We start from the raw sequence: 114362 nt of genomic DNA, 5'->3' as shown, positions 1-114362 counted from the left end.
ATGGCAGCAGGTGGCAAAGTGACATTCCTTAACTCAAATTAGAAGCATTAGAGAAATATGCAGACATCGAAGATGAGCAGGGTGTGTACTAAAAACACTGGCAGCAGGCTAGAAGCAAAATAAGGGGGGGAAAAGGTGTGTCAGAGGTAAAGTAAACAGGGTCCCACTTGCTTTACTCATCATTAGACATTTCTCAGTAAAATAAAAAGCAAACATTACATAGTCAATAACATGAGGATTAAGTTGCTTCGGGCTGTGTGTTTTGCAAGAGCCACAATTAACATAGCAGGTAAGATCAGATATGACACTGAAATAAATAATAGGCAAGATCTAATAACCTTATTTTAACCTTGTAATAAAATACAGTACAGTTGTATTTAGTTTAGATTATGTAGGCCTATTCGGCACACAATGATGGAACACCTTTTGATTAACTAACTTTTATTAATTTCTTTGTAATACCTTAAAATCATTTTTTTTTATTAATCTTACTTCTTCGTTAAAAACTCTGAATAGTAAAGAGCAATATCATTATTAAGGATTAGTTAGGATTATTTTTCTTAGCTTGACTGATGAATGGCTTTCTGTCTATTCAGTCTATATTAAATTATTAAACAAGTATAATTATTTTTTTATGAGAAACCTATTGAAAACAAATATGCCACAGTGAAACTGGCTGTTGGCTTTATAATTATTATTATTTAAAATAAGGCATTTACCAGGTGTTAATATGTTTTATTCATGTACAGATAATCTTTCTCAGGTGAGCTTAGTGGCGTCACTGGTATAGTCCTATGTTGTTAGAGGAAGATAGATGATGTTAAAAACTGAACAAATAAATATATAATTAGTTTTTCTGACAGTGTACTCACCCTCATGTCACTGCAAACTCATATTTCTTTTCAGGTGGAAAACAAAAAAGGTGGATTTGTGAAGAATATTTTGGCCACTCTCTTAATATAGCGCAAGTGGAAGAGGACAGGATCCAACAAGTTGCAAAACATGCACCATAAAGGATTTTACATATCAGAATGCATTTGGTTATGTTTACCAAAACAATGACATAGCACTGCTCGAGCTCTCCTCCTCTGTGACATTCACTGATTAAGCCAATTTGTCTGGCAGCTGCTGGTAGTGTATTTGGTGGAGGTACTAAGAGTTGGATCACTGGATCAGGCAAACAAACACATTTTAGTTAAATCGAACATGTCTCTGATTTAAAACTTGGTTTAGTGTTGCCAGATAATAATGTTACTTTTTTTCCACCATGCCATTTATGTTAAAGACACCCAGATTCCAAACATTCTGCAGGAAGTGCATATACCAATTGTTAACAACAGTGTTTGTAATAAGGCCTATGGAACAATTATAATAAGCAACATGCTGTGTGCTGGACTAAATGAGGGTGGAAAAGATTTTTGTCAGGGTATGATATCACTTACTAGAATGTTTAACACCGGCTTATCCATAGGTTAACGTCTTTTTTACAACTCGATTTTATCCCTGGGTAAAGTAGTTCACACTCAAAATTTAGAAGATGGGTTAGCACTGATTTTGACCCAGGGGATGGTTGGCTCAGTCCTCCTCTATGGTACTGGCTCGTTGGTGCGGACTTAAACTTCCTGTCTGTGGTGGGCTTTGGCTTAATACCTCTTCATGGGGGTGATAGCTGGACTCTGAAGAGTGAACAGAGGATGATGTAGGTGCTGTGGGGTTGAGATCCTCCCATCTTTCTCTTCCATCTTCAATAATATGGGGGGGGGGTACCCACAATGAAGAAGCCTCTAGACCAAAAACATGATAAATATCTCTCTAAGACCATCTGAGTGCTGAGTCCTGCCCGGAAGAACATAGAGAGGCTGTTGTCAGGGTAGTGCACCAAATAGACAAGATCTATTTGTGACAGTGATGGCCATGATGATGAATTCAGAAAATGTTAAATCCTCACCCTTGCAGGCTAACTCAGCCTGAAGCTCCAAATTCAAACTCTGTTTGAACACAGCCTTCGATGACACATCATTTCATTCACTTTGAGCAGCAAGAGTTTTAAATTCAATGGCGAAAACTGCAGCGGTGTGGTTCCCTTGTGACATGTGAAGCAATTGCGTAGAAATGTTCTTGCCCCCCTCAGTATATTCAAATACTTCACTAATTTGTTGTAACAGATACTCAAAAGTTTGCGGAATGCAGTTTGTTGATTTGTTCCTGGTCATTTTTCAACAACTCGCTCTGACAAGCGAAAGCTGCTTGGAGCTGAGAAACCTTCTAGAGTATGTTCGTAGTTAACACACAAGACAGTTTCAATAGAGAAATTAATTGACGAGTCACTAAGGAAACTAAGAAAAAGAGCACCATACTGTTTCTTTCTTCTTCTTTTCTTCAACGGTCATTTACATACTTAGTGCATATCACCACCAATTTTTTTTTATCTTTAATTTTTCATTACTGACAATAAGGATTATATTGTATGTTTGATTTTAGTTTTAAGACACATCACATATGTATTTTTATTATAGAAATACATTATAAAAAGATCCATGAATGTTTAACACCGTCTTATCCATAGGTTAACGTCTTTTTTACAACTCGGTTTTATCCCTGGGTAAAGTAGTTCACACTCAAAATTTAGAAGATGGGTTAGCACTGATTTTGACCCAGGGGATGGTTGGCTCAGTCCTCCTCTATGGTACTGGCTCGTTGGTGCAGACTTAAAACTTCCTGTCTGTGGTGGGCTTTGGCTTAATACCTCTGCATGGGGGTGATAGCTGGACTCTGAAGAGTGAACAGAGGATGATGTAGGTGCTGTGGGGTTGAGATCCTCCCATCTTTCTCTTCCATCTTCAATAATATGGGGGGGGGGTACCCACAATGAAGAAGCCTCTAGACCAAAAACACAATAAATATCTCTCTAAGACCATCTGAGTGCTGAGTCCTGCCCGGAAGAACGGCTGTTGTCAGGGTAGTGCACCAAATGGACAAGATCTAGAAACCTTTCTGTGTGCTCCTTGAGGGAAAGATTCCCCTGGGAGAGGAAGAGGATCTGCTGCTAGATCCATTTAAGTGGTCAGCCATTCTGTCACGTTTGGTTGTAGGGAGGAAGATTCTAGGCAAGTCTATTTGCAAGTGTAATGGAGTTGAGGCAGAAGCTGAAGTAGAATCCATATGCAGGGTTTATTAAACAGTTCCACAAATTCAAACTCAGTGTCAGCAAAGGCAAGCGGGGAAGTCATACACAAGGAGGCAGTCCGAACAGGCAAACAGGCAAAAATGCAATCCAAAAGAGTAGTCAAGAGAAAACCGGTAATACACGATATGATCATGAACATGATATTGTGTAAGTTGACAGTGATCTACAGCCTAGTATTCTTGCTTCCTGGATGATATGTGACAGTAAACTGGAATCTTGAGAAGAATAATGACCAACTGGCCTGACGTGGATTTAGTCTTTAGGCACTTTTTACATATTCAAGGTTTTTGTGATCTGTGATAACCTGAAGCAGAAGAATGGCTCCCTCCAGCCAATGTCTCCACTCCTCTATTGCAGCTTTCATGGACAGTAACTCCTTGTTATCAACATCATAGTTCCTCTCAGCAGAAGTAAGTTTCCTTGAAAAGAAAGCACATGGATACAACTTATCTGGTCGGCCATGACGTTGTGATAGTACTCCCCCAATTCCACAGTCTGAAGCATCCACCTCCAGTACAAATGGAAGGTTAGGGTCAGGGCGTTTCAAGATAGGGGCCGCAGTGAAGCTTGTTTTGAGTTTTGTGAAAGCAGCGGTAGCTTCGTTTGACCATTTCAACTTGGATGGTTTCCCCTTCAGAAGAGATGTCAACAGTTATGCAATCATGCTGTAGTTTCTGATGAAACTGTGATATAAGTTAGCAAAACCTAGAAATCTATGAAGTTCCTTAATTGGTGATGGCTGAGTCCACACTGTAATTGCTTGAATCTTGGAATTATCCATCTCGACTCCATGATGACTTATGTGATATCCTAAGAAATTGGTGTGCTGTACATAGAAATCACATTTTTCTGCTTTAACAAAGAGCTGGTGTTCTTGAAGACGAGAGAGAATGGTTCGAACATGTTCAATGTGTTCATCTTTAGACTTGGAATATATAAGGATGTTGTCTATGTAGGCAATCACATATTGGTTCAACATGTCCCTAAAGATTTCATTTATAAATGACTGGAACACAGCTGGGGTGTTGGCTAGCCCAAACAGCATCACCAAGTACTCATAGTGACCTCCTGTGGTGAGAAAAGCTGTCTTCCATTTATCGCCTTCTTTGACGCGAATGGGATTATAAGCACTCCTCAAGTCTAGCTTGGTGTAGATCTTAGCCTCTCGAAGCTGGAGAGGTAGAGGGCCTAATAAAATCATGGTTCAAAGCCTCTTCAGTGTAATCTTCCATAGCCTTGGATTCATGGTGTGATAGTGGGTAGACCTTACTCTTGGGTGGTAGACCTTACTCTTGGGTGGCATGGCATTGGGCAGAAGATCAATGGTGCAATCCCATGGAAGGTGAGGTGGTAGTTGTGGAGCTTTGCTCTTGCTGAGCACATATGAAAAGTCCTGATAGTAGGCAGGGATTTTAAAACCGAAGGCAGAAGCTGGAACTTCAGCAGATGTTGCGAGACAGGGTTGAGGCATATTGATGGGCGTGCAATGGTTTCAGAAAAGTTAGTCACTTCTCCATGATTCCAGGATAATACAGGATTGTGAGAGGATAGCCAGGGGTATCCTAGAATGATTTCATATCGGGATGAATCAATGATATCGAAAGAGATGCTTTCTCTGTGGAACAATCCAATCTGTAACTGAGCTGGTGCAGTTTGCCTGGTGACACCTTCCTCATTGTTTTTTTTTTGGTTAACATTGGTGATGCGAATAGTGAGCACACAAGGTAGTGTGGTTAAACTGTACTTCTTGATGATATTCTTGTTGACCAGATTCAAGGCAGCGCCAGAGTCAATCAACACTGTCAAAGTAATGGGACCATCATTAGTAGTTAGCTGAACAGGAATGAGAAGTTACTCTGAGAAGGGTAGAGAGAACTGATCAAAACACTCCCGGCTGTTAGCAGAGATGGACCTATGGGCTTTGTGTGGACATTTAGCATTACGATGGCCTGTTTCACCTCAGTAGTAGCACAGATTCTGTTGATGGTGAAATGTCCCTTGTGACATGTGAAGCAATTGCGTAGAAATGTTCTTGCCCCCCTCAGTATATTCAAATACTTCACTAATTTGTTGTAACAGATACTCAAAAGTTTGCGGAATGCAGTTTGTTGAGTTGTTCCTGGTAATTTTTCAACAACTCGCTCTGACAAGCGAAAGCTGCTTGGAGCTGAGAAACCTTCTAGAGTATGTTCGTAGTTAACACACAAGACAGTTTCAATAGAGAAATTAATTGACGAGTCACTAAGGAAACTAAGAAAAAGATCACCATACTGTTTCTTTCTTCTTCTTTTCTTCAACGGCCATTTACATACTTAGTGCATATCACCACCAATTTTTTTTATCTTTAATTTTTAATTACTGAGAATAAGGATTATATTGTATGTTTGATGTTAGTTTTAAGACACATCACATATGTATTTTTATTATAGAAATACATTATAAAAAGATCCATGATGTGAAATGTATACATATATATTACAGTATATAATATATAATTTAGATCCATGATGTGATATGTATACATATATATTACAGTATATAATATATAACTATATTGCAATAATAATAATGTGCCCAATCTGCCACACCCACTGGAGTATCGTCAATAGGTTGGGCATGCGCTGATAGCTCTGAAGTAATCCAACCTTGAAACAGAACCTGCTCCAGAGCAGGTTATGTTCAAAGAATGATTTGCTACTTACACTTAAGTTAGCTGACTAAAAACTCAGTTTATCTGCTTACTCAGGCTTCAATATACCCGAGTATGTCACATAACCTGCTTTTTTGAATGCCCCCCAGATATTGTGACACCCTTACCTGACCTAACTGGTTTTGTGACCACCTGATTACCCCAACCAAAATGATCTGTGTTCAAAACGCACATTTTTGGCTAAATGAACTCAGACCATCTTCCAAGATGGTATCGGTTCAGTTTACTTTAAAAGTAACACATTACTTTCTTGGACTGTGCCTCCAAAGCACTGACCACCTGGCAATTTCAGTTGACTAAAACTTTGGGGAACACGTTTTAGTAGTCTATTTGCCAGTGCATGTCTTTTTATGTTATTTATTCATTTTTCTGGTGTGTCTTTTACACAACATGCATGACTACTTTGATGTAGATTTCTTTATTAGCATAGTATGCATGGATTATTAGCGAATTTCAATAGGAAATGAGCATCTTTATGGACTTGAATTCCACAGCTACCATCACTTTGAAATTCAAAAAAGTATATACAGCACAAAATTAATACCTGTGGCTCCTGATAATATATTGAGGTCTTTTGAAGTGAAGCAATTGGTCTGTGAATTAAAAAACATTATTTACAACATTATTAGAACAGACCAATCATCATAAGACCTCAATATATCGTCATGAGCCAAAGGTAATAATTTGGTCATGCCTGTATGTGCTCTTTGACACTCAAATTGATGATAGCCTTGAACTTGCACCTAAAAATCTTCTTTATCTTTCTACTTAAGAAATAAAATCACCCACATCTTGGATTAATGGCTAATTTTAATTTCTTTATCCTTATCCTGATATAAGTAGTCTGCATCGCAACTCCACGGTTTCCTCTGCAGATCAGGTGTAGTAAAAACAGTCATACTGCATAAGTTTATGATCAGTGGAGTAAATAACTTAATTGAGCAACTAGGTTGGCAATGTAAAGTGTGCAGTTGACACAAATCTGGTGAGTAGTGTCTTGTAAATTTGGATGAAAACAAGGGTTAAAATAAATGACCAATTTTCATACCTGACATAAACTTTTCCCTCCCACATTTATCAATGTAGACAAAGTAAGCAGACCGACCATCATTGGACAGAGCTTATGAACTGATGTATGAAAACATATTTACCGGTCTTTCTTTGACAGATATGAAGTTTCTATGTATAAATGACTAAATTAAAATATTAAATCTTTTTGTGAATCATGCCACTGCTTTAGAACCATGAACTCAATTTTATTTTAAACTTAAAATAATTATTAATCCTATCATGTTTCACAGATTTTAGCATTTAATGAATGCAATATTGTTTAGAGCTATGTTACTGTAACGCCACGCCAGCAGAGGGAGCCCTCTCCCGAGTACTGACTGTGTTGCGCTCCCTCTGCTTCACCTGTACTTCCTGTTTGTTAGACATTTAAGCATGGCCGTCACCACAATCACGTTGCAAAGTATTGCCAGCCTGTCTGCATTACCAAGCGTTTTTCCCATTGCCATAGTTTGCCTTATTGTGTATGATCTTTGCCTTGTTCCCTCGTCTCTGCCTTTGGATTTGCCCACTGTCTTGTTGTTTGGATTGGACTGCCTATTTGTGTATGATTCTCTGCCTTCTACGATTACGATTCTCTGCCTACTGTTTGGATTTGTCTGCTGTGGATGTTATTAAACTGCACATGGATTCTAACGCCGCCTCCACGTCATTACAGTTACAGCAGAATCTGTACTTTCTCCACATTTTCCATAAATTTCCATAATTGATTAAGCTATACATATATAATATAAATATGCCATCATAATTACTTGACTTATTTTTAGACATACAACAATTTAGCAATCAACATATGAAAAAAATTGTTTGTTGCTAGTTTATTTTATTTTAAATATATTTATTATTTAAAGAGCCACACAGATGGGAAATCAAAAATTACCTGTATTACAGTGTATGATGTAGCTGTCCATCAGTGTAAACAATGTGCAAAGTAATTAAACCAAAAAGAACCGATTTATAAAGTTATTAGCTTCTAAAGTAAGGAGTCGACTCTGAATCGCTGAAACGAGTCGTTATAGATTTCAAATCTTTTGCCCATCTCTTTGTACGTCACTAGGAGCACTTTGCATAATAATCTCCACCTACCATCTTGGGAGAAACGGAACTCTGACCTGCCCCACCCCCCCACACACACAGACGCTCTGGTTGGTGTGAGAGCATCATGTCGAGGAGACAGTGTGTTATGTATCATTTTCCCCTGATAACCCCGAAAAGAACTAACATTACACTTTCAGTTTTAATCGTACAGATAAGAAAGAGCAATACATCAATCGAATCTGTAAAGGGTCTACTTTTTTTTGGATACAGACATAACTTTGTGCACTTATAAAATAAAAATAAGATACAAGGTGTGCTGTCTGCAGCCTTTGTCTGCGCTGATCTTCATTTACAAACACGTCATTAAAATGAAGTGTAACTCCGTGAATACTCAACGAATAGACATGAGAGAGATATATAGAAAGCTTGACATGTCTACTTTAAAACTAAACACATGCCGAAAACAGATATTCTGTTATAAAGTAATCCATATGAAAACAACGTGATGTCCGTTTTTCATGTCTCCCTTTATTATATCTAATGTGACCACGCCCCCCGCGCTGAATGCTCTATTCAGATTCAAACTGAAGCGCGCGGCTTGAATACACCCACACAGAAGAAAAAGCAGGGGGACTGTTAAAGTTTTTTTACTGTTTACTTCGCGGTGAGAGGAATAAGACATAATTCACCCCAAACAGATGCTAACGCATAGTTTACCATGGAGGTGTGTGCGGAACAACTAATCCAAACTGGTTATGTTAGTTGACTAATCAGAACACAGTATGCTACCGAAAGGTGGGGTTTAAGGAAACTGAATCTTTTGAACAGCTTCGCGCAAACCGTTTGGGGATCTCTGAGAATTGAGGTAATTTTCAACCCATTCTCACTCCAAAGGCGTCAAAAACCGAAGCATGGTCAAGTGCCCCTAGCGTCACTTTTATGACGCCAAATGTGCCTCTCGGCGTCGAATATCGAAGCACTACGACCTTCATTGCTTTCAATGGGAAACTTTTGGCGTCAGAATTCGACACGAGGACATGAGATGTTTATCGCTATGAAATCACGTTCAAGAAGTCTCATTCAGCCCACATCGCGATACTTGCTATCAGTTCCACAGTTTGGGTGAGTAGTCGTATATACGCTCTTTTAATGCCTTTTATAAAATGTATTCTGTCTTATTTATTAATCAAATTAGTGCCATATGTTTAATCGCTGTATTATATCGGTCATCCGCGGCTGTCTTTGAGTTTCATTGCGTTTAAATAAATGAACACAGCTGCTAATTAGTCTGATTAAACTCTATCTGTCACCTGACGTGCCATAGACCTTCGAACAGTTTTATATTATTATTAATTTCAGGATTAATGATGTAAGTTGTGTTTGTAGTAAAATCATGGTAATCACGGCACTTACAATAGTAATAAATGAAATGTGAAGTTAAAACACAGTAAACAGGACATTAGTAACTGTAACTGTAGTTTTACTATGGTATATTAATAATCAATACAATAATCACCAAACCAGCTATGTTTGTATCACTGTAATGTTAGTGTTTTTATGTGCTTTTATATGACAGATATCACAGTAATCATATGTTCTGTAGCATGCTTTTAATACCTTTTAATGTAAATCCCCCCCCCCCAAAAAAAATCTAATTAAAAATAAATAATAAAACGTATTTTTCCATTTTGCAGTTCATTCATATCAGTTTATATTTATATATATATTTATATATATTTATTATATCTAAATATTTTGCTCACAGATCATTATTAACATTCTTTATATAATTCAATTTTATTTACTCTCCCCATTTTATTTTTTTTATTTTTATTTTTAGCTGAAAAGACGTAAAGGCAGTCAGCCCAGTGGTGTTTCTGGAGAGGGATTCCTTCAGAAATGGAGAAGACAGAAAGGTGCGGAGGCAGATATATGCAGCAGTAAGTCTGTGATAGTTTGTCCCTTTTATCAAACATTCCTGCTGTTATAATTTGTACAGCATTTGTTGTTTCTTAAACTGTTGCACTGTCCAAATACCCATACTTGCCATCTTTGCACTTGACCACTTGATTACTTATTTGACGTCTTTCCTGTATTTTGCCTAGTGTTCGAGTGAGCATGATGACCACAAGTGTGTGTCGAACTTTTCATGACCTGATGACTGTGTTTCCCAATCCTGATCCTGGAGAACCCCAGCACTGCACGGTTTTGGTGTCTCTCTTATCTGCCTTGGAGTCTTCACTGATGAGCTGATGAGTTGAATCAGGTGTGTTTGATCAGGGAGACATCTCAAATGTGCAGTGTTGGGCTTCTCCAGGACCAGGATTGGGAGCCACTGCCTTATGGGACACTTATGTGTTTACAGAGATTTTTAATATCTAATTATCAATATTTCACATACTGTACATTGGACAGCTTCCCATGACCTCTTGTGAGATCTCAGCAAAAAGTCTGACGATTTATTCCAAAACATGATGCATGATGGGATACACTAAGCTTTGTATAGTGCTCCGGAGCAGTATTGGAGAGGTTTAGTGTGTGTTAAGGACGCTGTGCTTTGGCATTATTAAGACCGGGGACAGTCTTGTTCACACACTGTCATGTACACACACTCTCAAGTGGCCAAGACTGCAAGTGTGGGTATCTGGACAGGGTCAAAGTCTTAAAAATGATCCCTAAACACATCACAGTCTTAATAATCCAGTTTAACACTTGTATGATATTGTACAAGCCCCAGGACGGTCTCATCTGACACTATCATAGAATTCATATGACTATAGCTTGCTATTAATTACTTGCTTTCAATAATGGATGCATTTAACATTTAATTATACAGCATCTTTACAGAGGCTGCTTTTATGGTCTAAACAAAACACAGTGTAATGTATAAGTTCAATGTAATTTAATATTTCCTTCCTTTCTGTCTTACAGGATTGTTTGAGGATAACGCTGTAGCTCCATCATGCACAAGGACTCACCTCGTTAACTCTTTATCCCCCGCACACACAGAAATGGTCCCTGGATCAGTGATTAGACTTTGCAGTGGTTTGATTTTTGCAGAAGATGTAACTTTGTTTTAATTATAAGCTCATAATGAATACATTACAGAACCAGTGATGAAAACAATAGTTAAAAATAGCGCTCCATATTAAAAATATATTGCACACTTGACATGCATGTCTTCATGGTGTTTTTTTGTGAGTTTACATTGTATTGTATAACATTTTGGTCACAACACTTTTTCCAGTGTTCTCTGAAAGACATACTTTATTTACTGTTTTGTTTTTTAATAAAAGCATTTTCATTTGCATACTGAAAATAGTTAATGTTTACAACATAACTGCCTTTTAATTCTTTATGGTGGCAAAAACGAGCTTGGTGACAGAGGATGCAGTGTAGTAATTTGGGCATGTTATCTTTAAATGAGTTTGACACCTCTATTGGACTGCAGCCTCAACCCCAGATGGCAACCCAGCGGTCATGGAGGCCAAATGGAGAAGTTTAGTCAACCACATCCAGGACATTCATGACCATGACACCTCTGCCTTCTCCAGTTGTGCCCATGGCCCTCTAGACGGGGATCAGCGCAACAAAGAGTGGTTGGACCCAGGTACAGTACACACAGTATGTGGTATTATGCACGCTCTACAGTTTTGTTGTATTTGCTGTCTGAGTGATTGTTTGGATGCTTTGACATGTGTCCTTTGTGATGAAATGTTTTCATTCACTGGCAATCTCATAACATTTTGTTTACTGTTTATGTTTGCTATAATTCATATGTGTATCTGTCTGCCTCCCTGTCTTGGTCTTTGCAGGCTCATTGGCAGCAGTAAAGTTGGAGAACATAATCATGAGGACTGCCTTACTGAAGGATGTTCGACAGCTGTCTCCACAGCACCAGACCTTCTCCCTTGAGGCTTACCACTCCCTCATCTTGCACTTCGCGCCCAAGCACACAGGGTTTTCATACCTTGGGATGTATAGCAGGTCAGTGCTATCCAATGGAATAATACTGCCAATTATTATGCCGTTTATAGTAATAATAGTACCTATTATCATGCCTATTGTAGTATTTTGTCATGCATACACCAAGTTAAAAAAATTCTCAAATGTGTTATTTTGTAGGCTTCTCTTAGCGGCGCTGCATTATAATCACAATGCCAACCGCGAGACAGCACGGAGAAGTGATGGGACGGAGAAGTACTGCGTGCGGTATCCGCGCTTCAGAAAAGGTGCCCATGTGGTGCTTCCCATCAAAGAGGCAGCCTCATACGGTAAGCAGTGTCATGCAGTTCTATCATATTTTGAGATGGTGCAAGAGACATCTGTGATCAGTGGCAATGATCTTTATACAGTATTATTATTATTATGTCTGCAGGTTATGCAACATCATTAATGAAGGCCCTTCGGGAAAGCTACACTAATTCACCTGCAAGCTCTTCGAGAGGTTAGCGACAATTTATCCTCCGATGCACCTGCCCCCATCGCCAAATCCTTCGAACAGGTTCCGAAGGAGGAGGCCGTCAGCCTCTACCTAGCCCGGCAGTCACGTTACAAAAAAACCTAATTTCACATTATTATTTTTTTTCCACAGACAAGTCCAATGATTTAGTTGTAAGTATTTATTTTAGTTAGTTATCTTCTTTCCCTCTGTCCATGTCATCTAATTTGGTGGTGGTTTCCTGCATGCTGCATGGTTTGTTTTTTCTTTGTGTGCTGTTGCTTTGGTTTTACTTTGCACAAAATTATTACTTTTTTCCATCTTTGTAAGTGGCAATAATTGTCGCTGTACCCCATTCAAGGGGTCCTGCATGCCGCATGTCTGCTCCTCTGCCTGTTATTTGCATGAAATTTGTTGTATGTAATTCAAAATAATTTACCAATCATTTTACCTGTGCCTTGTCAACCTTTGTGTGCGGTGTTGTCTGGGCTCACTGTGTGTCTGCTTGATGTGCTTTTGCGTGTGTGTGTGAGAGAGAGAAACAAAAGAAACTGTGCAAACGTTTCAGGTCAGTAATCTTCGTCCTTGTTCAGTAAATGTTCAGTAACCGTTAAAAGCAATGCCAATAAACTGTGTTTTCTTATCAAAATTCATGTGTTCTGTGTGCTTTATAACATTTTAAGGGCAATTGGGGGATCACAACAGAATAAGCAATTATTTTTATTAATTTTCATCCAAACGAGGCCATTGAAAGCCCTGATAGGTCTGGTCACCACTTTGAAATTTTTGTCTGATGGTTGAAACAACACAAGAGGGTAGAGGCTTCCTTATACTCCTGCCTAAAACTCCATAAGCCCAGCGTATAGCCTGCCTGTACGCAGTGTACCGGTATTGCCTAGGGATAAGTAGGAAAGATTCTTAAGTTTAAAACTGTAAGTAGGTTGGAAACGTCATTTTAAGCCTGTCTCTTATGCATGTTTATTGTGTATGCAACACATATTCTGTCACCTATAGCTGTTGTTCAAAAGACTCAGTGTAAAAAGATTGGTAAAGTAAACAAACCATGAACATACTCGTGCGTGCTGGTTTGAAGGGGACCATGATCCTGCCTGAAGTGTGAGTATGCTATGTGTAGCACAAACGGATTCAGGCAGCATGCCTCAAATCCAGGATGCTGCGTTAGGCACGTTACATCTGCTGGCCGCGGGGTGAGGTCCTCGACCAGCGACCAAAACGCTCTCACCTCCCTACAACACAAGCTCTCCACCACAGTTTCCATGGGACGACACCGCCCACACAGACACCTGCCAAACACAGCGACACAGACGCATACTACCCACTCCCTCTACCGGTAAGCCTGACGGTGTCAATGACAATTAATCACGAGGAAAACTAGTTGGCACTATCAACAATAATCACACTGAAGACATGACCAGCCGTCGGCGTCGGCTACGTTTGCAAACAACATTTTCACCGGAGGAGGTGGTAAAAGCTTAGAAATTAACAGTAGGGGTTCACAGGTGGGACTGTCAAGCTAGCCCATAGCTAATCACTGTCACTAGATATAAAGAAAACGTTGACTTTTATTCGGTGCTATTCACTGACAGTAAAAAAAAAGTTGTTATTGTATGCACTGCTGTTCACAGACTACTAGCTCCAGCGGTCATGCGTTTCTAAATGGTAGCAACTCACCAGGACACTTCACCAACTCTCCAGTCATTCTCCTCTGACCATGCATTTATTTGTCTTTGATTGCCATCGGCTCTCGGTATTTCCTCATTCGCCCTGTCACGTCTAAACGGTTCGAAATTATATGGCTGTGGGCCATCATAAATGTTAACTGTGGGTCTTTCCACCTCTTCCTCATCCCAGTTAGACGCCATAATCACTGAGTGCTAGAACTAGTTCTAGTAGCTGCTGAGCTGCAAGGCTGGGGCTACCTTCCAGCACGTCTACCTCATGTGACGTCATCGCCGAATTGCGTAAAAAATAACCGTTACTAACCAAAAACTACAAAAACTGGACTTTAACACCATTTTGGAGACATTTCTAACTTTATATACATATCTTGACTGCTTTACGTACCCATTAATCGAAAGTAGTGTTTAACCTGCACCATAGCCTTTAACCGAATCTATCCCTTCAGCCGAAAAACGAAAGACGTCGGTCACACATGGATAAGGAAGTGTGACGCTGCTGCTCAGCTTTGATGTCATTGGCTATGAATTTTCAGGACAGTCTGTGGTTGGACTATCTTTTAACCCATATTAAACAGCGCATCATGTTAAAAAGTATGTTTTGCTGCTATCATCACATTAGTAATATATTAAGTCAACAATGAAGTGTTGCTATCTTGACAAAAATGACATCTTTAGCGAGATCCTAATCCTAACCCTAAGCATAACTTCAATGAACTACAAAAAACAGCCCCCTAGTGTTGCCTTTGCATAGATAGAACGACGGAGGCTTGTGGGTAATGTAGTTTAAAACTTTTTATTAACGAAACGAAATAAATTATTTATTTTAAGGAAAACTGGATATCTAAATATGTTTATTGTGCAAACCTCTATGATATATTTGAGAGGCAGGCTGAAATGTGGTATTTTACAGTGAGCAATATTTAAAATGCCTTTATGTCAGCTTTCTATTTATTTCTGAAAACTGAGCTCAACATTATTTTATCAGCATAGCATAAGTAATAATCCTGCCCATTTTCTCTTTGATATGTTAATTGGACTCTGATTTACAGCCATTTGAAAAGTACAGTTTTGGGCTCTTCCGGGGGGTGCTACTGGGCCCCTGGGGGTAGAAGGGCAGTAAAACCTACATATATGTATTCTCCTCATCATGGACAACAAACTGAGCTGAGTCACATTTATATCTGACAGTTTTCACAGTCCTCTGTTTTCTATTCTATTCATCATGGTTATTATACCTTTTGACAGGACATTGTGAGGCCATCTGATGAAACATTGAAAAATTAGAAAGAAATGATTTAATAATGAAAATAATAGATTATTTATTTGATTTTTGAAGTAAATGGCAAGAAATATAATGGATGAACCTGCAACAACTTGCCTTTATCTATTCCCCACCTGTAAAGCAATAATCAAGGACAATGTATACACATTGTGATACTTCACTATTACACAAGGACAAATTCATGCAGTGCTAAGAATATTAATATATATATATATATATATATATATATATATATACATATATATATATATATATATATATATATGTATATATATATATATATATATATATATATATGTATATATATATATAACTATTTAGCAAAAATCAGTGTAAAAATGTCCTCTCACCCCTGTATCTTGCTGCTCAGGTACTGGACATCAGTAATGTGTGTGCTCTTGGTTTTAATGCAGTACAAGATCCCATTGATCATTCCTGCTACATTCTCAGTTATCCCTCAAGTGTTTGTAACAATAAAGCCCATGGTACCATCTTGTAATGCAGAATAATTAATCTCGTAACTCCCTTTATTTCACTAAAAAATGTGCATATTTGTTACTAAAATATAAAAAAATTACTTTCTGGTGTACTGATGTCCCAGATGTTATTAATCCGATCAAAAATGTTTATGTCTTAAATAAAAAAATAATACCAATAATTAATATGTTGTTTTTCCAAGTCTAAAATAAACACATATGAGCCTACCTAGTAAAATTATGTATTTACCAAGAATCTTCAGAACACAATATTCACCATTTTCATTTTATTGAAGCATAGACTATAAAGTTGATAAAGTAGCATCAAGACAAATAAGATTCAATGAAAATAATTATCATCAAAAATACATTAACCTCATATATAAATCAGTTCACACAGATGAGTGATGAAATGTCCTTAAAAGTCACACAGTCCCATCTAGTCAACTGTGATACAGATCATGTGATACATATAAGACATGAGATACTGTTCCAGAAAATAATGATTCCCATCATCACATCTAAACTGGTTTCATCTCCCCATCGTGTTCTTCTTCTCTCGTGTCTGGAAACAGTTTGTGGTTGATATCCAGCACTGATGTGGTGTAGCTTGTTCTCAGCCAGAGGATCTCTCAGTCCTAAGATCCCAGACCTGGTCAAAGTGAAACAAGCAATCCAAATGAAGTTGTTTAATGGACAGAGAGCTCATCTTATGTTCTGTGTGATTTTAGCAGTGTGAGCAACTATGACCCTTGTAGTACTGTACACTTACCATTCTTCAAGCTGCTTTAAGACCTTTTGAGAAGCTTTTTCTCTGAAGACAATTTACCACATCCTCTTCTTTCACTCCTTTCAAGAGCATCACTTGGTCAAAACCCCTCATTTGGCTGATGAGATCATCTGTACAAATTAAAATACTGCAATAAAAATTAAAGAATTAAGAAAAAGTTACAGAGGCAAAGGTCTTGCTCATGAGACTGCATTAGCATGTGTAGTTCTCAGAGACTCTAGAATTCATCTATTGTTGCAGTAAATGTGTTTTTTCCCTCTAGAATCTTTCTCCAAAGTTCCTGACTTCTCTCACAAATGTGTTTTAGTCTGTGCAGTGTAAGGCCTGGCTTCAAACCAATCAACTATCAATTCACAATTTATAACATAACATTTAGAAAACAATGAAATAATGTACATTGGTGTTTATATCAACTAAACCAATTTCATGATACTTGTCTACTCTTAAAACAGGTGGTGTGTTTTTAAAAACATAATATTAAAAATGTCCAGTCACACTTTGCTAACATGCTGTAATTGTAATAGTAAAAAAAGAAATCAAGGCTGACATGACCAGTTCTGTGAGAGATCATCATAAAATGTTGTATAACACAGCATTGCTTCAACACACACATACCAGAGGACTTCTGTTTGTTTGAGCACAAGATGGCCATCTTCATTCCTCATCCTGAGCAAATCATTTCCTTGGTCTTCCTTCTCTTCTGTGAAACAAGATAATCTCTACTTACTCTGTGTGCAATTAATATTGCTCATTAAACATAATTAAGTTAATTTAAAGTAAGATTCAGACCAGAGCATTTGAGGAGTAAATGTTGATTAAAAAAAAATATTCTAAACAAATGTACCTGGGAAGAGCTGATCATGGCAAGATTCGCTGAGACTCAGTAATAGCTCTTTTAGTTTTTAGGAAGGTTTGTGAGGGTTGGCTCTTGAGTGAGCTGTTGAGCTTGATATTTTAGACCTGAAAAAGAAGAACAGCATTAGGATTATCTGCAAAAAATCCTGTAAGACAGAAAGAAGGAAATATTATTAATTACGTGCAACTTGTACATTACACCTCTGTAAAGATGCTGTATAATTAAATGTTAAATGCATCCATTATTGAAAGCAAGTAATTAATAGCAAGCTATAGTCATATGAATTCTATGATAGTGTCAGATGAGACCGTCCTGGGGCTTGTACAATATCATACAAGTGTTAAACTGGATTATTAAGACTGTGATGTGTTTAGGGATCATTTTTAAGACTTTGACCCTGTCCAGATACCCACACTTGCAGTCTTGGCCACTTGAGAGTGTGTGTACATGACAGTGTGTGAACAAGACTGTCCCCGGTCTTAATAATGCCAAAGCACAGCGTCCTTAACACACACTAAACCTCTCCAATACTGCTCCGGAGCACTATACAAAGCTTAGTGTATCCCATCATGCATCATGTTTTGGAATAAATCGTCAGACTTTTTGCTGAGATCTCACAAGAGGTCATGGGAAGCTGTCCAATGTACAGTATGTGAAATATTGATAATTAGATATTAAAAATCTCTGTAAACACATAAGTGTCCCATAAGGCAGTGGCTCCCAATCCTGGTCCTGGAGAAGCCCAACACTGCACATTTGAGATGTCTCCCTGATCAAACACACCTGATTCAACTCATCAGCTCATCAGTGAAGACTCCAAGGCAGATAAGAGAGACACCAAAACCGTGCAGTGCTGGGGTTCTCCAGGATCAGGATTGGGAAACACAGTCATCAGGTCATGAAAAGTTCGACACACACTTGTGGTCATCATGCTCACTCGAACACTAGGCAAAATACAGGAAAGACGTCAAATAAGTAATCAAGTGGTCAAGTGCAAAGATGGCAAGTATGGGTATTTGGACAGTGCAACAGTTTAAGAAACAACAAATGCTGTACAAATTATAACAGCAGGAATGTTTGATAAAAGGGACAAACTATCACAGACTTACTGCTGCATATATCTGCCTCCGCAGCTTTCTGTCTTCTCCATTTCTGAAGGAATCCCTCTCCAGAAACACCACTGGGCTGACTGCCTTTACGTCTTTTCAGCTAAAAATAAAAATAAAAAAAATAAAATGGGGAGAGTAAATAAAATTGAATTATATAAAGAATGTTAATAATGATCTGTGAGCAAAATATTTAGATATAATATTTAGATATAATATATATATATATATATATATAAACTGATATGAAAGAACTGCAAGATGGAAAAATGCATGTTTTATTATTTATTTTTAATTAGATTTTTTTTTTTTTTTTGGATTTACATTAAAAGGTATTAAAAGCATGCTACAGAACATATGATTACTGTGATATCTGTCATATAAAAGCACATACAAACACTAACATTACAGTGATACAAACATAGCTGGTTTGGTGATTATTGTATTGTTGTATTGATTATTAATATACCATAGTAAAACTACAGTTACAGTTACTAATGTCCAGTTTACTGTTTTAACTTCACATTTCATTTATTACTATTGTAAGTGTCGTGATTACCATGATTTTACTACAAATACAACTTACATCATTAATCCTGAAATTAATAATAATATAAAACTGTTCGAAGGTCTATGGCACGTCACGTGGCAGATAGAGTTTAATCAGACTAATTAGCAGCTGTGTTCATTTATTTAAACGCAATGAAACTCAAAGACAGCCGCGGATGACCGATATAATACAGCGATTAAACATATGGCACTAATTTGATTAATAAATAAGACAGAATACATTTTATAAAAGGCATTAAAAGAGCGTATATACGACTACTCACCCAAACTGTGGAACTGATAGCAAGTATCGCGATGTGGGCTGAATGAGACTTCTTGAACGTGATTTCATAGCGATAAACATCTCATGTCCTCGTGTCGAATAGGCTATATGCACACGGAGGTGATGACGTACTTCCGCTAAAATCTCAGCCTGCTAAGCCATTTCCGCTCGCGCTGAGGCGATTGTTTACAAAGCGATATAACAGCAACTACAATATGACTAGTAAGAAAACGTTCAAATTTCAGCGAACCATCTATAGTACAGCCGAGCATTGTTGTGTGCCTCTGTGTCAAGCTTCGAGCAAGTACAACAGTTTACTTAGTTTTCATACATTTCCATCTGACGCGGAAATCAGGCGAAAATGGCTTGTAGCTATCCGGAGGGACAAATTCACAGTTACTCCCCATACCCGAGTATGTAGCCGACATTTTAACAAGGATGATGTTCGTGAGCCCTTATCAGAGACGGGGAGGCGGCTATTAAACAAGGGAGCTGTCCCAGCACTGTTTGAGTGGAACAATTTCACCCTTCCCACTTCACGACCGGGGGTGTGGGAGAGGAGAGAGCGTCCGCCTCCGATGACGGAGGATGACGGCGACGCAGGCGAGAAAGCTGATATCCCTATGGACCACGACTACGCTTCGGCTTCAGATCCTGCAGTTGTTGATTTAGCCCTTGATGACAACATGTCTCTCAGAGATGAGATTCTCAAGCTGAGGGAACACGTCGAGAAGCTGACAATGAATCAGCGCTTTGGAATTCATCGTTTTGCTGCCTCAGACAAGGACATACGTTTTTTCACAAGGTAAGATATCAGATTGTTCTGTAGTAACGTTACTTTTGCAACAACAGATATAGTTGTGTGTGTGTGTGTGTGTGTGTGTGTGTGTGTGAGAGAGAGAGGGAGAGAGGAAGGCTAACAGAGTTGTATATTTGAAATGCTTCCAAGTAATATCATAGTATACACTGATATAATATTTAAATGATTATATCTGAATTGTATTTATTTAGATTTGCATCCTATGACCTGCTGATGAGATTCTGGGCCTTAATAGAGCCATCACTGCCAAATATGGTCAGTGTGACACAAGCACAGAGAGGCACCTTTACAGAGCCAAGTTCCACTGTAGTAAGTAGTTATTTACATGGCCCATACAATAAAACTTAAAGGGATAGTTCACTTCAAAATTAAAATTCTGTCATCATATACTCACCCTCAAGTTGTTTCAAACCTGTATGAATTTCTTTCTTCTGCTGAACACAAAGGAAGATATTTTGAAGAAAGAAAGAAATTCACTGAGTATATGATTTTCATTTTGAAGTGAACTATCCCTTTAACAAAGATCAGGGCTAATAGAGGTTGAGAGAAACATAACGCAAATTGTTTTTCTTTTGAACAGACTCGTTTCCTGCAGCCCATTGATGAGATGTTCATGTTTCTCAATTACCTGGCACTGGGTTCAAAACAGCGTGATCTTGCTGACCGGTATGGAGTCCACCAGTCCACAGTCAGTCGGATCATTACAACATGGAGCAACTTTCTGTACACTGTGCTAGGGTCTGTGAGGATCTGGATACCAGAGGAGAAAATAAGGGCACATCTGCCAGCTGAGTTTAAGGACTATGCAGACACTACAGTCATCCTGGACTGCACAGAGCTAAGGTGCCAGTGCCCTTCATCACCTCTTCTCCAAAGTGAAATGTTCTCAGCATACAAGTCCCACTGTACTCTCAAAGGGCTGCTTGGAGTGGCTCCTCATGGGGCGGTCACATTTATTTCTCAACTGTACGCTGGTTCCATCAGTGACAAACAGATCACGCGTGAGTCTGGAATTCTCTCCCTTTTGAGACCTGGAATGGCCATCATGGTCGACCGAGGTTTTCTGGTTGATGACCTTGTACCTTGCAAGATTTATAGGCCAGCATTTCTCTCTGGAAGATCCCAGATGTCTGCCTGTGAGGTCAGGGAGACCCAAGCAATTGCACGCCTCAGGGTGCATGTTGAGCGCCTCATACGGCGTGTTAAGGAACACAAGTTCTTTGACACAGAGATTCCACTTCGGCTTTTTGGCAACATTAATCAGCTGTATACTGTTGCATGTCTTCTGACGAACTATGAAAACGGGCCTCTTGTAAAGGCTTGGGCAAAGAAGCCAGAGTAGCAGCAGTAGAAAAAAATAAAAATTAATAACCTATGACCATTTGTATAACTACTTTCTTTAAATGTACCTTTGTAAATTACTTTGTATAAATTGAATTTTATAATTAATGTTATGTATGCACTGCTGTACATTGCACATACTCTTTGAATAAAGAACTACTGAATTATTTGCATGTTATATGTACTTTACCTCACCAATGCTTTTAAGCCATCTGTAATATAAGAATAATACTTTCATGCACAGTGAATTATTTACTGAATAACATTTATTTAGGGCTCCCAATTTACAAACAACAGTTATAAAATACTATTTTTAGGTAACCAATTATCAAAAAAATTAATCGGAAGAACATGTAACATGTAATTTAATAATAGATTAGTATTAATACAACAAGAAACATAGTAATACAATTAAGAAAAAATATAAAAACTTGAATCAATATATATGTACAAATATTTTGAAATGGATTGAACTAATAAGAGTTACTGCCAGTAAGAGAAATGGAGAAAAGAGAAATTAACAGCACTCTATAAAGAAGTGTGACAGGCAATCAGAATCTAATTATTTAGGGAAGCAAAGAGGTAACAATAAAAATAAAAAAAATCAATTTTTACTTTCATTGTTTTTGTGATTTCATTGTCTCTGGGAATCCTCTGAATAAACATGTCCTCCTGTGTGTAGACAACAAAGTCACACCAGTCTAAACCAGAAATCAACATCTGGCCCTGGATTTGCCAAAAGTAGGAATGAGATTTCCTTAATGTGTGTGTGCCCTCACTGATCTTAATATATGGGCAGTCAACATAGCTTGCAACATTGGGGCATTTAATTTCAACAAGGCCAAACACTGTCTGCCCCTTTGGATCGTACACAATGCCATCAGGTGATGACCCCATCCAGGGTGCATCAGGGTGGATAAGAAAGCCGCAGGGATAGTGGTTAACCTCCCTTACTCTGCAGTACTCCTCTACTGCTGCAGGTTCCATGTCAAGCCCCCTCCTCATGTCGGCAGTCTGATGGCTAGGTCTCAGAAGTCTTTTGGCAAGATTTTCAGCAGAGCTCTGTGCCCTGGTGTGACATACCTCTCTGAACTTGGAGGAGGTGATGCGGGGCCGCCTCAGTTGGTGCCACTCGATGCAGGAACTCTGCTCTTTTGTGCTGTTGGCAATTTTGTGTGCGTTCTCTAATGTTGTTTCCAGGGACATCATGTGGTGCTGCTGATGTTCAGTGCAGACAAAAGAGCAGGTAGCGGGTCCCAGCCTGTAACCCTGAAGTGGCAGCTGTGGGGGAGAAGGAGCATCTGTGTGGGGACAGGTTTTTGGAACTCTTTTTGCTGGCATATGATAGGATAACACACTTCCTTCTTGCACTTTTCCAAATGCAGAGTCAACCAGAGGAACATTAATGTCCATAGCCATAGTTGTTATCAGTGGAGCCACATCACTTGGAACATCATGGTAGACTTCATCCACCCTGAGTGTGGAAAGTTCAGGCAGAGCTGAACTGACACCCTTATACAAGTTGCTCCTATGGAAAAAACAAAATAATGTTTTTTTTTTATTTAATTTTTTAAAATGAGCCATAAAGTAAGTTACATATAAGTTGAATGAACAAAATAACAAAAAAAAAAAGCTTTATTTATTTAAACATACAATGTATCATATGATGAGATTATTACTTTATCTGAGGTCTCACTGATTACTACAGAAAATGCATTACTACTATATCTGCACTTGAGAGCACTTTGACTCGGCGCAGTAATATCCACAGAAATATCCTTTTAGGAGTGATGATATTACTGCGCCGAGTCAAAGTGCTCCCAAGTGCAAATATAGTAGTGTTCCCAAGTGCTATTCTGCCATACATTATAGTTATCCATTATAGTTATCCAGAGCAATTAAGTGCACGCACTGAGACGAGAGAGGTATGCATCAACTCATCTTAGTTAAGGGAATAACATAGTTTAATATGAAAAAACAGTGGAGTGTTCCTTTAATGATAATAAAAATAATACTAACCTAATGCCTTCCATCAGTTTTCGTTCCTTGGGTCTGGCTGAAAGAATCACCATGTCATTTACAAGACCAGGTTTAACACCCTGCATTTGAACAAAAAAGGTTTTCAATAAACACAAACATCCATAAATAGAAAATTAAGTAGAAAAGTACCCTGTTAAAAACATTAGTTACCATGGATCTTGGCTTATGCCACTTCTGTTCAGTCTCTGTGCAGCTGTGTGTTGGGGGAACAGAGGTGATGCTAAGCTGGCAATAATGTGCAGTCTGGTACAACAGTGCTGCCACATGATTACACACAGCTGTACCTGCCACACAGGTACACTGGCAGCTTTGTAGCTGCACAGGACGGGCATCCCCAAGCACAATCTGAAAATACACAAATCTGTTATAATAGAATAAAAGTGCAGTTTTTTAAAAAGAGAATACATGAGTACAGTGAGAATGTTTAACAAAACAAACAAATTTGAACCATCGACATATAATTATTAACTACTAAAACAATTAATAACTACTAAACAATTTGTATGAGCTAAAATTGTAGCCACAATATTATTTATATTATTATTTATCTCACTTTACTCATCATCCCCAACAGTGGACACAGAACGTGTGTCAATGCAGTGACAAAACGGAACTCAGTTTCTGTGAATCCCAGTGATTAGCGTACATATTTAAATATCGATAAATATTCCAACACACCAGTGTTATTTATGGTATGGTAAATGAAATTTGTCTTTAAAATAACCTTTAGCATTATTAGATGCAATGATTCACAGAAACTTTGATCTGCCAAACGTAACCTGTCTCATGAACCATGAACCATGAACCAATCTGCGCTGAACCTGCAGTATAACTTTCTCTTACGCTTAAGCTGTGAGGCTTTTGGCTTTTCCTCATAGATCTGTAGCACTCAGCCCTAATCGTTACCTCTCCTGTGCTTGAATCCTTGTTTGAAACTGACATTGACAAAGGCGTTAGGAAAATTGGCTGTGATTGACACATAATAGTAAACATAGCCTACGCTGCACCTGCTGCGCTAGCACTAGATAGCATGCATGCTATGGGCATGTAAACACAGAACACGTCCAGATCTTACCTTCAAAATTGTGGATGTAGCTTGACACATACAATTTGAAGCCCTTCTCTTTCTTGGTTGTCGAAGTGTGACATAACTTTTGTATGATTCGACTCACGTCGTTGACCGTTACCTTTGGGACATCTTGAAGGGACCGAGTGAAAAATGCCATAGTTGTTATTGACGCTATGTGCGCCGTCGACGCCGGATGTAACCTGGCTGGCCGACTTGGAATGCGGAAGTGAGTGTGCATATAGCCTATTCTGACGCCAAAAGTTTCCCATTGAAAGCAATGAAGGTCGTAGTGCTTCGATATTCGACGCCGAGAGGCACATTTGGCGTCATAAAAGTGACGCTAGGGGCGCTTGACCATGCTTCGGTTTTTGACGCCTTTGGAGTGAGAATGGGTTGTAATTTTAAAATGATATTTTGACAAACTGACAATGTTTTTTAACCTTGGATGGATTTAAACCTGTTGTACAGGATTTATAAACAGTTAAGCTTAGAATTTTTATCTTACTGGTTCTTTAAATATAAAAATTCAGTCGATTAAGACTCTTAGGAATTCAAGTGCTTGTCAGTTATTAAACAATGAAAATAAATAATTTTAAACATACATCTAATTTTGTAATGTTACAGACTTTATGCAAATATTTTACCTGCTATATTGAGAATTATGGTTGCTCCACATTTATCAAAAGTTCTCTGGCCCCATCCTCCATTAAATTTATCTCTGTTTTTACCTTTTTGTCTTTTTTCCTCAAGAAAAAAGTATTTTTCAAAACACCAATCCTGATTTTTTTTTATTCTTTAAAATTTTTCATAGATGTCTGTTGCAAATGTGGGTATGTTTTTGATAACATTTGAAACAATAGCTTGCAGAAATCTTGTATACAAAAAAACCCCTTAAAAAATATTTATTTACATGCACAAATATATATACTTATTTACTGGTGTGATTGAAGTGATGAAGTATTAAATGTCTGTGAATAAGATTTTTTTTTAGCCTTTATTATTATTATTACCATGAATGATACCCTATAGGATGTATGTTTATAATCAGTTCACATAAAAAAATAATAATAATTAAAAAAAAAAAAACTTTTACTAATTTTCCTTTTCTTACCATTTTCTTGTATTTTTTTCTTCTATTAATAAATTTTTTTTTTATTTATTTGATCTGGTTATAATATGTTGAGCCTTGTTGAAAATGGACTTTGTGCAGTGTTATTGTAGTAATAATAATAATAATAATAATAATAATAATAATACAATTAAAATAAAAATAATAAAAAAGTGAGTAATGCATTTGTATGTAAGTTATATTCTGCACTGAAGCAAGTTTGCCTTGACAGATAACGGAATTGCCAGCACCTATACTGTATATGGCCAAAATGTGAGGATGTACAATGAACACTATTCAATCGTTTTTAAAGATTCTTGTGTAAACAGATTTCACAACAGGTAAAACCAGACGACTTTCTACAAAAACAGCAGTTTCCAGTAAGTCAGATTTTATCAAGAACTATATGCATATATGTGTATAATCAGCTCACACTTAAGGAAGACAAAAATGAGCAAAAAGATTTTTTCAGTTTACTTATATTATTTGTGATATACAACAAAAATCTCTTCTAAACTTGATTTCTTTGCTCTTAAATTAAGATAAACATGTACCAGCACGTTTAACAACACTTGAAAATAATTTTTGCTGTTGACATTGCTGAAACTGTATTGTTGTGTTAGAAATGCTAAAAAAAGGCTAACTTGACTAACTTTTCAGAAGCACTCATAAAAACTAATAGTATCTCCTTGTAATTGTCTTTTTTCTCACTCTTTTTTCATGACAAATGTATTTATTTATCTTTATCTGTCTTGGACTTTACCTGGTTCTGATTTTCCTGTGTTTTTTTTAATTCTTTCATTTGCAGCGCATTGAGGACTCTCGGCCAACATAGTTGAGCCTTCCATGTCGGTTTTGTCATGAGTCCGGACCCGGTGTTCCTCACTCAAACCACCAGAGGGCGCCACTTCCCCATCTCCCGGACTCATTCGCATAGACAGTAAAAGTAATGGACACAGCGACCCCATTGGATTCAACGGAGAAAAATTAAATCAATTAGAAGCATGCACTTCCTGAGGGTCGGACATACTTTTTTCTTTCTTTCTTCTTTTTTTTTTTAATCTTTATTAAATCTTTACGATACAAACAATAAAGAACACACAAATAGAGTCATTAATACAGAAACAAAAAAATATATAAAAGAACAGAGCCAGGGGGAATTTCAAATAAATACATTAAAGATAGAGCATAACTGAATGGTTTTAGCAGCCTTCTTATTTTTTGAATCATGGATGGAATTGATGTACTGTTCCGTCTCCTTACCAAAAGCAATAAAAGAAGGTTTAGAATTACTAAATTTTGCTTTGTGAACATGATATTTCCCTAAAATGATCAATAGATTAACCAGGTATATTTCTTTCTGTTTTTTACTCTTGTTATCATGGAAGCCAAACAGTACATTTTTCCAAAACAAAGAAAAATCAGCAATGCCAAACACTGCCAAAAGTGTTAAGGAATTCAGAATAATTCATCAATGATCCACTATCATTTATTAGTTGGGAAATTAGAATTATGTTATTATTGAACCAAGTCTTAAAAAAATAAGGATTTATTCTTGAATTTAATAAGCTGATTATTCCAGATGAAACACCTATGTGGGGAGAAATTATGTTTGTAAAGTAATGACCATGCTAAGAGCACTTGTTTATGGAATTTCGATAAAATTAAGGGAATTTTTTCTATTTTATAATCACATAAAAGTAAGAATTCTAGACCACCAACCTTAGAGAAGATATACTTAGGTATAAAATTCCATGTAGATGTGGGATTTTTTAGAAAATGCTTTATCCAATTAATTTTAAAAGTATTATTAAGGGTTGTAAAATCAAAAAAAGTTAAGACCACCACGTTCAAAGGTGTTCATGATAACAGATTTTTTCACATAATGAGTCTTGTTTTTCCAAATAAAATTGAAACGTGACTTGTCAATAGAATTAGAGAGATTTTTGTTGACAAACAAGGGGAGAGCTGCATATGTAAGACAGGATAAACCTTCTGCTTTTGTCAACAATACTCGTCTTTTCAAGGATAAATCCCTCTGCAGCCACTAATTTAGCTTCTTCTTTGTCTGATCACTAATCAAATTAAAATTTACAGAGCATCTCTCCTCCTCGTTTTTCATTATAGTAATCCCCTAGATAAGTAATCTTATCTTTGATTGGGATGCCATAGATCTGGGAGGTGTAGCTTTCTTTGAGGGAAAGAAGTTCACACTTCTTCAGATTTAAGCAGAGTCCAGAAGCTGCTGAAAATAATTCTATTGTTTTGATAGCGATTGCCACTTGGCTGGCATCTTTTAAAAATAGTGTAGTATCATCTGCTAGTTGGGTGAGGATAACTTCTCTTTCTGCAATTGAAATTCCTTTTAAAGTACTATTTTTAATATGGGTGGAAAGAAGTTGAGAACATAAAATGAATAGATGGGGGAGGCAGGGCAGCCCTGTCGGATGCCTCTTTGCAGCTTAAATGGGTCGGACATACTGCGCAGACTCAAACTGAGCTTGATGACTTGAGATGTCACGTGAGCAACCTGTCTGACAATTGTAAGTCTTCTGATCGCTGTGCCAAGAGAAATCTGAATCACCCACCCAATCTTCCAGAGAAGGCGAGTGTGAACAGGAGCAAATTTTGGTAAGTATTCTGATTAATTATCTCCCTTTACTTTATACCTCCACGTCCCCCGTGAACATTTGGGCGGCCTTATGCAAATATTTCCACATAGTGACATAGACATGTGGGGGCATGTTTGAATGACCCATTTTAGGGGGGCATGGTAGAGTCTTATCTTTGATAATGAATATCTCTTTGGATTTGAGACTTAAGTCATTTCAACTTTTCAAATCTTCTCCATGCACAAAGAGCTTGTAACACTCAACACAGAAAGGAAAATTTTTAATTGCATCATATGACCCCTTTAAAATTTGTTGCAGAATTTTACCGTATCGGCACCCCTCTATTTATGCCGCATACTGTAAAAGTCATTGACTAGCAAAATTATTCCTATTTCCCAAAAGGAGGTTTTTGTAGCAGTGTTTTGAATTTGATCTCACTAGTGTTCTTTAGGCAGGAAAATAGTCTTTGGTATTTGACAGGTTTGTGTATCATCTGAGGCCAAAGTTTGAGTTTGACAAAAGAGAACATGTTTTTGACTAAACTGTTTGATTTCAACCTGGAAGTTTGAAGTTTGCATAAGTTGGTGTGTGGTTTTGAGATTGTGTTTATAGGTGTGAGAAAATGGTGAATTGGTTCATGTGTGCAAGCAATAAAAAAAAACTAAGAAAAAAAAAAAAAGACAGCTATTGTTTAAATGTTATAAATGTATAGTTTATTGGCCCATTGCTGGGGCATGTTGTCACATAATGTGAATGAGTTTTTTATGAACAAGATCTTCTTTCTTGGGCAATGACAGTGAAAATGTTTAATTAATGGTACGAACATTTAAAGATATTGACTTTCAAAAATAATTCTACACCTGAGTAACACTAAAGTAAAATGTGTGACAACTCCTATCTCCTCTATACTCTTTGTGCTATGCAGTCACATGGGATCGCCATGTGTTTGAAACTGAATGTATCAAGTGATGAATTAATGCCAGTAAGTAGCATTCTGGATACTGGAAGCAGTGTTGAAATGTTTTATAGCTAGGTGTGTACTTGAATTACTTAGCAGTAAAAACATAATGTGTCATGGATAAACTTGTATATATAAAGCGCTAAAGACAGAATTATTTTTTTGACCTGCCATAACTTTTTGTTGTGAAGGAAACAAGATCATGAGGACGATGCTGCGTCCAGCTGTATGTGTTGCAGGGGTCATACTGCTCAACATAGCAGGTATATTCATTATATATATATACAGTCAAACCAAAAATTATTCAGACACCAAGTATAGTTTTTTATATTATTTTACTAGTGGGTGCAGGACACTACAGTAAATTAAACTGTGACATATTATACCCAAAAATTCTTTATACAGTGGACTATCAGTGAAACTAATACAAATTTGAGACTTTTGAGAGTTATACTATTTGAGAGTTATTCAGACACCTTGACCTGACCACTTTTTTGCTTAATTGTTATCTGACATTATCAAGATGAATTTGTTCTGACAATTACAAAAAACAATTAATGTTTATATTGCTTATATGCAGGTAGAACATGACAGGTAATTCAGTTTTTGTAAAGCCCTCAACTGTTAGTATTTTGACAGTCACTGTGCTATGATTGACCATATGTTCCTGTTGGATAGAAAAGTAAAGCTAATGTTCTAACTGAATGACTCGATTTTGAATGGGGTTTGCTGTGTAGGAAAAGGTCATCTGTATATTGAAACATTTAGTTTGTATTTATTTAGCAAAATGTGGTTTTGACCATAAAATGAACTATTTGATGCAGGTGTGTTGCTGTGTTAAGAGTTCAGAAGAATTACTTTTAGTACTGGTAAATGGTTGGTTGTTAGTGATAAAAAAAAACAACAAAAAAAAACAATTAAAGTTACCATCACAGTGATTATCAACAGCTCGGTTGAGTTAAGCATAAACATTTTATCGCATATTTTTTAACTCTTGTTATTGTTTTATTGTGGAAAATTATATCTCAGTAATAATTGTTATCATTTTATCACCCCATCGTACGACTTTGAAAATGTGGAATTTAGTGTAGGAGTCACTACTTTTATGATATATTTATGATACACTGTAAAAAATGTGCCAACGGTTTTGGCATTACCAAAGTCATTTTGGTGATTGTGTAAAACCTATGCTTCTGGGACCCAGGCATAGACGTTTGTCCACCGTAGAAAAAAATCAGAGAGTTTGACTCCTAACCCTAGGGTTGCGGGTTCGAGTCTTGGGCTGGCAGTACCATGACTAAGGTGCCCTTGAGCAAGGCACCGAACCCCCAACTGCTCCCTGGGTGCCGCAGCATAAATGGCTGCCCACTGCTCCGGGTGTGTGTTCACGGTGTGTGTGTGTGTTCACTGCTGTGTGTGTGCACTTTGGATGGGTTAAAGGCCCGATTGGGCCTTGGAGTGGACCCTGATCTCTCCTGGATCAGAGCACGCTCTGGAGTGGACTCTGGTTGCACCTGGACTGGAATGGGCTCTGGAGTGGATTTTGAAAACTTCTCGACTTAAGCAGACTCTAGTAGTCTCAGCCTCAGACAGCACACCCACGGACCGTTGATTGAATGTCTGATGCATATGGCACACAAAAGTGGAAACACTTCTAGAGAGTCGAAGTCGTCATCAGATTGGTTGTTAATTGCATTCGTGATTACATCTGTGACGACAAGCGCTTATCAGGATCAGTAAAACACTGAATCTCAAAAGTATGTGAAATATTGACGCTGAATGAAACAAACTGTGATTGGTTGTTTGACATGTTGGTCAAATGGCCTCATTGGCAGGCCTTGGCCAATGAAAAGTGCCATGGACACCAGACCTTCAGCCATCAGTCTGCAGGTCCGGCTATGAGAGAATAACTCTAGACTGGACTCTTGACTAGAGCAGTTTCTGTGGTGATATGAGACCACCCACGTCGGGTTCACCAGGACCACTGGACTTGAGTTCAGTGTCGGATCCTCCTGGACCACGAATTAGGAACCACCAGACTTGACTTTACCCATCTCTTTCTTCTAACCCTCCTCTTCTCAGTAGCTGAAGGAGGGGCAAGACTGGGGGTAAAATCCCTGCACAAGGGTTCTTGTTGACCTGGTTTAACCCACTGAACTCGCTGAAGAAGATAACAGGGGCAGTCCCAAAAATTCAAGGTATCATGTCCCTTCTTCTCCCAATTGGACAAGGGATTGTCAAGGCATCCATTAAAGAAATCCTTAAGTGCCCCGTCATTGAATCCCAGTCTCACCAAGTAAGTCCGGAAGAGTTAGGTAAAGGCCCCTACATCCCCGCATATTTGTTGCAACCCCATGAGAGCCTTAAGTCAGGCCGCTCTCTCCACCCATGTGGCAGGACAGGTAATCTAAAAACTCATGGCACCAGAAAAGAGAAAGAGAGAAAAAATAAACAAACATAAAAACGCAGCTGGGTCTTGAAGTGGCGTCAGTATTCTGTCACGTAATGCTCACACAAAAGATCCATTAGCAGTTTGAGGCTAATGAGTCAATGATAAACAGCTGGCAGTAATGAGCCAGTAATGAGTGCAAAGGGTTATGGGAAACGCAGTCCAGAACACAAAAAACAATGATACAAAAAGCTTGCCCTCTGGTGGCTAAGCTAGGCGCTCCAACAACTGGCTGTGATAACATTAGTTATAGTCTATTGTTGTTTATATTTGGACAAATATATTCCCCACCTCTTGGATTGTTTCAGATGATTTATATAGAATAAAATCATAATGTTACTAAGATTCTCTGTGTGTTTGTGTTGTTGCAGCTCTACAGCTCATTCAGAGTGCTTCAGTCTGGTTTTTGATTATACTTCATCCTTCGATATTCTACTTCATCATTTTTAGTAAGATTAAATAGTTCAAAACATTATTTAGCCAACTAGTTTGTCAGTTACTGACAATGATCCACAAATTAGCTTTTAACATGTATTAATCTGCTCCAGAGTCATTTTGCTATCTGGGTATAATTTCACTTCCTTTCAGCTGCGAAGCTCACTGTAATATGTAGAGTAGAGTATTATGAGACATGGACCGAGCGAGAGTGATAATGTTATATTTATTATATATTTTTTATTGGGGTGAATGGGTGTCCCCTATTTTGCCTCGGTGAAGGTGGCAACCCTACTACAGCACCTAATAAAGTCACATAACTCGGCATGCCGTGAGAGGTTTGGGGTGACATTCATGTCAGGTGTACCGATGAAACATGCTACCTATCAGATTGGGCTACCAAAAATATATAGTTAAGGGTAAGTTTAGAGTAAGGGTAGGTGTGGACGGGTAGGTTTTTGGTAGGGGTAGGTATGGACGTTAAAAAAGGACTCAAAACACATGAATAAGATGGTTCTGGTAGCTAGCATTTTTCACTATCGATTTGTGTCACCTATCTTTTTAATGGGAGGAAGCACAAACCGAGCGGGTAGCACAAATCATCAGAATTAAGGTACAATTCATATTTCTTTATTGAATAACTTATAAAGTAATTAGAAAAACTTTATGTCAGACATAATTTTAAAAACGGTCGGTCTCTCTCTCTTCGTCTTACAAGGCAATTAAATAAAAGTGGAAATAAATAAATAAATAAAATACAAATATTTATAATTTTGTCAGGTTTGGCATTCCATAGGTATCCACCACTGTAACTCAATACAATGATAATGTTAGACAATGGTCCATGTCACAATGCTTAACTTTGTGTGTGTGTGTGTGTGCGTGTGTGTGATGACCAGCAAGCTATAAACAAGTTTTTATCCATTACATCCATTATAAATATATAAATATTAACATACACATAAGTAAATGTGATTACATTTTAGATGTTGCTGTGTATAGAGAAACCGTGGTGTAGAAATACCTACACTTACCACAGAAGGGCGTGTGTGTTACTCGAAGTTCACTCATCTACAAACCGTTTTTAACTCTCAGTCACATGTCTTATGTGTCTGTTAGAAGAACGTGTGTTTTGTAATACAGTCTTTGCCCTTCACTTGCAGAAATTGTGCACTGTCATCACTTAGACCCGTGCCCTGTGTATACAGACACACACTCTTACAGTAATGTAGAAGCGCTTGAGCAGTGGTGTGGATTGCAGGCTCTGTGTGTCTGTGCAGCCTGTTGCTGTGATGACTGATATATCTCAGATAGATCAGATCTGCCCTCTTATGCAATATAATTCTCCACACCACACCATTTAAACGTGCACTTTTCCATTTGGAGTTAAAAGCACGTGGAACTTTAATTTAAAGGAACAGAAGTCATGTGGTTTATCTCACTAGCTCTCTAAGGGGAATGAAAATCAGTTTTAAACAGATGTACTTGTACTCTAGATTTTTAAAATGCACTATGCAGGAAACATCACAACAACACTCAGTCTCTATATAAGTGTTTATCTGTGTGCGTTGCCATGCACTGACTCATAACACATACTGGTTTTGTGGGTTATCTTAGAGCTCAAGCACATTAATGATACTGGCACACAATGGTGAAGATAGTTCATACCAATAAGCCTCCAGGAGACAGGCGGGGGTCAAAATAAGATCAGCTGACAACCCACCCACCACAACTGCACATGGACACACATGCTCTTCAGGCTGATGATTAAACAGGATGAACATGATGTTCCAATCATTCCTCTGTTTCCTGGAATTGTGTTGTGTAGATTTATATAGACTTGGCCAAATTCTAATTAATTTTATTTTTAATTCTGATTGAAATGTGTTGAGACCTCAAAGCATCAGCTCCTTTTTTTTTTTTTTTTTTTTTTTTTCTGGAATGCAGAAAAAAAAAAAAAAAAAAAAGAAAGTCTTTGCTCTATAAATTGCACATATGTAACTTTACTCGCAATTTGTAATTAGAATTTAGAATTTCTTATAATTTCTTCTTAATCTCACAAATTACACCTGAATAACTAAGAATTTCTAGAATCCAGTGTACAATATCATGCCAATATAGTCATCGATTGCAAGACATAATGTTCCAATACTCAGAAATAACCTCAAAGAGTTTCCAAAGCTGATATACAGGGAAGAGTGTGGTGACATTTGCAGCAGCTGAAAAAACCAACAGGAAAAATAATGAGAACAGGCAGGATTAAAGGATCAGTGGAGGGGTGCAGAAGCCCCCCGTCACCACCACCAGCGCCTCTCCTCCCTCTCGTCCTGATAGTCTCTCGCCCTTTTGCTCTGTTTGTTTAACTATAAATATCTAACAGCCTTCAGGGTGACACCAGCACATACAGAAAAGTTACCTTGATTATGACTGGAATAAAAGCATCGATTTTAATTAGTCCGAGGAAGAGACGTCAGTAAGATAGAGAAAGAAGGAAGCAAAGATATTGATGTATTCGAACGAAGACAGTGTGTCCTCTTGATGATGACATTTTTGGCACAAAGTCACAGAACGCTGAAGCAGACATCATGTCCCAGACTCACAGCACAGCTTCACCCTTCTGTCCTTTCTGAAGCACTCTGTTCTACTACCGAACGATTCTAATGTGGTTTCTTATAGACTAGATTTGTTTTTCATCAGACAATCCCAGATACCAAGATTTTTTTTTACAATAAAATAATGAAATCAGTGCATTTTCTCTCATAATATACTACTGTAAAAAACAAAAACATCCAGACTGATAATGTTGGAACACCCATAAACTGAAGCTGAAGACTTTTAAGTGTTGCTATAATAACAAACTTTGAGTGTAGAGATGCCAAATCTGTTCTGACCACTGATTGACTGCCTCTTCACATTCCAGTCCATACCTCAGAAATCCTGTTACGGGCCCCCTCTCCCTCGTTGGGCCCTTGGAATCCTCCTACCTCTTTCACAGGTGAGAATGAAAGAGAGAGCAAGAACTATAGATATAAGGATTGTGGCATCTTCAAATATTCTTTCTTTCTTTCTCATTAACAATAATAAAAGCAAATAAATAAATAAATAAATAAAACAAAACTGATTTTATACTAATACAATTTTATTGAAGTGATGTAAGTACATAGCAAATATCAATTATAAATCCGACAACAAATACCAGCTGTCAGTAAATAGTGCAATTCTTTTTAGCTTTAAACAACAATAAAAGTTTTTCTGTTTGACTAAACAATTATTTTGCATGGCAAGCCTTGGTAGCATGTTAAAAACACTAACATGAGCTCAAAAAATGAACCTGTGCACATTCAATTAATGGCAACCAAACAAAATGTGCTAAATTTTAAACATGCTCAGTACAAAACAAGCAAAAACTATTTACAACTCAAATTCACTACACATAGCATTATCCTTGTTGCCAAGATCATTTTTGGGATCATCAGCATTCTTTTTCCCATCATGAACATCATTTCAATCAATCATTTCAATCAATTGAGGATTCACTATCCCTAAAACCTGTTTCTACTTGCTCACCCCCTCTGTTTCATTCTACCTTTTGTCTCATTAGTTAAAATAGTCCATACAGTCTTTGACTCATATTTGTCTTTCTGCTTTTCAGCCCCTCTGGGCTTCCTGAGACATGGATCGGCCCAGGGCTCTGGGTGCTTTGGCAAACTCCATTCGCATGGGTTTGACAGGCGGCAGGTCCCTGGTGATCTGTGCCAGTGGTCTTTTGTCAGGACAGGCTCCGTCGAGAACCCGGGCGGGAGGGAGATCTTCCAGGGTGTGTGGGGCTCCGCGGCCCAGGCGGACGCCCAGCTCAGCAGGCTTGAAGATGGGCAGGGGCAAAGTGTTCCTGTAGGGTAAGAGCTGGTGCTCCCTTACACCTGTGTCCACAGTGCCCACCCTGACAACACCCGATGGGCAGGCCTGATTGAGAGGACGCGCCTGCCAATAACGGGACAGGGACTCCCGGCGAGAGTCGTCTGACATCAGCATCGATTGACTGCAGAGAGAAAAACAGACAATTCAGAATGAATGTTTTGACATTTATTAGTGTGTTTAAAATATTTTATGGAAGATGCACAGCAAAAACCCATATTATTATAACAATAAATATTAATAATAATATTATTATTGGTTGAGCATTTTTTTCTGTTAAAACATAAATGATAAAGCCATACAGATGAAGCCACATTAATTAAATTGCATAAGATATAAAGATTTGTTTTCCTAGTAAATGTCCTGATTTAAATTTATTTTTCTTACTTCACCCCCCCCCCCCCTTTTTTTTTTCTTTCTTTTTTTTTTTGTGTGTGTGTGATAAATTTACAACAATATTTTGTGAATTTATGCTTTAAACAAAATACACATTTGCCAAATGTTTTTTTTTTTTTTTTTAGCAGTTTTGCATTTCGCTGCTCAGGTAAATTGCCTATATAAAATCAACACAAAATTAATTATTTCAATCATAAGGAAAGCAATTTGCAGATGCAGAACACTTTAAAACAGATCCTTTACGTTCAATTCAAAATGAATAATTAAATAAACACCTAAAAACATACATAAAAATCTAGCTTGCATCTAGCTGTTAGTGAATGTCTATGCACTCACCGATCCTCAGGTCGAGTCTTCATATTGATGCTGCGCCAGTTAGCGGTGTAACTCTCTTTCTTCGCTGGATTTTCCTCCTTCACACTGCAGCTGAGCTCGGCTCCAACCACACATCCTCCTTTCTTCTCCAGGACTGTGCACATCTGCATCTCTAACTTCTGTTTGTGAGCGGCTTCAAAACTCAAATGACAGTCAATGGTCTTACCAGGATCCTTTAGTCAATACTGTTTGAAGATTTGTAATTGTCTTTTCTTGGTTGAGTTTGAGGGAGGACTCGTCTGTCTGTCTCTTGCTCTGCCTGCCAGTGTGTGTGTCAGACATTTATATGGCTCTGCTGCTATTTCTGTCCGATGGAATCACTCCGTACTTTGTCTACAATGACACCTGACACTCACACAGCCACATATCAAAACATTCACACACACACACACACACACTGCATGCATATGCGACCCAAGAAATCCCCAGCAACTCATATTTCCATGACACATTAGTAACATATCTATCTATCTATCTATCTATCTATCTATCTATCTATCTATCTATCTATCTATCTATCTATCTATCTATCTATCTATCTGTCTATTCAATTGTATAAGCTTAAAATCTCGAGGTATTATCTAAATGGATTCTGTTGCTGAAGCTCAAATGCTTGATCACATTGTATCAGCATGACATTGTTCCACCACACGTTTATTAACAGACATCAAAAGGCTATGAATGGAAACTAAACTGGTGTTTAAATCTGGAACCAGACGGGAGATTATAAACATGTGGCACCAACTGTTTTGTCCTGGTAATCTTCTTCTACACACAATCTTATTGGGTAACAGTGTTTCATAACATTGTTCAAATTAAAAAAAAATTACATAAAAAAAAAACTACTATGCTGCTGTTTTTAAATTTGTTTAGTTATTGCTGCAGATTAAACATATGTAAATGGAAAGTTGCAGAAAACGAACACTGGTAACTACAGTAATCAATAACTTAAAATATTTCGATAAGTAACTTTTTATATTGTGTGTTTTTTCAACAAACAACCACTATAAAATATAGTTCATATGGAAAAGCATGGTCATTGCATGTGGTCAGTGACAAACCGAGTGACCGCTGGCGCTGTATTCACTCATCAGTTGTGTGGACAGAGGTTATGGACTGTCATATTCTTGTGTTACACATACATTCTGTCCCACGTCTGTCACTGACTGCTCTCACAGTGACGCACTGAGCGATTACAGGAACTGATCTCCCTCTTGTGCCGTCCCTCTCCTGCAATGTGGCCACTCAGCACAGTATGGTATGGAAATGTAACGCCATGTAGTGTTACACAAGCATGAGAACCAGGAAATGTCACATCACTCCAGTAATGAAGCTGCTCCTAGATTATGGCATGCACACTAAATTTGTTTCCTTCCATGCATATTCATACAGTAGCCACAGAATGTATTTGGATGCAATAATTAAATATAAATAAATGACAAATGAAAGAAGTTTTTAGTGCTTTTTTTTTTTAGTGGTTTTTTGAAGTGCTTTTTAAGCATGGTTCAAGAAAAAAAAAAGATTTTGTAGTTTTATATGGTAGCATACAGTGTCACTGAAAAGTAGTGTATATACTTTTCAGAAACACTGCATATTGCCCTATAAAAATGTTAACAGAATCAAACTTTTAATTAACAAATTGCAATAATTTACGGGTTTATGTATTATTCTAACTTTTGATATTAATAAATTAAAAATTTGTATAATATTACACTATTAATAGGCAAATATAGGCTTATACACACACACACACACACATTACAAACAAGAATAGGCAACTATGTCCATCAGACAATTTCTTTTATTGTCAGCTATCAGACATCTTACCAGACAAGCAACATTCAAGACACGACAAAATACACTGAGCCATTTTAACCTAGTGATTCAGGACAGGCACCACATCAAAATTTTATTTTTTTATTTTACAATATTTTGTATCCCAGCTCCATAATTGTACATTATAGAAGAACACATCTGATACATCACCTATATAATATGTTGATTGTATAGTAGCTTTCCTTTTTTAGCAGGGTCAAGAAGAAATAAAATAAGAGAGAAAAGTTTCCTGACTCAGAAAACAATGTCACTTCCTAAACAGAGAAAGGATGAACATTTTTAAATGCAAAGTACACATTTACTCTTATTATTATTTTTTTTTTTTTCCATAATAAATTTATAAAGATATTTTGTGTACTTGATTATATTACATCTTTGTCATTAAATAAAAATATGCTGGTTTTTATATATTCCAGTACATAACATTGTTTTTAGAATTTAATAATAATAATAAAAAAAAGTAATTCAAATTCAAATGTAATGCACAATGCTGCTGCTCTAGAGCAAGAGTTATTACAGTAACTTATAAACAAATTCAAAAATGTTATTGAAATGATAAAAAAACAGATCGCCAGAGAAAAATACTAGGTGTGCTACAAAGGAACTCATTAGCATACAGAATTATGAATAATATTTTCACAAGTGACATACTGGCATACTATGTATAATGTACATAATGTAACACAGTATGTACATTGAGCACTGCTGTTCAGTTGGCTCGTTAGGGGCCAAATTTATTTTTTAAATAAATAAAACAATGTATTTTATTTGGATGATTTTTTTAAATCAGATTTACTAATGCCAAATTATCTTTGATCACAGGCAAGTGATTTCGTCCTGGAATTGTAAAAAATAAAAAATAAATAAAGAATAAATAAAGAACAGGGTCTACCTACAGCATTCACTGGATCTTGACCTTACAATTTACTCTCTGAGTGTGTGTGCATCCATGTTGAGACAACAAAATTCGCATTTCTGATTGGCATTTAACTCTGAATAACTCGAGAGTGCCATGAACTTTATTTGTCAATTAATTGTATATAGCGGGACAAGTTATCCCTTACGTCTTACAGCATGAGAAATACAAGATGTGGCATGTGAACTGGTTGAAATGAGTTTCTCACAGGGAAAGCGTGAGGCTTGAGAGCCCTGTATGCTATACAAGCTGTGCATAAGAGTCCAAATACTGTATATATGGAATGTTGCCTTTCTGTAAAGAAACAGACCTTAAACCTTAAATAACACAATCACAGCTGCACATAATCATAGCTGCACAAAAATAAATCAATTCAAAAATTCACTTTATTTATATTATATTTATAGTATTTTCAAAAAAAAATTCATTCTCTGTATTACCATTCAGTTTCTCTCTTGGCACGCTCTATGTCAACAATGCAGAGACTGATCTAATCCCAGACCTGATATTTTTCAAAATGATCTTTTAAGATCCTTGGACACTGACAAAATGGCAGCAGAGAGCTATCAATGCAGTATCTGCTCTAGGTTAAGGGTTAACAAAATTCCACCTGTAGCACCTACACTTTACCAACAGAAGCATTTAGTTTAGTCAGGTTTTGTCACGTGTGGCCAATATTAAGCTAGTTTTTATGACTAATTTAGGGACAAAGTTCCATCAGTTTAGTTTAGATTTATTTTCACACACACACACACACACACACACACAAAAAAAAAACAACATCCAGGGTTTGCTCAGGATGGACACACATCTGTAGACCAATCAGTTTGATCATCCCCAAACCCATAAACCAAAAAACTGAAGGCAAAAATCCAGGTGGCAGATAAAAAAACAAAAACTAAATTCTACAGATCTTGTACCACAGTCTCTGCAAAATATGATAATCATGTTAAACCAACAAGGGGTTCTTATAGCACCAAACAAACCCCTGAATTCCTGTCAGCCTGCTTTGGCCCCCATATTCTACCCCAAGTGCCCAAAATAAGTTTGTTTGTCCTTTTCACCTACTTTTTTTTTCTTTTTTTTTTCCTATGTTACCCAGTCAGCCTTGCTGGTTAAGGCTGTTGTGTACATTCCTATACCTGACCTCAGTAGTCTTGGTTCTGGTATCCACCAGAGCCGTCATAGTTAGCCTCCATGTCAGTGTTGTATCCAGTGTACTCTGTGGCTGCAGCAGGTGCTCCTGCAGGATCTTGGCTGGGATCGATATAGTCCTGAGAGAAGAGAGATGAACTAGCGCCTAACTTGAACCTCTGGAATGCCAAAAAAGCTTGACCAGCCTTTAGGAAAATGAAGATGCCAGGAGGAGGTTTAGAGGGTGGGATCAGGGGGAAATGCAATCAATATCAAAGGATTATGGCAACAGGAGAGGAGGACATTTCAGTTTTGATGGTGAATAAAATGGTATCAGTTAAGGGAATCAAGTAAGAATTAAATGAAAGGAGTTGATGAGAATGACATGAAGGGACAGAGAGAGAGAGAGAAAACAGAAAAGCATTAGTTTGATTAGTTTGATTTGATTAACTTTAAGCTTAACTGAGTCCTGAATACATTTGTAGCTATAACCTTTTAAACCAAACTATTTAAACATAGACTTAGAAGCCTAAAACAAAAACAAAACATAAAACCAGAACTTGAGACAAACTTAAGACAATTTAATCAAACAACATCTGCCAGTATACATTATAAGATCTATCACAGGATAAATATTCATCAAAGATTTTGAGCAACAAGCTCAGCTCAACTCAGCTCAACTGTAAACAAACGGTTTAGAAGAAGATCATGAAATGCCATGACAATAACAGAAGTGAATGAACGAGTAACGTAAGTCAAGGTCAAAGTATCCAGCCATGAATCCTGTAGACAATCTTCCATAATGTTACACAACAATTCTGTGAAGAGCTCAGCTGAACGACACATGTGCAACTGGTGCCCCCTAGTCAAATAACACTGTAACTGCAATTTAAAAACTATCATTTAGTCTGGAAAGCATTGATTTTCTGCCACACCAAGAACAAAAGTTTGGGGTTGGGAAGATTTGTTAATGTTTTTGAAGGAAGTCTCTTATGCTCAACAAGGCTGCATTAATTTGATATATTTAAAAGAACTGTTTTCTATCTTATAAATATCTATATATAGTTTTTTTTTGGCATGCAAAGCTAAATTTTCAGCATCATTACTCCAGTCTTCAGTGACAAATGATCTTTTAGAGTCTAATATGCTCATGTGCTGCTCAATAAATAAGTTTTATTATTATTTTGTTGTAAACTGTGATGCATTTTATTCAGCATTATTTGATGTATAGAAAGTTCAAATTGACAGTATTTATTTGTAATATTAATATTTTCTAACTTTATAAACACATTCACTTCCATGTTTGGTATGTAATTCAATGCATACTTGCTGAAAAAAGTATTAATTTCTTCCAAAAAATCTCAATGAACCCACATTTAAAAAAAAAATAGTGTACCTTTAACCCGACTCTTTACTTTATGATAATGGCGGAATAGACTGAAAGGTGAAAATCATATCATCTTACTGTAGATCATGTTGTCATAATTTCATAATTCCAAGTAGATATGTGTAATATTTCATTTAAAACTCTTTCCAGTTCATACAAGGAAGTTCAGGGCTTGATATGGCACTGTAATTAAAAAAAAACACACATTCTGTATTCATTGGTATCTATGACTGTAAGATTTTTGATGGAGTGCTTCTGTAGTTGATGTCTATGGCATAGTAAACTAATAAGAATGTGTGGCGTAAGTGTTAGACAAATGGAGGTGGAGTATGAGGGGTGAACAGTTTGTCATATTCCTCTTCAAATGAGACTTTCTTTAGGCGCTCCAGGGCCAGCAGCGCAAGAACTCCCTGAAGAAAAACAGATTGACCAGAGCCAACGATCAACAGAAGGAATGATGGGAAAAAAATAACATTTCAACAACACTGGGTTAATCTTATCAATGCAGCTGGGTGGTTTCTGTAAGAGAAGTGATTTGAGGAATTATAGGTTAGAAGGAAAATCTGCAAACAGAGAAAAACAAAAGATTACTGGGCTAAATAAGTCAATTCTCTGGAAAAGAAGCTAGAGAGCAAAGTAAAGAAAGCAGATTAGTGAATGAAGCCATGTGGATCAGAAGCACAGGCCATGTACAGCGGCTGATGTTCACAGGTCAGTTATTGAGAAGAAAGCATGACGTGCGTGTATTCGAATAAAATGTAATTATTAGATGAAAAACGTAAAAATGCTTTAATGAAGATTAGAAACATTACCTTGTCAACTAACTCAAATAAATAAGTTTAAGTACTAAAAGCAATTAGAAACTATAAATGAATAAAAACTTAAAATATAAAAAAGCTATTTTGAAAAAATAATAAATAATATTTAAGTGATACAAATATTACTGGTTCATCATCACCAATGCAATCTGGTGTAATAAAAGGCCTTGGGAAGAGGAAGGGCCATTATCCCAGCCATCGTTCATTTCTGACTGAGAAGAAAATGTAGATATTGAATCTCGCGAATCAAATATGAGTCAGATCAATTCGATTTTGTAGCAAGCATTTACTTTGGATGAAGAATAACAGAAGCATTATAAATAATGAAGTCAGTACAGACCCAAGTAAATATGGAGAAGAAGGCGAAGGTGATGGCTGCTCTGGCTGCGTCTCCACCCGCTTTGAGAGGGTTGTCTTCTGGTTTAGCCACCTGCCACTGATTAGCCAGGAAACAGAATCCCACGAACCACACGAAAGACCAGAAAGCTGGGAGAAAAATGGGAAAGGTGCAGAATTTCAGGTCAACAAGCAAATAAATCAAAAGCAGAGTGATGGCATAATCTAACGGTGCTCTGATTAAAACAGTCAATAGATGGTGCTACTGCACCACAAATTCAGCACAGCACTGTAGTTAGTCTAGCAGAAGTTACATTTGACCCACAGAGGGCAGTGTAGGTTAAAGTAATGCTGTGGTAGCAGCTCTAGGTCAGACTTTACAAGTGCTTTTGAGTCAAAAAGACCTTAAAACCCATTGTATATGGGAAACATCACCTTCTTAGAGCCATATAAAACCATTCATAGGTATTCAAATAAATAAGACATAGTGTGTGGTTTGTAGAAAGAGTGAGGCTGATTCAGCAGGAGGCTTGCAATAAATCTATCATCTTAGGGATATAAAATATTGATGTACAGTAATGTATGCATTCTATCAGCAGTTTACCTGAAATGCCAATATCAGCTAAAACAGCCTTCTTGCGGTCTTTAACACTGCTTATCTGAGGAAAGTAGACGTCCAGTGCTATGAAAGCGGCACAGCAGAGGAAGGCCAGGGCTCCCATCCCCACAGCATAGTTACAGGCATTCTGGTTACGGTTAAAGATGCAATGCTCCTCCACCTCGTCCGGACGGTTCACATAGCCCTCATTAGCAATGCATCCAAAGATCACAATGGAAAAGATCTGGGAAGGGGAATAAAAAGAAGAACATAAGAGTTTGTGTAAAGGTGATATGGACATACCACACTTTTATTTATAACCATGGGTTATTTTTGGTAATACTTTACCCTGGGTAAGTCAACAGACTTTTGGGATTTCGTACTTCACATGCATTACAATTATACACTTACAAGACACTTTTATTCAAAGTGACTAGGAAATGATGAACATTTCCAAAATAATATCCCATAGTATACAATACCAGTTTTAAGTGTAAACTAGATTAGTACACAGGTTGGAGAAGAGGTGAAATGCAAGGTACCAGATTAATACAAGTGTTCAGCTTTCCTAATAATCAAACTAGCATTTTCCTGCCATCAAATTAAATTGTTTCTTTGCAGCCAAAATATTTTTGGCAGATGCATTCTATCATCACAGAAAGCACTGAGCATGTGTATGTCTCACTTTGTTGATTGTTGTTACTGGGTTTGTTTTCTTATAAGGAAGATTTGAGACTTCCATAATAATAAGTGCCTTTTTGTTTTCAGATGAGCCCATGTTCTCTTTTTGGCTCCAGAAGAATAGTCAATCTCAGGAGAATGGAGGAAATATTTTGCAAAGGATGGTGTTTTTAACAGCTGTGCATCTGTCCAGTATGTCTGAATGTGTGAGAGTGAGAGCGAGAGAGAGAGAGAGAGAGAGAGAGAGAGAGAGAGAGAGACACTTCATTACTCCACTCATGCAATTAAGTTCAAATGCTCTTGGCTACCAGCAAACTGTCCCATAGTCGTTCCCTAAATGCCAAATTTAATCCAGAGAATCAGCTTTATATTAAAACTTACACTCTTAAAAATAAAGGTGCTTTAAAAGGTTCTTCAAGCGATGCCATAGAAGAACCATTTTTGGTTCCACAAAAAACATTCAGTCAAAGGTTCTTAAAAAGAACCATCTCTTTCAAAAAGATTTTGTGAAACAGAAAGATCCTTCAGATGTTAAAGGTTCTTTACGGAACCATTTAGACAAAAAGGTTCTTCTATGGTCTCGCGAAGCACCTTTATTTTTAAGAGTGTATGTTGAGGGGTTTGGAAACATCAAATCAAATAAACACTGAATCTCTGAGATACAGGTTCAATGGCTCATTCAAACCTTTAACTTTATCTTATTAAACACATATAAACAAGATATCATCATGGCTGACTTATGGTTAACTTAAGGTATAAGCAAGCCCTATAGTATAACATAATAATATAGGACTTCCAGCTCTGTTTATCTTATTTTAATGTTTAAATCCATTGCATGGGATTTACCTCCAAAATTTCCTGCATTGCATTTTAGAAATTTAGAAAAGAAAATAGAGTTGTGAATTGTGAATGTAGAATAAAAGACAACTTCAAAAAGAAATGGCAAAAAATGTCTTTCTGTTGAGTTGTTTTTACCAGATGAATGCAAAAACAACATTATGCAAACAATGGAGTCAGATTCACAAACTAAAGACACAATGACCCAGTGTCTTTTTTGTTTTGTTTATCAGAATCATAAAGTATACCCAGTGTATTCCAATTAATGAATAACTGACTCTTTTGAACAACTTATTTTTAGTGAATCAAAAATATATCTGAGGTGTGTAGTCCAAATAAATGACTCTTATGAACCGCTTCTTTACAGTGAATCAAAAACATATACAGCATGAACAGTGTAGTCTAATTCATGAACAAATGACTCTTAAGAGCCTGGTTCTTTTTTAGTGAATCAAAAACACGCGGACAATGCAGTCTGATTCATGAAAGAATGAACAATCAACATCTGATTTCAACATCTGATTTCAACATGTAGCCTTCAATATCTTCATTTAGTTTTTTGTTTTGCCCACCCAATCATCTAAGTGAACATGAATAAGGCTGTAAACACAAACATGATTGTTATGTTAGAGATGATAAAGCAGTATCATTGCATACTGATTGTCCACATGACGTGTTGCTAAAGACATGCAAGACTACAATACATTTCTCTCTCTCTCTCTCTCTCTCTCTCTCTCTCTCTCTCTCTCTCTCTCTCTCTCGAGTGAATTTAAGTGTATGGTCAAATGTTCTGCCTGCCTTTAATTAGCTGTCCGGATCACAAGGCCCCATGGCTAATAAGAGCATGAAAGCAGGCATTGTAACAGGCAGCACGTGGGATCTGGATCTTGTGATCGTCGGGAGCAAGGCTTCACGTGCTCCGTTTCAACCTGACTGGAGTGTTTTAGGCACATGTCTGTGAAATTAGCAATATTAATGTTTAACACTTTTTTTTTTTTCATGGGAAAAAAACTGTTAAAGTGTATTGGTAAAAAAAAATAGCATAAAACGGTTCTTTGTCCTAGTTGTCATCTTATTTATACTGTGACAACCAGGTTCTCTAATCTCTTTAAATGATAGCATAAGCTGACAAACCCATTCTTGTACATTTTCTATATGTAACATATATTCCATCATACACCCAAGCACATTTCTTACTTTTCGCCTGCTAATTCTGTACATTATTTTGTACAAGCATTGTCATTTTGCACATTAATATTACAAAAATATTTGACTCTATTTTTGTATCGATTTATATTGTGCTGTATTATACTGCATTTACTTTTATTTTCCATTATGTGATTTTTGTCATTTTGTGTAACACCTCAATTCCCCACAGTGGCTTAATAAATCCCACAAGGTCGGTGTGTCATATTTTATTGATTTTAATTGGTCTTCACTGTAATTTTTGGTCCTACAATCATCCAGACATATCAGCTGGGGCTGGTTTGTGCTTGTATCATTTTAGAGCCAGCAACTATAGCTCACCCACCATATAAATCAATCAACACCTTTAAAGAAAGAGAAATCCAGCTATTCAACAGGGCTCTTTACACAAAGCACAGAGGCCGCTTGTGTAATGTTAGACAGAGGACAGGACAATAATGTCAGGTTCAAAAAAACCTACTTTAAAGTAAAAATAATCTGCAGCTCATCAGTGATGGCCTGACATCAATTAAAACAAGTTCGAAAAATTGGATTTCTGTTATGTACAAAACAATATTTTAAATTAATCATTTGGTCTAGTTCTGGATGATTCGTTTATGAATTTGGGCTGGTCCGTTTCTTGACTGAATACAGACTTACATTTTGGTATGTTCCTTAGACAAAAGATGGCCTCACGCAAATAAGCCATTTTGGTGTATTTGCATTCATTTATTAATCATTCTACTTCACTGATAGTCTGGATACTGGTCGTTTTTCGTATACTGGTCATCATTTCTCTCTCTTTTTCTCAGTCCGTTACATGCCTGCCTCTCTCTCTCCCCCCTCCCCCTCCAAACTCTCGCTTTTAATCTCCCTGACCTTGTGCTCACTATGCGGGAAAGAGAGATCACAAGAGAGGGAGAAAGACTGAGTCACAAGACTACAGATGAAGACCACCTATACATCTGAAGTGCTCCCCCACACAGCCAACCTGACCACTGCTTCACAGCATTCAGAAATCATGTGTCTAAGATCTGCTGTGGTATAAACGGGGAAATTCAATTAAACTGCTCTGGTACATTGGGAAATAGCATACTTCATGTCATATATAAATATATATATATATAACCAGTGGTGTCAAAAGTACTGGCATTCATTACTCAAGTAGAAGTATAGATACTAGGGTTTAAAAAGACTTTTGTAGAAGTTGAAGTATCAACTCAAGCTTTTTACTCAAGTAAAAGTGTAAAAGTACTGGTTTAAAAAACTACTTAAAGTATAAAAGTAAAAGTAATGTAAGGGGAAAAAAATGCCATTAAGAACAAAAGCTTAGGCCGCACCACAGGGGCCTATTGTGCACTACCCCTCCTCAAAAAACATTTTTCTAAAGGCCATTGGCCATAATGACTATAATGTTATATTAAAATGTTCATGTTGAAAAATTTGGGATGCACTAGGCTTCCTGTTTCAGCCGCATATATGAAAATACAAAAATGGTGTGCACATCCCAAACATCCAATTAGGACACAGGTGCAAGACAACTAAATGATATAGACAAATAAAGAAGTGAAGTCTGAACACTGAAAACTACTGCTCCAGAGGAATTTAATCAAGCAACGTTTCGACCTTCAGGTCTTCCTCAGCCGCATATATGCCCATTTAAAATGAACGCACTTTAGTACAATGCAAATACATTAAAGGACTAGAGATATGATGACTAGTTGCCAATAAGTATTGTTATGGTGCAAAAAGTCAAACTTCAGAGGCTTGTCATCAATAACTTTTAATGGAATGTTTATGTACATCCAAGATTAGCTGCAGGAATCTGCGAGGGCAATGGACAAGAACATTGGTGCAGGCTTAGTAACAATTACACTTATATGCTTGTCTATTTACAGTAAACATTATAGTGCTGTCAAAATGAATGATTAATCCAAGTGATTAATCAAAAACTAAAATAGAAAAAGAAATCATAATCCTGATACTTTCTTGATTGATAGCTTCTTGTATTTGGTGCATACGTCTGCTATGTCCAGTGTTGGGGGGTAACGAGTTACAAAGTTGGTATAGCCTACTTATCACAACTTTGTCAATCGCATCGTCAATCGAAAACGCTAATTTATTAAAACGTCTCGCCACCGAACTACCTACAGTAGTTTAATTTGTGGAGGATGAAGAAAAAGCACTCATTTGGTAAATGAGCCAGTGAGAAATAATAACTTTTAAGTAGGGTCCAGTGCCTTTTCAATACTTTTAAAATGGTACCGGCTCCTAAACGGTGCCAGAACCGATACTTTAAAAAAAAGAACCACAAAAAAAACTATGGATAACTTTAAAGAACATTACAAATATTTAAAATAAATCCATAGCTTGTTGTGCAAGTTGTGCTTCCCTTAATCTAAGCCTAATAAATGTATTTCACAATCTGGGTCATTATTTAATACAAAACCACACATAATGTTTCTACTGTATCTCTGTCACTCACTCTGATATTTAGTTAAGATGAGTGCTGTCTGTCACTGTCTTTAATCAGTTCTGTGAATTACTGTATGGTCATTCTTTATAAAGTAGCAACAATGTCGTTTTTAAAATACAGTACTGTGCAAAAGTCTTATGGACAAATTAGTATTTTCTCCCCAAAAAGGGTTTTAAGCCAGTTATTTATATCTTTTGCTGTAGTGTGTCAGTAGGAAATATCAGTTTGCCATTAATTTTAATAATAATCTAGTGCGATTTTGAATGCACAAGCAGTCTGACAACGGCAAAATTAATGTTTGGAAATGTAAACTGATATTTTATACTGACACACTACAGCAAAATATATAAATAACTGTCCGAACACCATTCTTTTAAGTGAAAATACTAACGTGTCTAAGACTTTTGCACAGTAGTGTATGTATAAAGTACGTATGATTAAATTAAGTATATTTAAATAAGTGTAATTAAAGTATGTGTTCGTTCATATGTGTTAAGGGCTAGATTTTCGCTGGAGGAAACGGCTGTGGTGTGATGAGCGAAAACTTTACAGATGAGAAACCGACTGCTACCTCGTGACCTTTTGTAAACTGTATTTATGACAAAGAACTGCACAGATATGGATATTCTAACAATCTATCGATAAACACACACCTTGTGTCCTCTGTTTGTTTAAGTGCGCATGCGCTGCTCCGTTCGCGGTTTGCGCCTCTGCGGATTGAAGAGCGCGCTGAAAGACGGGAGGAGACCGGTCTGACGCTGGTTTCATGTGAAATTTAAGCGGACTGACTCTGAGGCGATCGGATACCGCTTCCATACCCAACCCTACTTTTAAGAAATAAATTTTTTGATAAACGAACCCAAAACTGTCTGTCCTGGCTGGACTGTGATGTGATTTGTGTCACGTGCAGGTGCGATGGATCGCGTACAAACCAATAGGGTGTCGGAATGGTATATGTTTATACTTCTCATCCAACCACAATCAAATTCACTCCATCCGGATGGCGCGATTTATCTGGATAGGTTTTTTTTTTTTTTTTTTTTTTTTGAATGATGACAAGCCGGAATGAAAACAAGCCGAAATGAAATAGCAGTAACGAAGCTATTTTTAAAATGTAAGGAGTAGAAAGTACAGATACTTGCCTGAAAATGTAAGGAGTAGAAGTAAAAAGTCGGCTGAAAAATAATCACTCAAGTAAAGTATAGATACCCCAAATTTCTACTTAAGTACAGTAACGAAGTATTTGTACTTCGTTACTTGACACCTCTGTATATAACTGATTCCAGACTCAGTGACTCTATTACATGTTTTATCACTCTAAATGTTAACTTTAGCCTCCCTGTTCAGTGTTCATGTGATTAAATATTTTAATAAAAATAAATGATAGTCAACACTATTTGTATAGGCTTTTGAATCTAAAATAAGAGTGCAAGACAATAAATGCTGATTAGATATGAGACACAGTGCATGATTAAACAGTGAAACATTGCCACAATATCACAACCGAACAATGGAAGATCCTGCCAGAAAATAAATCAATCACAACCTGTATTATTCAAGGGATAAAGAGGCTCCGCAAACAATATTTTCACTCTTGACAATGACTATGCAGGAAAAAAGGTGGACATAATGGAGAGAGATGGAGAGTATGTCACCCTGCAGCTGAATACAGCTGTGCACATTAGTCCAAGAACAGACTACAGTAAAATGAACGTGCTATATTTAAAGTGTAACATACACATTGTAGAGGAAAATGATGTGATACTCTAATACGGTTTCAGAGAAACAGACTGCAGATAGATGCTGGATGAATACAGTGTGGCAGCTTGGGAGAATAAATGAATGAACTATTTTTAAACGCCCATGTTTTCAAATTCTGTGTCAGTGAGGGTTCCTGTGGGAAAGATCCAAAAGATCATCAATTTTAAAGCGAGAAACTGTTAATAAACAAGAAATGTGGAAAGACTCAGAGTCGGAATCAGACGCTGTGCATCATGGTATCTACCAGAACTGAATCATGACTAAGGAGTTCACTTCACTCATGTTGTAGTTCATAGAAAGAGGAAACAGAGACTGTCAGATGACACAGGTTCAAATCCAGAAATATTCTAGAGGCAATCTCATTAATGCCTTTTATTTTCCTCAAAGGGAGCCTGTTTCCAGCCTAAAGTCTCAGATAGTTGTCATGCCAACGCAGAAGCAGCGCTCACTCAGCCAATCAGATTATGAATCAGACGAACACACATACAATCCACCCTGAAGATTCCACACAACACTAGCATGCAGGCAAATCAACAGTCGGATGCCTCTTGAAGCTGAAGGGTGGCATTTCTGTGCATACAGGAACATATAGGAGGAGGAAAAAAAAATTGTTTCTCTTACTTAATAATGTGATTTAGTAGGAACAGAGACCTGGACAGTTCACAGGCCAGGCTTGACATGGGAGAAGCGTTAAGAATGAAGCTTACTTGACAAAAAACAAAACACACACACACACAAAACCGAGTATACATTTTTAATCAAACCATCACCCAAAGAGTCGTTTCGAATCAAATCACGTGATTCCAAAAGATTCCCACCCGTACAATAACTGCATGCAGTTTTCCTGAATACTATCTCTATCCTGCATTGGATGGACAAACAGGAAATCCTGCCTCAAACTGGCTGAACTCATTCCAGAACCTCGCAACTTTCAGGCCTTTGTGAATATTGAGCTTCTTAAGATACTATATCGCATCCTGGCTGTTGTTTTCCAAACCTCTACATGCTTTATTCTCCATATCCATTAACGGTGTCTGAGCTGGGGTTTTCTTTTTTTTTTTTTTTAGAAATAAATATATTAAATTGGAATTACTATTTTACACTAGCTAAAAATAGTATAATAGTCATATTATATCAGCTCTAGTCTTATGTTTACAATACAAATATGATGCACACTGCAGTACGTTAAGGTAGGATGATTGTTTCTCCATATTTTTTCATGTAGCCTACATGTCTGTTCAACTAGAGACCGAAATAAAAATTAAAGCAATAAATTGGAACGCGCAGATTAGAGCGCGAGATTGTGCATTTAGGCGGCAAAGCTTTAGCCGTTACCGCGTCATCACGTGACGCTCGGGCTCGCGCTTAAATTATGTAATTAGTAGAATCACTCTCACCCATGACACTATGCGTAGAATAGCCTGCGGTTGCTGAAAGAACGTAATTGGATCGAAGGTGCCACCAGCCTTGCCAGCCCCGTATGCCTGCTCCATCCTCAGAGGTTCGTGATTTCTCCGTGTCTGAAGCTGATTTTTATTTATTTTAACAGAAATATAATTGACCTTGATGTCAAATCAATGTATCCTCGCGCTACACCGCTCTAGCCCTCGTCTGTCGGCCGATCTTGCTCTTGGATGTCCGTTCGTGGAGGTTTTCTTGTAAAACGATGTCCCTTCCACTCCGCACCTCTCTCATTTCAAGGGAGGAGAGAGGAGCCCGAGTAAACACGCATCTAGGGGAACACGGGAGCGCGCATTATGCTGTCAGGCTTGCGCACTCTCGAGGATACTTAGGCGCGCCGCCGACCACGTGCCCGCCAGACGCTGAGTACTAGCAAAGACTACAGAATACCCCTAAAGAGACTTTAGTACTTGTTACTGTGTTTACGTGGAAATAAATAAATGTTGGCATAGGAGTAGAACAGCGTAAACAGCAGTATTCCTAAAATTATGGAAACACATCATAGACCAACACATTGAATTTTAAAATGACAAATCCATGTAACCTTGTGCCACCTAGTGACTGCCTGTGGCCCTCACCCAGAAAACAAATGCTTATGTAGACACAATATTAAATCAAAAATATTTATTTCGTTTATGGTAAGTAAAACCAAAAATAAAGACAGGGATGCACCGCAAACTGTTCCAAATTCACTTGCCAACAGGCAGTTATATCAACAACTACTTTACAGGTGGTGATGGACAAATCTAAATAATACTATTTTAATATATTTATATATTTATATTGAACCGTTATAATATAATTATTATATAATATAATAATTAATTATTCAGCATAACTTCTTTAATGACAGGAACATCATTAAATAAAACATACACACACACACACACACAAACTTAAAAGAGCAAATAATGCTACATGGTAGGTTGTCTTTTAGTTTTCAAAATAATGTATTTGCTAATGCTTCACATGTTATAAGGGCAAGGCTTAAAGTCAGTATAACAATAAAATGTCAACTGCCGAATGAAAATAACAGGTACAGTCAGTGTGTTATGAGCAATCTGTCTGGTAACCAGAGACTGATGGTGAGTAGTCAGAAATAAAATGAATAAGACTGAAGTGAGAGTGTAAATTTACTAGGGTGTTATTTATGAATAAGTAGTTCACAGAGTTAAGTAAGAGTGCTTAATCAAGCAATAATTGTTTTTAAAAAAAATACTTGGTACAACATTTTTGTGTAAATTCATCCATGCACATCCACTTCAAGCTTAGTCTTTTATTTTCAGTCACACACAAAAAGTCCATAAATGAAAAAGGTTCAAAATTGTACTTCCACAGTTAAAAGAATAAAATTGCAGTGGTTCTGATTTATGGCAAAAGTTCCAATGCACTACAGCAAAGATTAGTGCGAAAACATTTTCACAAGTGTCCAAGGTAAGTCAGTCAAAACAATTCCTACTGCTGCACTGAACCAACAGGGAAGGCTTATTCAGAGTACAAATTGTGTTCTGTACAGTAGGTTATACAAGCAGAACTTTTTATTCATATCTAAGAGAAGTTTTCCTAACCCAGTCTCCTTAAAAAAAAAAAAAAAAAAAAAAAAACGCCAAGACTAGTTTTAGATAAGTATAAAAGGGGAACTTTTACCAATAGTACAAAATACAGTGTCATTATGTGTCAACCACTAGGATTCGATAAGTCACGTTGGAGTAAACGCACAGATTTATTCAGCAAACATTTCACTCCTCTTTATGAAATATATACGATTTCCACACATCTTAACGGTTTAGCTCTACATAGTAATATTAACAAATTAAACGTTTGTGTGAACCACTACAATAAAAGTCATTCTAGATTGATAAAATCATTCAAACCTTACAACAGCCCTCTTTTTCGCCCATATGAATATATTTATTTATATTTCTTTTGAAATGGAAAGAGCTCTTTAAGGCTTATGGATTGCTTCCCAAAGTCTAAAGTTTTAAATGGCTCATGGTCATTCTTACAAAAAACGGGTGTCACTCGAGGAAAGCGAGACAACCTTTTGAGAAGACTGCAGATTCAAAGTTATGGCTCCCTCTAGCCTCATGAACTACAGCTAGAACTACATCAGATGTTTAAACCATCTGAAGGATATCTAAAAGGGTGTGAGGACTTCAGATGCTTCTTTACACATGGCATCCAGCGCTAATTCTTGGTACCTACAGTCTTTTGTTGTTGGGATTATGGCCTATCAGTCAGGTAAGTGCCATGTCTCTTATTGTGCTTTTCATCTGATTCTTTTCCAGCTCTGCATCTTCATAACTAGCAAGCATCTATAAGAACATTATGTATAGAAAAGATGGTGCCATAACCAGTCCTGGACAGAATGTGTTACTTGACATTGAAAACCATGAGGGGCCTCTCTTCACGCTTTTGCCAGGGGCTCTTCTTATTCTCTCCATCATCATCTTTGTCGTCAACTTCATTGTCATCATCAGGACTGGTGACAGAGTCTCTGTGGACCTCGCTGGCACTACTACGAGTGCTGTTATCCCGACTACGGCCTTTACGAGGGAACGTCCCTCCTCTGGATTCAGAGGTCTCATCAAGCAGAGGCTGTGTGGAGTTCTCCTCAGGAGAGTATATGGCTGAATGGCTCTCGCTGCTTGATTCTGGTGTTTCGATAATGGGAAGCTTGGAATAAATCTTTCCATGAGCTTTTCTTTCACCTCCCTCCTTCACTCTGCCCTCATCTTTTCCTTTCCGGTGAGTAGATTTCCCTGATCTCATGGGGAGTGCTTCAGTATGGTGGTCCTGTGCTAGTTTGCTGGGGCCCACGGGTGCACGCAAGGCTTCATTGCTTAGCTCAATGTAGGAGTGTCTAACAAGAGAGTTTGAACGGCCGTCAAGGGAAACGAACCAGGCACGAGGGTGTGGCTTTACTCCGAGCTCCAGCAGCTTCTTCTCAGTCATTGCATGGAGCTCTCCATTCATTTGTGCAATGGTGGAGTCATTGAAAAGGACAGGAATACGGACGGGGGCAGTGGATTGTTCCGATCCCCAGTTCTCCACTGAAGGTCCCTCTGCTTGCTGGCTAGACGACGACTCTTCCTTTTCTTGCCTGGCCTGCTGCTGCTGTTGTTGTTGCTTTTGGTTTTGACTCTGTTGGCGCGGCAGCGTCATGCTAACCTGGATGCCCTCCATATCATGCTGCAGCTGTTGCTGCCTTTCCATTGCCTGCTCCACAGCCGACAGGTCAGAGGACAGATGCATATAATGTGCAGGGATGACCAGCGTGGGCACCATGCTGTGGTACATGCTCTCCTTCATCTGCTCCATAGAATGACAGAAGATCAGCTGGCCAGGCTGGGTGTTTACGGAACTGGGCCGACTGAGGTGATCCCCTGCCGCTGTATAATACTCTGGGGGCTTGCTGTCCCGACTGTGATCCGGATAGTGGGTAGTAAATGGTGGCAAAAGTGGAGGTGGAGACGGTGGGTCTGATGAATAGCCCTGGTTGTCTTTAGCATTATGGTGATGATATCTGCGCTCCTCAGAGTCCTCAGCAGAGCTGTAACCTTTGCTACAGTCATCCTGCAGGAGCAGGTCTCGAGTTCCTGTGTTTGAGGAGCGAGTGGTCTTTAATGGGAAGCTCTCTCCTCGTTTTCTGTCAGCATTTATCCTGGAGTTGTGCTGTCTCTGGGTGGGGCCATGTGTGAAGAAGTCCTCTCGAGAGCTGTGGAGATCACGGTTGGAGGAAAGGTCAGATTTGATGCCATCATGGTCTGCGGCTGAGGACGCTGTCTCCATGTGTCCACCGCTGATGAGATTTAGGTGGGAAGTGGATGTGCCCTGGTCTCTCTTCGAGCTCTCCAGAGTGGTTGAGAGGTACATCTTACGGCGATGCTGCCGAGGTTTTAGACACCGCCTCCTGAAATATCATAATAATATATCTTAGACATTATACCAAATATATATACAGACTACATTTACGGACTACAGTTTGACCAAAATAATGACAAATACAAATGTAGTTTAGTGTCTTGCTCAGTTTGCTCATGGACGTGATCTTAAGCTCACGGCAAGACTTTTGTGTATGCCTATACAAAGGTCTTGCTGTGACATGGGTTTTTCAACTTAAAGCCATGCCTAGAAGGATAAGCTATTAATTACTTTTTTAGGCACACAAACAAAAACACAAAGAGCAATGATACCTGCAGTAGTACAGTAGCAAACACAGCAGAATAAGCACTAGCAGGGCCATGGCACCCAGAATTGCTAGCAGAAAAATTGTGTGATAGGTAGTGATGTCCCTTAGACCAGAGGTGTTCAGACCTGTTCCTTTAACACAAAAGTATTTTTATTTTATTTACCCATCTCTTACACAGTCATATAATTATATAGATATGGATCAGCATTTTTAATTGAATCTTTAAAGTCATTCTGTGTCATTTCATGGTTACTGATCAAGGAAAATGTAAAAACGTAATTGTTTTGTATGTAAAAAGTTATTTTTCATACTATATAATATACCATATAACTGCTGCTGGTCTCACCTGAGGTTGAGGGAAATGCTGCAAGCCAGTATCCCAGATTTGGAGCCACAAAACTCCATGTCATCTGAGTGTCCTCTTTTTTAATGTATCCAGCACCACTTCTGACCCATAGACCTGCACCAAACCAGGACTTTATTACAAAATGAGCAGACAGTGAAAAATGCAATGAACTGCATTCAGCTTACAGGAAAAGCTAGACTAAATGTGAATGGGCAGTGCGCCAGGGACAGATTAGACCCAAACTGTGCCAAATGACACATTCGATAGCTTTTCTTCATTTAAAAAGTAATTTTAGATCTAGGATCAGTCTAGGCTACAATTCAATATTCAAAATCACACAGATAATGTAATATAGAGCATCAAAGCACGGCAGTGAGGCACACAAATTGTGCAACATACCCTAAGGCCAAACAAAAGAACACAGAGAGTTAATATGTTCTGACATGTCCCTGACAAATACGATTTCAAATGTCTCCCTCCACTGAACACAAAATGCTCACCCTGTGCTGGACTTCACAATTGGAGTGTGCAAAATAAACCTGTTATTACAAAGAAAAACAATACTACATAATAGCAATAAAACTTTCATTGGAATCTATTTTTTTTTTTTATTGCCTGTTACACTGCTATTTATAACTTCATATTTCACAGCTTTGTGCACTCTCAGCTCCACAACAGAATCCTAAGAACCAGCTACCTACAGCACAAAGCTGCTCAAGACTGACCCAGGCAGCTGTATGCAATGTGTAATTACGCACACTAGAAGGTGCTATATGTTCAGCTCAGCTGGGAGACCTGTGCTCCAAAGCAGGGGGCTTTCCCAGTACCATGTACAAAATCATCCGTATCATCTGTATGGGCTATTTTTTCTGTGATCTGTCTCCAAAGCAAACAGGGACTTAGTAGCAAATTTCAGTGACACTGAATGTTTTTAGAATCTGAACATACTAGGGCATTCAGGCCTCACACTTTTAAGATAAAGCAGAGGGAGTCTGAGCAGTCAGTGAAATCATATAATGTATGTTGTGTTAGTAAAAGAGACTCAGAGAGCTGCGTTTCCATTTTCTAAGTTTCTACAGTCTACAAAGCAACGCAAGAAACAATACAGACTTGTGTCTATCACATGGTCAAAAACACACTTGCTGAGAGTTCACAGCTGCCCACCGCTCGGGAATACAGGCCCCTGTTCTCCACAGTGAACTATCCTCTGAAACACATTTCTCTCTGATCACCCACACACACTGAATATTCAAGGTTTGCTTTCTCTTAAGCGCTCAAGCATTCTCTATCTACATAGATTTTGGCATCCTGGAAACTGGTAAGCACCGTTTGAGCAGCTCTATGCACTAAGCTACCATAGTTCAAAAGCATTCTTTCTTTGGTTTTAAAACAAGCACTTGCTTACCTTATCACTCGTGTCAAAAATAATCTGATGAATGCTTGTCACTTAGTTTAAAAGAGGACTGGAAATTGTATAAGACTGAATGATATTTCGAAGTTCTTTTTTTTTTTTTTTTGAAATAAAATTATATGATATAATTAAGATTAAAATGATAACCTAATTATTAATGCATGATATATAGTACAGACCAAAAGTTTGGACACACCTTCTCATTCAAAGAGTTTTCTTTATTTTCATGACTATGAAAATTGTAGATTCACACTGAAGGCATCAAAACTATGAATGAACAGTGGTGGACGAAGTACACAAATCAAGTACTTGAGTAAAAGTACAGATACGTATAATAAAATATTACTCCAGTAAAAGTAAAAGTACTCCTTTTTCAATCTTACTCAAGTGAAAGTACAAAAGTACTCAATTTTTTATGTACTTAAGTAAAAAAGTACTGAAAGATAGATGTTTGCAATTTTATATAGGCTACTTAATTTAATGTTATATTAGCACATATTTTTTTCAAAATACCTGGGATTTTTTCCAAAATAACCACTATATGGAGTCAAGATATATTTTTGTTGTTGATATGGACTATGCTGATGAGAGTAATGTTCACTGTGAAGCTTACACTGTGATGTACCTGAGAGAAAACAGAGTTGACCATCTGTTTTTCACCAATAAGAACAAAGTAATTTAAAGTTTGTTTTACAGAACATCAAAGTTACAGTACAGACCAAAAGTTAGGGCACACCTCCTCATTGAAAGAGTTTTCTTTATTTTCATGACTATGAAGATTGTAGAGTCACACTGAAGGCATCAAGGGCTATTTGAGCAAGAAGGAGAGTGATGGGGTGCTGCGCCAGATGACCTGGCCTCCACAGTCACCGGACCTGAACCCAATCCAGATGGTTTAGGGGTGAGCTGGACCACAGACAGAAGGCAAAATGGCCAACAAGAGCTAAGCATCTCTCGGGGAACTCCTTCAAGACTGTTGGAAGACCATTTCAGGTGACTAGCTCTTGAAGCTCATCAAGAGAAAGCCAAGAGTGTGCAAAGCAGTAATAAAGGTGGCTACTTTGAAGAACCTAGAATATGACATATTTTCAGTTGTTTCACACTTTTTTGTTATGTATATAATTCCATTTATAATTCTGCATGTGTTAATTCATAGTTTTGATGCCTTCAGTGTGAATCTACAATTTTCTTAGTCATAAAAATAAAGAAAACTCTTTGAATGAGAAGGTTTGTCCAAACTTTTGGTCTGTACTGTAACTTTATATATGACATGATAATAAGGCCTGAAGTTAGGAAGAACATATATAATTATATTTTCATAATGATTTTTTCCTTCTCAAACCTTGTCTATGGTTTAAAAACTAACCTGGCCAAACGGGGTGCATCTCTTCCCACTTTAATAATTACTGTAGTTACCATGTTCTGAACATCACATCCTTTCTTTTCTACCCAGATGTAATCTCTCTCTCTCTCTCTCTCTCTATATATATATATAGGTGGTTGAATAAAAATATTTGGACATTATTTATAAAAATTACCTCAACTTAGCACCAACAAGCTTGTTAGCTAGACAGTTAGCATCAGCTAACAATATTTACTTATTTTCAGTACGGTTATGAATAAACATTCATGTCTGTCTACTCGTCTAGTTAATCCAAACAATATACATATGTATAACGTTACTGTTGATAAACAATTTAAAAACAGACGTCACATAGGACATTTTAATAAAACTGTTAACATTATGGCAGCGGGGAATTTGAACGTGCATGAGTTATTGTATTTAATCTGTTTTATTTAAAGTTTTTTTTTTTTTTTACCTAAAATTGATGTGTCTGCACTCGAGCATTTCAGTGGGCTTAAATAGATCACTCTTTACAACGGATTTAGTTCCCAAACAACTGAAAATTTTGACCTAAATATGATTTTCAGTTACAATAATTAATCCAAAATTTCGACATAACTTACTTTTAGCAACATCAGACGCACGCGCGCTCACAAGATCTCCCGCTTCTTACTTCTGGAGACTCGCACTAAACGGTTCATTTGAATCAGTGAGTGGTCGACTCCAGAACAGCTGCAATCGGATCATTCTAATTCCTAAACGAATCGTTTGGTGCGATTCGCGATCCGATTTAAAAGTTTATTTTGAAAAGATTCAGTTCATTCATGATGAATCAGACACCGCTTGCGTCTCGGAGCACGTGATATATTATAGGTAGTAACGATATGTTTTATGAAATGTAGTGAAGTAGAAAGTACGATTTTATGCTTCGGAATGTAGTGAAGTAAAAGTAAAAGTTACTCAAAATAAAATTACTCAAGTAAAGTACAGATACTTGAAAAATGTACTTAAGTACAGTAACGAAGTAAAGCTACTCCGTTACTGTCCACCACTGTGAATGAACACATGTGGAATTATATATGGAATTATATACATAACAAAAAAGTGTGAAACAACTGAAAATATGTCATATTCTAGGTTCTTCAAAGTAGCCACCTTTTGCTTTGATTACTGCTTTGCACACTCTTGGCTTCTCTTGATGAGCTTCAAGAGGTAGTCACCTGAAATGGTCTTCCAACAGTCTTGAAGGAGTTCCCCGAGAGATACTTAGCACTTGTTGGCCCTTTTGCCTTCTGTCTGCGGTCCAGCTCACCCCTAAACCATCTCGATTGGGTTCAGGTCCGGTGACTGTGGAGGCCAGGTCATCTGGCGCAGCACCTCATCACTCTCCTTCTTGGTCAAATAGCCCTTGATGCCTTCAGTGTAACTCTACAATTTTCATAGTCATGAAAATAAAGAAAACTCTTTGAATGAGAAGGTGTGTCCAAACTTTTGGTCTGTACTGTATATGTATGAAATTACTTTATTATTGCATTGTGAAATAATACTAAATCTGTTTCAATATCCGACCTATATCAACCATATATTTTTATAGGGAGAGATACTCTGACAACAAAATATTCTTTCAACAGACATATCTGTCAGTTATCTTGAAAACAGGGTGGGAAAGGATCAAATGTGTCAGAGAAGGCTTTCCAGGTCAAATGACCCTCTTACGGACAGCTATCACAGTCATGTGGGAAACATATTTGCATCTGTCAAAACGTTACAATAGCAAACCAGGAAGTTTGACTACATTCCCTGACCATTAATTCATTTGCCTACTGTGGATAAAAGGGGAAGCTGGGATTAGGCTGCCATAGACTAAGCTGCTTAGTTTAAAATCATTTAAGATTTCTCTGTGGACCTAAGATAGGTTAAACGAATCTTTAACCACACTTTAGGAAAGAGCTAAATAAGCAGCCCAGACATTAGGGTGAACAGCTAAAAAAATGTAACACACATGTACAAGATAACATGGAATGTCGTGCAATTATATCAAGAGCAATCTACACAAAACTAAGACCTGAATGTAAAGTCAGAAAGTGAGCCAGTACCCTCTTTTAGTCATATTGATTTTTCCACCAGAGCTGTTCTCTTTATTATGCTGGCATCAGTGAAGGATCTAGGGAATTCTGCAAAGCTTGAATCTAATGAATCACATCCTGTTTTGGGAGCTATGTCGTGATGGGGTCAATGAATTGGCAGGCAATTATCTCTCCAATGCGAGAAGACCTAACAGCTTCTTTGATTTGTACTGTACACTCACTTTACCTGCTCTCACTTTATCTGAACCTGCTTGAATGGCTCTCAACTAGATCTGTAAATTCCACAGTGTCTTTCTCCATATATGTCCTTTATTAACTATTTTTCTTTTCTTCACTCTGCTTCTTGTACACTTTTAAACATTTTACAACACCCTCTCCCAAATGTCAAGTTAAGCCCTTGTTTTCAGTCCCTTGTCATCTAAATCCTCATATTCTGACTTAGTTTTGCTTGAATGTAAAGGGGAAGTCGTGGCCTAGTGGTTAGAGAGTTTAGCTCCTAACCCTAGGGTTGTGGGTTTGAATCTCGGGCTGGCAATAACACGACTTGGGTGCCCTTGAGGAAGGCATTGAACCCCCTAACTGCTCCCCGGGTGCTGCAGCATAAATGGCTGCCCACTGCTCCAGGTGTGTGTTCACAGTGTGTGTGTGGGTTAAATGCAGAGCACAAATTCTGAGTATCGGTTGCCATACTTGGCTGAATGTCACGTCACTTTACTATCACTGTGGTGTCCAAAACCTTTTTTTTGGGGGGAAGGCCAATGTCCTATAGAGTTTGGCTCCATCATGCCTCGACACACTTACATGGAAGTTCTAGTATTCCTGACAACCTACATTAGCTGGTTCAGGTGTTTCATTAATAAAAAGCTCTGCAGGATAGTGACACCCCTGAACTATTAGGAACTAGGCTGCTGTAGAATCTGTATCAGCAAAAGGGTAAAACGGACATGGTGTCATCGAAATCGATGAAATCACCCTCCTGATCACACTGATAAAAAAGTTTCTAGTTTGAGCCATGTAAGGAGTAACATAGGATAACATTTTCTATTTGCATACTGTTGTTTAAACTTAACCAAAATTTTTGTCAAATGCTATTTACCTGTCCTGACCTCGAACCTCCATACTGGGACACTGGTGGCAGCCTTGAGAGGTGAGTCAAAAGGAAGGGGGATGGAGATGTGAATGGGTTCTGACACCTGCACCTCAGTGCCGTTGGGCCCAGTGAGCTGAACACACATTGCAGCTAGAGCAGTTAGCTCCACCCAGCTACTGTTGGTTCCTGAATCAAGGCAGACAGTAAGAGAAAAAAATGGATTCAACTCCATGAGGCCACTTTTGCAAGCCTCTGTTTACTGCAGTTTTCTATGCAATGATGAATTTTTAAAGTGTGGGGGGTAATGCTAGATGCAAGGTAACTCCACAGAAACATTTTCTTTGAAGAGGTGTTTGGCTAATCTCACCTGTTGAGTTGTTTTCCAAGGCAAGAGGGTAAGGAAACCCCCCAAGCTCATACTGACTGCGGGAGGAGGTGAGCATTGCAGAGAGGGTGATTTGAGAGCTGTTTAGGGGTGGTCGGATGGTTCTCCTCTGAAGCTGTACCCATGGCTGTCTCCGGGATCCTAGACAACAGGGATTTATAAAAGACTAATAAAAATCTACAGGTATAGTGAGTACGGATATATTAATTAGGAATTTATGGTTTGTGACAAAGAATGAAGTCATAACTGTTTCGCAAATCATTACTACAATGTCTGCCCTGTATGACTGCTGTTCTGAATAAGTTATTGCCAGTTATTACTTCCCAGCCCTAATAATGAGCTGCTCTGGGTGTTATAGTGATTCATTTCTCTGCCATAACTGCTTTGATTTACTCTCCTCTCTTGCCTGTCAGAGAGAAGAAGTTATCTCTTCCTCTCCTCCACTTGGCTTGCTTTGTGTGGAAGAGGAAAATAGGAATAAGGGAATAAGAAGGCCTAAAATATAAGCGTGCATCTCTCACTGTAGGCTGTCTGCTCCGATTAGTGCTGGGTTTACAGGTCACTGATCAGCCCAGACATCTAGGATAGCATGACAGTGCTTGGGGACCACTGAAAGCAGGCAGGCTGACACTCCTTCTTTTGGCCACAGTTATTCATTTATTTACTTATCATATCCAGCAATTGATGAGATGTGAAACTAATACAGCGCAAATCATCCACAGGAATCTCTAAAATTAAACCAGATACCATTTGCCTAACCGTCTCCTTTTGAGCAACAGGAACAAACATAAATACCAGCCTTTAAGACAAGCGTAAGATTCAATTGGGCTATAAAAAGCAAAGATAATGTGATAGCTTACTCAGTGACTAATATCTTTAGGTTTCTGTCTCTTAGTCTAATTGCATACCATGGCACAGGCAGCATTTCACATCTTACATGATGACAACCTCAACTGTTGAGACCTCCTTCTATCGGAGAGATGCTCAATGATAAACATCACAAATGTCAGCTGGCTTCATGAATAGCAGGAACATAACTGCATATAAAAATATATCACCTTAAAATTTACAGACGTCATAAAAAGTAAATGGAAAACAATGAATTTCTTATTACTGACCATTGTGTCTCCCCAAACTTCTAGCTTTCCTTTATTCTCTTTTTGTTGGGCAACTGGGCCTACTTTGAAATGCTACCAACATTAGCCAATATTAGTGAAGCAGAGCAAAACCTTTCTGGTCCAGAGGGGAGTGTTCACTGACTCGTATCATTCTAAAGACGGACAGAGAGCTATTGAGAAAATGAAAACCCCTGAGGAAGTCAGCTCACCAAAGAGACATACTACTCATGAAAAATAACTAAAGTGATCTTCCCTCAACTGCACCAGTCAATTTATCACCATTTCCAGCACTTAACTAACTAATACTAGTACTTACCTTTTCTTGTCTTTTATATTCTTATATGCGTTCTATACTAGACTAACTGAGACTTGTCATGGCACTTGTTTACTGTTGATGTTCTCTTGTTGGTCTGATTGCTTCTATTGTTCTCATTTGTAAGTCGCTTTGGATAAAAGCGTCTGCTAAATGAATAAATGTAAATGTAACAAAGACATAGATGTTAGTAGCCTCAGTGAGTCTTTTTTACAGAGGGCTGTTTGAATGCTATAGATTAGTATTGCTGACCTTGGGGTCAAGCAGTCTGAAGAAAACAATGAGAATTAATGATGTTAATGCCTGCTACTCACTCTGGTGTAGGTGCATTCAATTGTGAGAATGGCCAGCATTATAATGACCATTATTATAGGTCACAGCCAGTAATATAAACTTCATTTGCAAAGTATTTATTTCATTTTCAAAATAGGCTTTGTTACAAAGTTGTTAAAATATAAACAAAAAATATAAACTGTCAGCATATATTTTGTGATACAAACTATTATTGTGATCAGTAGGAAATTAGGTATGGACATTTTTCAATATTGTATAAAAATAGTTGGGCTCATAAAAAAACAAAACAAGTATTTGTTTAATTAAATGATGTTTAACAAGAAAGACATTATTTTTTAATCAAGTTTTTGACATCTTTTCTGAATGTGCGCCAACACAGGCGTTCCTAAGACACAAAGATAATGGTGTGCTAAGGAAAGTTTCTGACAGCGCTTTGTGTTTTCTGTTCTTAAACCACTTTCCCCTTTTCACACGTGATCAAAGTAATTCCAAACATCGCGAGGCAGACAATGACATTCTTGGATCAAACATATTTAACTTGTTAACACGCTCAACAGTTCCACCCAGTGCATTTAGTTCTTTAGTTTGCTGGCTTAGGATTTATCATGGATTCCCTGCATTTACGGCCAGCAAAGCAAAATGTAGTAAAATTCTAATTGTGTTTTTATTTTTCAAATAATATACATATTAAAGGGGGGGTGAAATGCTATTTCATGCATACTGAGTTTTTTACACTGTTAAAGAGTTGGATTCCCATGCTAAACATGGACAAAGTTTCAAAAATTAAGTTGTACGTTTGAAGGAGTATTTCTGTTCCAAAAATACTCCTTCCGGTTTGTCACAAGTTTCGGAAAGTTTTTTTCGAGTATGGCTCTGTGTGACGTTAGATGGAGTGGAATTTCCTTATATGGGTCCTGAGGGCACGTTTGCCGGAAGAGCGCGCGCTCCCGTATAGCAGAGCAGAGAGAGGCTGTGCACAGACAATCACTGATCAGAGCGAGAGCATCGCAAAATGTCACAAAAGGAGTGTGTTTTTGGTTGCCAGGGCAAGACAACCCTGCACAGATTACCAAAGAAAAAACAGCATTAAGGGACCAGTGGATGGAGTTTATTTTTACAGAGCATCAACGGAGTTGTGTAAGTGTTTGTGTTTGTTCCCCTGCATTTCGAAGATGATTGTTTTACAAACATGGCCCAGTTTGACGACGGATTTGCGTATCGTTCATTTCTTAAGGATGATGCAATCCCAACGAAAAAGGGTCACGATTGTGTGTTGGAACCACAGGCGGTGAGTAAAACTGCTTAAAATATCTCTGCCTCCTTGTTAGTGCGTCCGCCTCCCATCGGAGACCCGGGTTCGAGCCCCGCTCGAGCGAGTCCTTGCTGCTGCTGCTCTCGTTCAGTTTATTTTTTTTTATTTAAGTTTATTTGGATAGGGACAGATACAATAACATAGATAAACTTTGACAGTCATCTGATGCATGTATCATAATGTTTTTAGCTAAAGCTAATTTACAACACTTGTCCCTAAGTAGGGCTTTTTGGTAAAAAAGAAAAAAGGAAACAAACAAATATAGTTTCATTCACATCAACATTAATATAATAACGGAAAAGAAAAAGGCTAAAAATGCAATACAATGGGAAGTAATACAAAAGTACTAAAAGTATACAGAAAGGACAACCTCAGAAGACTAAATATGAGAGCAACTTTGTTCCTGAATTAACCACAATTTGATTTTTTTTTTTGAAGGTGGCTAATGTTGGGATGCATTTAAGATGATCTGGTGCATCTAGTACTTTGCTGTCTTGTTATTATTTTGCAGAGCGGTAGTGGAGAAGCATCATTTAAGCATTTGAAGACCAGTTTAACCAGATGCAGAGAAATAAAATTAGCAAAACTTAAGATCTTATATTTACTTAGAATTTGGCAGTGATGGTACCTTATTCTCTTCTTGTCTAGAATTTTCAAGGCTCGGTTGTAAAGACACTCTATGGGTTTGACTGATAACTGATGAGCTTGAGACCATGTGGTTAAGCCATAAGATATGTGTGAAAGAATCATAGAATAAAAAAAAATAAAAGCACAGTCGAGAGTCAGATAGTTTCTTATCATCATAAAACAGCTCAAATTGGCCCTAATGGTTTTACAGATTTTCTTAATATGACTTTTAAAATTCAACTGATAATCTATATTTATTCCAAGATACTTCACTTCAGGTACTTGTTCAATAAGTTCCCCATTAATTTTTATGTTCAAAAGTTGTGTTGGAGGTAGTTTTTGAATAGAGAAGCAGACAGAGTTTGTTTTTTTAGTATTAAGAGTTAAACAAGATGAGGCCAGCCAAGATAATATTCTTGCTAAATTAGCATTAAGTTTGTCAGCCACAGAGATACATGTATCAGCAGATGCATACACCACTGTGTCATCTGCATACATCAGTAGACCTATATCTGGACATACTACGTCTGGTAAGTCATTAATATATAGACTGAAGAGTATAGGTCCCAAGACCGTGCCTTGAGGAATGCCTGTTTTAATTTTAAGAAAAGTGGATCTCACACTATTAATCACAACACACTGTTCACGGCCCTTTACATATGATTCAAACCAGGACAATGTTTTTTTGGATAAGTTGAATTTAGCTAATTTTGAAATTAATGTGTTGTGATTTACTGTATCGAATGCTTTTTTTAAATCTAGAAACACAGCACCAGCTACATTTCCCTGGTCAAGTGATTGTTTGATATTTTCAGTTAATAGACAGATTGCAGATTCTGTGGAATGGTTGGTTGTGCCTGAATCCAAATTGCATAGGACTCAGATACTGGTTTGTCTCAAGATAGTGCATGAGTTGTTCTGAAACAATCTTCTCTAAAACTTTAGATAAAGCTGGGAGAAGACTGATAGGTCTGTATTTACAAGACATTTTGTCATCTCCTGATTTAAAAATTGGTATAACTAGAGCATATTTCCAACCATCTGGGAATTGTCCTGATTTAATGGATATATTAACAAGATAGGTGAGAGGCTGGACCAAAATGCTGCTATATTTTTTAAGAAAAGCTGTATCTAAATTAAAAATATCTTTTGAGAAGGTGGTGTTAAGGTCCTGTATAGCTTTCAAAACAGCTGTCTCACTAACCTCCCTGAGCTGAAATGAGTTATCTTGACCTTCAAACAGGTCTACTTTTGTTAGGCCTATATCGTTACAGCATGGAAAGCTTGATGCTAGGTTGTTAACTGATTGTATAAAAAAGTTATTGAATTCATTAGCAACTTGTGCATTATCATTGATGGTGTGTTCACCCATTTTAAGTTCATATTTTGTTTGGGTGAGATTACCCTTTGGATTTAGTAGGCTGTTTATTTGTTTCCACATTAATTTGCCGTTCCCTTTAGCCTCTGTTAGAGCTTGAATATAATAATTTGATTTAGACATTCTAAGTTCTTTGACAACTTGGTTACGCAAACCTTTAAATAGTTTCAAATCAGTGTCCCTTCGGGTCTTAATAAAAGTTTTCAAGGCAAGGTCTCTCCTTTTCATCAGTTTTCGAATATTATCGTTCATCCATGGTAGCTGAAATTTCCTCTGGGATTTCTTTTGCTTTTTAATGTATTTATCTACAATACTCCCAATAGCAGACATAAGCTTATTACAGCAATCGTTTACTTTATCAAATTGTTGAAGCTCATCCCAGTTAACACCCTTTAACTCTTTCTCAAATTCAGTCTGCTTTTTACGAGGTATTTCAAGTTTAAATAAGTACCGATTTGAATTTAAAAATCTACTCATTCTTTTCTTTGTCAGTTTTCTTGCAATTAAAATCATATTATGGTCAGATAGACCAGTAACCAAATTATATGTTTTTATGATTATGTCAGGTTTGTTAGCGAAAATTAAATCTATTGTTTGAGTATTCCTGGTGATACGCGTAGGGGTTTCAATCATTTGAATAAAATCATGTTTAGACGCAAGATTTTTAAGTTTTTTCCTGCAATGTTTGTCTATCCAATTTATATTAAAATCACCGAAGACAAGCACCTCATTCTTCTGCTTAAAATTTTTAAACATCGCATCCAAGTTTTCACAAAGCATTGCAGTGCATGCCGAGGGAGGATTATATACCACTAAAATATAAAATTGCATACTTTCCGACAATATTACATTAATACATAGACATTCAGTTGACATATCAACAGTTGGATACATTTGCTTTGCGTTGAATGTGTCCTTAATATAGATCAGTACACCCCCACCCCTTCCCACAGTTCGGTCCCTTCTAAAACATGTATACCCCGGAACATCGATTATACTAGTTGGAATTTTATCATGCAGCCAAGTTTCGCTAATACATAGAAAATCGACGTTGGACTCAGACAACAATATCCTGATCTCATCTCGCTTGGGAAATAAGCTTCTGATATTTAAATGACCTCCTAAAATACCTTTAGGCTTTGCCGTGGAATCCCAAACCACTCTGGCATGATTAACAGTCTGAAAGAATAAAGTTTGTCTCTGTTTAGTCAATGCTTGTGTTTGGAGTGATCTTACTTTGTCGGGGACAGTTCTTATTCGCCGACCAGCACTGTTAGCTGAGCGGTTCAGGGAACTCGCAAAGGCCAGCTTGTTATCCACCGTCGCGCCGGCCCCAGTCAACCCCTCAACCGCGCAGGTCGTTCTCTCCGCCTGCTCCGCCGTCCCTCCAACATCGCGGAGCTGCACGTTCAGGTCCCCGCGCCAGGCTCCGTCCTCGCCGGCGAACAGAGACCGGCCATCCGCGAGCACTCCAGGTAGTAAGGAGCCGATCGAACCAGTGTCATCCAGGGCAAGAAACTCCACTCGCTGGCGGGGAAGGAGGCCCGCCGCGCCATCAACAGGTGCACCCACAGATGCACCCACAATGCCCGGCCTGGATTGAGCTGCACATCTCCCGCCAGCAGTACCAGAAGGAAAAGGTATGATGCCGCATAGGATTTGTTTGCTTTAATGCAGTTGGAGTAACATTTTGTTGTGCGTAAAGTGCGCCTTGGATCAAAGATTAAAAAGGAACGGTAAATGATGAGTTGTCCATATCCGAAGTTATACAGTTGTATTTTCTAGGGAAAAAGGCTTATTTGATCATTTCTTACAAACTCTGATTGGGTTCTGGATTTTAAGAAACCAGTCTTAGAGGCAAAAAATGTGAAAAATACCGCTGTAGTGCAGATGAACAGCAGGTAGAGACTCAAGTAGAGACTCAGATGGCATTGATTGTTTGTGTGCCGTCTCTGGCGTTCAGGTCGTTTCTGATCAAAACGCGCACATATACTTTGTTTTTTGTTAGATATCAGCGGTGATTGCATCGGTGTTAAAAGCTTGACCAACCAATATTTAAGATGTGTGGATCTAACAAAGAGATGAGTAAGTCTGGAAGAAAGTGCAGCAAACACGGAGCCCCACCAACCGTGTGTGCGCGCCATCTAACCATCCATTTCAGCCTTCACAGCTGTCACAGCTTCCAAACGCTGTCAACGCAACTGGCGCTCGTGATTCTTTAGCTCCGCCCACACGTCACGCCTCCAGGCGCTCGTGTTTTTCCGGGAAAAATCGGTACAGACTATCTTTCTCTTATGAATATAATAAAACTAAATACTTTTTGGAGTTATGAAGGATGCAGTACTACTCTATAGGTACTCAAGATTAACATGATATTGAGTGAAAACGAGCATTTCACCCCCCTTTAAACTATTTGTGCACACCTATATAAAATGGTGTTAAAAATATTCTGGTCATACATTCCACCCCCATATGGTAGTCAGTCAGTTAATCCAATCAAGTATTACTTATGTAATCTTTAATATTACATTATTAATACATTAATATTAATAATAAATAGAATGCAGCGGCAGTTTACTGTCAGTTGGACTATTTTACTGATGTCCTTGGAACGTTTCTGGAGCTTGTGTTCTGAAGATGAACTAAGGTCTTATGGGTTTGGAACAACTTAAGGGTAATTAATGACAGAATTTTTATTTTTGGGTGAAAGTCATTATTATCAATGTCTGAATTCAATGGAGATCACCTGCCATTTTGTCAATGGAATCTGTTCATGCAAGCAGGTCTCAGGATATTTCAATTTAACTCACACTCCCTCTTGATTCTCACAAGTTTATTCTCAAATACAAAAAAAACAAAAAAACACTTCCCTCCCTTTTCACCTTGCCTCCCTCTCTAGTCAAATTGCACATGTTCTCAGTTTCAGATGTGCTTGAGCTCTGTTGGGAGATGGAGACATAATGCCCCTCTTGGCCAGAGAATGGAAAAAAATAAGAAGAGAGAGGACATTATAAGACTGATTTATGCATAGTTTTAAGATAGATTTAACTAGAGATAGGGCTATTAAAATAAAGTGTTCTTTTTTGTAAAGTGGTTGTAGTCACTGCAAATATTGACAAGTGTATCAAAAATTGCAATTCGATTCAATTGTTCTAAATTCACATTAATTAAAATGCACCTAAAGACATCCAGATATACAAACACGGCATACAACAATGCCCATTGAATCAAAACATTCAATTTCACCATTTATATTTGCATGTTGCTAAACAAACCATGAAGCCCAAATCAATTGAGTAGCTTCTTTTCAGGCTGTCATGCGGTGAACACTAAAATCCACCCACACTACGAGTTTAGGCTGTTTCTGTCTGTACATTTGCTTGACTCACTTTTCATTAAAATGTTCCAAAAAAACATAACCCAACTCTGCAAAACAAATACTCTGAAGGTCCATGTTTGAACAAAACAATTAAGTCCCATGCTGAATACAGGAGGCATTAACAAGCTCTTTACAACAGAGGTCAGCAGCAAACCCTCACTGACAGACCAGCAGATTTCAGATCAGGTTTTACATGACACGTTCCTCCCACGCAGCAGAGACAGATATGCAACACTTTAATAATAACCCCTCCTATTACAAAATGCACATTCCACTGCCACTGCCAAAGTTTCCATGGTAATAGGTTTTGAAACATAAAAAAAACATGCTAGTGTGAGTCCTGATCTCCGTCTACTTCTATCAAAGCATCATGTTAGGGTTCTCTGAGGGTGAATGATGCAGTGCAACTTAAATGGATGCCTAAACATACTTAAATTTACATTTATATCATTATATCATTAAGTAATTTCCTATGTATACACACACAAAACGTTCTATTCCATAAATATATAAATATAATAATACAAAACAACTTTCTCTACAACTCTATACTTAAACTTCTGCTCTAGTAAATAAAATATATTACAAATATAATATAGCATTTAAAAACATGTATAGAAGTTTTTCATTATTGTCCTATTTTCACAATAGACAAGTTTGTTAAAACTGAAACCAGAATCCTGCAATTATCTGAGACTGATTTAACAGCTGTTATTATTACAGCTGTTTTTATAAAAAAATAAAAAAAAAACTACAAAAAAATTAGTTTTTATTAATTGAAATAAAGTTTGAATTGAAATCAAATAAAATATAAATATTAGATAACAAATTACTTGTATAAATAAAAGTAGCTACATTCAAAATATTATTAAATTCTATGATAGTTTATAAATACTACAAAAACACAGTGTTTCACAGTGGTTTGACATTTTAAAATAGTTGTTTATAGACTGATTGTTGAGAGTTTTGAAATTCAATTCAAGTTCATCTATCTTTAGCTGTAGGTCAACAACTGTGGTATGACGCCACATCCCGATGACAAAGGATCATAGTTGTGGCCAATTACATTACATTATTAGATATACTGTTTATTTCACTGGCTGCTTAAATAACATTTAAGTTTAAGCTTTTTTAATTAGATGGAAAGATCTAAAATAGAATGTAAAGCATCTGTGACCTCCTGCCAATTTTCACTGTATCCAGTTTCAGTATCACTCAAGCCAGGAAATAAATAAAAATAAATACTTTGGTACAGTAATGTACGATTACTTAAGGACTTGTTATTAAAATGTATAAATCAGTCAGCAAGGCCTTTTTCTGTGCTGGGCCCAACAAGTTGCCCATTTATTTCTGGAGCAGCTTGGAGACACTGATGGTATTCTGGTGCGAGAACCTCTTTTACTGAATGTGAAGAGGGAATAAGAGCAAGCTGTTGTGCTGTCACAGAGGAAGAGGGAATGGGAGGACACTGAGTGCATGTAACTATAATCACTGAGCACATCAGGGACACCCCTATATGCACGGAGAGATCAAGCTCATTAAATTAATACGAATCAGGCAGAAAGAGCTGCATCAGGATGCCTACACACAAAACACATGCAAGTCCACACCCAAATGTTTAATGTCATGACTGTTACCATCTATTTGCATTAGTTTACATCCAGCTGGTCACATTATTGCATTTGTTAGCCAGCAAAGTTGCAGATTTAAAGCTGTGATGTGAGAAAGCAAACTCTGAGCACCAGTCACACAGTTTTCCGTTAAATTACCTTATATTTGTCACAAACCATAATGACAAAACACAATGTATTGTGCATTTTTCAGCAAAATGTTTGTCTTTCGAGATCTCCTAGATGCGACGCGGTGCAGTGATTTTGCCTGATGTGTGACTAACATATTTTGATATTTTAATTAGATAATCAAATGTTTTCAAACAAGCAAATAAAGTGTGAGAGTATACCAACAATATCCATATGTATGTCATTTCAGTGCTATGGCCTTTGTAGATATTTATAGATGATCATCTTTAAACATGACTGTTGAAATGAAGTAGTAACATTTTACAATAAGAGTTCATTTGTAACATTAAGTAAGGTTGATAAAAGACATTTTATTTACTAATACATTTTTAAATTTTAAAGCTGCTTCTGTTAATATTAATGAACTATGAACTAACTTTACTTATCAATATATAATTAATATTATTATTTGTATTCATTTTCAAAGTATGGTTCAGTACTATTTTTTTTTAATGGTAAAGCACTATTTTAGTTTTCGTTAAGTATACATTTGAAAAACTACTGGTTCATTCATCAAGGATATGCAGGGCTTTGATATTCAAGTTACATATTCAAGGCACATTACATCATACTTAGAGGTCCATTGGGTAAAATTACTTCCCACCCAGAAAGCATTAACCCTAACCCTAACCCTAACTAAAAGTCACTTTACCACAACTATAATTTGAGCCATAGCACTCTCTATTAAACACTGACTGGCACTGCAAAACACACAAGCCACCCAGGCAACAGAGGCAGCAGTTTCTCAACACAGGCTGCAGTTGCCAGAGGAAACAACCTCTTTCCAAAGCAAATGTGTCATTTGATCACGTTTGTAAATCTTAATGACATTTATTGAGCGTGCAACGTGGTGAAATCGCTAGCAGGCATTGTGTCCAGTCTCAGTTAAATTGTGTCTGCTTATTGGCCGCTCTTGAGATACGAGGTCATGGTGTTAGCCTGATTATTAAACACTGGATCTCAGATTCCAGCCTGGCTGAACCGCCACAGAGACATAAAGCATAAGTCAAACCATCTGAAAAAGTGTGGTACTCATATGGTTATCATAGGTATGAGCCCAAACTGTGATGTACTGATCCCTTTCTCACCTTAGTAATTCCCACTCCCCTTTTCATACCACTATAAATAAAAAGATTCAGTGTGTTGAGAGTTGAGGCTCTTTAAGGCTATGGTTAAAGGGACAGTAACCGTTTACTCACTCTCATGTTGTTTCAACCCTTTCTTCTGTGCAACACAAAAGAAGATTTTTGCAGAATGCTGGAAACCAAACAATATTTGAGCCCATTTGGCTACCACTGTAAATGACACTGTTTATTTCTCAATATCTTCCTGTATGTTCCACAAAAGAAAGTCATACTGGTTTGAAAAGACATGAATGAGAACAAATCCTGACAGAACTTACATTTCTGGATAAACGGTCACATTAAGGCTAAAAACAGAAGAAAAAAAACACCCTCACCTGGAGAACCCAACAGTAACTGTACCACATCGTCAAACAGCAGGAGAGTGGCTGGTCTCTGGGGAATTAAGTACAGACTTACGGAGGCGTATACTGAAACACAAGTGAGAGAGACACAAAAACAGAAGCATTAGTACACTAGCTTTTAAATATTTAGGGTTAGTATTGTTTTATTTTTGAAAAGAAATCAACACTTTTTGTCCGCAAGGATGCATTAAATTGGTTAAAAGTGACAGTAAAGACATTTATAATATTACAAAACATTATTATTTCAAATAAATGCTGTTATTTTGAACTTTCTATTCAGAAAATAATCCTGATTAAAGTATAAGCAGTTCCACCAAATATCTGAATCTGAGTCCTCACATCATCTCATTAGTAGAGACACAGGCCCTATTTACACCTGGTATTAAGATGCATCTTGGTCGATTCCAATCACAAATACATGATGGTAAATACAGGTGTTATTAATGGGGTGTAAAACCTTTTGAGCTTTTCCACTTTAAACCACTTCCAGAGGTAGTCGAGTACATTAGATAGTATTGCTCTCGTAATGTGGACGATCATGGATTTGAACAGCCACAAAAGAATGCCTCCTCTCTGCCTTCTGACCTAAAACTAAAACAATATGGGACGTGTTGTTTATTCATGTTAGCCAGACAGGATTTAAACTTTGCCATCTGGAATCGTAAGTTTGGGTTTAAGGCGAATGTTCAATGTTCTCTTACCAGTCCTGATTCTAAAACAAACTTGTGTGTACTTGTGATTCAGTCGACCAAAATGTTTCCTAATACCAGGTGTGAACAGGGTCTCAAAGACCTAAAATGGGTGAGTCAGATAAGAAAGATGTCCAAATGGTGTGTACTGTTGGAGGTATTCCAGGACCAGGGTTGGGGTTGTCCTACTGCATCTTAATTTGCATCATGTATATGCTACTGTATTTCAATCTCCATCTCCATCAGTAAACCATCCACCCTCTTTTTATTTTCAGGGATGACTGACCCTGAAGAGCACAAGGCTTTTGTTTTCTTGCTGTAGGAATATACCTCTGCCGTAGTTCACCAGATGTAGCTGCTAGCTCACAGGTGTGAGACATGACTCAGCACGGTCAAATCCTCAGGTTTGCCACACAGCAGGAACCCGTGATCTCACTTCAAACAAGCTTTTGATAACAGCAAGTAAAACCTGACAAAGCTGTATGACTTCCTTTAGAACATTACCACACCATCAGCTCCTTTGGCCTTCAGTGGATTTAGGTTTTGGACCCATCAATATTTTGTCAAGAGGACGGACATCTAAATGTAAACATCAGAGCCTTTGACATATCATGAGAAGGCATGCCAACATTAAATATTTATTTTTTTAGTAGTACATTTACGTGCACTAAAACTATGGTGCCAACAACATCTATCTTTGTCAGCTAATCTAAATGTACCTCACCCTTCAGTGCTCCTCTATGGGCAGGAGGACATATGCTGGCAGTGCTCCAGAAGACTGTTGCATGCTGGGAGCAGAAATCCTGTGTCCATTTCCCATCTGCTATGGCACATTGAAATCTCCCCCCCGCTTATCCACACCTCATGTTTTACAGTGTTTATTTCATGAGAACATGAAGCTCTTCAATCTAATGGAAGCTTATTGACAATAATAATAATAATAATAATAAATATTCTATAGGGACTGTCTGCTTTATATTAAACCGACCACCAGAAGATATCAGGACCCAAGTGCAGAGTATATTACATTTAGATTTCCCCAGCTCTGACATAAAAAAAGCTTGTCACTTGAAGGAACAGACTGTGGGAATCGTGACACAGCCGAGCCATGCTAATTTACACCCGTGCAGTTATGCATACACACACACACACACACACACACACACACACACACACACACACACACACACAGATGCCATGAGCAGAAGGGGCTCTGGTCTCTTTAATATTCTGCTTGGTAGGGCACAAAACACAGAGGCAGTGACAACAATACTGCCCACATTGCATTAGCTAGAAGCTCAAAGAAAAATGCATATGAAGAGAGGGAGGGTCCTGTGCATTAGCAAAGTGGGGTTTCATTTTACATAATTTGTAACTTTAGTTATCTTCTGCTGCATTGTGACAACACAATACACATTTATACACCCCCTGATTTGATAATACGGAATTCAGCCAGTGTCACACCCTCAGCTCGTTCCCTCAGCCCCAGTCACCATTGCCAGTCACCATCCACTCAATCTCCCCTGCACCGCTCACGTGAACCGTCACCTGAATACTGATTACCTGCACCTGCACCAGCAATTACCACACCCTTAAATACTCACCTCACTCATTCACTCACCGGCTGGAATCGAGATTGCATGGACGCTCTTATGGATCTTCTGTCTGCTTCTTGTGGATCATATTGTGACTCTGTGGAGATTCAGACACAGCGATTAAGGGAAGTGACTCTTTGTTGTCTGGCCTAGCCTTGTGCTTGAACTCACCTATTTGATCAGTGCTTGAAGATTCATCGTCTGTGACCACACTTACTTGCTCTGTTAAAAGTCCTATGTTAATAAAGCTTCACGTAAACACTTACCCATCTCCTCCTCTCCTTGTGTGGATGTGACAGGATTCCAGCCCAAAAAAAACAGAACTTCATATCTCCCATGGATGTTAACGCTGCTGCTCAGGGAGCGGCTTCGGACCCGTTCACCGAAATGGTGACTGCCCTCCGCCAAGTAATACAGTCAGTTTCACCACCCACCGAAACTAGTGCTTCCACCACCAACAGCACGCCCCTTGCACGTCCCGCGTGCTATGCGGGTGAACCGAGTGGCTGCAGGGGGTTTATTCTGCAGTGCTCACTGTTCGTCAACGCGAATACCAGTAAATTCCCCAATGAGGCCACCAAAGTCGCCTTTGTGATCTCTCTCCTCACCGGACGAGCGCTCCAATGGGCAGAGGCTCTTTGGAACTCCCAGAGTCCGGTTCTATCCTCATTCGATGCCTTCGCCACCCACCTCCAGGAAGTGTTCGGGGTGGCTCTAACTCCTCTTTCAACCCATGATGAACTCTTAAATCTCCGCCAGGGAGCCACGGAGATTCACGACTACACTCTCCGTTTCCGGACATTAGCCGCCACCAGTGGTTGGAACCAAACTGCCCTGCTAGCTGCATACCGTAAAGGTTTAAAGCCCCAGATCAGAAAGCAAATGGTCATTTACGACGATAATGTCAATCTCGAGACATTCATAAAAAAAACTATAAATGTTGCTCAGCACCTCTCGGCTTGTGCCTCCCCGGCTCCATATACCATCTCTCCATCAGCCAGAACGCCCTCGCCTCAACGAAACCAGGAGGAACCCATGATCACCGACTCCTACCGCCTAGATGCCGCCGAACGGAGACGCCGCATCCAGCAGCGGCTGTGTTTATACTGTGGCGAGGCCACTCACCTGATCCACGCCTGCCCGGTCCGTCCGCCTCGCCCAATGGTGAGTACAGTTTCCATTACCCCATCTGTATCTCACATACCTCATATCAAAGCCCAGATAACCATTAACTCACGCAATCTTTCCATCCATGTCCTGGTGGATTCCGGAGCCGCAAGCAACTTCATCTCATCTCACTTTGTAACCAAGCACCGTATACCCATCACCCAGAATGAGACCACCTACCGTATCACTACCATCCAAGGATCACCGTTAGGGGGAGGCAAAATAACCAGAAGGACACACGAGCTGGAACTCGTTCTGCCCCACGGACACCGGGAACAACTGGCCCTCCTCGTACTTCCTCGCGCTACCGTTGACGTCATCCTGGGTAGGCCGTGGCTGGCCCAACATAACCCACAAATCAACTGGAGCACGGGGGAGATCCAGGCATGGGATCCGGGATGCCAGAGTCACATTCACCGTTCACCAGTCCAGAGTTCACAGTCCGAGCCACCGCACCTTCAATTGCACTCCACCTCCATAGGAAGGCCTGCCCTTTACTCCTCCTACTCCGATGTGTTCAGCAAGGAACAAGCCACCCGATTACCACCACATCGGCCCTGGGACTGTTGTATCGACCTGCTGCCAGGTGCCAAGCTACCACATGGGAAAATATATCCACTCTCCCGTCCTGAGCAGGTGGCGATGGAGGAATACATCCAGGAGGCTCTCGATCAGGGGTTCATCAGACCATCCACATCTCCAGCTGCATCCAGTTTCTTCTTCGTCCCCAAAAAGGATGGCGGACTTCGACCATGCATCGACTATCGAGTGCTAAATGACGCCACCGTCAAGTTCGCCTACCCATTACCACTCGTTCCGGCGGCACTGGAGGAACTGCGTGAAGCCAAGGTGTTCACCAAACTCGACCTCCGCAGTGCCTACAATCTGATCCGTATCCGAGAGGGAGACGAGTGGAAGACTGCTTTCATCACCCCTGCCGGGCACTACGAATATCAGGTTATGCCCTATGGGCTTGCTAACAGTCCATCCATCTTCCAGAGTTTCATGAACGAAATATTCCGTGATTATCTCCACCAATTCGTCATTGTCTACATAGACGATATCCTGATCTACTCCCGGAACATAGAAGAACACCAAACCCATGTCCGCCACGTCTTACAACGACTCCGAGACCACCACCTCTACCTAAAAGCTGAGAAGTGTGAGTTTCACTGCACTACCGTCTCCTTCCTCGGATACGTGATCTCTGCGGAGGGAGTTCAGATGGAGTCAGCCAAGGTAGATGCTGTGACCAACTGGGCGGAGCCCACAACGGTGAAAGAACTCCAGCGTTTCCTTGGCTTTGCCAATTTCTATCGGCGCTTTATCAAGAACTACAGCCTGCACTCTGCTCCTCTAACATCCCTCCTAAAAGGAGGTCAGCGCCGGCTGCGCTGGACACCCCAAGCTCGAGAAGCCTTCAGCCATCTTAAACACCTCTTCACCTCAGCGCCCATTCTTCGACATCCTGACCCGTCCAAACCGTTCGTCGTAGAGGTGGATGCGGCCAATCACGGCATTGGAGCCGTGCTATCCCAAAGGTCTGGTGAACCTTGCTCACTCCATCCGTGTGCGTACTTCTCTAAGAAACTCTCTCCTGCCGAATGCAATTATGGAATCGGAGACCGTGAGTTGTTGGCCATTAAACTCGCCCTTGAGGAGTGGCGGCACTGGCTAGAGGGAGCTCAGTTCCCATTCACTGTTGTCACCGACCACAAAAATCTCCAATATCTGCAGAATGCCAAAAGACTCAATGCTCGTCAGGCTCGGTGGTCACTCTTCTTTGCTCGCTTTAATTTCCAGATCACGTATCAACCAGGTCACAAGAACACTAAAGCAGATGCCCTGTCCCGTATGTACTCACCAGATCCAGACACCAACAAGCCTGATTCAATTCTACCACCCTCCGTTTTCCTCGCGCCTATTCTCTGGCAGATCGACGAGGAAATCCGAGCCGCCACCCTCGAGGAGCCTGCACCTCCGGAGGTACCCACGGGTCTAATGTACGTGCCCACCAACCAGCGACTCCCCCTACTGGAAAGTACGCACACGTCACCTGGCTCAGGACACCCTGGCAGCAGGCGAACCCTCTCGCTCATCCAGCAGAAGTACTGGTGGCCTAACATGGTTCGTGACGTTACCCGGTACATCCTCGGATGCTCGGTCTGCGCCGTTACCACCACACCTCGTCAACTTCCCGTGGGTAAATTACAACCACTGCCCATTCCTCGCCGACCCTGGACCCATCTAGGGGTGGATTTCGCCACTGACCTTCCCCCCTCAAGGGGGTATACTACCATTCTAGTTGTTGTTGATCGTTTCTCTAAATTCTGCAAACTAATCCCACTAAAGGGTCTTCCCACAGCGTTCGAGACCGCCGAAGCCCTCTTCACCAACGTGTTCCGGAATTATGGCACTCCAGAGGACATTGTCTCGGACAGAGGACCTCAGTTTGTCTCCAGGGTCTGGCGAGCGTTCTTCCAACTCCTCGGAACATCCGTCAGTTTATCTTCTGGATATCATCCGCAGACCAACGGCCAGACCGAGCGGAAGATTCAAGAGATCTCACGGTACCTCCGTACTTACTGCTCCCAACACCAGGATACCTGGAGCCAGTATCTGCCGTGGGCTGAGTATGCCCAAAACTCCCTTCGCCAAACCACTACAGGCTTAACCCCTTTTCAATGTGTTTTAGGCTATCAACCACCGCTGTTTCCCTGGTCAGGAGAAGTCTCTGAAGTGCCCGCGGTAGATCACTGGTTCCAGGAGAGCGAGAGGGTGTGGGACTCAGCTCACGTCCATCTCCAACGGGCAGTTCGGAGGCATACAGAGACCGCTAACCGACGCAGATCGCCTAATCCCGTCTATCTACCTGGAGACAAGGTTTGGCTCTCCACTCGGGATATCCGCCTCCGACTGCCCTGCAAAAAGCTGAGTCCCCGCTACATAGGGCCGTTCACCATCCATTCTCAGATAAATCCCGTCACCTACCGCCTGGACCTACCACCACGCTACCGGATCTCACCCACGTTTCACGTCTCACTGTTAAAACGTCACACTGATCCAGTTTCTCCTTCCTCCACAGAACCAGAACCGCCTCCCCCTCCAGACCAACCCGAGATCCTCGGAGACAACATCTACCAGGTCCAAGAGATCCTCGACTCCCGGCGGCGGGACGGCCACCTGGAATACCTCATAGATTGGGAGGGGTTCGGTCCCGAAGAGAGGTCGTGGGTACCACGCAATGACATCCTGGATCCGGCTCTCCTCGAAGATTTCCACCGACAACACCCAGACCGCCCGGCTCCCAGAGGTCGTGGTCGTCCCCGTCGCCGCTCTAGGATGCCTGGAGTCACCCGTGGGGGGGGGGGGGTAGTGTCACACCCTCAGCTCGTTCCCTCAGCCCCAGTCACCATTGCCAGTCACCATCCACTCAATCTCCCCTGCACCGCTCACGTGAACCGTCACCTGAATACTGATTACCTGCACCTGCACCAGCAATTACCACACCCTTAAATACTCACCTCACTCATTCACTCACCGGCTGGAATCGAGATTGCATGGACGCTCTTATGGATCTTCTGTCTGCTTCTTGTGGATCATATTGTGACTCTGTGGAGATTCAGACACAGCGATTAAGGGAAGTGACTCTTTGTTGTCTGGCCTAGCCTTGTGCTTGAACTCACCTATTTGATCAGTGCTTGAAGATTCATCGTCTGTGACCACACTTACTTGCTCTGTTAAAAGTCCTATGTTAATAAAGCTTCACGTAAACACTTACCCATCTCCTCCTCTCCTTGTGTGGATGTGACAGCCAGAATGATGTTTCGGGATGCACACTATATTGGTACAATATCTGTTATCAGCCAAGGTTATAGGGTCATCTAACGCTCAGTTAATCTTTAAAAACACTAATAATTTAATAGCACTGTTAAATGTAATCTTTAGCAGATCTCAAAAATAATATAAATTTTATATGATAGTATGCATGTCTAAATTCACTTGTAGCATTTAAATGGACTGATTTTAGATTTTATTTATAACTGATTTAGATAAAATAATATAGAATTTTAATATCCGGCTTTAATCTTAAGCTTCATTGGTCATAATTTTAAATAGTTGCTGCAGACTTATTTTTTTTTTAGATAAAATATTTTGTGTTACACAGAAAAATGAAATGAATTCAGTTTTGGAATAACATGAGGGTGAGGGTGAACTATCCCTTCAGGTATCCAAATGCATTTTTGCCATTGTAGAAGGTTTTAAGCTAATATTAACATGAAGCAAATGGCAAAAAAATCATTCTTTAAAATAAGTAAAAAAGAGTTATTGAGTTAAACCATGAGATAGGCCACTGGGGGAAGAACAAGTGTTCCCGACTTCAGTGGATTTAATCTGAGCTGCAAGCAACTGCTTCATCACTGTGTGAGAATGACTCACTCAGAATATCAAAGTGCTGCGGGGACCCTTTTTCAGTATGGCCAAGAGAAAGGCAGGAGGAATGGGGGGCAGGTGGCTTCAGTACCAAATAGATGAGAGTCAAAATGTTAACCTTCATAAAGCTAAATCACATACAGAAAATGGTGACATTACTATAGAAACGTTCAGTATGCAATCTGGAGTTGGACCAAAACACTGCCAGTCAAATGATTGGCATCCCATCACTTTTGCACAGCTGTCACACCACTGCTAGTCATGTTATCCATCTGTCCTGTGATAAAACAACCATCCAGATGAAAACACGAGTCTGCCAAATAAACAGATTTTGTTAAATAGTAGTAATATTATAGCCATTACTGGCATAACAAGCATGTGTGGTTAGCAAACCATATATACCATTTATGTATATAAACATTACTTACAAACTGTGCTTGCTTTTTAGTTTAGACAAGGATCAGCCATAACAGAAGTTTACTGGCAGGGGAACTTTGTCTTTAAGAAACCTAACAGCCAAATAGAAGCCCATTAAAATAATACCAAACATTGATTAGTTGGTTGGTCATGTCAAATAATTAAAAAAAGAATACATTCAAAATAGTTTATATCCCTCAGACATAGTATCTGAATCTTATATTGATTCCTGTAAACTGACCTGAATAACATAAACTCCTTCTGATCTGTCATCTACACAATCTGAGTTGTCCACATTTCTGACAGCATCTCCTAATTTGGTATGACCAAAGGGAATGGGAATGTGTGTAATGCCACCCTTACGAGGCTATTGTCATACTAAAGATGCCTTCATCCACCAGCCTGGCTGGTCCGGCACGACATTTACTGGCTAACTCCATATCTGTAACCCCACTGGATAAGTGCCTTCCAGCTGCTCGTACTGACAGCTTCTTGCTGAAATACATGATTTCACTGCCTCCCTTCCCCAGAGGTCTGACCACATAACTGGGTGGGGTTTGGGTGGAGAGAGGGGCGGCAGAGAACAGGCTGTTGTCCAAATAAAATTAAACCAATTGTAGAGCGAGAGAGTCAAAAGAGGACATGACTGTCCGGGGTCCGACTCCGAACAGCTGCTAGGTATCACCACACGGGTCAGCATGCTCCACAGCCCAGTGAGTGTTGTTTAACATTCCTGTCCATTTGTGTGCAAAGCTTCATCTGGATTACAGATCTAGATGGTTCATCTAAATGATAGGATGTAGCCAACAGGTCGCAAATCACTCATCAGATTTGGAAAGTTGACTGAGGCCATGAGCAAAAATGTCATCATGCTAACAGTTGCACTTGGAATGGCAATGTAATAGCTAATAAACCAATAATACATTTACCAAAAATTTACTTGAAGCTGCTTTGGATAAAAACGTGTGCTAAATACGTAATATAAATCAGGGGTTATTGGATACTTATTTTTGTGTTTCTTTCCAAGGTTACTCAAAAGCAACCTAATTAAATGGTAACATTTTGGGCATCTAGATTGAAACCAGAGGTCTTTTAATCTGCAGGCAAATGCCTTATGCATTTTTAATAAGGCATTAGCATGATTCCAGAAAAGCCCATAGACGCATATGGGTCTTACTCTAGCAGTTTGACAGAAAGTCCAGTTAATGCGTGTGAGTTTCAGAATGAACCCGTATACTCTGTTTCTAACAGTAAACATGCAGGCTTCCCCTGACACCATGTCAAAAATGTTCTGTCCTATAGTAGTACAGGAAGTACTCACGTGGGATGCGGCTGGCTTGCCAGGGAGCTGAGTTTGTGACAAATCCGTGCTTTGATGCTGTGACGATGACCCATGTTCCTGGCCGGTACAGGAACGCAAGAGTGACAATCCCATCTTCTCCTGCAAGGCTGGATGCTAAGACCATTTGGTTTCCACATACCTGAACTGTGGATTCCTTTAATGGTGACAGGTCGCTGTTGTCAAATACCTGGACTTTAATCAGCACCTCTGTGGAAACAAGAAATGTAAGGCATTTTAAGCAGTATTCCTTTGTAAAAGAAAATCATTTTAATACAGTTAGTTCAGTTCTGAATATACTGTCACAGTTGAGAAAACGCCACTGTGGACCAGACTTTGTGCCACAAGTTACCTGAGACTACATCCGTTTATGGAAATAAAGTTCTGTCAAGTCTCTTTTATCAACACATTCACTGTTTATGTTAGACACCTTTAGACCCAGTGGCATTCAACAGATGAGACGACTATATTTAGAAGTGTTTGTGCTGATCCTACATGTTAAGTTCTCTGGTTTGTTTACATTAAAGAGTCGAAAACATGGAGTGCCTTTGAGCTCTTTCAGTGAGACAGAATGACTGTCACCATGTTCGATTGACACTGGGCAAATGCAGCAAACCTGTCTAGCTGAGGACATGTGCTTACTGTTCGAAATGGATGACCTGGTTCATCCCCCCCAGTACTTTTACAAGGGCACAATCAGAGACATGTAAACAGGCCAGGAAGACAGCAAGTCTGTGCCCTGTCCATTTATTTTTATTTGAGGGTCTGGGTACATGTTTTTTTTTTTGTTTCTACGGACATTAAATTTAACATTTTACTGCAAATACATACAGTATAAATCTTTCTATAAAAATTATGTGAAAAATTAAAATTGTCCTTAATAAGGAAAAGTCATGAACAAGTCTTGTTTTCCCAACCAGAACTTTTATACACTCCATTCATGCAATGCTTGCTTCACGTCCTGTTCGATCGCACGTGCTGCAGTGTCTTTCAGAACCTCTCGTTCTTTTGATTCTAAATGGGTCAATTGATGCATGTTACCATGGATACTAGGGCATGTCAGCAGGCTAACTGTGGGGGAAAAAAATGGGTCCCTTCATTTCCTGGCAAGGGGACACAAGTTTGCTTCTGAAAATGAGATTTTTGAACCAGTCATGCACTGCAGATCTAATCGCACAACAATGATGATTATATTCAAAGAACCCATATGAATCACACAGAGGCAGAATCCACCTGCATGCACAGAAAAGGTCATATTCCCTTAACGAACTGTTTGGCTATGGCTACCTTGTTTTCATAATATTATCCATAGTAAAACTCAGTGGAGCAAGAAGGACTAGACCAGAGAAGGACAAGTTTCATAAAAATAATAAAAAAAATCGCGTTAACAATGTGTTAAATTGCCCAGCCCTAATATAAATATATGTAGACACACACACGCTACCATTTAAAAGTTTGTTAATACTTTAATAACAACATTAATACTTTCCTTTATTAAAAAAACATTAAAATTATTAAAAGTGACTGTAAAGACAACTGTTACAAAAGATTTACAGTTCAAAAATACTATGCTTTTCAATTATTTATCAAAGAATTATGAACTACTAATTATCACAGTTTCCACTAAGAAATAATGCAGTGCAACTTGTCATCAACATCATAAGAAGAAATGATTACTGAGCACCATTCAGCATATTAAATTGATTTCTAAAGGATCATGTGACACTGAAGACTGGAGTGATGGTTGCTAAAAATTCAGCCAGGACCAAATGACATTTTAAAATATATTCAAATAGAAAACACTCTATTAAATTGTACAAAAAAAGAAATAGCACAATAATTTAAAATATATTCAAATAGAAAACACTCTATTAAATTGTACAAAAAAAGAAATAGCACAATAATTTAAAATATATTCAAATAGAAAACACTCTATTAAATTGTACAAAAAAAGAAATAGCACAATAATTTAAAATATATTCAAATAGAAAACACTCTATTAAATTGTACAAAAAAAGAAATAGCACAATAATATATATATATATATATATATATATATATATATATATATATATATATATATATATATATATATATATACAGTACAGACCAAAAGTTTGGACACACCTTCTCATTCAAAGAGTTTTCTTTATTTTCATGACTATTGACTATTGTAGGGTCACACTGAAGGCATCAAGGGCTTTTTGACCAAGAAGGAGAGTGATGGGGTGCTGCGCCAGATGACCTGGCCTCCACAGTCACCGGACCTGAACCCAATCCAGATGGTTTAGGGGTGAGCTGGACCGCAGATAGAAGGCAAAAGGGCCAACAAGTGCTAAGTATCTCTCAGGGAACTCCTTCAAGACTGTTGGAAGACCATTTCAGGTGACTACCTCTTGAAGCTCATCAAGAGAAAGCCAAGAGTGTGCAAAGCAGTAATCAAAGCAAAAGGTGGCTACTTTGAAGAACCTACAATATGACATATTTTCAGCTATTCACACTTTTTTGTTATGTATATAATTCCACATGTGTTAATTCATAGTTTTGATGCCTTCAGTGTGAATCTACAATTTTCATAGTCATGAAAATAAAGAAAACTCTTTGAATGAGAAGGTGTGTCCAAACTTTTGGTCTGTACTGTATATATATATATATATATAGTGTATATAATATAACACATTCAAGATCACTAAGAGGAACATTTTCAGAGTCCACTCAACCACCAGGATTTCCTGTACACAATTCCACTTCCTGTCTATTGTTTCAGCTGAAGTGCAAAGTGCAAATAATCCAGGAAACTTTTCTGCGACATAAAAGTTATGCGCCTCAGCGGAAAAATTAACTTGTGCTACACTGAAAACTGAAACATACATTTATCATTATTTACTTGTATTAAGGAGTGAAAGCTTTTCCACTCATTTCTGAACACGGTGTGTCAGGAGGAGCGTTTCCCAGCAGGCTGACTGTGTCTATGTTACAGGCATCTGATGAGACTGAATGGAGAGCACAGCACTTTTGAGTGAAGTACTTAGGGAGAATATGCCTTTCCAAAAACAACAAACATTTCTACCCTGCTGAAAGGTCTGAAATGCAATTTAGCAATGCTTAATGGACCATAAACATTTCAAACGCCACAATTATCTATATTAACCAATCAGTTATTTATTTATTTATTGCCTCTTTAGCAGCCAAAATGTTGTTGTTGCTGTTGCTAGAGCTTAACTGGAGGATTTGTGAATCTTTTCTTCTCTCTATCTTTTTTAAATGTGTTCCACTGCCAAACAATTACACCATCGGGTTTTAAATTAGAAAGCCTCATTGTTCAGGCAAGTGTGACTTCAGTGTGAAACCGGGGAAAGATGGTCGAGTGGGGAAATCCTACAAGACAAATCTCCAGTTTACACCAAGGCAAAAAGGTTGTCCTGGTGTCACCAATAGTTCCAGACCACCCTGTTGTTTTTTAGACAAAACCACTGGGTTTCGCAGGGTTGCATACAAAGTCTCAGACATAAAGGCAGTGTAGCCGTAGCCTTACTGTGAGGGCTGAATAAACACAAGGAACTGATGTATGTGTGCTTTCAAGGTCCAAAAGTAACACTCACTTAGCACCAAATGCAAGTAAAGGTTTGGCCAGAACATAATAAATACATAAGGGATAGCCTAATACATAGATAAAGTTGATTTCTATAAATAAAACACCTTACAGTTGCTGAAGTGAGGTGCACTATTCAAATGAATATGTTCACATAAGTCACCCAAACAAAAATATAATAAACAATGTGTCATACACATGATTTTGTGAATGATTATGTGGGTAATCACAATGATCTGTGCTATAAAAGAAATAAACTCCAAAATAATATACACAAAATAAAATTACATAAATTAAATCAAATTAACAATCAAATTAATTTCATAATACATTAACATTATATTATAATAAAATGTATTAACATAATGAATAAAATGACTACAAAAATATAAAATAAATGTACAAAATATAAAACACACACACACACACACACACACACACACAGTAGCCTGTAAGCAATAAATGCATAAACTTTCATCTGAGAAAATTGCCCTATTTGTGTCTGCATCTGTGTTATGAAGAGCAAACTCTCACCTCTCCATCTGTGTAAGACAGTTTGGAGAGTCCTGGGTCACAGATATAGAACAGCTCATTAATCATTTTCACCCTTTCCCCAGCAGCAGCTGGATGATGTCCTAAGCCAAGGAAAACAGGAAAATACTAACCCAGGTCCTGCTCAGCAGGACAAAACTGTATGTAATAATCAGACAAAAAAAAAAAAAAACATCTAACAAAGAGCCTGCTATTAATTCTTCAGCTAAAACTAGAGCATATCTACTCTTCATGTGATAACATTTGAGAGGCATGCAGTCCCTGTCTCCTCTAGGCAACCTCATGAGATGATGCTTTTGCAGATATTTTCAGCATGTTGGATGTTATGTGAGGGAAATAACCAAGCAGCAAGGGGAAATGCTGCTTGAATTTGAGAAAAAAATCCAATGTAAGATCAAATAAATCAAGGTCTGACTCTGTAAATATTTAGCTCGAGGAATCGTTACAGATTTAAAGGCCTGCAAAAACAAAACAGTCATCCAGAGTGCAAAATTTAGCTGGAAAGGAAAACTATTTCTTCTAAGGGCTCTAAAGGTATTGATACAACCCCCGAGAGGAAAAGCACAGCAGAAATGTGTTGACTCAGCTCTAATGAACCCATTGTTCAGGGAATTTATAGACTTCTGCACAGTTTGATGAGAGGAAATGTCCGAAATGTCAAGTCTGAAGTTAACAAAACTGGTCACTTTATCGGTCAGTGGTGGGCACTTAAAAAAAGAAAAATATTTATCAAGGAAAACAATGCTTTTACAAAAAATAAAATAAAAATAACTATCAAGAATAAAAGCAAAAACAGGCTTAAAATTTGGACCCAAGTATGAAATTTAAAAATCTACAAAATGAGCACTAAGGCAGAACTAGATTTTGGTTTTGCAAACCCAAACATGCAACCTTTTCTAAAGCCTTATCTAGATTAATGTTTCGAGACATCACCAAACTCATATTAGACATAATAAACTGAGCAAAACAGAATTAACATTATAAGCAAGCCTCTACTGCTGCACTAGATGATGTCTGGCTGGTTTGTGTTTTTTGGGCATTGGGCCATTACATGTTTTACATAGATGATGTAATATCCAATTTTTCATGTGTTCTTTTCCTAAAGCTTTTTATACCCACTAAGCAAAATATCTAGACACATTGTGATGATGTGAAGCAGGATCTCCTTAGAGGTCAGGTTTACAGGGGCTCTGCTGCTGATAAATCTTCCGTTTCCTCTCAGTGTTAGGGTGTCTGGTGTCAACAAAGAAATTCCTACCTTTGAACAGCTGCCCGGGGAGTTCATGGTGGGCTGATGGCCAGACACACTCTTTAAAGTTGTGATTGCCCGTGTAACCAGAAAATCCTGCCAAGCTATTCTGTACCCTTCCGCCCACCAACAGCCCATGCTATAAAGAGCCTTAAATAAAAGATTGTCTTGACATTACATGACATCACCTTAGAAAGACCTGAATTTGCAAATTCAGACAAAAACAGAATTCAATTAACTTTACATCTATCCCTAATAGTGGTTATATTGACAATATCTGTTGCTTACCAAAAAAAAAAACGTTACTGTGATGTACCCTTACAGTCGGTCACTCTAAACATCACGATAGATGACCAGTACCTACCAAAGCGCCATGGATGCTGCCCCTTCCAGTGCCCTGTGCGAGCCACCTGTGCCCCTTTCTGGTGTAGGCCACAGATAAAGAGCCGAGCTTTGTGTCCGGTCTATGTAGCATCTCAGGGCTCGGACCGGACAGAGCAAAGCTAGGGCTGGGTCTGCCTCCTCCGGGGTCAGAGCTTGAAGGCTCACCACCTGATCCCTGAAGAGAGTAATGGGAACCTTGGGCACATAGCCAGGCCAGGACCTCAAGATTACCTGGGAGTCAGCCGGCCCAAACTCTAGGCACAAGTCGTCGACCGAAAATGCATGCAGGTCCCCTACCCTCTTAATGGAGGCCAATGCAAGCAGGAGCAGAGTTATCAAAGAAAAACAAACTTTAGCTTGACTGAGTGCAAGGGCTCAAATGGCCCCTGCTGTAGTGTTTTAAGCACCAGAGACAGGTCCCAAGAGGGTATGGAGGGGGGTCGGGAAGGATTTAACCTCCTGGCTCCTCTAAAGCCCCTTTCACACTGCGATTCCGGCAAATACACGGGTAAAGTGTTCCGGCAATTATTCCCAGGTCGCTAGATTTTGCACTTTCACACTGCCAGTGGTTACCCGGGATATATGCGTGTTTTCACACACAACCTGTAAAGATCCCGTAAGGACACGTGACATCAGGGCGTGATGTGTAACGTACGAGTCGAAAACGTTAGGCATGTTAAACTTTCACTGAAGCTGGTGAACGATCTCAGCATCAGCACGGAAAGTGAGGAACTAACTGATCTCTGCTTCATTCCAGTTTGCACATATTTTTTTGTCGCATACGTTAATCTTCCTTCAAAATAGCCGGTAAAAGAGTCACGCGATAACATGCATCATCACTAAGACATGGCATTAGATCTGGCTTTTGTTCACACAGCGCTCGTCCTGGGATTGAACCCGGCAATGTTACTAGGTGCCCGACCCGGGTTCAGTGCCGGAATCAATCCCCTTCTTTGACTTGAGAGATTTTTTCCCCGGTTTGTTTCTTCTTCAGCTGAGGTCATTCTGGAGAACAACATCTCTGAGTCACTATCAGCATGAATACACTGAGTGTCGAATAGATGAGCTGCCACAGACATATCTGCACCTGTACAATCGCTAGTGGAGAGACTAAAGTTTCAGAGAAAGCATTTAATTCCTAGAAAGAAATTTCAGCGAAGCTTGGTGCTGACGACCCGGAGTTATGCAAAAAGTGATGGAGGGAAACATCAGTTGCAAGTTTTCCAAAGCCATGAAAACAATGAAAGGAAAAAGTAAAGATATAAGGTAGCTGTCATGGTGCAGGGTGCTTTCCCGGCTTCCCCTGTGGTCTGTGTTGTCCTATCATGTTCGATAGCTCGTGGTCTGGACAATCAGCGCTGATCGTGGTGGGGGTGCGCAGATCACGAGCTGATTCTTCCCCACCTGTCACTCACTCCCCTACTCAATTATATGTCTCTACCTTTCTGTCTGTCATTGTAAGTAGATTGTTTTGTCACTACCCGTGTTTTGTGTAGTGTGCAAACATCAGTGTTCTACTGTTATCAAGGACTCGTAGTATGGAGATCCGACAGCTTGAGTGATCCGCAGTGTGCCGGCCAGCTCTGGAATCTCAGTTCACCCGGGCAGCATTTAATTATTGTTTATGTTATTTTGTGTTTTGTGGCGAGAATAAACATTCTCCTTTTCACTACTCTGCATCTGATTCCTCTACCCAGATAGTAGCAAGTACCAAATACATGTTTTTCAAAAAAATGTTACACCGTACTGCTGCTGCTGCTGCTGTTGTTGTTCTTTCCAAAAAATTTTTAAAGGTATACAATAAAATGTCAAAATAAAATACAATAAAAAAACCTTTGTTTTTATCAAATCATGACACCAAATCATGAATAGTTTATCCAGTTTAATCAAATAAACAAACAGGTTTGTGCTATGAGATGACCCCAATATTTTTTTCCACATCATGCTTAAGTTTCCAGACTATGAGACATTCACACTTCCCATAAAGGACTGATCATGGAAATAGAATTGTTCTTTTGTATTGCAAACACGATACTTGACTCTGAACTTCTGCTAATCGTTATTCTTTTGTCTAAAATATTCTGACCATTGGGGCCCGTCTCACACCTATATTGCCTACACTTATTCATTTCATCATTGTTTTGTTTAGGGGATATTTACGAGTGTCACAACACATGTTTACATTAATTTACACCCCGTCTCCAGCAGCGTGGGGGGTGTTGGAAAGTTCGGAAAACAAACTTTGTTTGAAGTATATTGCGGGCTTATGTGCCGTATGCCCCAGGAGCCTCTGAAATAGTTTCAGTGGGACCACCGTCCTACCCTTGAACGAATTCAAACCAGGTCAGTACCGACTGCACACGTTCCTCTATATTGCCACTGCTGTATTCCTCAGACCACCCGTGCCACTGCCGGAAGTAGTTGTCGCCTGTCGCCCGCCAGAACAAACACTAGATTGCATCTGGGGCTGATATTTCAGCTACTTTTCCATGTTCATTCAGTGTTTTATTTTTTAATGAACACAATGATGAACTATTATATTTAAAAATAATTTTATCTTTAATCTGAACATGATGTGCATGGTAATTAATTAAACTCATTAATTTGAGATTAATTTGATTAATTGGTACATTAAGTAATTCATTTTATTTTTATTTTTTTATAATCGCTTGACAACTGCATGCCAATGTGCATTGGCTTGTTTAGATTACACTTGAAGTAGATTGGTCTATCGAAGCAATATCCCCAAAATTGTCGGTCATCCGACGTGACATCGAGAGTGATTGACTTAAAGGGAACTGTAGTTACTATGGACAACATACAAATAAATATACTCTTTCACATTAATATAATTTGCAATGCTTTATGAGAGTAATCAGCCACTGAAGAGTTTATTTGGAGGAATTGGTTGTCACAATTCTTTGATTGGTGGTATTTTTTTTTCTTTTTTGCTGAATCAAAATTTAAATAATGTGGACTGTAGGCTTCAACAAAATCATATACCATCAATCAACAACACAGTAGGTCAGTCTTTAAAGGTTTAATGTTAAAAAATATAAATCAATTAAAAATCATTAAAAGTCAATTCCCCATAAAGAAAAAGATATATATAAAAAAGATATATTCTCCAAGAACTTGACTGCTGCACTCTATTATAAACTGACCTATGATTGATATGAAGTCATACAAGTTCCAAATTCAATGACATCTAATAAAAGCATCATGCAGCACAATGCTGCAATTGTGTCCCAAATAAAAGCATAGAGTGGCAAGCTGGGGCAGCACTCAAACAAGTGCTGTCATGTTAACCCTAGTTAATGCATGAGAGGAGGAGGATGTAATACACCCTTAAGGGGAATCTCTTGAAATCTACTGGAAGTTGATAAAAGCATAGACTAATTATGTGGTGACGGGACAGTATCCTACACAATCGTGAATGCAATCTAAAAGAGAAGAGCAAAACTGTTTTTTTCAAATGTTTCAATTAAAAAAGTGAAAAGTGAAAGTGACATACAGCCAAGTATGGTGAACCATACTCAATATTCGTTCTCTGCATTTAACCCATCTAATTTGCACACGCAAACCTTGAACACACACTTGGAGCAGAGTGCAGCAATTTATGGTGCAACGGCCGGGGAGCAGTTGGGGGTGTGGTGCCTTGCTCAAGGGCACCTAAGTCATCGTATTGCCGGCCCAGGATGCGAACACACAACTCTAGGGTTGGGAGTCAAACTCTCTAACCACTAGGCCACGACTTCCCCCATTAATCTGCCTTCTTCCTGACTTGAATATCGGCTCAAAATCATTACTGCACAGCTGTTTTTCAAATTGTGGAAAATGGGCACGGTCAACACCTGCCTAAAGGCACAGACGGACTCACTTAGATCTCCAGAAGTCATTTTGCATTAGTGTCTTGGCTGGCTTACCCTCACAAGGCCTTTGTCCCAAATCAGAGTTGGCGGCTCTAGGTGTCAGTTTGATTAGGACGGTGATGTGCATGCCGTGCCACTACAAAAACCCATCAGGATAACAATATTTCACGCTCTGGTAGATACTTTGCACCATGTTAGTAGCAAACATCAGATGCCTCAATGCGATTCACACAGTCCTTTAGCTCACAGCTGTTAAATGATGCTGCTTTAAAGGATGCAAGATAATGATATATATATATATATATATGTTTAGAAAAAAAATTACTATAGGTACTCAAAAATGCATGCAAAGATCAGTTTCCTGAACATAAAGATAACTAAAGATGTAACAGGAAACGGCCCTGCCATCCACCTATTGTGTTTACATGATGGGTTGACTCTCAAGTCAAGTCTCAGATCTACTTTATTTATAGAGTCCTTTCCACTACAAAGTAGACCAAAGGACTGTACAGCAACATAAGATGAGAATAGTAAAACAAAAACAGAAAAACAATTAAAACAGTTTACTTCTTCCAAAGTCAACAATTTAAAGCCATAGAAATCAAGTACATATGTTTAAAAGCTAGATTTAAAAACATCAACTGAGGGTGCAGATCTGATGTCAGGTGGAAGGGTATTCCACATTCTTGGGCCAGCAACTGAAAATGCACGATCCCCCTTTGTTTTAAGGCAAGTTTTTGGAACTGAGAGCAGTAAGCAGTTAAATGATCTTTGAGATCTACCAAAGTTCAAATTAATCAGGTCCGTAATATATTCTGGGGCCATATCATGGACAGCTTTAAAAACGTACAGCAACACCTTATACTGAATCCGATATTTTAACCCAGATTTCTTATTTGACTAAGGTGCCCTTGAGCAAGGCACCGAACCCCCAACTGCTCCCTGGGTGCCGCAGCATAAATGGCTGCCCACTGCTCCGGGTGTGTGTGTTCACTGCTGTGTGTGTGCACTTTGGATGGGTTAAATGCAGAGCACAAATCCTAAATATGGGTCACCATACTTGGCTGTATATCACGTCACTTTCCCCCTTTTTTTTTTGGCCCAAAAATGATTACTTCAGATTTACTCACATTTAGCTGTAGGCAATTTTGCTCTAAACAACACTTTACCTCCTCAAGACATAATAACAAAGATGAATGAGAAGTTGACTCACCCAGATCTAATAGACAAATAAATCTGAATATCATCAGTATAACTAGGGCTGCACGTTTTCAAGTTTTTCATTAACCGTTAACCGAGGCCCTTAGCGGTTAATAATCGGTTAACCATAGTGTGCGCCAGGGTTTCCGTTGTCCGGTAATTTCCAGACATTGGCCAAAAAAAAAAAAAAAAGAAATGTCCGACAAAATTTAATCTCTCCGGTCAAATTGTCCTATTAAAACTACCTAATAATCCCGCCCACTAACACAATCTGTATTTGAGAATAAGCCTAAAATGTATAAAGCAAATATACACCGACCTTTGGCTATGTTATAAAGGAACAGGCTCTAGTAATGGTTATGTAACTTTCCGTGTTTAGGCGAAGGTAACAAGCAGGCTCCGCGGCCGCCTCGCTAAGGCTATGACTATGATATGTTTGACAGGTACAATATTTGAAAATCGATAATAATTTTTTTTAATTACATTTATATCTGAATTTATGTCAACCTATAGACTTTCAAATATCAAAATGTCATGAATTAATATGTATTTGTGTACAAAATGACATATAAACATATTTTCCTATTATATTTTGCCTGGAAACGCTTCCAACAAGGCGTCAGTTCTATTTCTAGCATGCACGCGTCGAGCCGCGCGTCTCACGCAGGCAGTCGGCAAGCTCTAACCTGTTAACATGGGAGCCGAATTAAAAACAGACACGCCACGCAGCCGAGATGCTTTCGCTCATCGCCACGCATCCAGTGAGTCCTGACCGGCCTAATGATGCCTGGGTGTTGGCTGTTGAGATTACAACAACGAGGTTGTACTTGAAGTATATCTAAGCACTGTATTGCAATACTTGCATTTTGCCCCGTCACTCTCAATTTTAAAGTGCTCCAACGCTGTACTTTTTTTTGCCCGCTTCATATTAGAAAAATGACTTCTTCTTGTGGACATTACAAATGTCTGGGAGCGCTCTGGCGGTCTCTGGTGGTGCAAAAATGTATTACAACTAAATTCAATGCACGCCATTGACGTCACTTAACCGAGCAAAATGTTTCACTCGGTTACGCAATTTTTAACGGTTAATCGGTTAACCATGGACACCCCTAAGTATAACGATGATAAGACATAATAGGGGTGTAACGGTACGCAAAAATCACGGTTCGGTACGTACCTCGGTTTTAAAGTCATGGTTCGGTTCATTTTCGGTAAAGTAAGGGAAAGAAATGCAAACATTAAACTGCAGGTTGTTGTTTATTACTATAAACTTTTACAGATTACAGTGCAGCATTACCAATCCCAGCTTGTAGGCCTGCTCATATTTAAAAAATCTATATAACTTTTCCAAAGTGTAAAGTTGTAGCATCAACAGTTTCAGTTTGCTCAGATTTCGTTATTGAGTTGGACCGATCGGAATTAAGAGCAAAGGTCTGTTTAAATGCCGACGGGAGCTGCGTTTGAATTACAATAGTTTTTTTCCTAGTTGTAGGGATGTTCACACTCGCGTGATGCCTTTTGAAAACCTTAGGCCGACACACTGACACACTGGCATATTACACCTGTCAAAAATAGTCTATTTTGCTGTCAAAACTGTTGACGGTGTCCTTTATCAGTAGGCTTTATATTTATGCTCAACATGAAGTATAGATATTGTTGTCATGAAGACAAAATCCTGGTCTGGTGGCGGCCTCCCTTTATGTCACCTAGAGTAGCAGCAGCGCGCCAGCGCCACATCAGGCACGATTCTGGAGTGTAAAGACACAGAAAACGCGAAGCAGCCGTCAGGCAACTGACATGCAGCAGAAACACCACACTCACGCCACGCAGCCAGTGTGTCACAGGCAGCTGCAGGGCGGGATTATGCTGAACGCAGAGACTTCCGCCACTTAATATGTTCGTTTGGAAACACGAAAATGTACCTATGTTCCGCATACAAAATATTGCATTCGGTCATTCGGTACACACGTGCACCGTACCGAAAGCCCTGTACTGAAACGGTCCGGTAAGAATACACGTACCATTACACCCCTAAGACATAATGTGTGTGTTTTTTTTTAAAATAAGGCCTAAAGGCAACAGAATTAGTGAAAACAGAATAGGTCCCAAAATGGAGCCCTGAGATACTCCACTGTCAATAGAGACTGAAGAGGACAAAAATTTTCCAAACTTCACTGAAAAGGATCGTCCCTTCAAATAATAAGAAAACCATTTTAAAACAGTCCCTCTCAGACCCACAACATGCTGTAAACATTTAATAAGGATATCATGATCTATTAGATCAAAAGCTGCACTAAAGTCGAGCATAATCAAAGCTCCTAGACTACCCAAGTCTGCAATGAGTAACCAATCATTGGGAACTCGCAATAGAGCTGATTCAGTGCTGTGTCCTGGCCTAAAGCCAGACTGAAAAGCATCTAGCACATCATTATTAGCCAAAAAAGAGCACAGCTGAGGCAAAACAATTTTCTTTCAATATTTTTGAAATACAGGGCAGCTTTGAAATTGGCCGATAATATGTAAACAGACTTCTTTAGAAGGGGCTGAATGACCGCATGCTTAAGACATGATGGAAGAAGACCTGTAGAAAAGCTACAGTTCATAATAGATGTAATACTTGGTCCAATAAAGTCAGCTGTTATACAAAGCAAACCTGAAGGCAAATCATCCCAACTGGTAGCTGGGCGTTTCAAATGAGCAATAATATGACTAATATCGATAGATGAAACCAGATCAAATTCATCCAGAGTTTTGACACTAGTAGAGTTTTCTGCTACCTTTCCATCCAAATTAAGAAACCTAGACCTAATGTTTTTTGTTTTTCCAGAGAAAACACTTAAAAACTTCTCACAACACTCTGTAGATGAAGGTATCATAACAGTATTTGGATTTGGATTAAAAAACCAAAATTTTTGGTTAGTTTGAATGCTGCAATATATTTGAAAAATAGGCTGCTTTAGCATCCTTTACTGATACCCAAGATACGAGTCTCGTAACATCTGATGAAAGACCAGATGTTTATTTCTCTTCCAAGCACGTTCTGCCTTCCTACACTGCTGTTTAAGAATATGAGATGTTCATTAAACCAAGGCTGACGATTTACCTTAAAATGCTTAATCTTGTAAAGATCAACAGAGTCCTTTAAGACTTCAGACTAGAGCATACAGAATTAAAAACAGTAAGTAATTAATCTGGATCAGCCATGAGAGGTGCAGACTCCAACCATGATACATCAGAAAAGGTATTAAAAATCTCACCAAAAAGCCTGTGGTGTTGATGGAGTAATTGTACGGGAACAAACACAAGAGATCCGACTCGCTCTCATTTCATTCGGTACATTTACACTGAAAGTAATATGATAATATAATATGAAAGATATATGATCTGAAATGCAAACATCATTAACATCAACATCAAAAATTGACAGCCCTAAAGAAAAAAAAACTAGGTCCAAAGTATGTCCTCTCTCATGCGTAGGGCCGTAGACATGCTGAATAAAATTAAATGAATTCCATCAGGATGAAAACTCCTTAACCAAAGGCTTTTCAGGACAACACAACTGAATATTAAAATCGCCCACAATTAAGATATAAGCAGACGATAATAAAATAGAGGATACAAAATCTGAAAATTCCTGGATAAAAGCCTGGTCGATAAATCACCACAGCCAAAACAGGCTTAAAGAACTCCAGTTTTAATAACTGAACTTCAAAGCTTGAGTATATCAGGGTCGATAAACAGTGACATTTAAACTGCTGTTTGCATACTATACTCGGATTCGTAATTCTTGAAGCTGAGTAGAAATTATTCATTTAAATTTGACAATATCACTTTTTTTTAAGTATAGACTTTGGAGGAAAGAAGCAGGATTTAGAAATTCTAAGAAAATGATGCTGGAAAATAAGTCATGTTGTCTTCCAAATCTAACACCAATAAATGATCATAATTTTTTAATAATAATTGACATTTAAAAACTCTATGGTCAGGTTTAAAGGGCACATTTGATGGTGCCATAACATGATAGATAGAAAGATAGATAGATAGATAGATAGATAGATAGATAGATAGATAGATAGATAGATAGATAGATAGATAAATAGATAGATTTTTGACTGACTCTGACTTAAATGTTTCCTATCAGCGCAACAATGAAAGCTTAGTCAGCAGAGCCTTTTCCAGTAGACAGTAAAACATTGATTAACAAGGATCCCAGACTTTTAAAAATGTCATCCCAGGTCGTTCTCAGCTCCGGAACTGGGAACTCACACACAGCTTTATGACGTGGCTTCACCTTTAGGTCTCTCTTCAAAGGGTCACATTAAAGGCTTGAGTCCAATAATGAACTTCTGATGTTGGTCAAAAACATCTAATGACTTTGCAAAATATGTTACTAACCACAAAAAGACTAAACAAATGCTGAAAGTCAAAGTTTCAAATTCAGTATACAGACTTTCTTTAAATTTCTCTATTTGAATGGTTCAGATAAGGCAGAACTTAGACCAAAATGTCTGTGGTTGACTTTTTGAACTGTTTACTACGAGCACCTGTGGAGCGCATAACAGAAAAAAGCTCCAAGCCTACATTAATATGCGTTGGAAGTTGCTGAGGAAGAAACGGGTTCACAAAAGAGTTTGCACAAACAGCCCCTAAAAGACCAGTTAGGTCCTGTGGCGACAAACTGCCACCAGACTAGAGTAATAAATCTATAGCAAGAAAAAATATATAGCGGGCACTTACACAGGGAAATTACACATATGTTTGTTTTTCTCTTAAATGCAATATTTGTTGGCCAAAACAATGTTTTGATATTTGTATATGCCACATTTTATATTTTAATCTTGCTGTTTAAAACTCTGCTGACAAGTCGATATTATGTTGTGACAGGGTCCCCTTGGGGCAAGTTGTCACAAAAGGTTCAATTTTAAATAACGTTTTATTTCTTGGTGTAACAGTTACACTGAAAATAATAGGCTAATAATAATAATTGCAACTTCCATGGGTCTCCCTTATACTTTTACAATAAACACATAGTTTATTCATATAAATAATTATGAACTAACTTACAGAGGTTAAATAAACCGGTAGATAACGGTGTTTTCTCTCAGTGAACTACTTCAGAAATAGCAGTGTGGGTGGGCATAAAATACGAAACGATATTAGCTTCACTATAGCCTGTAGTTTATCATAAGATAACGTGCATTCTTAAATCAAGATAAGAATGAAACTAATGCCAGATGCAACTGTTTTTCTGAAACTGATGGCCCGTTTAACTTCTTCACTTTACAGATACACGGCGGGCTCATCTGAGTTTGAAATCCTTTGTTTCCAAACTGTAACTCCCAAAAGGCACTAAAGTAAATGTGCACAAAAGCTACGGCGCGTGATAATCTGCTGGGAGCGCAAATGCGACACTTTCATAATAAAACCTGGAGTCGATGTTCCGTTCTTCACGCTACACAAATAACACATTCAAAGACGGATGCTACAGTCTCAAATCAAACTCACCGACTGGTCCTGAGGTCTGCAGGGATTTAGCCAGCGTCCTCCAAGCACTACAGAGGAAAAGAAAAAGAAAAAAAGAGCGGGGGGTGTGCGGTGGACGCATTCTTAAAGCGGAATCGTCAGATCCTCCTTAAGTAGCAGTTCATCCATGTTTCGTTGCGGGATGGCACAAGACTGACTGATCTAAAGTGCGGTTGCCAGGGTGCCCACTCCCTTCCCGAGTACGACTGCTCCGCTTCTTTGAGCCCTGTTGTCCCAAATGGGAGGGAGCGATTTTGGAGTGCAGTGCTCCCATGCGCCCTCTGTCGGTCGAGGCTCATAAGCAACTTTTCATGTTTGGACCATTTGTGAAGGACGTTTCCAGCGTTTTATTGATTGAAGGAATAGTCAACAAACACACACAAAATAATAATAATAATAATAATAATAATAATAATAATAATAATAATAATAATTTTTCAACAAAAATATTATTGCTGAACATTTACCCTCAGGCCATCCGAGATATAGACAATTTTGTTTTGTCATCACAACAGATTTGGAGAAATGTAGTACTACATCATATGGTTCCTCTGCAGTAAATGGGTGCCGTCAGAATGATAAAAACAGAAAAGTAATCCACACAACTGAAGTCCATCATCAATTAATGTCTTGTGAAGTGAAAATCTGCTTGTTTGTAAGAAACAAATCAACCATTAAAGCATTTAAACTTATTGGAAAAATATGAATCCATTATTCATAATAATGCTTCCTCCAGTGAAAACGTCCATCCTGTTATCCCGTCACACATGTTGTGTCACGACATATTTGTAGAAGGGTTTCTGACTGTTTTTGTTTGTAAACACAGTGCTTGATTTTAGCATATTTCTCTCCTTATTCAGACAAGACAACTTTTTCACTTGAGAAAGCAATATTACAGATAGTAGAGGGCTCATATATCAGATGGAAGCAATGGTTTACAATTCTTGATGGATTTGCTTATTACAAACATGCAGCTTTTCACAATGTTAACTGATGGGCTGGAGTCATGTGGATTAATGGTGGATTATTGTGACTTTCATTCTGATGGCACCCATTCACCGCAGAGGTGAACAAGTGATGTAATAATAAATTTATCCAAATCTGTTCTGATAAAGAAACAAACTCATTTACATATTGGATGGCCTGAGGGTTAGTACAATTTTTAGCAAATTAAAATTTATATACATACACGATCCCCTTTTTTTTTTGCCTTAAATTGTGCTCACAAACAAATGTCTAATTTCTTACTCAAACCCAAAGCATTGTAATTACATACTTCAGTGCAGACTAGACATTTTAATGACTGAAAAACAAAACAACAACAAACAATGTAATCAAGGGATTTACAATTAGTCAAGCATATGCATAATGGATTTCGGTGCAAACTGTTCAATGAATGTGAAATTTTACACAACAATGCCTGGTTTATAAAGCTCAGGGTCCATGGTCTGTTCTAGAGCTCAGTGTTAGCAAAATGGATCATCACCCATCTGAAATGCTAAGAATGGTACTAACAATGGCAGTGGGTTGGAGACGATGCTCATTTATCTACATTCCTTAACATGAGGCAAGGCAATTTATTTCTAAAGCATGATTAAAAACAACAAGTAGACCAATGTGCTGTACAGTTTCTCAAAACATAAATAGGCAGACAACATATACACTAAATAAATAAATGAATAAAAAATAAATAAAAAAATAACAACTTTTCACTGAATAGCATTTTGTGAAAAAGTCTTGGAGAAAAAATTCGCCTTGAAAAGGGACTTAAATGACACCAGTGTGGAGGCAGTTCTATGTGTAAAGGCAAACTGTTCCAAAGCCTTGGGGCTGATACTGCAAAAGCACGGTCCCCCCACTGTTTACGTCTCGACCCAGGAGTAATCAAAAGTTTTTGGTCAGAAGAACTAAGAGATCTTGATGGAGTGTACGGTTGCAACAAATCTGAAATATAAGATGGAGCAAGGACGTTCAATGATTAAAAAACAAATAGCAAGATGTTTAAAATCAATTCTATAATGGACCGGTGTTCTGAAATATTCGGTTTCTGAGATTTTCGGTGACGCTGGGCGGAGCATACGTGAATATTCATGACTTTCCTGTTTCGCGTTAAAGCGACTCTGAAAATATTAGGACGTTTTCACCGGATCACAAAAACTGTTCAACAAGATAGTCTAATTACGTTTCAGCTTCGAATGAAGATAAGCAAACGTAGAATATATTTGTTCGTTTGTGCACTAAATGTTATTCATTGTTTGCTGTTTTAAATGTTTACTTAATGATTACAGCCATTGAGGCAGCCCATCGTTGGAATACGCTTCAAGAAAATGGGCCAGCAGCTGTTAAATATTTTCTCATATTCCTCTGTTTTGCTATTAAAAGCATGTCATTTGATAAGTATGTCGTTTGAATTTGTGTATCATATGGTGGCACAAACTTGCTCACTGTTTTGTAAAACTTTAAGGTGAGAAATAAAGAACGATATAAAGTATCTTATGAAGTAACAACTATTTAACTTTTTTTTTCTCCTTAAAAAATGCTGTTTGTTTGTAATTAATAAACTGTTACAAATCAGCAGAGTTTGATACTTGCACTTCTGACTGTCATTTTTTTCCTAGTTGCAGAAGCTCTTCTAATGGGGGAGACTTTTTTCTCAAGTTATTTGAGGCCACTATTGCACACATACATGAAGACATGGGTAAACGTCATCAGAACTAACTTTTGGTTTTTTATCTGATGCAAGGGATGCTGGATGATGACCTACAGAATGTGTAATTTAGTGTAATACTTAATAATAATACAAAAATTGTATAGCCTACTATTTGATACAAATGTTGTATTATTTAACCAGTTTTAAAGTTTTACTATATTTTATTCCTGAAATCCACACTTTTCAAGTCAAGATAATCAAAGGTAATCAAGCCAAGCACAACCTAATAAAACAAGTTTCATGGATAAAGGGTTTTGTAAGAAAGATCATGTTGCTGGATATTCTACTAATATTTAAAACATGTTGGTTATTCTTGAATGGCTTATTCTGCAGTGGGTATAAACAATCTGGTCCCACTGATTTGGAAGCATGTTTCTTCTCCCAACATTTAGACTGATTTCATTAAGTTTGTTCATGGTGTTTAAATCTCTGTTTGCCATTTGTTGTTCATATAGGAATTTATTTTAATAATGTATTTAATAATTTATTTACAACATAAATCTTATAACATATGCTTGCTTGTGTGGATCAGTAGGCCTATCTCTAAACGCATATACAAGTTAACTCTTGTGTAGCTTTCAGGTTTTTTTTTTTTTCAACATGTATTTTATATTTATACAGGTGCGTATTAAATGTCATTTATGTAATGCCTTCACCATATCTGTTAATAAAACTTTTAACACAGAATCAGTTGAAGTCTTTATTCAGCAAAAGCAATCTACTTTTATCTTTGAAATGAAAATATACAAATTACTGTATGTTTTGATATAGCCATTTGTTATTAAACTACAAAACATTTTAATTGTTATAAGTTTGTAGAAAATAAGCAAAACATTGTTAAAGTACTGCAAGGTTGTGGATTTCAAAACTTGACCAGTAGAATTTGAGTCAAAATGATTTTCAAGAGCACCACAATAATGCAGTATATGATTTAAGACAAAATTAAAGTGTATAAAGACATTTTTACATTTATTTTAATTATATAGTGCATTTTATCTACTAAATTTCTAATTTTTGGTCAAATAAACAAAAAATACAGAGATTAAGAATGTTTATATTCCAGTTCATGTGTGCATTAAAAAAAACATTCAGCTTTTACTTTTGTTATTAAAAACGTTTTTTGAATGATTGAGCAACCTTTTTGAAAATCGTTTATGTTTCAGTGACAACGTACTAGTACTTTCAGAGTCGCTTTAACGCGAAACAGTAGTGATGGGATTTATGGCTCTTTGAGGGGATCCGGATCTTCGCGATCCGTTCCTTTCAAAGAGCCGTTCAAAAGAATGGCTCTTTTGGCTCTTTTTAAATATTTAGTCAGTTTTAAGAAGCCAGCTTGGGGGCATCTCATTTTATCCTGGAAATAATCACTGGGAGGTATTATGAGGTGAGATTTGTAGTCAAATAATTAAAGCTCAGATATAACACACCAATATCTGAGTTTGAATTATTCTGAAATATTGATTATTACCTCATTTCTCATGTGTGGACTATATTCCATAGGGTTGCACAAATCCCTCTGCTTAGACAGTGACATCATTATTTTGATTTAACTTTAGTACAAAGTGTGTGTGTGTGTGTGTGTGTGTGTGTGTAAAACTACGTTGACTTATGTTATTCATACAATACCTACTCACAAATAAACATAAAAAACAAAGCCGGCTGCAATGAATTTCTGTGCAAAACAGCTTTTACTACAAACACTTCCACACAAGAACATTGTTATCACACAAGAACATTTTGATAGAAAACTAATTTTTTTTTTAAGTAGATAAAATTAGAATAAATAAAATGGAAATGTCTACATACTACATACTATTACTACTGTAAACTTTGCAAATAGGATATCAGCCCCTTCAAGTCAATGAACAATAACAAAGTGGGCTGCAATGAATGTCTGTGGAAAACAGCTTTTAGTGAAACATTTCTATACAAGTACAGTATCACAAAAGAACATTTTTAATGACTTTAAAATAAGTTTTAAATGAACACAAAATGCAATGTAAATGCATGCACAACTAATAACTAATATCATCACGCTATAAAGGGTTGGCCTGCGCTGGGTGCGCCCCTCCCCCTATAACTGTTCTGTCTCCTGGCGGAGCTCATTTGTATGAACACGCATAGGAAAAAAGAACGATAGAAAGAACGGCTCCTCTCCAGTCGCGACTCGGCTCCCATCGTTCATGTTTATGAGCCGTTCAAAAGAATCGGTTCGTTCGCGAACGTCACAACTCTACGAAACAGGAAACTCATGAATATTCACGTATGCTCCGCCCAGCGTCACCGAAAATCTCAGAAACCAAATATTTCAGAACACCGGCAAACAACGGAAAGATGACAAAATGGAAGTGATATGGTCCTGTTTCCGAGAACCTGTTAACAACCTTGTAGCGGCATTTTGACAGGGTGGATTGACTATTCCCTACATACAGGGAATTACAGTAGTCCAGACGAGAAGACACAAAAGCACGCATGACTCTTTAAAAATCACAAAAGTATAAACATACTAAACGTACCAGGCTGGACCCCCTTTTGCCTCCAGAACTGCCTTTATTCTTCGTGGCATAGATTCAACAAGGTGTTGGAAACATTCCTCAAGAGAATTTGGTCCATATTGACATGACAGCATCACACAGTTGCAGCAGATTTGTCGGCTGCACATCCATGATGCGAATCTCCTGTTTTACCGCATCCCAAAGCTGCTCTATTGGATTGAAATCTGGTGACTGTGGAGGCCGTGTGAGTAAAATGAACTCATTGTCATGTTCAAGAAACCAGTCCGAGATGATTGGATCTTTGTGACATGGTGCATTATCCTGCTGGAAGTAGCCATCAGAAGATCGGTACACTGTAGTCATAAAGGGATGGACATGGTCAGCAGCAATACTCAGGTAGGCTGTGGCATTTAAATATGCTCAATTGGTACTAAGCGGCCCAAAGTGTGCCAAAAAATATCCCCCACACCATTACACCAGCACCAGCCTGAACTGTTGAGACGTCAGGATGGATCCATGCTTTCACATTCTTTACGCCAAATTCTGACCCTATACCATCTGAATGTCGCAGCACAAATTGAGACTCATCAGACCAGGCAACATTTTTTCAATCTTCTGTTGTCCAATTTTGGTGACCCTGTGTGAACTGTAGCCTCTGTTTCCTGTTCTTAGCTGACAGGAGCAGCTCCTGGTGTAGCCCATCTGCTTCAGGGTTCGACGTGTTGTGAGTTCAGAGATGGTATTCTGCATACCTTGGTTGTAATGAGTGGTGATTTGAGTTACTGTTGCCTTTCTATCATCTCTAACCAGTCTGCCCCTTCTCCTCTGACCTCTGACATCAACAAGGCATTTTCGTCCACACAACTGCCGCTCACTAGATATTTTCTCTTTTTTGTACCCGTTCTCTGTAAACCCCAGAGATAGTTGTGTGTGAAAATCCATGTAGATCAGCAGTTTTTAAAATACTCAGACCAGCCTGTCTGGCACCAACAGCCATTCCACGTTCAAAGTCACTTGAATCCGCTTTCTTCCCCATTCTGACACTCGGTTTGAACTTCAGCAAGTCGTCTTCACCACATCTAGATGCCTAAATGCATTGAGTTGCTGCCATGTGATTGGCTGATTAGCAATTTGTGTTACCAAGCGATTGAACAGATGTATCTAATAAAGTGGCCGGTGAGTGTATATTAAAACACAAAACAGTTATTTTTATCAAATATGGACTGTTTTTACTATATTTTTGTTCAAATAAAAGCCTTGGTGAGCTTAAAAGACTTCATTTAAAATATCCCAAAATGCTGGGATGGTCAACTAATGTTTGCATCTCTATAACCATGATTCATATTTAACACAATTACAGAAAAAATTGAATATAATTAGCAAACATACTTTTAAAAACCTTAAAGCATCATAAAGCTCAAGATTTGTGATGTCAAGATGTCTAGGTTCTCCATTCAGCGCGTCATCACCGTCATCATCATCACATGGAGGACGGTTACGTGTTAACATGGATAAAGTTTTATGTGGTAAGCAAACACATATCGGTTTTACAATATTATGCTTTGTTTGTTGTTAGTCGGGAGACCTGTATGGGACAAAGCGCCCTCTGCTGTTCAACATATAGAAGTACCTTCCAGGAGATGGTGTCCAGTCCAGCAATGACTGGCACTACTATTAACCACACAGGTTCCTCCTCTTGTCCATCTATATTTGTCAGGTCACATTTGTTGAAATGATGAAAACTGGCATTGGATAACTATGTACCAAGATAAACAGGTTAGGAAGCAGTTATTACCATTGAACAAACTGTATTATATTCAAAAAATATACCATGATTTTTTGCACATGGTACCATTTGTAAAGACCTCTAACTAGCTTGCTCTATTCTTTTATTTTTTTATTCTATCTGTTTTCTTTTTATTTATTATATTAGTTAAAAACCCATCCTACATGTACTGTGTTAACCTAACTGAGACTTGTTATAGCACTTATATCATTGTTCTTTTTGTTGTTTTTGATTGCTTCCACTGTCTTCAACTGTAAGTCGCTTTGGATAAAAGCGTCTGCTAAATGATTACATGTAAATGTAAAATGTAAATGTACCATAGTTATACACAGTATCTGGGAGTGACGTAAATACCAATTATTATGATTATGGTAGTCATTCAGTATCATCAATTATTATGTTGTATGGTATTAAAATAAATGGTAACTGTACTACAGTACCACCACACATTGTGGTTAGGGTAAAAACCAGTGTTTCCAGATATTGGTGTGTATTTTTCAATAGTATATAAAGTGTGATAAGATGATATTTGTAGATTTTTTTCAAGGAGTTCAGTTTAGGAATGATGGTCAGTAGGGGGCACTCTCACCCCACGTGGGTCGATGTTGGAACAGTCTGGTTGACAGGAGATGAGCTCTTCAGAGAGGCATTAGCGAAGGCATACAGCAGACAGGACTTATTTAGTGAAACAGGAAACTCCAGTATAAGCTATGTGTTGACTGGACTGGGGCCTATGTTCCTTAGCTCAGACAGGAGAAAAGAAACTTGTGCATAAGTATCGCAAAACCGATTAGGTGAACGTGTTAACATTAATCCTAGACATAGCATATTACCTCATATAAATGTTCTAAGAGTGGACCTACATCCGAAATATTCTGCTTACTGCTAACAATGCTTTTTTAGTGTCATATACTCTTATAGATTATTTTATTATTATTTATTTTTACATTTATATTTTCTGTTTTAATTCTAATTTTGTTGTGTATTTGTGTGTGTGTGTGTAGATTTTGTCATTTTTATTAGTTTTTTTTATATGTACATACAGTTTATTAAGGTTTAGTTTTTAATTTAAGTTTGATGAAAGAAAGGGAACAGACAGATATAATTTATTAGACTTGATCTAGTTGTCTGGCCAATGAAAGTTTGATATGTATATGTGTATATAAATATAGTGAAAGTGACATGTACATGGACAGGTACAGGTTTCATTTTTATACTTTTTATTTGGCCAAGATTTCTAAAAATTCTTTCTTTTATTGGTCTTAAATGATAATTTAAATTTTCTGAGATACTGAATTTGGGATTTTCCTTAGTTGTCATTTATAAACATCAACATTAAAAGAAATAAACATTTGAAATTTATCAGTCTGTGGGTAATGAATGAATATTATATACAAGTTTCACTTTTTTAATGGAATTAGTGACATAAATCAACCTTTTGATGATATTCTAATTATGTGACCAGCACCTGTATACTCAGAATTCGTGTTCTGCATTTAACCCATCCAAAGTGCACACACACACTGGGAACACACAGCTGGAGCAGTGGACATCATTTATGCTGCAGCACCCAGGAAGTAGTGCCCTACTCAAGGGCACCTCAGTCATGTGATTGCAGGTTTGAGACTCAAACCAACGACCTTAGGGTTAGGAGTCAAACTCTCTAACCACAAGGCCACAACCAACGCTATCTCACAACCAATTCGTACATATTTTAGGAGTTGGCTAATTTGTACGAATTTGTATGACCTCACTCGTACGATTTTATACGATTTGTCTAAACCCCTGTGTCGGTTAGGTTTAGGGACAGGGTTAGGTGTAGGTCATTCGTACAAATTCATGCGAATTGTCCAACTCGTAAAATACATATGATTTTGCAAAAATCGTATGAATTTGTACAAGTGTGGTTGTATGAATTCGTACGAATTAGCCACCTCGTAAAATATGTATGAATTGCCATGAGATTGGGTTGCCATGACTATATATATATATATATATATATATAAATAAATTTCTGTACAAATCAACTCTCAGACTGAATAAACCTACCCTAAAAGTGTTGTCACGTTTACTGCTGTTCAGTGGATTTTCTTGAAATCCAGTTAGTAGGATGGAAATTTAGCTCGAAAGGGGAAGATTTCCCCATGCAGATTTTGGGTTGGGTTCAAGTTGCTGACCAACAGAAAGCTAATTGGTTTGAAAGTGACTTCTATATTAACTTTGCTTCATGTATTGCTACTCTTGACAATGGACTTCTCTGCCCACAAAATTATGCTGAAATTAAATAAATGTGACAACACCTTTAAGCACACCAACATTGTTACTGTTTTGAAAGCAAACTGATACAAATTTCTCAGAGTACAACAGTATCGGTCTGTTCACACTACAGCATGATTGGAACTGATGTTCTGTAACTTGTGATTCTGTCCGCAACAAACAGGGAGTCACTAAATGAAGATAAACTCATCTTGTCCTTTAACCCAGGTTTATAGCAACATAGTGAGATTATTACCATTATGTGCTTATTAATAATTTCAAATGGATTACATACCAATCTCCTCAGGAATTATGTGGCCAGAAACACTGTTGTGTGCCATAATTATAAAGTTACGGAAAAGAGAAAACAAGTGCTGATGATAAATATTCTATAGAAGTACCAAAACCATGTGGGTTGGAATTCAAAGCATGCTGAAAATACAGATTACATCACTGATCAGTGAAGTCCTTGATTCATATAGTGATCTTTCATTAGTCCCAGAAAAGGATGTGGGTGTAATCAATAGCTCACTGTACCATCCCTGACTCAAACTCTGCTAATCCTTGAGAAGCTTTTCATGGCTGACTAATCAAGCATTTTGAATGCCAGCCACTTGAATCATGATGACATAGTGAAGCTATCTCTTGAACTAATTTCAGATGCATTACCAAGTAATGCAGGTGCTGCTCTGGTGGAGTTTACAGAATTTGTCTTCGGGGTTCAAAAGATCAGGGAATATCAGGGATAAAGTCAAAGACATTATTTATCCAACACTCAGATTCACATTTAAGATCAGTTCTTCTCAACTGATGAGACAAGACCCACAACAGGGAAAGATAGCTAAATGCAAATAACACCATTTTAAAAGGAAGATATCTGTTTTTAACCAAAGGCTCTGTGTACAAGAAAACCCTTTTCTTTTGTAACCAATGGAGCAGTGTGGAATTTGGCATTATTATTTTATTAAGTGTAAATATACACTTTATACAAGTGTGTATATAATGTTATGGTGCAATTGGTATGGTACACATGGATAATTTCATGGCAATATTTATGAATTAATTAATAAATATTTGTATAAATAAATAAATAATAATAAATACTTTTTAAATGTAATTTTTATGAATACATTAATTGTTCATACTTTATTAATTTATTGTATTAATTATTTTATTTTATATTTTTATATTTATTAGAGATTTGATTTTATGGACTGAAAATGATGAAGTCTATAAGTGTATATGACCATATGATTGCAATTATTATTATTATTATTTAATTTTTAATTTATATATTTTTTGCATCAATTCAGACTATTTTAAACTGCTACCTGTAGGTTGCCACTTTGCTTGCACCCAGGCTCCAATACTGAGATCTAAAGGGAGAATAAACCAAAGGATAATATATGCCTTTAAATCTAGAATCTCTCTATCAGCAAACACCACAAAGTGAGTAAAAGTGTGACTGAGGTTCAAGACAGCCATGTTAAACTCGAGCAAAGGAAGTATGGGGACTAGTTTGTCTGGCAGAAGTGAACTAATATATCAGCCACCATAGACAGAGAAGGAGATAAAGAGTGCCAAGAGACCCTTTCAAGAGCTTGAGGTGCTGTGTGTCAAAAAGCATTGCCATGTCCAAACTGGACCCCAGTGTCAGAGCCTGTTTGCATTTATATCTGTACTAAGTGGGCTGTGGCACTGACCAAAGCATTCCGACTCTCTTGTGCCGCCCATACAGCTCTTCTCTCCTTCCAAGGGGATTGTGGGAAAGGGCTCTTAGTGGAGATTGTTCACAACAGAAATTCAAACTTTGAGGACAATCTCTGAAGCTTAGATTGGCTCTACCATTCAGTTATTTTTGGGCTTTGTACTCTAGGTATGACTGTTGGGAGGGTTATGGTATTTTGATGCAGTGACCCAGCTGAGGTTTGCTGGTCAGATTTTAATGGAAGGTAATGGGAGGTGCACAGTGATCACAGGGTTCACAGGGAAAAGAGCTAGCATTTGCTGACATTGGTTGGAGGCAGAAAAAAGTAACAAAATAAAGTACATTAAATAAATAGTTAACCCCAAAATGAAATCTCTTTCATTTCACCCTCATAATGTCCAAACCTGTAGTACTTTCTTTCTTGAACACAAAAGGAGTATGAACACAAAAGGAGATCCATACAATAAAATTGTCACTATACTTTTTGGCTTAAGAAAAAATAAATAAAGCATGATTGTTTTTCCAGTTATTTCAAGTAATATGCCACATACCTGGATATCCATTATCATCCATATCTATCCCTCCTTTCATGCTGAAACCAAACATTTGCAGATCTTTGAAGGTCTTAAATGAGCCATCAGTGACCTGAACATTTTGGCTGGTCAATCCATCACTCTGACCCAGGTACATGTACACTTGACTCTCTTCACAAGAGCCAAATCGGAGGTTAAAGGAATAATAAATGTTTTTAAGCTTATTTTTCTCAAAAAAAAAGAAAAAAAAGAAAAAAAAGAAAAAAAAGAGAAAGAATCTGTATTATACTGTGACAGCTGAAGAACACCTGAACCATTTAGATCAAATCACTTTCAGATGCTGCTTTGATTACTGAAAAAAAACAGACTGCTTGAGCTCCTGTAGTTATTAAGTGACACGTTTCAGTTGCTTGTAACTAAAAAAAATTAGTGTCTGTGGTGCTGAATGTAGTTTTGTATAACAGCAACCACAATGCCTAAAGTTAAAAGTTAAAAGTGAAAAAGTTAAAAGTTAAGTTAAAAGACTTAACCACCTGTAAAGATCAATGCTTGGGCCTACTGCCTGATTTTCCTTCAGATTTGTATCATGTCTTCATTAAAACCATTTTGTTTGGTGAGTTGTGCTCAGCATTATCCATGGAAATATTAAACTACATGTTATTTTCACTGCAAATCCTGCTCTGTAATATAATCAGACTAGTCCTTACCATTAAACCCATCATGATCGATGTCTCCCAAAGGGGCTATAGCACTGCCAAAACACCCATAGGCATGTCCCTGTCAGGATCTGGTTTGGTCTGGAGGAGAAGGAGAAGCCCTTTCTTTGCAGGTAAACATAGACTTGTCCCACTTCTCGAAATTTCAGAGTGGCCAGCTGCTCCATAAAAAGTGATGCTCCACACCTGATGACCACAGAGAAGATATAATTCATCTCAAAAAAACATTTGAAAGAACTATCAGGAAGTTTGAAAGAACAACATTTATTTGAAATTGAAATCTTTTGTAACTTTTTAAAAGTCTTTGCTGTCATTTTGAACAATCTAATTTATTCTAAATGTAATAAATGATATATATATATATATAAATCACTGACCCCAGTCAGCAGTACTGTTATAGCAAATATTCATTATACAAATCATTATTTGCTCCATTCATTATTTTGACCTAAAAACAAGCACAGTACAATGACAATGTACCTCAATTAAGTCCATAATTAATTGTGTAACTGTACAAGAGGACAACTGAAGTGCATAATCATCCATGTAACATTGTAAGAGCACTTACAGAGCCTACGGTGTGCAAATCGTTTGGGATGCCAACATAATATAATGCAGATGAGGGCTGCAGATTAAACTGTGTTGCATTTTTTAAAAGATGCTTTTTAAATTGAATACATAAACATTAAGATGGCTCCCTGATCACCTGGAATGTTGTCTTTATTAAAATTCAAAAGAGCAACAGGGTGTCATATGATGCAGAACAATGACAATTATTTGATCATATTTATAATTTTAATATCTAAAAAAGAGCCTTTTTTGGAGTTTGGCCTCAGTTTCTAATGTGTGATGTCACATCTTAACCAGATACTGGCTGTCATGTCTTTGTTGTGTTTTGGTCTAACCTCTCAGTGAGTGCATGGGAGAAAAAGCACTGCCTGATCATGATCTTGCAAGAGATGCAGTGATGATCTGACCTGAAATTAAAGGGGGGGTATTTCATGCATACTGAGTTTTTTACACTGTCAAAGAGTTGGATTCCCATGCTAAACATGGACAAAGTTTCAAAAATTAAGTTGTACGTTTGAAGGAGTATTTCTGTTCCAAAAATACTCCTTCCGGTTTGTCACAAGTTTTGGAAAGTTTTTTTCGA

At 38.2% G+C, this 114362-nt stretch overlaps 6 protein-coding genes and 1 long non-coding RNA gene across 13 annotated transcripts in view; 1 reads left to right on the top strand and 6 right to left on the bottom strand.

Annotated features, from left to right (window-relative positions):
- Window positions 1-16174: 16174 nt before the first annotated feature.
- LOC127946952 (uncharacterized) lies at window positions 16175-19617 on the bottom strand. 2 transcript variants are annotated; one of them, XR_008151194.1, is made up of 7 exons: window positions 19488-19617; window positions 18658-18757; window positions 18332-18492; window positions 17537-17652; window positions 17308-17392; window positions 16675-16802; window positions 16175-16554 (listed from the first exon to the last, which is right to left on the bottom strand). It is a non-coding gene; the product is annotated as an uncharacterized LOC127946952 (long non-coding RNA). The 2 variants fall into 2 exon arrangements; XR_008151193.1 differs by lacking the exon at window positions 18332-18492.
- Window positions 19618-19701: 84 nt separating this feature from the next.
- LOC127946937 (uncharacterized) lies at window positions 19702-21814 on the top strand. Its single transcript, XM_052543772.1, has 3 exons — window positions 19702-20291; window positions 20498-20615; window positions 20887-21814. Exons 1-3 carry the CDS (start codon window positions 19702-19704, stop codon window positions 21646-21648), a joined length of 1470 nt encoding a protein of 489 aa, XP_052399732.1. The 3' UTR covers window positions 21649-21814.
- An 88-nt stretch (window positions 21815-21902) lies between these two features.
- LOC127946944 (uncharacterized) lies at window positions 21903-25000 on the bottom strand. The gene is made up of 4 exons (XM_052543786.1): window positions 24763-25000; window positions 23838-24032; window positions 23667-23746; window positions 21903-23175 (listed from the first exon to the last, which is right to left on the bottom strand). Exons 1-4 carry the CDS (start codon window positions 24790-24792, stop codon window positions 22206-22208), a joined length of 1275 nt encoding a protein of 424 aa, XP_052399746.1. The 5' UTR covers window positions 24793-25000; the 3' UTR covers window positions 21903-22205.
- Window positions 25001-35436: 10436 nt separating this feature from the next.
- tcap (titin-cap (telethonin)) lies at window positions 35437-37278 on the bottom strand. The gene is made up of 2 exons (XM_052543759.1): window positions 36966-37278; window positions 35437-36357 (listed from the first exon to the last, which is right to left on the bottom strand). Exons 1-2 carry the CDS (start codon window positions 37112-37114, stop codon window positions 35967-35969), a joined length of 540 nt encoding a protein of 179 aa, XP_052399719.1. The 5' UTR covers window positions 37115-37278; the 3' UTR covers window positions 35437-35966.
- Window positions 37279-38787: 1509 nt separating this feature from the next.
- syngr1a (synaptogyrin 1a) lies at window positions 38788-52878 on the bottom strand. Of its 3 annotated transcripts, none has more exons than XM_052543732.1 (4): window positions 52367-52878; window positions 44036-44273; window positions 43436-43581; window positions 38788-41096 (listed from the first exon to the last, which is right to left on the bottom strand). In XM_052543732.1, exons 1-4 carry the CDS (start codon window positions 52460-52462, stop codon window positions 40905-40907), a joined length of 672 nt encoding a protein of 223 aa, XP_052399692.1. In that variant the 5' UTR covers window positions 52463-52878; the 3' UTR covers window positions 38788-40904. The 3 variants fall into 3 exon arrangements, with proteins under 3 accessions (XP_052399692.1, XP_052399697.1, XP_052399705.1); XM_052543737.1 differs by lacking the exon at window positions 38788-41096 and adding an exon at window positions 41451-42687; XM_052543745.1 differs by lacking the exon at window positions 38788-41096 and adding an exon at window positions 42694-43307.
- Window positions 52879-53039: 161 nt separating this feature from the next.
- fam171a2a (family with sequence similarity 171 member A2a) lies at window positions 53040-101233 on the bottom strand. Of its 4 annotated transcripts, XM_052543705.1 has the most exons (9): window positions 100988-101050; window positions 84776-84843; window positions 84616-84693; window positions 74966-75058; window positions 63269-63427; window positions 62908-63087; window positions 56969-57082; window positions 56627-56753; window positions 53040-56343 (listed from the first exon to the last, which is right to left on the bottom strand). In XM_052543705.1, exons 5-9 carry the CDS (start codon window positions 63342-63344, stop codon window positions 54804-54806), a joined length of 2037 nt encoding a protein of 678 aa, XP_052399665.1. In that variant the 5' UTR covers window positions 63345-63427; window positions 74966-75058; window positions 84616-84693; window positions 84776-84843; window positions 100988-101050; the 3' UTR covers window positions 53040-54803. The 4 variants fall into 4 exon arrangements, with proteins under 4 accessions (XP_052399665.1, XP_052399658.1, XP_052399669.1 ...); XM_052543698.1 differs by having other exon boundaries at window positions 84616-84843; window positions 100988-101233; XM_052543709.1 differs by lacking the exons at window positions 84616-84693; window positions 84776-84843; window positions 100988-101050 and adding exons at window positions 77303-77373; window positions 77543-77570.
- Window positions 101234-113211: 11978 nt separating this feature from the next.
- The window catches only part of LOC127957056 (uncharacterized), a 9191-nt gene continuing 8040 nt past the window's right edge, over window positions 113212-114362 (bottom strand). The window contains exon 4 of the mRNA XM_052555413.1: window positions 113212-113395. Coding sequence (XP_052411373.1) covers window positions 113212-113395 — 184 coding nt within the window. The remainder of the gene's footprint in view (window positions 113396-114362) is intronic.

Source organism: Carassius gibelio, chromosome A3 (genome assembly GCF_023724105.1).
Source record: "Carassius gibelio isolate Cgi1373 ecotype wild population from Czech Republic chromosome A3, carGib1.2-hapl.c, whole genome shotgun sequence".
NCBI classification, from domain to species: Eukaryota; Metazoa; Chordata; class Actinopteri; order Cypriniformes; family Cyprinidae; genus Carassius; species Carassius gibelio.
This window is presented reverse-complemented; position numbering and strand designations above follow the sequence as displayed.

Bases quoted from the DNA above. Each gene is read 5' to 3' on its own strand.
- LOC127946944 (XM_052543786.1), bottom strand. From the start codon at position 24,792: ATGTGTCAAGCTACATCCACAATTTTGAAG. The intron at 23,747-23,837 runs GTAACTAATGTT...GTTCAAATGCAG, and splicing joins GGCATAAGCCAAGATCCATG to GGTGTTAAACCTGGTCTTGT. The intron at 23,176-23,666 runs GTTAGTATTATT...TTTTTTCCATAG, and splicing joins AAACTGATGGAAGGCATTAG to GAGCAACTTGTATAAGGGTG.
- tcap (XM_052543759.1), bottom strand. From the start codon at position 37,114: ATGCAGATGTGCACAGTCCTGGAGAAGAAAGGAGGATGTGTGGTTGGA. The intron at 36,358-36,965 runs GTGAGTGCATAG...TTCTCTCTGCAG, and splicing joins AAGACTCGACCTGAGGATCG to TCAATCGATGCTGATGTCAG.
- syngr1a (XM_052543732.1), bottom strand. From the start codon at position 52,462: ATGGAGCAGGCATACGGGGCTGGCAAGGCTGGTGGCACCTTCGATCCA. The intron at 44,274-52,366 runs GTGAGAGTGATT...TCCCCTTCCCAG, and splicing joins TTCTACGCATAGTGTCATGG to ATCTTTTCCATTGTGATCTT. The intron at 43,582-44,035 runs GTAAACTGCTGA...TTTTTCTCCCAG, and splicing joins AGCTGATATTGGCATTTCAG to CTTTCTGGTCTTTCGTGTGG.
- LOC127946937 (XM_052543772.1), top strand. From the start codon at position 19,702: ATGACTAGTAAGAAAACGTTCAAATTTCAGCGAACCATCTATAGTACA. The intron at 20,292-20,497 runs GTAAGATATCAG...GTATTTATTTAG, and splicing joins GACATACGTTTTTTCACAAG to ATTTGCATCCTATGACCTGC. The intron at 20,616-20,886 runs GTAAGTAGTTAT...TCTTTTGAACAG, and splicing joins CAGAGCCAAGTTCCACTGTA to ACTCGTTTCCTGCAGCCCAT.
- fam171a2a (XM_052543698.1), bottom strand. From the start codon at position 101,087: ATGCGTCCACCGCACACCCCCCGCTCTTTTTTTCTTTTTCTTTTCCTC. The intron at 57,083-62,907 runs GTAAATAGCATT...GGTTTGGTGCAG, and splicing joins GAGGTTCGAGGTCAGGACAG to GTCTATGGGTCAGAAGTGGT. The intron at 56,754-56,968 runs GTGAGACCAGCA...TTTGTGTTAAAG, and splicing joins AGCATTTCCCTCAACCTCAG to GAACAGGTCTGAACACCTCT.